This window comes from Lepisma saccharinum, chromosome 2 (genome assembly GCF_977018435.1).
Source record: "Lepisma saccharinum chromosome 2, izLepSacc3.1, whole genome shotgun sequence".
Classification (NCBI taxonomy): Eukaryota; Metazoa; Arthropoda; class Insecta; order Zygentoma; family Lepismatidae; genus Lepisma; species Lepisma saccharinum.
The window spans coordinates 203275869-203410296 of NC_139230.1; the positions used below are offsets into that span (position 1 = coordinate 203275869).

Here is a 134428-nt window from a genome sequence, read left to right on the forward strand (position 1 = left end):
TATGAAATAGTGTAAATTTCTGTTATCACTTTTTACTTGTCAAATATCTATGAAATTACGAAATGAATTGAAAAATGGTTTCTACAAAAGTTGTTTATTTCTATAAGAGGAATAACAATATTAAACGAAAAAAATTTGGTTTCCATTTAAAAAAAAATTGAGTGAGCTTCAAATTTCATTGAGAATGGACACCTACTACATACATAATGGCATTCTCTTTCTCCCTTAAAGTCAATTAACTTTTACTTTAAACATTTCTTTCGAAATAGCTTCGTTTATAAAATATTTCAAATTATCAACTTAAATGGTTCACCCTGTATACTGTTATTATCGATTCCCGTGTTTTCTAACTAGAGCAAAAGACTCGCAGAATTATATGAACTTACAAATATCCTCCTTTCAAAATCAAGTCGTGCTAAACAATTAAGCTTGCATTTGCTACTTCATATCAAAGCGAAGCACACACATTGTTGGAAATAAAGAAAAATGAAAGATTCAGTTGCTCTGCGTTCTCTTAAAGCCAACGAGACAAACTGCCTTGATTAAAAAGGGGAAAAAATAACAAGCAAGAATATAGTGTATAAAAAGTAACAAAGCAAGAATACCGTTTTGCCACAAATCCTAGATATTTACAATTTTGGACCTTGTACGAAACAGTTTTTTGGTGTACATTAAAATTATAATGTTAATACGTATCAAATATATTCTAATTTGTATAATTAAAGTATAGGAAAACAAAAAGATAGAATCAGAAAAATGTAATTTCATAACTAATTCATTTTGGCGCCCTAAAATGCAAACGTAGTTGTTTTTCATTTTGTTTAGAAATATACATCATCCTTTGTTGCATAAATAAATACAGACAAGAATGTTCCACCGCCCCTCCTATCCTTTCTTGCAAGTCACAACACGTGTTTTCACTTTCCAGATAGCTTTCTATTCACCACAGAATAGCATTCTGTACCTCAATGCAGATTTTCTATAATCGATTTCAATACCATGCGCTTTGATTGGCCGGCAGTCGATTACGAAAGGCTTTCATTAGAACAGTTCCTATTGCGAAATTCTTGGACAGTAACCTCGAATGCGAGAATGAGTGACTTTTTTTTAAGTTCACGTTATGCACAGTAAGGCTAATCGGGACTGGACCTACAGTTTAAAGTAAGATCCGGAAAACTATGTACCTCCTCCACCAGGTATCGACGAACCCGGGACCCCTTGATTACTAGAGTCCAGCGCAGATATTTCTGTCGTGCGATGCGCGAAACAACTAAAGAAGCAGTGTTGCTAATGGAGCAGATAGAAAAATCGCTGCAGTGCGCCGATGCACAGCTGTTACGTACAACAATAAAATTAGAGAATTCAGGTCTATCTAACGTTGAGTTTTAAACGTCATGCAGTATACCAGGACTAGGATTAAAATGTACTAACAAGTGGCTTTGTAAGTAGCTACATACATATGGACTAAAAATTCGCAAAATATGAACTAACACATAAGTAAAATTACCAAAAATGCTGCAAAGAAGACTTCTTCATACGATTCCTTATTTGAGTGATTTCAAACAAAATAAAAAAAATATATATATTATTTTTCATTGCATTAATGCACTGGTGGCGTTCTAACTTTTCACTCCCAAAACCCGTATACACTGGTATGGAACTGCAACGGCAGATAATAACATGCCAACGTGTTAAACCGCTACAATTGCACCATAACACTCCTCCTCAAGCAGTATTATTATTTCCTCTCCGAGATCGGCGACAGTCGGTTGCCTTTGTTGTACATTTACAAAGGATGCCGGCTTCCACAACAATAACAAGTATATATACTGCCACTAGACGATAAGCTGCGCGGTTTTTTCTTTTGTTATGAACCAGGGCCGGCGCTAGTCATTTTGCCTCCCTGGGAGGTGGCGGCAGATGCCGCTCTATTTCGACCCCCCCCCCCCCGATCATTACGCAGCAACGGAAAATTGAAAATCAATATATTCCTAACTAAAACATCAAAATATAAAATAAATAATGAGACTTCTTATGCTATTTCAATACTATTCAGCGCAAAAGAATATCTCGCTCGATCACAGTTTTCAATAGGCTTATTTTTTTCTTCTCTTCAAATTTTGCCGCTCTGGGCGATGGCACAGTTCGCCCTCCCCTTCCGCCGGCCCTGCTATGAACTTGGTCACCCATCAAAGCATGGCAATTTTAACACAGAAAACAATATGTATCGCATTAAGCAGCAAAAATGACAGCCTCCTCTATGCAATTTCTACAAGAACACGTGCCGGAGCCAGAGTTGAAATGATGTTGGAGCCACATAATTTATTTATTTTGAATAATTCCAAAATTATGAAATATGAACAATTTGTGAATTAAACCTGTTGAAATATGTAAAATTAAGTATATTTTCCTTAAATATGTAAAAGTAAGTATTTATTAAAGTTATTGGGATGCTAACACCATGACTGGCTTCCTCCTTCATGAACTCGTGCACGTTGCTTAGAATTTCCCGAGCTTGGCTATGCAAGGTTTTTGATTTCAACTTCGACAGAACTGGAGACATTATGGAATTTAACGTTCATTAGCAAACACACACTTTTACACACACACACGCAATACACGCACACGTCAAACCGGTCAAATACTTATTATAAAATAAAAATATGGTGCTTCCAATCCAACAAAACTCACCGCCACTTTACCTGCCTTTCCCCTTCCGTGACAGAAATAGTGCTTCATTATTACAGTTGGCAACACTAGTTACTAGCTAGCCAATGAACATGCACTGCATAAAAGAAGCAACCACTACGCCGTGCTATATTGCCACATTACCGTCCCTGCCGAACGGTGGGAACCGCGAGCTGAGCGCTATTCAATTGTTTTCAATTATGTTTGCGCGAGTGTGTCCAGGAATGGAATGACAATATGGCAACAATAGCGAAGGTTTTCGAGCAGGGTAGAACACGTGATGCTAAGAGAGAGGGAGACGAAACGAAAATTCGTTTCTACCCAACGGTAAATTTATGTGTGATGGACTCTACAAGGCAACGACGTTACAACTACGCCATCGGGAAGGCCACTAATGCGAGAAGAAACATGACGTGTACTCTGATGTCACTCATCGTTAAGTATCATGGCATTCATGGACTTGTTCGTATTTCATTTGATCGTGTACTCGTACGGATAGTTTTACTATGCAATGAAATAGTCTCTTATTAGTTTCCGTGTAATAAGCATTCCGGAATTTCTTTCTCAAAGGTTTCACGAAAACTTCCTCCCCTCCGCCCCATTCGACGTATTTATAGTTATCTTAGTTTACTTCGTTCCTCTGGTGGCCGCGGTGGCTCAGTCGGTAACGCGTCTGACTACCATGCTAACGGTGGAAGCGGCCCCGGCGCCCACCCAGCGTCGAATAACATGGGTACCTGGGGGAAACCCTGGGGGGTAAAGGCGGTCAGGGGCGTGATGCTGATCACATCACCCCCACTCACGACCGGATCAAGAAAGTGTGGGGCGTTACCCCCACACCCCCTATACGCCTTCATGGCGTGGTGCTATGCACAGGGGAACACTTTACCTTTTTTTTACCTTACTTCGTTCCTCTGCCTATTGACCTATTGACACTAATCCCGACGATGAGAATGAATGATGATGAAAATTATGAAGGGGCTCTAACAAAGGAATACTCATGCCGGGACTCGAACCCGTAACCTGACCTTGTGGAATTTCATACGACGTGCAAAATACACCATACTATTCCTACTATATTTTACACTAATATCACCGCGTACATTACTTTTAAAATACGGTACATAGATTTGTATTACTTACCCCTTTCTCCATGATCGGAACGTCATGTTGGTCAGACTGAGTAATTTCTGCTCTTCATGGTCCTAGATAGCCTACTGGTTACTCACACTCGAATTGCATTGATCACTACACTTGCACAAAAGGATATTAGTAAAAATCCACGCATGAAAACTCCATTCAACTGTGTTTGAAGTTTGCGCTCCGTCGAAAAGCAGTTCCAACTTGTCTGTATCGCTGCAACGAGCTGCGTACTCCCCCCGTCACGTGACCATGAGGGGCTTAGAAGTCATCGCTGGTATGATGCGCGTCGTAGGTAGCAGCGAGGCATAGAGCTTGCAATCGAAAGATATGACGTGAGCTTGTTTTTACTTCTAGCTGGAATCGCGTAAGGGAAGCCGGCAGGTTTCTTCTATGCCTTCTTATCAGTGATATCGGAATAGAATTTACTTCGGTTGGGCTTAAAGGGTGGACGAAATACATTTTTTTTGTTAGTTATTCTTCGGTGATCATGGCTGTTCACTGAAAGTTAGCAATGCAAACAAAATAATTTGATTGATTGATTGATTTGCTTTATTTTAGTTCGCTTCTTGTACGTACCACTTCTTGCTATTTTGCGAAGATGGGGATGAGTGATGATGTGATGAAATTGATGTATGGACACAAACATCCATGCCCAGGCTGGGATTCAAACCAGGGACCCAAACAGAAGTAATTAAAACTATCATTATTATTACTAATTGTTTTCAGCAAGTGCATTGAACGGTGCCATCGTGAAGTCAAAAATCTCTGCAGCACATTCTTGTAACTCGATAACTTGTGTATTATTGAGAGGGAGCAGTTTAATGTACAGTTAGATTGTTTTGTAAAATGAGCATTTTAAAATTACGTTTACGTATTTAAATAGAAATAACGTACATGATTGATTGATTGATTGATTTGGTACATTTAACTTCGTATTTCAACCACTTTTGGTTAATCGGGAAGGCGATGATGAGTGATATGAAATTGATGAAGGAACACTCTTAAAGAACATCAATGTCTAGACCGGGATTCGAGCTTGGGACCTCTGGTGTCGTAGCGAGCTGTGCTAACTGCTCCGCCACGAAGGCCGGCAATAATGTTCATAAAAGTGCAATCTTAATCATTTTCGCTTCCTCATCAGATTCCTGGACATTAGTGTGTCCCGAAAAGACTTTTCGGAACACCGGGACAAATTATACCATTCCGGGACTGTCCCGAAAAATCCAGGACGTAAATCAACCTTAGAGAATAGGCAAATAGATCGAGAGAGGAAAGAGACCTAGTAAGACACACAAATAAAAATGAAAATTAAAGATCCAACGAGAGAGAAATATTGACGTAAATCAGTTTCTATTTCCTCTGCCTTTATATCTGTTTCCTTCTCTCTTCCCCCTCTCTCCTCTCCCGCTCTTTCTCAATCAATTATTCTTTCTATTTTCTTCTCTTTATGTTGATCTTTTTTCTTTCTTCCTCTCTCTCTCCTTTCGAATCCTGAATCTTACACTATTTTTATATCTCTATCTTTCCAAATCCTGAATCTTACACTCTCTTTCTTCCTCCCTCTCTCTTTCTCTTTCCAAATCCTGAATCTTATACTCTCTTCCTTCCTCATTCTCTTTCTTTCTAAATCCTGAATATTGTACTCTCTTTCTTTCCTTCACACTTTCTCTTTCCAAATCCTGAATCTTATACTTTCTTTTTTCCTCTCTCTCTTTCTTTCCAAATCCTGAATTTTATACTCTCTCTTTCTTGCGCTCTCTCTCTCTTTCCTAATTCTGAATCTTATACTATCTTTCTTCCCCTTTTCTCTTATCAAATCCTGAATCTTCTACTCTATCTTCTCCTCATTCTTTCTTCCAAAATTCTGAATCTTATACTTTCTTTGTTCCTCTCTCTCTCTCTCTCTCTTTCCAAATCCTGAATCTTATGCTCTCCTTCTTTCCCTCTCATTCTTTCCAAATGTTGGATTTGTTATCCGAAAGTCGAATGCTGAATTTTATATTCTCTTTCGAAACATTCATTAGGCATTACTCATTTTTATAACACTGTACTTTCCTTGCAGACACCTGTTTTTCAACTTAACCACATTGTTAAAAGCAACAATCGTCTGTAGCATAGTTCGTATGTGTTATTTCAAAAGAGTACAAATAATTCGTTTTCATGCTAACCAATATTTTATTTCGTAACTTCCTCCAACTGAAACCTATCCAACACCATCAATATTGACCTCGATTTTTTTTTAACACAAAGGTGGCTCTCGATTGCTGATACTTCTGCAACAATGTGGAAGTTTTGTGCAATTTCACGCACGTTCTAAAGCGCTGCCCACGACAATTTTTTGCCTGTTATCCAGTGATCTCAATTGACCGGACGTCCTTTATTTTTCTTTCACCGTTTTCCATTACATCCTTCTTTACGAAACTCTCCAACTTTCTCACTTAGATGGTTTCACATGTGATTGGCTATTTGGTCGGAAATTGATAATTATTTTCCTTTCCACATGACCAAATCAAGTATTTCCTTGTTTGTAGTGTTTGCTTGACCCGTATTTCTGTTACGCAATAATTCGAGGGGATAGGTTTTATGTCATAATGATTGATTGATTTGGTGTTTTAAGTCCACTTTACGCACAGAAAGGCTAATCGGGACCTACAGTTTAAAGTGGGATCCAAACCACTGTGTACCTACACTCAAATTCTGGAGGATTGAATATTTAGGTCGCCAAATCTACCTTAATCTACCTCCGTGTTTCTTTCCTCAGTTCCATCAGGCTAAATCTTATATGACATAAGGTGGGTGCAGGCAAAGTTTCGGATTTTCTTGCCTTAATTTTTATAAAATGTAAAAAATAGCATGTGTACCATTTAGAGTAATCATGGCCATATTTTTGTAAAAATTGAAAGTTGCAGGTTCTCATTGTTTTACCCAATCTAAGAAAAGCTTGTTGCAAAGTGGACACAAACACACCTGTACGTAAATACATCAGAGTTAGAATAATGCTGAAAACCTGTTATAAATACTGACAATATATTTATTGAATGAAAATATTAACAAAACATCGCATAGTGTAAGTAAGAAACGAAATTCAAATTGGAAGCTTGCTTTAAAACAAAAAAAATAGAAACTTAAAATGTAGAAGAGAACAATTTCAAAAACTGAAGTCCGCAATAATCCAATGTCATTAATTAGAACAATTAGGACAAATTAATATTAGTTTCCTACTTTTTAATGCATTTTAAAGTAACAAGTCTGTTGTTGAAAACTTATTTTTGAAACATTTTATTCAACGTAAATGCCTCATTATGTCTACTAAATTGATTTTGGTTACTTTACGTCACTTTTCTGCCGCTTTGGATAATCAAAGATGTGGATGAGTGATGATATGATGAAATTGATGAAGGGACACTCACAAATAACACTCCTGCCCGGGGCGGGATTCGAATCCTGTACCCTTGATGTCGTAACGGTGTGCTAACCACACCGCCAAGGAGGTCAGCAGGAGCAAACACATTAATGATAACTTGCCCAGCGATCGAACCTGAGACCTCTGGTTTTGTAACGAGTTACGATAACCACTCCGCAACGTAAGCCGACTAAACGGAGACGAAGAATAGAGAAGTTGAAATAAAAACCAAATAAATCGCGTCTTATTGACATTCAGAGTTCTTCGATGCAATTGCATTATCTTTTTTCCTTCTTTTTTTATCGAGCTTGACAACTTTTTATTCCACAATGCTCCGAGCATTTCATTTGCAATTCACGCATTTCATAACCAAACACATCTTGATTTTTCTCCTCTGGAGAAAAGTGTTTCCTACGAAAAAAGTGGGGAAAAGGGACTTTTACAGGTTTCTGCTTCGAGAACGTGACAAAAGATGTTTGTTTCGTTCACCTTTGTTACCTGTTGCCATGATTACGTCCTTAATATCTCATGAGCATTGAGTTTGCTGAAAGCTTCAAATGTTGTCGCCTTTCCTGATACTAGCGGCGAGCACGAACAACAAATGACAGCGTAACGCTTGAACGAGTTGTACGTCAGATCATCAGTTGGGAAACGTAGCAGAGGTGAGTGAAGTCCTAGATCTCCACACGAGACGAAGACGCCATTTCCTGTTGTCTAGCTTGAAGGTTAACTTCTAGTCTGGCGTCCGCCCTCGTAGAACTTCAAATTATGAATTACGAGGGTTGGTGCATAAGTCGTGGGAACTTATTATTTTCGCGAGCGGCACGAAAATCTGGAATATGTAGAGCTTTTCACGGCCGAGGTGGCCATGGAGCGGAGGCTAGCGCGTCGGGAACTAAGAGCGCGTGTGTCTGAAAAGTGGATGCAACATCCGCGTAACTGGAACCGCTAGCTGTGGAACTGATGTCCTCCTGCACACACACATTTACGGCATATTTATAGGAAATTTTCAATAAAACGTATCAGTTCCTCTTCCGAAATTGCTTCAATTTCTCTCCTGATATTTTCATTCAATTCTTCTAATCAGAGGCGACGATGAAGGGGGCAGTTGCCCCCACCACTTTTGCCCCCGCACTATGCTAAATTTTATATACAAAGGGAAATCTACTGTCTTTGCCCCCCCAGTTTTGCCACCTTACCCCCCCCCCCCGGTTTTGGAGCCCAATCGCCGCCACTGCTTCTAATGTATGGCTTCAGGTTTAAATGCTTGGTAGTTCGTCACGCAGACGTCATGAAAATGTCAGTTTCTTGTGCAAGGCGACGAAGGGATTTTTGAGGAGTACGTTCCAATCGTACTCCAACGTCGTCTAGTTTCTCCACAGTAAGCACACGCCGTTTTACCGTTCGTTTCTTATCAAGAACAGGCCCTGTTTCCCTAAATTTGTTCACAAGTATCCCAACACTTTTTGTGTGTTGAACGGAAACATCTAGGAATTCTGCTGCAAAAGGCCTTCTAACTTCCCGCCAAGAATTCGTAATAACGTAAGAGTCGTGCATAAATATTCGTTGTTTTAAATTATACGGATAGCGTGGCATTATTATACTGAAGCAATGCACCAGTAGTATGTAAACTAAAACAAAACAATCTAAAACACTTGTTAACAACTTAACATTTCACAAAAATGTGCAAAATGGACACCAACTATCTGGATAATGAAGCACTGACGCGTCCAGTTGCAAGTCAGTGTCAGCGTACAGCTGTGGGTCTAAATGCCGGCAGATGGGTTCTTACTTACCGACGCGCTAGCCGCCACTCCACGGCCATCTCGGCCGTGAAAGGCATTGTACAAATGGAAGGAGGCAGTGTATGGTACTGTGGAATGCATGAACAATGTAGATCATGTGTACCAGGTGTAGGATAGAGAAGAGAGCAAAACATCATTAAAAATAGCATCGTGCTACACGTGCTTACAAGTCAGAAAGCATATAACCTTTACAGATACAAATGACACTACACAGTACCATACTACAGTAGGACACTATTCCAGTTCTCACCAGCTTCCTGCGGCATTCTCTGTCATTTCTCTCCCAAAGAACGACTATTTTGATACACGAACGTTCTTCAGCGGTTGACTGAATGAATTACCACTGTCCTCTGTACACTCATCTCATTTATTACTCCGGCAGTTTGTTTCTTTCTACAGCATATTTGCAGAAGATACAGTTAAACCTACAAGTGTATCAATAAATAACAACAGTGTTGATAATTATCTTCCTTTTTGAATTTACTTCCCTTTTTTTTCATTTTGCAGCTCACATTACCCTTCTTTCGCTTTTTAAAAAAACATTTTCCTTTCTGATCCCTTTATTGACTAGTTTTTCAGCCTACATTCCCTTTCCCCCCTTTCCCCCCATTTTAAAAAAAATAAAATAAAAACATCTTCCTTGGTCTCTTTATTGACAAGATTTCAAATAATTTGTAAGATTGTATTTTCCCTAAGCAAGGCATTCAACAATTGTCTATTTGGTGCAGTTTAGAGGAAAGAATGAACAAGCGAATTCTACCTTCCCTCAATGAGTGTTGGGAGTACGTTGCAACAATTGTTGCAACAATGCAATCTGGACTTAAGCAGTAACAAAGCAGTGGAGTGCGAAAATAAACTAGTATTTTTTTGGCCATTAATTTTCCCTTTTTTGAGTATATTTTCCCCTTTAAGATCCGGTCTCTACTTGTTACTAACTTCGTTGTCCGAACAATAACCGTTCATCATACTGCCATCTAGTGACGTGTTCACATACTCAAGGTACATACCACGTTCTCCGGGACATACCATCGAATTGTGGTACCACAGTTTAACTTTGAGAATAAATATAGTTGCCTGACTTATGCCAAACCCTTCGTATAAAATCCCTGACCATATACTGTTTGTTAGAGTTTTAAGTCCAGTTTATGCAAGGTTATGCTAATCGGGACGGAACCTACGGTTTAAAGTGGGATGCAAAACATTGTGCAATGCCGCTCCACCAGGTATCGAGCCCGGAACCCCTTGATTACAAGGCGACGGCGTTTCACTAAGCCATTGGGAGCCCCCCTCCCCCTAGAATGTTACACACACACTCGATAGAAATGTTACAATAAACATAACATTAAAAGTAATACAATAGGAAACCGCGTTGATCGGCCCCCGTGGCGGAGTGGTTAACGCATCGCGCTACGACGCCAGGGGTCTCGGGTTCGAATCCCGGTCTGGGCATGGATGTTTGTTAGTGTCTATTCATCAATTTCATCATATCATCCCTCATACCCATCTTCGTAAATTAGCCAAAAGTGGCACAAAAAGCAACGTAAAATCAAGCAAATCAATCAAATCAATCAATCAATCAATCTATGCCGACCTCCGTGGCGGAGTGGTTAGCGCATCGCTCCACGATGCCATGTGTCTCGGGGGCCGAATCCTGGAAACTGCATGTATGCCATTATGAAAAATTAAAAAGTAAAGTTTCTAAATTTAATAAAAAATAAATTCGATTAAAATACACAGAAAAGAGTATCTTGAAAATAGTAGATAGGGCGTCCGACTGCCACACGAAAGACTCTGGTTCGTTTCCCGTGATGGGTGATTTCATATGTGAATTTCTCACTTTATAAAGCGGCTCTGGTGCTCATTTTCTAGTCAATGGGTATTACCTATTCGTTACTTTACAAATTATGATATATTCACTTATAAGTTGGAACAGTAGCTCTAACACGCGATGTTTGTGGAATATCTGTATTTAGAAGTACTTGTATTAGGTTGAATGGGAGAAATGAGGCTGAGGGTGTACATAGTTAAATTGTAAAGGATAATATTTTATTAAAGAAACTCAAAAATTGAACGAAGGGAAATACCTTGAAAATAATAAAAAGAATTGTTGCCCAGCAAAGTCCTATTATAGCTTGTATGCGTTGTAATCCTTCATTGGATCCTTTATGTGAAATGTGATCATTGGGATATGAATAGTGTTGCCCACGGGACGAGACGGGACAGGCTTTTAAAAATTCGAGACGAGACGAGATTAACCATGTGCCATAACTAACTAACTAAACTAACTAACTCCCTAGCCTTCTTAAACCCGAAGGTTCATGGCTGCAGCAACACAGGCCTTCCATCTGTCCCTAACTTGAGCAAGTTCTATATACTCCTTTCCATCCCTACCGATTTCCCTTAGGTCCATCTCAACGTTGTCCCTCCATCTTCGTCTTGGCCTTCCTACAGGTCTCTTACCATCAGGTTTCCCAACAAGAATCCTGTAAACTCCTCTTTCCTCTCCCATTCGTGCCACGTGGCCTGCCCACCTAAATCTTCTTGATTTAATTATTCTAATAATATCTGGACATGAATACAAATTATGTAGTTCTAAATTATGTAACCTTCTCCACTCACCTGTCTCCTCATCCCTTTTAGGTCCAAATATTTTCCTAAGGATCTTATTTTCAAATACTCTCAATTTATGTTCCTCTTTCAATGTAAGGGACCAAGTTTCACACCCATATAATACCACAGGCAAAATTACTGTTTTGTATATTTTAACTTTTAGTTTCTTAGATATTAAACGAGAAGACAAAAGTTTATGAAGAGAGAAGTAACATGCATTTCCTGAATTAAGCCTACTTTTTATTTCCTCTTTAATATAATTTTCATTTGTTAATATTACTCCTAAGTATTTGAATTTGGAAACGGGTTCAAACGAGTTGTTATCAATAATTAGATTTTGATTATTACCTAACACTTGGTTTCGGCCTGTAAGCATATATTTAGTTTTCTCTTTGTTAACTTCCAAACCTATCTCTTTAGCAGTTTTGAAAAATATTTTAGCATTATTCTTAATTGTATTCACATCGTCCCCCAGTAAGTCTACATCATCTGCATATGCTAACAACTGAGTCACACCATTTAATTTTAGTCCTTCTTTAGTTTCTTTTACCTTCCTTACAGCATATTCTAAGGCAAAATTAAAGAGCAATGGAGATAATGCATCTCCTTGTTTTAACCCATCATGAATTGTAAATTTGTCAGACATATTATTACCCACACGAATTTTACTTTCTGTTTCACTTGTGCATATTTTTATCATACTAACAAGCTTCTTAGGTATTCCAAACTCTACTAATATATTATATAATTTATCTCTTTTGACCGAATCATATGCTTTTTTTAAATCAATGAATAGCTGATGGACATTTTGATTATATTCCCACTTTTTCTCAAGTGTCTGTCTGATGTGAAAAATTTGATCTGTAGTTGATCTGTTACGTTTAAATCCACATTGATAATCACCTATAATTTCATTAGCATATGGGGTTAGTCTTGTTAAAAGAACGTTAGATAATATTTTATATGTTGTTGAGAGTAGAGAAATTCCACGGTAATTATTGCAGTTCATTTTATCACCTTTCTTAAACACAGGAACAATTATGGATTCTTTCCACTGTTGAGGGATTTCTTCTTTATTCCATATTAAACAAATTAATTTATGAATTTGACATATTAACGAATTCCCACCATATTTAATTAACTCAGCTGGTATTAAATCAATGCCAGGTGCTTTGTTGTTCTTTAGCCTTTTAATAGCATCTTTAACTTCAGTCAAGTTAGGTTCTGGAACTAAAGGTTCTGCTGTGTGTACTTCATTTACTTCTGATTTATCTCCTACATGAACATTTAAAAGGTCATTAAAGTAGTTCTTCCATCTATTTAGAATATAGCTTGGGTCTTTACCAATCGTGGGTTTAAATGTCTCTTCTTTGCCAATCTGTGCATTACAATCACCTAACAGAATTTTCATATCATACTGAGAAAATTTATCAAAGACCTGTTCTAACTCTGTAAAAAAATCATCTTTAGTATTATCATCTTTATCTTCCGTTGGTGCATGTATGTTTATTAAAATAATTTTACACCATCTACCCTGTAAAACTGCATATGATATCCTATCATTAATAAATTCTACTGTTTTAAGAGCCGAGATAATTCTATTATTTATGAAAAAGCCTGTTCCAAAATTATGATTTTCAGTACCACCATAGAAAAAAGTATAATTTTTAGTTTTACAATTCCCTTCTCCTGGCCACCTTACTTCCTGGACAGCTACTACATCTAATTTATACTTAACTATCTCATTAACTGTACACTGAAATGCCCCAGGCCGGTAAAGGCTCAGAACATTCCAGGTGCCTAATTTAATATCCTTATTCCTAACGTAGATCTTATCCTTAGTCCAGGGACCTCCCAAAGTAGTCCCCACCCGGAGATCCGAACGGGGGACTATTTTACCTCCGGAATATTTTACCTTGGGAACATCCATGGCCTTATATTGCTGTTTCTTGACTTTTTTTTTTACAGTGCAGAGTTGTCAGCTCTACGCCTAACCCCCAATATGAATGGAGGAACTACTACACAAGACAAACACAAACACATTAGACAGCACAATTACTACACAAGATGAACACAAAGACATTAGACAGCACAACTACTACACAAGACACACACAAAAACACATCACAACTATAACACAATATAAACACAAACACACCACAACTACTACACAATATAAACATAAACAAACTACACACCACTACTACTACACAAGACAAACACAAACAAATTAGACAGCACAACTACTACGCAAGACAAAACAAACATACTAGACAGCACATTGGACCATATCTGTGCCAATTTTATCTGATTCTTACAAAAGTTGCATATAAAAATTCTCTACAATTTGGAAGCCTAAAAGAGCTGCGGTTTCAAGCATAATTTGGCTAAAAAAGGACTTGGAATCTGGAGTATGGCTGAACCGATACCACTTTGAATTCAAGGTCCGTACACTGCTAGTTTCCCCCATTCTTGAAGGTCTGGTCATAACTCGCCTTTTTTCCAGGCCCCATGTTTAGAACCCCAGCAGGGTTTCTGTGATGTCATCAGGATGAAACTTCTCCAAGTGTCTGTTATTTCCAGCACTGTAAAGCATACAACACTCTTGTTTTTAAGAAAAAAAAAACATTGAAGAGCATCACACCACAACTTACTCAGAATACATGAATGTGATGGTGCACAAAAAAAAATATATAAGTATGCAAAAACACAAATTTACCCACGATTAGTGCTGGAAAGAATTGGAAAAAGAGCAGCTCTGGATCCATTGTTTTTGCTTCATGGTATATGTACTTTCAATTTTTTGGATCCTGCAGTTGAAATGTCGAATTCGGAAAAAAAAGAACATTGTTGCTTGACAAAACACAAAGTACTTTTTGAGTTTTGGTTTTACGATTTTTTCATTTTGTGAACAAGCAAATGATAAGACTGAACAAGAATGTTGTTCTTGAGATGACAGACACACTTACTCAGAACATTATTCCTAGCACATCTTGTCTTCACACTAAGGTTGGCCAAAAATATCCGGATTCCAAAAAATTTAAATCTCGATTCGGAAGACAAACGAATATTTTCGAGACGAGACAGCATTTCCACGAGACTCCACGAGACGAGACAGGCCAAAGTCTCGTCTCGTGGGCAACACTAAATATGAAATGGAATGGAATTTAAAATTTTGGGTGCGTCAGCACTAAGGCTATTTTGCACCCGTCACATTATACGGGGTCCAGCCCCTTATCGTTACATATAACAACTCTAACGTTGCATAACTAAAATCATAAAATATTAAAATCTTCTGACTCGTTAAAAGCTGAGGCTGTAAAGGAGCATTCAGCACAAATAAGGACAAAACACACGACAACACAAACAAAATTATACTGGCTATGGTGCCAGTCGCCAGAGCCTCGTTAGTCTGCAGTCCAGGGTGTACTACGTGGAAGGAGCACCCCTTACACCCCGATAATTGGGATATAATACTTGGTAAATAATAATAGTTATTCGAAATTATCGCGAAGATGGGAATGGGAGATGATATTTTGAAATTGATGACAGGACATTCACAAAGAACACCCATGCTCAGGCCGAAATTCGAACCTGAGACTTCTGGCGTCGTAGCGCGTTTGGTTAACCACCCCGTCACGGAGGTCTCGGCTTTTGTTGTCATACTCATGTTCAGTACCTCGAGACAGTTAAGAAACTACTCCACTTATCTCAAAGGCATGACTTCTGTCATAATTTGTTGTCCAGTGTTGGTAGATGACATCAAATATAGCGGACTGGAACTCCAACCCATAACCTTCGGTATGCATGTCTTTGTACTTTTGGTTATACTACGTCGCTTGCCTCTCTAAGTTAACCACAACGTTGAAGGTTAAGGGTGGATTTGATGAAACAGGTAAGAGAACAATTTCACGACCGAAGTCTCATCCAGGATTCGAACCTAGGACCTCTGACTTCGTAGCACGGTACGCTGAAAACTCCACCATCCCAGAATCTTCTTTGCCAGCACCGTAGTTGATCACCAACGATGCATCTTGCTGTTTCGGGTCCCACCTTTAACAGCAGTTCCAGTCCCGATTAGCCTGTCCGTGCATAAAACTTGAAACAACAATTACCAAACATTAAACTCTCCACGATCAGTGTTTCGGTGTCAGATTTCAATTTAACTAACGCCGTATTTAGACGATGTGCTGCTTTTCTTACGGAAGTCGTGCCATTTCTGACCAATCAGCAAGAATTTGTTTCAAGCATCCTCGTGAGTTGCGTGGCTAAGCGCAAATCAAGTGACAGAGAAAGGCAGTGAAGAGATCCTTGGGTTTAAGGGAGAACGTCAAGGCTTGGAAACTATCCTCTGTGCGAAGAACTTTCTGCGAAATATTATAACACCTTGCTATTTAATGTCTACGGCAACTATTCCTTGTTATTTTGTATTTCAAAGTCACTTACAGCAAATCAGTATATGATATATGAAGTACAGATATCGAATTGATTTCCAAGCATTGACCTCTGAAGACACCCAAATCTTAAGCTCTCTTCCACGTAGAACGCCATTTTCTTTTTGGCCGGCTAACGAGGCTGTGGGGCACGGACTCACAACCAAGATAATCCTCTGCCGGGCTTGTGCTGTATTGTCCACACACACAGAAAACTAAATATATCAACACACCAGAAATGCATCGATTGATGCACAAAAGTGTGTTTTTTGGCCTTTACAAAGAATCAGGTTCGCAGTTTGATGCATTTTTCTACATCGTTTTTAAAGGTAACGTGGAATTGGACATTTCTTTATATGTCGAGCTGTACTTAATGCTTCAATTGTTGCTTTTTTTGATGAAACGTCCAGTATCTATGTCGATGATGCACTTAAACTTATGGTCTGAGCTATAGACTTTATGTATTTTTTTTGTTTCAGCTGATGCATTTATTTTTCTGCATCTGTATGTTTGTTACTCTCCTTTCATTCTTCTCCGTCATTCATCTCCATCGTGGCGATTAGCCAAAAGTGGGATCAAAGCGACGTGAAATGAAATGGAATAGATTTCCATTTAAGTAAATGTATGTATAAACACATAAATATGACAAATGTACACTCGCACAAATGTACACATACATATAAGGACCACCTCTGTGGCACTGTCTCGCCACCAAAGGTTCGGGGTTCAAGCCTTTGCCGGGAATGAGTATTCCTTTATCAATGAGTGTCATTCATCGATTTCATCTAATCATCGGCATCGTCACAAATATTCATAAGCGGCAACAATGGAAGTAAAGGTGGAAAAATACATCAACGCGATGAAGGACGGTTAGAAATTTCGAAATAATAAGAAGAAGAATGTATAAAAAATAATAGCCTTTGGAAGTAAAAGTTATTTTCTTCCAAGTAACAGCAACAAGTTATTTTTTAAAGGAGTGTCACTCAACTCTGTTGCCTTTCATAAGTAACGATTTGATTTTTGATTTTGAATTTAAAATTTTTGGGTGTGTACTTTTATCTTTAAGTACATTCTTTTAACAAGACTAACCCCATATGCTAATGAAATTATAGGTGATTATCAATGTGGATTTAAACGTAACAGATCAACTACAGATCAAATTTTTCACATCAGACAGACACTTGAAAAAAAGTGGGAATATTATCAAAATGTCCATCAGCTATTCATTGATTTCAAAAAAGCATATGATTCGGTTAAAGAGATAAATTATATAATATATTAGTCGAGTTTGGAATACCTAAGAAGCTTGTTAGTATGATAAAAATATGCACCAGTGAAGCAAAGTAAAATTCGTGTGGGTATTAATGTGTCTGACAAATGTATAATTCATGATGGGTTAAAACAAGGAGATACATTATCTCCATTGCTCTTTAATTTTGCCTTAGAATATGCTGTTAGGAAGGTAAAAGAAACTAAAGAAGGACTAAAATTAAATGGTGTGACTCAGTTGTTAGCATATGTATATGATGTAGACTTATTAGGGGATGATATAAATGCAATTAGGAATAATGCTAAAATATTTTTCAAAACTGCTAAAGAGATAGGTTTGGAAGTTAACAAAGAGAAAACTAAATATATGCTTACAGGCCGAAACCAAGTGTTAGGAAATAATCAAAATCTAATTATTGATAACAACTCGTTTGAAACAGTTTCCAAATTCAAATACTTAGGAGTAATATTAACAAATGAAAATTATATTAAAGAGGAAATAAAAAGTAGGCTTAATTCAGGAAATGCATGTTACTTCTCTCTTCATAAACTTTTGTCTTCTCGTTTAATATCTAAGAAACTAAAAGTTAAAATATACAGAACAGTAATTTTGCCTGTAGTATTATATGGGTGTGAAACTTGGTCCCTTACATTGAAAGAAGAACATAAATTGAGAGTATTTGAAAATAAGATCCTTAGGAAAATCTTTGGACCTAAAAGTGATGAGGAGACAGGTGAGTGGAGAAGGTTACATAATTCAGAACTACATAAGAAGACTTAGGTGGGCAGGCCATGTGGCACGAATGGGAGAGGAAAGAGGAGTTCACAGGATTCTTGTTGGGAAACCTGATGGTAAGATACCTGTAGGAAGGCCAAGAAGAAGATGGAGGGACAACGTTGAGATGGTCCTAAAGGAAATCGGTAGGGATGGAGAAGAGTATATAGATCTTGCTCAAGATAGGGACAGATGGAAGGCCTGTGTTGCTGCAGCCATGAATCTTCGAGTTTAAGAAGGCTAGAGAGAGAGAGTTAGTTAGTTAGGGTGCGTCAGCACTAAGGCTATTTTGCACCCGTCACACAATACGGAGTCCAGCACCTTACCATAACTAAAATAGCATAACTGTAATGCCGTGTTGTAACTAAAATCTTAAAAGTTTCTGACCGGTTAAAAGCTGAGGCTGCAAAGAGGCACTCAGCACACATAAGGACAAAACACAGGAGGAGATAGAATTATACTGGCCATGATGCCAGTCGCCAGAGCCTCGTTAGTCTGAAGTCCAGGGTGTACTACGTTGGAAGTGAGGTTGACTATTGGGTGCACTGCGTGGAAGGAGCACCCCTTACACCCCTCATAGGTAACGAGTACGGAAATTAACAGCTACATTCAATGCTACCTTTTTAAATATCTCAACAGTGATAGAAAAAACAAAATAAAATGCTAATCTTCATTATAATTTAGAGCAGAATTGTTGGCGTAGTCCGTTTCAAGAATTTCAAAATCTTCAACCTTCTCCAACTGTAGCAAATTGAATACGATAGTGCGATTTACTATCGGCCCTTAAGAAACAGGATATTGACAGCGAACGAGTATGTAATCTGCTTACGAATCTGTGGTTACCTCTCTCATTAGACGACTCGGGCCCCTAGCAGAAATATCACGACGAAAAGTCAGGTTAGGATTTAAATAAGTGGAAGCCCTCGGTTAACAATATTATGAGGTGATGCCATAATGGAATATCAAGTTGCATTGTCAGATGGTTAGTCAGTTTTATATTTTTACCACATTTCAAATACCTTTCTTTTTTAAAAAAATGTGGCCCTTTTCAAAGCAATTTTCTTTAGTGAAGGCCTCCTTTTGGGTTGGAGGCCCGAGGCTTTAACCCCAACCCACCCCCTAAATCAGTACCTGCGAAAAGTAGTTGGGCAGAACGGACCCCTTCACACTTATCACCTTTGGAGGTTTCGATGGAACTACCAGATACACCGATATTAAATACACGGCATGGTTGAAGTTTATATCTATCCAAAAATTACTGCAGATTTGTAAAATATCTGTCCACCGAAAATTTATTGCGCAGTCTTGCCCCGTGTTGCAATCGGGAACAAATCACGTGATGCTGTCGAGCCATTGCATAATGCAATGAAAACGAATACACAGGCGGAATCAGCATTAACACAGCTGCCTCTATGAATCAACATCGTGATATTCTCTATATTTAGAGTGAAGAAATTCTAAGAGAACTTAGTATCAAAATAAATAGTAAACACTTTAAAATTCTTCTCGCTTTCCTCTCTCAGCACAATGAACTACCAACATGTCTTCACTGACATACACGGCTAGCTTCCATCTTGGCGAAGTGACGGTGGAGCAGTGGTGCCAACCGTGTATGATTTTCACCTGAAAAAAGCTGTTCGCAGTCTTACCCTTCTCTACTCTAGATGCGTGAAAAATTATTTTCTTTGCCTCCCACCTGTCAATAAAATGATGAAAGTACAATTTTTCTTACCTTCCACCTTTGATATAAATAATATGATAACGAGAAAATACTTTATTAATACTACAAGGAATAGACCATTGATCATAATAGTTCTTTTCTACCTAAATATGTGAGAATACCTAAGCAAAAGGGAAGACTAAAATGTTCTTATCAGTACTGAAATTATACCGGCGGGGGTGCAAAAGTAGATGTACAGTTACACATTATTTTCAAGTAACAACTGTATAGGCTAACTACTTTTGCACCGCCCTGCATAAATACTGTTTGCTTGATATATCCATAATTACGCTAATATAGACATTAGTTCCTCGGACACTATTTAGAGTGCTAATATTAATGCAATATTAGTATACATTATATACAGTATAATTTATATAATATATAACATATATAATACCATTATTACTTTATTTTCTATTTCTGATATTCCACGTCCGTTTTTTACCTCTTGAGTTATTATCGGCGATGAGGATGAATTATGATCTGATGTAGATAATGGGAAAATCGCAATGATACATCCATGCCTCGCCCAGGATTCAAACTTGGAATCTATGTTTATGTTTACTTACATACATTTACAATTGCGTTTTCTTGTGTCAACCTGGCATCCGACATCTAAAAGTCAAGGATATAAGATTGTTTGACTCAATGGGTCCCATCTGCCGCCCTTGACCATCAGTTTCCAAATCTGAATTACTGTTAAAATGTTAAAATTAACAATTCAGATGTTGAGGTATTTCACAAATGATGATACACAGGAGTTATTAAATTATTATTAAATTATTATTATTAATATTATTATTTAATATAAATTATTATTAAATTATTAAACACTGAAATCAATCCCCTCGTGACATTTATATATTAGTATTTTTGGTTATTTTATGTCACTTATCTAGGTTAATCACTAGGATGAGGATGAATAGCGAGTTGATGAAATAGAACAATAAAAATAAACGTCAAAGCTTTACCCAGGATTCGAGCCTGGAGCTCCTGGCTTCGTCAGTATACGTACTCCATGGAACTTTGTAAGGCATCTGATTTTTAAAATAATATTAACTTACTATATTTACATATGGTAACAATAAAAGCAACCGATTGTGTTCCACTTGTATGATTTTATCATGGAAGATATAACCAAATCCAATATGATAATCATGTATTTTTGTGTGTATCATGTAAATTCAATATCTGCAAAATTTCACAAACCTGATATTTGTCAGTAAGATTCACCATGTGAGTGCCCTTTCATTCTCAAGTTGATGTTTATATTGCTGTAGTCTTTGTCCCTGTAGATTCGTCATACAAGTTTAATCAAATCTGTTGGCGAACTTAAATTTGTCAGAATAAAGCAGATCAAGAGAACTATAGTGTAATGAGAGTAAACTTTATTTTTAAAATCAATGTCCTAGTCACCAGCCTGGCCAGACAACTGCCTGACCTGACTCGGATCACACTTTATATTGCATGTCCAGTCCCTATTAGCCATCCGCGTATAAAAAGGACTTAAAACAAAAATTCAAATTCAAACTCGGATTCAAAACAGCTGCCTGATAACTGACGAGTACAATTTTGCACAAATGTCTTAAAATAGTATATCCAAGCGGTAGCAACGCAACCAAGAATGAATCTTTAAAATTTTAAAATCGCAAATGATATCGAATTGATGCGGGAACCTTATGCTAATATCTCATTTAAAAATAAAGGTTATACCCGAACAGGAAACCTTGTTAGTAAGATGCGTTTTTATTTTTTTTTAAAAAAAAAGAAAAGAAAATACGTATTACATGTATTTGCGCTACACTTGCTTGACATTTGTACAGCCAATCATATCAAAATATCGGGAGGAGCAAAATTCAGTCGACGAATGGCTTAAGCTACAAGGGGCGTCTTATTATTGCTGCTATTATAATCTGCTCAGCAACTTTCAGCTCCTTTCATTGGCCGATCATAGAAAGCATGCGCGTTTGTCGGTACGTAAGAGCTCAGATAATAAGGAATTTGTATTTATAACGAGTACCGCCAAATGCATTCATGCGGTTTTTCCATCCCTCCCATCTCTTTCTTAGCTTAGGATCTTCGTTAATGTTTAGAAGAAAGGTTTCGATTTGTTTAAAATAACTTTAAGAAGAAAAATGCGAGTTTTTAAAAGAAATCGCGTGTGGTGAGTCAGGCCATTCCCTCCCTTTCTCTCTCTCTCTCTCTCTCTCTCTCTCTCGAAATCATCTTGTTTGCCATGTACCCTTCCCCTTTCTTTGTTTAACCATCTCTTTCCAATGTGACAGTCTGTCACTTGAGTCTATTCTTTGAGGCTGTATCTTGGATACCGAGACCCCGCTTCCAAAGCGTTTCAGCCATTGGCTAAAGAGATCTGATCATGTCATCGATCAAGGATTGGAGAAGGGATGGATGGTGAAAAAAAAGGTTTTCAATAATACCTCCAATCATTAGACTCGCCTGCCGCTACGCATGGCGGTTTATTCGTAGAGTATAAATTTGCCGAAGGATCAAATAGAATTCGCAGTGTTGAACCAGCCATCGAGATCAGCAAGCTGGAGATGGGATCTACAAGGCTCTCCCCTCTCTCTACAGCCCATCGAGACTAACGCATACAAGCTCCTGGCAAGAGAGGTAAGGTAACTGATCTGTATGTTTTGTGTTAATGAGTCTGCGCACCACAGCAGACGGCGGCCTTTTGTTTTCTTGCATTGTCTCAGGTTATAAGTGAATTTTCTGTGTTGATGTTGGCACTTGTACGTTGTCACCGCGTCTAGCGAAGTCCTCCTCTAAGGACCAAAGCGTACTGAAAAATGTTACATTGTCACATGTAACGATACGTATACTTACACCGAATATGTAAAAGAGGTTAATGGTAATGTTCTTACGTTATGTACGGAAAGTCTACCAAGGAAATGTTGTCCTCTCAAAATCGTTTGGTTACAAGGATCGGGACATCGGGAAAGCCGTCTCAAAATTACAGTAATTGTCTTTGCAGATATAATTTGTGGAAAAACATATTTCTAAAATGTTTATTTGTGAAAAACTTTTCGTGATACAAACGAACTTATCGTATTGAATAAATGCTAGGAAAAAAGTTTGCTTAACAAAGTAAATTACGAGACAGGAATGCGATGCCGACCACACCACGTACAGGTACGATACTTTCACCTCCAGCATTATCAGTTGTAATCAAACTGTCAAAAGAGAGTTTATGAACAAATTCGTTGGCCTCTCCGAAAAAAGGAAATTGTAAAATGAAATACAATAATGATTTTCATATGTACGTCCCGGTGGATTAGAAATTTGAAGTAGTAAGCAGTTGCTAGTTATTTCCTACAAATGTTTGGGGCAATAGTTTTAAAGATATTTTTTTTTTCATTTCTTTGGCCCCCACAACTGCTGTTATCCAACCAGGAGAAGTAGAAAATAACTAAGACTAGTTTCTTTACTTCATATTTGTCTAGTATTCAAATCTGGGAAGCGACAAGTCTTAAAATCTTCTGTTTGTAAGATACAATGAGGATATTTCGAAAACAAGCAAGTTTTTTGCGTTGAAATGGTCTGCATTAATTACTTGTTCACTAAATCCATTGGTCATTTTTGCACGATTAAACTTCGCCGTTAAATTAGCACAATTCTATAACGTGGTCTTAACTTTACAAACTTTATTTACGGATTGATTGCCAGATTGCAAAGAACAATATATTTTGGAGAATCAAAAGTAGATGTGTGTGATAACTTTAGACGAATTTGGATTTAGTATTGCGAGTTAAATAATAGTTACTTCCATCAGTTTACAATTGTTTCTGTGACACTTTGCTGGTAAAATATGATGGAACCTTAGTGATCTTCATCTAATTTAATAGTTACATATCTATGTATAAGACAAGTAACTTTACGAATGTATTCAAGATAATGTAAGAATATTTCCGGAAGGGTAAATTGGAGATATTATTTTTCACTCGCCTTTGTCAAAAAAGAATAAGCGAAGCGAATAGTCCATGTGTAACTAACGAGTTTTCTCGACTTTGATATTGATCATACTTTACGAGAACGAGCAGTGGCGGCGATTGAATTCCAAAACCGGGTGGGGGCCAAAAACAGTATATTTCCCTTTCCAGGTAAGGTTTAGCATAGTGCGGGGGCAAAAGTGGCGAAAGGTGGGTGGGAAATGCCCCCTCGACCCCCTAATCGCCGCCACTGAGAACGAGCATGTTTGCATCGTTGAATTACGTGCATACTTTTTATAGGTTTTAATTCAGAGCCTCCTCGTTACTGTAGTGGTTACGTTGTCGTCTTGTAATTAAGTGGTCCCGGAATCGTTACCCGGTGGAGCCACATAGTAGTTCGTATCCCTATTTAAACTGTAGGTCCAGTCCCAATTAGCCTATCTGTGCATAAAGTGGATTTAAGACAAGCTTTGTATTTTAAATCGAATTTTCAACTGTGCGTTGAATTTATGATAACGAAAATTTTACAAATACAGAGTTTATCACAAGGGAACAGGCAACTGTTATGTCCTTGTTTTCTTTACTTATTGTAAAATGAAATAGAAATGCCAGAAAAAACAATACTGTAAGTCTGTCACGGAAGTTCGTGGCAAGGGCAACTTCAGTTGTGTTGCGGTACCAGAAAGCGATCGGGTTACTTAATGCCGTGTTTCAGTGCGAAATTGAAACGCAGCTTTAAGTAAGCAAGAAAAGGAAAGAGCTTACAAAGTCTTTGTTTACCTATTCCAAACTTTATTTTACTTCTGTGTTTCTCTTACTAGTTGATGATTAGATCTACAAAGTTTATGGTATTATATCTGAGGCGGAGTGCTTAGTGTAAGAACTATTGACACTGGCGATTGTATATGATGATTTCCGAGTAAATCAGTTGCTTGCATATTTTTTTTACTTTGCACGTATTTCTATTTTTCAATGTTGGTTCGCTTTGGATGAATCGCGACGATGAGGATGAATGACGAACTGATGAAATGGTGATGGTTCAAACACAATAATAAGTTTATGCCTGATCTGAGTTTGAAACTGGTACCCTTTGCTTCGTAGTATAGCGTGGTAAGTATTTCGTATTATTCTTATTTTACGTCACTGTTGTTCTTCTTTATTCTAATTGCTATAAGGATGAATGGTGACGATTAGATGAAATTAATGAAGGGACGCTAAACAAAGGAACACCCATGCTCACACCAGGATTTGAACCTGGGACAGTTGGTGGCGGACGGTGATCAACGAGCTTGGCCACCGATGGGGATAGAGAAAACTGGTCATTTCAATTATTGACTAATGATAGCAAATAAATTGTTCTCAAATTTCAGATTTTCTTCACCTAACATCAGCTTAACACTGTTTTTCTACACTTTGTTAGTAATAAAACATTATAATTCTGACCAAGGCAGACGTTTTTGTATAAAACGAATCTTCAGTGTGTCTGAAGAAGACACTCTTAGAGGGTGGAAACGTTACCTGTTTAGTGTATATATTTTTTATACAATACATTCTGCCTTGGTCAGTATTTTAATGTTTTATTAACATGGAAGCAAGGTTTAACAGTGTTACCTTTGTTAGTAAGATTACATGCATTAATAGAAATAAGTTCCGTTTGTGATTTTGTGAAACATTATTTTCAATTTGTATTTCTGGAAATTTTTAGAACCTTTATAAAATTAATTAACACATGGAATATGTTCTTCTTGCTACATAAACTCATAGGGCCTATACCCTATTCAGAGCATTAGCGAAAGATGATGTTTTCTCATAAGTGTGAGAAAATTTCAACACAGGAAACAAAATATCTTCAATATCCCTCTATCCATCTTTAGTTTTTAGTTTTTAGTTGTTAGAAGAGGTTAGAATTTGATGTAACAAAGTTAATTTTTGTATTTTAGTTTATTTTAGATTTGCTAACTATCCACGATGTAGCTTTCGGAAATTGTATCAATACTATTGTTACACTTATAAAGGAAGTAAATTATAATCACTGCTACCGAATGTTCCTCACTAGAAAACTTCTGAATAAAGCATAGCACCATTTGCACGAAGAAGTGCCTATTCTATATAATTACACTACCATTTAATACAATTTCTACTTTATTTGTACTTTACTCCAGTTGCAGTAAAGTGTATTCGGTTCAAGCAACGATTTATTGCTTCAAGAGGCTACACTCACTATCAAGTACAATACTGTTCGTGATAGTAAAAAATGCATAAAACTACTTTTGAAAACAAACACATTACATTAAGCAGTTCCTGTTAGCTATAGAACGGTAACAAATATTTGATATTCGATTGCCACTTCTTTGGTTTGAATTAAGTTATTTTGCATTGCATTTCTGCAACTTATGGCTAATCGCGATGGAAGTACTTTTAATTTTTCATTATTTTAAGAGATTTATATATTGTACACTTTTGAACTTTGTTCTCTTTTAAACAAATAAGTTTGAAGAATTTTAAACTAAAATATAATTACTTATATTAGCAAGAATTTGTTTTCGGGATTTGTGTGATGAAACATTCAATTGCAAGCATCAAACACAAATGCTTTTTTCGGTCAGGAAAGGATTTGAGTTTATAAAATTCAAATTACGGGAATGTGATATTCTACAGTTCTCCTTGTATAGCATTCCACTCGCTTTGTATACATTAACACAAATCAGATGAGTAAGATATGGACTTGAGACATGGACACTTATATCCCTACCCTACACACCTTACCACGTCCAAAAATTTCCACGCCTTCTACATGTTTTTTTAAATAGAATTACGTATGGTTATTGAGACCCCCAAATGTACCTTTCCACCTTCTAGAAACATTATCATACCCCAGGAATGGAACATCTGAATAAATAAATCCATGTCCTACTCTACCTATACCCTGTCCCGGATATCTCTGGAGCAAGCAAAGGAAAACAAGTTTCTGCGTAAGTAGTGACGCGAGACGGCTCTACCAATGAACATGTGAGAGGGAACGGGACTGCGGGGAGGGGAAAAGTGACTGCAGTTACCAGCTTCGCAGCAGCGTGTACTGCTTTGCTCTGCCCACTCGATTCCCCCTACTCTTCCGATATGCCCGGCCTTGCTCCACAGATTACTGGAATAGAGTATATACTCTGTCTCGGAAATCTGTGGAGAAAGTCCGCTCATAGCGGTCAAGAAGGGGCGAATGTAAGCGGGTGGAACAAAGCAGTGCGCGAGCTGAAAACCGCTGGTAGCTGCATCCCAGTTTTTCTCTCTCACGCGTTCACTGGCCAAGCCCTCTTGAGTCACTTCTTGCGCAGAAGCTTGTTTCCGTTTGCTTGCGTTAGAGAATTCCGGGACAGAGATAATGAGTTAATAATACATAGTATGTGGTCGAATAGTTTGTGAATAATGTTCAAAGTTTAGTAGCAAGAAGAACAAAACCTAAATTTATTTTGCTCATTTTCGGATAGTTTGAGCTCACGTATGTCTTCCACGTCCTAAAATTTGGTGATGGTGGCTTTTTTTTTCGCAGTGGAATACGACTGGTTTCACCTCCCTAGCTATCATCGCCAAAGGGAAGAAAAGAAAATTGTTCATGCATTTCGCGGGGGGAAGTGGATGAACAAAAAAGGCCCGGCAATCTCCATAATATATAAAAACCCTAAGGTTTTGGGATCGAACCTAGGCTATGCCGGCATAAAGCTACTCGCTTAGTTTGGGATAGGTGAACTTATGGCTTGGGGTAATACCCCGGAGAAACAACGAACATTAGATTTTAACACTTCGATTGACTTGTCTGGCAGGGTCGTGAAAATAATAGAAAGGGGATAAAGGAATGTTCGTTTACCTCTGGTGTCTTGTAGAGATGATCGTCTCCGCTGATTTGTAAATAAGGCACTCCTGAAATAAAATTACGATGACGCACTACTCCTTACGTAACAATAATTGATAATCAGACGATAATTCGGAGGCAAGAACTGTTCACGCGATAGCTTTCCGATTACAACTGGGGCTTAGAAATGTTATCTCGAACTATTTATGGGGGTTCAAATTTCCGATCGTTAAAGCCGTTGGCGAGTCCGCGTCTGCCGTTAACAGTGCTTTTAGCATAAGGCTGAGTTTACTTTATTTTTCGTACGATATCCGGTAGAATCCGTGTCAGCGGATTTTTCAAGATCCGCTGAAGACTGCCGGTGTTATGTGTTTGTAAGAAGCTATTTCCAGCGCTTCAACCGGACCCCTTGGTGAAGAAATTAGTCTCTCGAGTTATGCCGCCAGGAGTCCCGGGTTCGAGTCATGCCTTCGGCGTGATACGAAACTATTTGTAAATTGTTATCCAATACAAAGCCCAATTTCAGAAAGAACTGCAGAAAATATAGTACGAGTCACAGTCCGGTTTGTACTCATAATTGCAATCCGTGAAGAAGGGGGGGGGGGGGTGCTACATGTAAATTTCAAAATCCATTTTCCCCCTTATGTGTAAAAACGCCATTTTAGAATGTAGGAGACATATGCGAGTCCAAACTATCCGAAAATGAGCAAAATCAATTTAAGTTTTGTGCTTCTTGCTACTCTGAACATTAGTCACAAACTTCTCGAAATATTTATGTGGCCACATAATATGTATTATTACCTCCTTATATTCAAGACACGACCGGTTTCACCTACCTAGCTTGATTCGTTTCCGAGATATACGCATTTGACAATGTTGTCTGTTATACATAAAGATTTTTGAAAATCCATAAACATTTCACAAATTTGATTTTTTATCCAAAACCCTTGAACGGGGTGCCATGAAAATAGGTTCCACAACAGCTCACCAATATGAAATGACATTATTCTATAACTTTGTTCTAGCTAACATTCAATAATGCAAAATTCCCTTTGTGGGAGTATTTTTTTTATGTACACTCCTGTTCAGATAATGTGGAACATATTTCAACTCTTCAACTTTATAAAATGTACCATTTTATGTGAACAGGAGTGTGCATATAAACCAATCAACGGCGTATGCTGGATCCAAAACCTGGGATATATCTTCTTATCATAATGTTCAAATGGGAGGCTCTCTTTCGTTCAATTCCTTGGATTTTAATGTGATGTGACATTGCGATTAAAATACATACATTACAATTTACTAATAATTATAAAAATATCACTGTTTCATTAATATAGATACAAGAAGGAAAACATTTCAAATATTTCATGGTTATTTACAGTGGCGTAGCGTTATAGTACGCCCGTACGCCCGGCGTTCCCAGATTTAAAATTTCAAAAATGCTTAAATGCTGTGATTATAAAGTAAAACGTGACTAATTTCATATATGTTTGACCTTCATGGCATTATAATGGCTATTTTTCGCGATCCGCTTGCAACGCTCCACTCTCAACACTCGTCCTAGCACCTCTTTTCAATGCCTTTCCCGGCCGGACGCCGAGCAGGTTTGGCGTACAGGACTCCTATGTTCCTTGCTGCCTTTCTGGAGGGAAAGCTTCGATTTCTACAGCACGTGCGTAAATGGTCTCTCTTACGCCAGCGTACGAGAGGTCTACCGTGATTGGTTAATGTGACCCTTCCTGCCTTCTGAAGCAGACGACAGCGGCAGAATTCCTACCCGGTTCTTCGCACTTCGCGCTCATGCAACTCGTGCTATGTGATGCTACAATACGCAATATTGACTGACGTAACTTTACCAATCTCAAATATACTGCTTCTTAATGGCCACTGCATTGTATAATTTATTGCACGAACAGCGATGTGTATTAGAAACTAAAAGATCAACACAGTTTTTGTGAAATAAGTTGGTGAAGTCCTCGTGATAGAAATTCAGCCTGTGGCTGCTCTACCACTTAACCCGCAAAACTATTATTTTTTTATTATATTTTTTCGTTATTATCGAACTACTTAATATTGTGTGAATGGAAATGTTTAGCATTCATTTGAAAACTCTTAACATCGAATGGTCTCTGGAGAAAATTATTTTAAAATGTTTATCAACATTCTCAAGATGTAATAAACAGTGGTCTGAATTACTAATCGGCACTGTTACGTCAGTAGAGTGTACGATATTTGGATCATCCACTCTGCTTTTCACAGTGCGCCAAGACGACAGAGGTCCCTGGTTCGAATCCCGGCGTAAGCACGGGTGTTCTTTGTCAGTGTCCCTTCATCAATATCATCACTCATATTCATATTCGCAATTAACCAAAAGTGGTAGAAAAGCGAAATAAAATAAACCAAATCAATCAGTAGTTGGATCGCCCGCAACAATGACGTCTACTGTTGTGCAGAGGCGCTTGTGATTCAGGTAGGTTTTTAATGACTTGCGTCATGCAGAAAGATATAAAAAAGGTATAGAACACCAGAGTTCAAAACATCTGTGGCATAGTGAGGCATCTAATTTTCTAGCTAAAACATGCAATGATGATGTTTTATTGAAAACCCAGCTTACTTCAGGCAAATAATACTCGTGGCGACGAATACCATAAGTAAATTATTAAGCAAGAAAGGACCAACTCTTCCTTCGGACTTGGAGTTCCCACCCGAAATGTCCATGCTACGCCACTGGTTATTTATAAAATATAGAGGCCCATATTGTGAAATATTTATGTAGGCCTACGTGCGAGAAAAAGAGATACGCGTATAATAAACTTCTTACCTTGAATATTTAATTTGGACAGTAACTCCATTCTTCTCTTGGCAACCTCTGTGGTAAAATGGTTATTAGCACAGCGCACTACGACGCCAGGGGACCCGGGTTCAAATCCAGGCATGGACATGGATATTCTTTGTAATGTCCCTTCATGAATTTCATCGTATCGTCACTCATCCTCATCGTCGCGATTAGCTAAAGTATCAGAAAAGCAACGCAAAATAACAAATCAAATCCATTCTTCTCTTCTTTGCGATGCCAGAAGTGATGCCTGTGTGTATGCTTCATTTCAAAATGGGTTACATAGTAATGCATAGAACTGATACATCTTGGTCAGGTCTGTGAAGTGACCTTGTCATAGAGCAAGTGTTAATGCGTGCACTCAAGACTACTGGTGGTCTGACAAGAGGCAGTGGCCTTACAGTATTCAGCACGCACTATGGGTTCTCTCAATGTATGCATGTTGTGAATTTAATATTTCAATGCAGGTGTTCAGAGACGTATCATATTCAACAAGTGACCAGTACAAGGAAATGCATAAGTCAAGACTATTACGAGATAGAGCAGATGGGAAAAAATAGTGGAATTTCTTGAGCATTGCTCACCATTTAATTCTGATTCATCACTTAGAAATATAGTTAATGAAGTTACCTTTGATGTTGATAAGGTTAATGTTCATGATGCAATTGAAATTGGCAGTGGAATTGTTGCTAAACTTCCTGGAAACTATGCATTTTCATACACCTGTAAAAGATCTGATAAAGTGAAAACACTAGTTGCAATTGCAAGAGTGAAGATTGATGACACTGACGATTCAAGCATTGACCCATTACTTTTGTTTCAACGTCTAATTGTTGTTGCAAGCAATGGTGATGTCAACCTTGAAGACGCATTGCAATATGAACTTTGTGCATATCCAACATCTCCTTTCGAGTCCCCAACAATTATCATAAAGGGCGAAAAGTCAGAACTCGCACATTGCATCAACAAACATATTAAGAACATTACTGATGGATCACAGAGTGAGCAGATGTCAAGTACCTTTACAGAAGAATTGCAAGGGCCAACCAAGTATGTCTTAGATGGAGGGTCATTACTTCATCGAATGCCTTGGAATACTGGAGTCACATACGACTCTACCGCAAGATCTTATGCAGACATTACAGTGAAAAAGTATGGCTTAGTCACAGTTGTTTTTTATGGATACAGTGTGAATACCTCATCCATTAAAGATTTCGCCCATAGGAAACGAGGTATGAACTCAAAACTATCACCCACAGTGAACTTCTCTCCAGATATCCTTTTTATTTGCAAGAAAGAACAATTTCTGCAGAATGCTGAGAACAAGACCAGGATAATACATCTCATTGGTGATCACCTCAGTAGACAAGGATGCCATTTTATTTATGCTAATGACGATGCTGATGTTGACATTGTGCGGGAAGGTGTTGCATCGTCTAAATGTATGAAAACAGTTGTCTTGGAAGAAGATACGAACTTGCTCATTCTGCTGTTGTACTATTCTTCGGACAGTGGTTTTTCCTTACAGTTTAGAAGTGATATTCAAATATCCAAGTCATTTTCGACAGTGTATGACATCCATGCTATAAGAAATATTTTAAGAGTTGATATGTGCAAGTATTTGCTTTTCCTGCATGCTTTTACAGGCTGTGACAGCACATCACACATACATGGAATTGGCAAGACTACTGCATTACTGCATTTAAAAAACTCCTTACTAGTAATGACCTAAAACTACTAGCAGAGATCTTCTGCTCAGAGAACAAGTCTAAGGACGAAATTGAAGAAGCTGGCAAGAAATCAATGTCATTACTTTATGGAGGCAAGAAAGATGAAACATTACATGTGCTACGTCATCGCATCTTCAAAGAAAAGGTAGCGTCATGAAATTGCTTCTTTAAACCAGAGAGGCTGCCACCTACTGCATCAGCAGTGAAGTAGCATTCATTCCGATGCTACTACCAAATATTGGAGTGGATAGGAAAGCAAGAAATGGTTGATGCATGCATGCTCTTGGAGATGGTTTGTACGGAACAATGAGTATTTTCCAAAATTAAGTGATTTACCTTCAGTTCCACGGGATCTTCTAACTATTTTCCGCTGTAAGTGTACAAAGGAATGTGGAACAATGCGATGTAGCTGCAGAAAAAAATTGTCTACCTTGTGGGCAGTTCCAGGAATCTAGCTGCGTTACTTGGTACACGACCAATATGAGGTTGATTCAGGAGACTCCGATATATAGATGAATGAGTGTTCATATTTCAGACTTTACATCACAATTCTTTGTTGCTCATTTACTTCATTTTGGAAAATAAAAATAGAAGTTCAACTATCACAGGAGATTTGTCATTACCATGGAAAAGTAGCCTAGAAACATGTGTCACATTCACTTTTTGGAATAATTAATGTAAATTTTAAGTAATTTCCCGTAGATGGATTATGGCGGATTTTGGATATACGGGGTGTCGCAAAACTCTTTCAACAACGCTTGGGTGCTGGTAGATATCATAAAAACAAGTAACTTTTCCCTATAAAGTTTACCTCGAAAGCGCTTAGTTTCTGCTCTATAAGCGCTTAAAATCTATCCTGTACGTATGCAACCCAACACAGCAAACGCTTGCACTGACATAACTATCAGGGGCGCGTGGCAGGGTTGCCACTAGCGTTCCTCGTTAAGAGAGACGACTTGAAAACAACAACTTGGGAGTCTTGCCTGAGCAAAATCCAAAACATTAATGATACTTTCGATGTTGTGAGAAGCATTGACAGCATTTATAAACTGACCAAGACAAATAATGGGCAGACTGAAATTCAAGCTTACTCATTCTAAAATATCTCCATTGATTTGGTTTATTTTAATTCGCTTTTCTGCCACCTTTGGGTAATCGCGAAGATGAGGATGATATGATGAAATAACAAATGACACCAATGTCTAGGCCAGGATTTAATTCCGAGACACCTGGCGCCGTAGCGAGCTGTGTTAACGTCATAAATTGTACATATTTATCATTCATTGTAGCAACTTGATATCAACATTGAAATGGAAGAGTAACATTTTCGTAAGGCACCAAAATGTCAACTTTTAGTTCACCCTAGAAACCACGTTTTGTAGCAAACGAGCGAGATTCTGACATCTAGATGAATTTCTGGGATAATTTTTATGAATTTCTATTCTTCTCATTGTACGTCATTTTCACGTCCTATCTCACGTGTCCCTTGCAATTGTTGATATTGCATGATACATAAAACACTCCGTGGTGATGTGGTTCGCACAGCTCGCTACGGTGCCAGGTGTCTCGGATTTAAATCCTGGCCTAGACATTGGTGTCATTTGTTATTTCATCATATCATCCTCATCTTCGCGATTACCCAAAGGTGGCAGAAAAGCGAATTAAAATAAACCAAATCAATGGAGATATTTTAGAATGAGTAAGCTTGAATTTCAGTCTGCCCATTATTTGTCTTGGTCAGTTTATAAATGCTGTCAATGCTTCTCACAACATCGAAAGTATCATTAATGTTTTGGATTTTGCTCAGGCAAGACTCCCAAGTTGTTGTTTTCAAGTCGTCTCTCTTAACGAGGAACGCTAGTGGCAACCCTGCCACGCGCCCCTGGTAGTTATGTCAGTGCAAGCGTTTGCTGTGTTGGGTTGCATACGTACAGGATAGATTTTAAGCGCTTAGAGAGCAGAAACTAAGCGCTTTCGAGGTAAACTTTATAGGAAAAAGTTACTTGTTTTTATGATATCTACCAGCACCCAAGCGTTGTTGAAAGAGTTTTGCGACACCCTGTATATTGTAGCACATATTACTGAGACTAACTACGAAGGATTTGCTTCTGTTACAATTTTTTCAAGGTTAGCTCTATTTTTTCATAGTTTGACCTGACTAGTTCCTGTAATACTAGTTTCGTTTCAAAATTTCCCTTACCTGGGAAAAATCCCATGCTGGTTAGCGAATTGGCATCGCTGTAAGGTTTTATCGCTGTTGTAAAGTGAAAACTTCCCTGTCCACACTTGGGTTTGGAAGATACTACAAATACGTCACCGACCGCCTCCAGGCGCTGGTCGGGGAAGAATTTAACCGCTGAAGCCTGGTGGTAGTTTTAAAGGAAAGGAGTCTATTCTCATGTATAGAGCGACCACAAGGAAAAACAAACCTTGGACGAAAAATCCCCGCGCAGCCTTTTCTTCTTCCGTTCAGCTCGGGCCATAAGGAAGCATGGTCCACTCTCCCCCTCCCCTGCTCGCGGAAGTACGGTGCACAGGAGTCGCGGGATTTATACTATCGTTTTCTCCCGCGGTCGTTGTTTGAGAGTGAAGCATCAGTCACATTTGCTAGTCGATTATTTCCTGTTTTTAATCTGGGCTTCAGCGATGGCCTAGGTAGCTTAGAATATACTCGCCTGAAACCAATATTCATCAGTAATTTACCAGACCCTACAAACACCCACTTGGTCAAGGGCCAACGCCTGCCTGATTTTACGGGGAAGCACTAACTATACCGCGTTTGTTAGAACCTGTCCCTTTTCCCGCGCTAGCAATCGCTCGACAGTTTCGGTGAAAATGAGAAAAGAGGAAAAAATCGTCTGCTGGGCAGCGAGGAGCGAATGGAAGCCAGAAGAGAGGCGCTTACGTAGACGCTGTTGCGACGTTGCGTATTTTAATTGGCTGCCTGGCTTTGACTTTCACCAGCACGGAGAAAAGCCAGCGACCAGCTAGCGCGGGAACCGGGACAGGTTGTAACAAACGCGGTATAACTAACTCTCTAGCCTTGTTAAACTCAAAGGTTTATGGCTGCAGCAATACAAGCCTTTCATCTGTCCCTCTCCTGGGCAAGATCAATCTAATCTTTTCCATCTTAACAGATTTCCTTTAGGCCCATCTCAAGGTTTTCTCTTGATCTTTGTCTTGACCTTCCTAGTGGTCTCTTACCATCAGGTTTCCCAACAAGAATCCTGTAAACTCTTCTTTCCTCTCCCATTCGTGCCACATGACCTGCCCACCTAATCATTCTAATAATATCTGGAGATGAATACAAATTATGTAGTTCTAAATTATGTAACCTTCTCCGCTCACCTGTCTCCTCATCCCTTTTAGGTCCAAATATTTTTCTGAGGATTTTATTTTGAAATACTTTTAATTTATGTTCCTCTTTCAATGTAAGGGACCAAGTTTCGCATCCATATAATACTCCAAACAAATAATATATTACCTATTAAACAACACTTATATATCACACATATTTTGCAAAAAAGTGGCGAATATTGAATCATAGAGGAAGTTCGGTTCATACCCACAAGGCAAACGTTTTCTAACTGGTCGCCTTTAGCCTATCGACAGAAATACTCGACACAAAATCTAATCTGCATAAATGGAAGTCTTTGTCGCTGCACAACAACATTTCTCGTCCGTATTACCATGGAAAATGAGAAGCCTTAGTTAGCAGCGGATGCTTTTTATTTCAAAAGAATTTCAAAGTCTTCCCATGGAAAACAGGAAATGGACATTTTGAACCACGAGTTTTTTTATTTTTTAAAAAAAAATCTCTTGCGAACATATGCATCTCGGTACTTCCTGTTAGTTCATTCATTGTTAAAGATCGGTTTGATTCTAACAAAACTGATTGTGAAAAAGCAAATGGAAAATTGTTTTTATGCATATTTGGAAAAATGCATTTTCCTCCATCATATCAAGCTGCTGCAAAGAAACCTGATCATGGTGAGCGTGGACAATGAGGTGCTGCAATCACCGAAGGTCCCAGGTCAGAGTCTTGGCACGGGTATTCCTGTCTGAGTCTTCCTGCATCAATTTCATCTCCACTCTGTCTCGAGAATCTGTGGAGCAAGGCCAAGCATAACGGCAGAGAATGGCTGGCAGGAAGAGAGTGACCGGAGCAAAGCAGTGCGCGCTGGTGCAAACGGCTGGTGGCTGCAGCCGTGTTTTCTCCTCCATGCGCTCACTTCCCCTCTCAAGCGATCGTTTGTCCTCTAGTCACTACTTGCGCAAAGACTTCTTGTCGTTCGCTTCATCCAGAGACTCCCGGACAGAGTGTATTTATCGTCAATTTTCATCCTTACGATTAGCCTAAAGAAGGAGACAACCAACTTAAAATCAGAAAAATACAATAAAAGTAAGCTACAAATAACCATGTGGAAAATCATGTTTAAATTATTGTTATGGTTTGTGAATCTTGTGTCCATCCATTAGCGGTATGAAACATGATTATCCGTTACTTATGAATGATTGCAATTATTTGTACAATTCAATATATTGTAGTTCAAATCATTCCAGTTAACCACTGATATAGGGTGAGCAGAAAGTCACTGTGTGCCTATTTTGTCATACAAATATACAGGATTCATACATTCATATCTGTTATGTTGGAAATGTCCTCGAAGCGTATGTAGGCAACGCTGACACGCTTTATCTAGTTTGCAAATATCCTTGCAAAATTTATCGATCAACCGCAGCTCTACATTACAATGTAGTGGATCTGTATCAGTGGATCCAATATCCCCTCTTCCACTACGACAGACCTGTTCCACCAAAACACTCGAGCCTCGACTAAAGTTGAAGTCCTGATTCGAACGCCAGTTCGGTTTCTTTGACATAGCTCGAGAGGAAGCCCACCGGATGCGCATTTGGTTTTGAGCCAGCACCTGGTTTTCTGAGAAGCGTTGCCGTCACTGTTAGCTGCAGTGTTTAGACATCCAACACGAACTGCAACGACGTTGCACTATCAAGGTCTCCACATTGTATTAACAATATAGCACAACAAAATAACACAACCTAACTAAGATAACCGCAATCTCACGTTATGGAATCTCTAAATAAAACTGAATTGGCAACATCCCATTTACTCCACGTGGACTTGACAAGTAATGTCAGTTCCTAAAACTATTAGTGAGAAACGTTTGAGGGGAGGATATACGGAACCCAAGTGTACTTGACATGTGGTTGTCAGAGGAAAACTGATCTTTCGGAACTTTCTTTGAAGTGGCGTTCAAATCAGGATTTCAACTTTAACAAACCATTGTTTGGAGTTTCTGACAATGAGCAGCATTGTGAAGGATTGAAGCGGAAGAAGGAAGAGAATGGATGATTGTTGCTGGCGTGTCTCGAATACACAATTAAGAATACCAAAAAATAGAAGAAATAATAGTTTCACCTTGCATAGTGTAGGTGCACAGTGAGTTTGTTAATTGATTGATTTGTTTTATTTTACTTCGAGTTTCTGCCAGTTTGGCTAATTGCGAAGATGAGAATGAATAGAGATGAGACAGATGAAGGACAGGACACAACACAAATCTCATGGGTCCAGACGCCAGAGCCTCGCTAGTCTGCAGTCCAGGGTGTACTACGTGGAAGTGAGGTTGACAGTTGGGTGTCTTGAGTTTTTGATAACTCTGTATAAATCTGAAACTAAAAAATATTTCCAATTTTTTTCCCAAAATATTGTAACGGTAGGTGTTATTGAACCGCCTTGAAAAATTTCATACAAATGCTGTATCAGACGTCTATACTAAATTCTGTTCAAGAAATGTTTGGAGCAAGCGAAAGAAAACATGTCTCTGTGCAAGGAGTGATGCGAGGGGACTCGACCAATGAATGCGTGAGAGAGGAAGTGAGTTCATGAAGAGAAAAATGTCTAGCAGCGCTTACTGCTTTGCTCAGCCCATTCCCTTTTCTATCGTTATGCGTGGCCTTGTTCCACAGACTCCCGGGACAGAGTGTACAGTGGTGGAAAAAAGTTCTTCCCCATAAGACTTTAATTGCAGTAAATAATGCCGGAAAGGTAGGCAACACACATTGCACCTTTAGGTGATCGGGTGATTCTGTCTGTCTCAAGGAGCAACTCGTCTTTCATGCAATAGCCAACAGACACAGGAAATGTAGGAAAGTCACGTGACTTGTCAGGTGGAATGTTGTTCGTCATAAAATCGCCTTTTCTCAAGCCAGGTCGCAGAACCGACAAGAGTTATAGCCTATGTCCGAAAATGATTCCCCTAAAACCGTTGAACGAAACGCTAAAATAATCCTTGCCTTAATTACAAAGGATACTATACTAAATTATATGTGCCGCAGTAGCTCGGTCGTTAGGGAGTTTGATTACCATGCGAGAGATCTGAGTTCGATCCCCGACTGGGGAGAATTGGAATTTTGTCCACCTGTTCAAGTGGCTCCGGCGCCCACCCAGCGTCGTAAAAAGTGGGTACCTGTAGGAAACTTGGTGGGGGGGGAGGTAAAGGCGGCCAGGGGCGTGGTGCTGATCACATTATCCCCACCTCCGGCCGTAACAAGAAAGTGTGGAACCCTAACTCCGCACCCCCTACACGCCTTCATGGCTTGGTTCAAAGCACAAGGTAGCACTTTGCTTTTTCATTTACTATACGTCCCGATTTTATCGGAACAGAACTTTCTAATTTCTACTTGGACTTTCTTCCAAGTTCCGTAGGGATGTGAATAGGCTCCAGTTTTTCTTGACACAATTCATCCATGTTATATTTCGTTATAAAAACCACGGCCGTGTGTGTGTGGGGGGGAGGGGGGGCGCTATAATTCAAACATGTGAGGTGATACTTTTCTCACTACTCCGTTCTCCGATTCTGCGTATCAGAAATAAATCTTAATTCCACACACTGAAAATGTAGCACTTCCTACATCTTAGCATGCAAATATCTAGCAGCAAAGTAAAGTGTAGGCACATAGTGGTTCGGATACCACTTTAAACTGTAGGTGCATTCGCGATTAGTCTTACTGTGCATAAAGTGGACTTAGACACCAAATCAACCAACCAACACAATCCCGTTATTGTCCAGATTATCGAAACCAGAAGGTTCGTCGCGTATAACATAAGCAGGAAGACAATGTGAAATTACCGAACAGAAACAGAACCTAAAACCTAGAACGGCTAGATTGGATTAAGTCGACGATACAGCACGCGTTCTGAAATGAAGAAGAATACGAAAGTTGAAGGCCCTCGATACACACACACACTTTTCCTCCCCTCAATGGTAAGGTATCTTTCTTGCAGAGAAGCTTTTACGTAGGCCTTCAAGGCCACGACGAGAAAGTGTTCTACATGCAATGACGGGACCAAAACACACGTCTAGTTTGATATGAAAGCTGTGTTCCTCCTTATTTCGTACGTCATTGATAGCAGGAACACGGGCCTCGTTTGCTAACCCTAGTTTCGTAGAGCAGACGCCTGTTTGCCACCCTTTGGTTCAGTGACCTTCGCTCGTAGTTAGCAAGAGTGAATGACTCACCAGATACCTGTTGCCTGTGAGCTTATACAAGAATAGATATTTCGTTAGGGTCTGTAAGTATTGTTTCAACTGCAGTTATATCAGTTAACGTTCGAAGTGTTTCCTAATGGTTACGTTATTTATAAATTAGTTCCCGAGAGTGAGCTTTCTATCTATTTGCACGGAGGAGGGGGGGGGGGTATACAGCCTGCATGTATTATTTTTTTCCTGAAACAAGAAGAAATTCCAAGACAAAAAAAGAGTCGTAGAAGAGTAGTTAACAAAAAACAAAGAAGAAAACGAAAATGTAAATATTTAAATAAATTATTGTATAGATCGAGTGAATAATATTTTCTCACGGGGCCTCCTCGATGGCGTAATGATAACGTCGTCACCTTATAATCTAGGGATCTCGGGTTCGATACACGGTGGATGCACGTAGTAGTTCGTATGTCATTTTAAACTGAAGGTCCAGTCCAGATTAGCTTATCTGTGCAGAAAAACTAAAAAAGAAATTGTCACAGTGTAAGAAAATTTCATGTTAAACCACATACAAGAGGGAATAATTTATTTCATGTTGGAGATCACATTTATAGCATCTAACCAACACAATTATGGATCGCAACGTATTTTCTCAGATCCATTTTAATTATACGTGCATGATAAAATAACAGAAGTTGAGGAAAGAGAAAACCAAGCGAAACACAGATGCCTTCTCCAGAATTTCAAATCTCGTTACGTAAGGTTCTGGGTTGAAGTCCCGGGCAGGCATGACTTTCTTGTTCTTGACTTTTTATCTGCTTTATCTCATCATAAATTGTCGTATGGTTTACCTACAGGGGAAGAATAATGACAATTGCCACTACAAAGCCCATAACGAACAGAACAACAACTCAATTAGGCAGATGTCAAGAAAGAAACAAGACTTTACAGTGTCTCCGTCTCTCGGTTTCTGGAATTGAAAATTGCTCTCCCGTTCTCGGTCTCGGCTAGTTAAATATAGAAATCGAAAAAAGTATGTGAAGATACATATATTTCATATATCCCGGTTTTATAGGAGATTTCGTGAGAGATGAAATAAGTACTCTTCGATCATGTTTATTTTTATTAGTTTTGTTACGTAACATCACTTTTCTTCCTAGTCGCGGACGAGTGACCATTACATGAAATTAATGACGAAATACTCAAACACCTGTTACAAGGACGATACTCAAATCCGGGAACTTAGGTGACGAAATCGTAGGTTGACCACTTAATGAGCTTGCCCACCGAGTCTGCTTAATGTTGCTTGTGTCAGGTAATTCGAAATAACTGTCAATATCCCACATTCATTATCACTTGTTTCATAATTTATCTTATTGATGTTATTAACCTGAAGTCTAAGAAATAGTTGAAAGGCAATAATGCAAGATTGAATGTCTCTGATGTTTCTTCGTGCCGAATAATATGACGTGATATTATGATATGAATATATTAATAATATAATATGATTAGTCATTCCATTGATTGATCCCAATTGCGCACACAAAATATGGTATAATGTCCACTCCTAACCAACCTCCGTGGCGGAGTGGTTAGCACAGCGCGCTACGACAGCATGGGTCCCTGGTTCGAATCTCGGCTTGGCCATGGGTGTTCTTGGTGAGTGTCCGTTAATGAATGTCATCATATCATCACTCATTACTCATCTTCATCGTCGCTATTTGCAAAAAGTGAAAGAATAGCGACACTAAATAACAAAAATCCAATCAAATGGAACATCTTCACCGATTAAATTCTATACCGTACCAAATTCCCAGTTTATTACTGCATCTTGCTTCATTTTACAGCATCTCAATTGCTTTCCGATTCGAAAAAAATGGATTGTTGAGCAGTTGATTGTGCATTGTTTCGTTGTTTGGATTGTTTAATTAATATCGCATTAATTAGTTTTAGACCAATCGTGACAGAGGGAATCGAGAGCACAAAGGATAAGCTAATCTGGACTGGACCTTCAGTTTAAAATGGCATACGAACAACTACGTGCATCCACCGTGTACCGAACCCGGGATCCCTTGATTATAAGGTGACGACGTTATCATTACGCCATCGAGGAGGCCCCGTGAGAAAATATTATTCACTCGATCTATACAATAATTTATTTAAATATTTACATTTTCGTTTTCTTCTTTGTTTTTTGTTAACTACTCTTCTACGACTCTTTTTTTGTCTTGGAATTTCTTCTTGTTTCAGGAAAAAAAATAATACATGCAGGCTGTATACCCCCCCCCCCCCTTCCTCCGTGCAAATAGATAGAAAGCTCACTCTCGGGAACTAATTTATAAATAACGTAACCATTAGGAAACACTTCGAACGTTAACTGATATAACTGCAGTTGAAACAATACTTACAGACCCTAACGAAATATCTATTCTTGTATAAGCTCACAGGCAACAGGTATCTGGTGAGTCATTCACTCTTGCTAACTACGAGCGAAGGTCACTGAACCAAAGGGTGGCAAACAGGCGTCTGCTCTACGAAACTAGGGTTAGCAAACGAGGCCCGTGTTCCTGCTATCAATGACGTACGAAATAAGGAGGAACACAGCTTTCATATCAAACTAGACGTGTGTTTTGGTCCCGTCATTGCATGTAGAACACTTTCTCGTCGTGGCCTTGAAGGCCTACGTAAAAGCTTCTCTGCAAGAAAGATACCTTACCATTGAGGGGAGGAAAAGTGTGTGTGTTGTAACGGTTGCGGGGCCTGTGCCCCTTGCACTACCGTTAGGGGTTATGTAACTCAGGCGTCTGGGCGTAGAGCTGAAAGAGAATGCATTATTATCTAGGTAGAGTCTTAATCCTAAATAGGGAAACCTGTAGGGTGTAGACACAATTAGGCGCATGAGTAATGATTAACAATAACAAGGTTTATTATAGATAGCAGGTGTGTCTGATATATGAAGAATATCCCAACCTATGTGTTAGGGGAAGGGAGCTGAAATGAAAGAAGGGTAGATTAGCGATACTTAGTAAACTTGAAGTGAAGATCCTTGTCCATCTTCTAAGTGCCTGAAGACAGCCTGGTCTTGGCTGGGTGGACAGCCATCTTGGGTCGGAGACTGGACAGCGCCTCCGGCCGTAATTCAGATCTGCTGGTCGACTACCACACCTCTAGTCTTGTGACTAGGGCTTATATACTTCGGGTGTGGCCGAAACAACCTTAGGCAAGGTTATGTCTGTTGCCTCGTGTCGTTGTCAGGAAGTGCAGAAGGTCAGGGGGACATGGACAGAGGACTGACTGTCCTTGCATCGTGTCATCGGTCGTTCGCATGTGGTGTCCTCACATGTGGGGCTCTCCGCACGTGGAGTAACTGATCGTATCTGGTTCCTAGAAACCTTCTCAGTAACCGCAGCTTTCCTGTTGTTTCTGACCTTACTTCACCAAAGGGTAGCAAGTGCACGTGGACTGAAGACAGGCGAGATAAGATCAATCCACAGCGCTTTGAGTGCTTCCTGTTGAAAACCGCACCCAAATCCAAGTTTACAGAAGGTCATGAACGTGCGGAAACTTGCACGTTACAGTGTGTATCGAGGGCCTTCAACTTTCGTATTCTTCTTCATTTCAGAACGCGTGCTGTATCGTCGACTTAATCCAATCTAGCCGTTCTAGGTTTTAGGTTCTGTTTCTGTTCGGTAATTTCACATTGTCTTCCTGCTTATGTTATACGCGACGAACCTTCTGGTTTCGATAATCTGGACAATAACGGGATTGTGTTGGTTGGTTGATTTGGTGTCTAAGTCCACTTTATGCATAGTAAGACTAATCGCGAATGCACCTACAGTTTAAAGTGGTATCCGAACCACTATGTGCCTACACTTTACTTTTCTGCTAGATATTTGCATGCTAAGATGTAGGAAGTGCTACATTTTCAGTGTGTGGAATTAAGATTTATTTCTGATACGCAGAATCGGAGAACGGAGTAGTGAAAAAAGTATCACCTCACATGTTTGAATTATAGCGCCCCCCCTCCCCCCCACACACACACGGCCGTGGCTTTTATAACGAAATATAACATGGATGAATTGTGTCAAGAAAAACTGGAGCCTATTCACATCCCTACGGAACTTGGAAGAAAGTCCAAGTAGAAATTAGAAAGTTCTGTTCCGATAAAATCGGGTCGTATAGTAAATGAAAAAGCAAAGTGCTACCTTGTGCTTTGAACCAAGCCATGAAGGCGTGTAGGGGGTGCGGAGTTAGGGTCCCACACTTTCTTGTTACGGCCGAAGGTGGGGATAATGTGATCAGAACCACGCCCCTGGCCGCCTTTACCTCCCCCCCCCACCAAGTTTCCTACAGGTACCCACTTTTTACGACGCTGGGTGGGCGCCGGAGCCACTTGAACAGGTGGACAAAATTCCAATTCTCCCCAGTCGGGGATCGAACTCAGATCTCTCGCATGGTAATCAAACTCCCTAACGACCGAGCTACTGCGGCACATATAATTTAGTATAGTAGCCTTTGTAATTAAGGCAAGAATTATTTTAGCGTTTCGTTCAACGGTTTTAGGGAAATCATTTTCGGACATAGGCTATAACTCTTGTCGGTTCTGCGACCTGGCTTGAGAAAAGGCGATTTTATGACGAACAACATTCCACCTGACAAGTCACGTGACTTTCCTACATTTCCTGTGTCTGTTGGCTATTGCATGAAAGACGAGTTGCTCCTTGAGACAGACAGAATCACCCGATCACCTAAAGGTGCAATGTGTGTTGCCTACCTTTCCGGCATTATTTACTGCAATTAAAGTCTTATGGGGAAGAACTTTTTTCCACCACTGTACACACACTTTTCATTTTTTCATGCTGAAGTTCGTACAAATTCGTTTTTGGTTGCTTATTCGAACATGTGGCTCATTTCAAACAATGTTTACTGTAAAAGTGTCTATACCATTTAAACCTCTATGTGTACCACGAGTTTTCAAAATGTCATCATTCGAGTCGTTTTTCATGGAATGACGTATAAGATTTTGCTAAATATTAGACTTATACGATGTTGGAGACTCATTGAAACATACCACTTTTTGTGAGAGCCCATCTCATCGAAATGGTTTCCAACAAAAGTTGTTTGGAGTTAAGAGACCCGGCAGACGAGGTGTGACTCCATCACTTTTACCATTTTGAATCTCTGTCGCAATTTTTCCTGCCTTGTCCCCGCATAAAGCAGCTCTGGGGCTCACCCAGCCTCAAATCAATGGGTACAGGGTTAACGAAGTTAGTAAAAAGTTGCGTTTTATACAGTGTATATTGATACACTTGCAGATTGAATTGTGTCTTCTGCATATATGCTGTATAGAGAAAGAAACTGCCGGAGTACTAATTGAGGCGAGTGTACCTGAGGGCAACCCTGAAGGGATAAGGCTTCCGGAGCGTGATGCTGACCACACTACTTCAAAAATAGCCTCGATGGAGAATGTGTGCGCCCCTACCCCCACATTCCCTAAGTGTGACTTCATGGCACGGTGCTACAGTGAAAACTTTAATTTTTACCTTTTACCTCGGGGTATCCAACCCTTGAACTTGTGGAGGCCAGCCAGCTGTCCGTACGGTGCGAGATTTCCGCCTGCACGCTACGCCTCAATGCCAGTAAGCAACAGAGCAGCCGATTGCGTTGAGAGGTAAAAAATACTGCAGAAGTGGGCGCCTTCCGTGAAATTACCGCTCTCTTTCTTCCGTCATAATTACACTGCACGCACGAGACCGACGAAGACTGCCTAGCTTACTCTCTCTTATCTTATAACGCTACAGTACCGCTGCTCTCTCTGCAGTGTACACCTGCATACGAGATCGCTCTTTTACAAATACGACGGATTGACTACGCCTGTGGTGCTCCCGTCCCACGGATTTATAGACCACCCTGTATATAATGTGTCACCCCGATGGCGTGGTAGTAACGTTTTCGCCTTGCATTAAGAGGGACAAAGGTTCGATCCTCGGTGGAGGCACATTACACAGTGTTTCGGGTTCCACTTGAAACTGTAACCTAGTCCCGATTACTCAGTCTAGGTATAATGTAAGTTTAGAAGCATTTAGAAAACAAAAGCAAGCCATTAGGATTATAGCAGGAACAAAGTCTACAGAATCGTGCAAAACGTTGTATAAGAAATTCAAAATATTAACCCTCCCTTCACTGTACATATATAAAATGTCATTATATGCGAGAAAAAATATTGCGCTACGAAGTTCAATATAACATACATATAACACCCGAAATAAACATCTTTTAAAGCCATACTTCACCAGGTTAACATTAGTTCAAGAAGGACCCGAACAAATGGCAATTAAAATATTCAACCATTTACCAAATAATATTAAAGCAGAAAATATGACAAGATTCAAAAACAAATTTAAAAAACTTTTAGTTAATAAGGAATATTATAGCGTTAGTGAATATCTAGATTGTAAATTATAGAAATTTTGTAATTATATTTTTAGTTAATAGGAATATTATAGCGTTAGTGAATATGTAGATTGTAAATTATAGAAATTTTGTAATTATATTTTTTATCTGAGCTGTACTGAACCCTCCAAATAGCAATGTATATGGTTTATATGGAGTAATAAAATTCAAATTCGATTCAATAATTCTTACGCTTATAGTCCTTACAAAAACTGGGTCATCCGCAACGGCGTGGTCGTAACGTCGTCGCCTTGTAAACAAGGGGTCCCGGGTTCGATACACAGCGGAGAGAGACAGTGGTTCTGGTCTCACTTTAAACTGTAGGTTCAGTCCCGATCTGTGCATAAATTGGACTCAAAGCGTTACAAAAACTAGGTCTTGCTGACAATAACTTTTGAATGAAGATTGTGAACATCAAAATACAGCCTTTAAAAAAATCAACAGTCAGCTGATGCTTTTCCAACATAGTAGGAAAACTAACTACGGAATATCTTACCATGCAAATGTTGTTTATCACTTTGCTAGGAACATACTTCATTCGTGGTCCCTTTATGGTAAACCTTATAGAAATTTCCGTTCGCCTTTTTCAGAAAACTGGTACAAAGTAGACAATAGCCTTTAAAAAGCATCTCCGTTTCCTCAAGATCTCCTTACCTTTCAATAAGTCAAACGACAATTGTATGGGAAGATATTTTTGAAAAGGTTTTCTATGTAAATCAAGGATGCATTTGTCTTGCATGAAGTGGTCTTTGCTGTCTTCCTTGCAACGACCTTATTTTTTTGTGAATACTTGAATAAATCTGAAAACTCATTACTATTAAGCTTTGGAATTGATCCACTGCGTTAGCAACCAAGAAACAGCACGACCCATGGACATAGAATTTTATTAATATAAAGATAGACTTACCATAGCAACGTTCGTCGCAGAACATGATAGAATATGTTCAGCGTAGTCCGTGGTTGAAAAATTGTATTTTGTCTTCGCATGAGTAACAAGTTTCCTTGTCAAATAGATAATACTTCTCCTTGAATGGTGGCATTGTTCAAGTTCAGATGCAAGATTTTATTTTCCGATTTGCTTGAGTGGATTCGTTCTATTCGATCGGTCTAGTATTCTTAATAAAGAGGAACAAGGAAGTGTTTCCTCGAGCGAACCCAGATATTCCGATTTATTTCTTAAGCTCATTCGACATCAGGAAAAACTAATACAGAAATGTACGTACTTTCCGTTTGATATTTACGATTTTCAAGAAATCGCCTAATACAAACTTCGATTGTTAATGTCCGTAATAGTATTTCATCACATCTGAATTAATTGATGGTACTCGGATCTCACCGATGGCGTAGCGGTCATGTCCCTTGCTATTAAGGGCTAGCGGATTCGATCCCCAGTCCCCAGTGGAGGCAATTACACAGTGAATGGATGAATGAATGAATGAATTAGGTTCAACTTCACTTCGCGCTTCTGCCACTTTTTGGCTAATTGCAAGGATGACGGGACAATCACAAACGAAGATACACAGCACACAACATAAGCCTCACAGAGGATTATACTTGCTGTGACCCGACGCCAGAGCCTCGCTAGTCTGCAAAATGCAATCCAAGGTGTACTACGTGGAAGTGAGGTTGGTATTTAGGTGTTTGTAGAAAGGGGTTGCCCCTTACACCTCGCAGAGTGAACCAGATCCCACTTTATTGATTGATTGATTGATTTAGTTTATTTTACTTCGCGTTTTGTGCCTCTTGGCTAATTTGCGAAGATGGGGATGAGTGATGAAATGATGAAATTGATGAATGGACATTCACAAACAACCAAGCCCGACCGGGATTCGAACCCGGAACCCTCAGATCCAACTTTAAACGGTTCGCCCATCCCCCGTTAGCCTAAGTGCATATAGTGGATTTACAACAGGCTTTAACTTTCATTGATAATGGCGATCGTCAGAGTATGTCCCCAACGAATTCTAACGGAGAGGAAAATGACCAAAATTGTAATTATGACAATTCGAGAATGCAGTGCCTCCCCGAATTTAGTGGTGTCGTCGTCTTCTTCTTCGAAGGGTCCTGGGTTCTATACACGGTGGAAGCACATAGTGGTTCGGATCCCACTGTAGATCCAGTCCCGATTAGCCTGTGCAATAACGTGGACTAACAACTAAAGAAATAGAGATTTTGTGACTGATACAGAAACAAATGCTACTTTACTGTGTACGCTTCCTATGACTGTGTTTCGCAAGCAATACGGTTCATATACACCTTACTAGTGGAATAATGCCCTAATGGCGTAAATTCAATTCGTCTCATTTTGGGAGCATATGTATGATATATGCTGAAAGACTAGTAGTTGATCAATTTAGTCCAGTCGCAGTACCTATGCGCTCGCAAACCTTACATTTGCACAAAAAATGCGTCTCACAATTTGTTGTAGCGAAATTGGGCTTCTAAACTTTAGACGGCCTCCCGATACCGTATCCGATAACGATATTTCCTTGAAATCAAAGAGGTTTTTTAAAAAAATAAATTTGGTAGGGTGCAAGTGTGTTTCTAATGATGTGTAAAGGAAAATTTAGCACTGAAATGCTGTGAGGTTTGTGAAGTATTTTGGATGAGTGTTCTCAAAAACGTCTAGGAGGGTGTTTTTTTTGAGTGTGTGTGAATAATCACTGTATTTCAGTTCAGATTCCACCCCAAATTTTTTGAGGTATTGATTAGCCTGTACGTGCATGAAGTAGACTTTTTTATTTTTTTATATGAAACTTCGAAAAGATTCTTCGATGCCTTAGGCAACACCTTGTAGTGAGGTAGGAAACTACAGGGACAATAGACATGGGGAAAAGGGAGAGAGAGAGAGAGAGAGAAGAAGAAGAAAACAGAGGAAGAAGAGCGAGAAAGAATGAAGATAGAGAGAGAAAAAAAGAAGGCGGAGGACAGAGTAAATAAAATGATAAAGAGAAAAGGAGGAGGAAAAAGAGAGAGCGATAGAAAATGAGAGTATTTATGAATGAGATACAGATAATTTGATCTCTCTCTCTCTTTTCTTTGTTTCTCCTGCTTTCTTTTACTACCTCCCCACCCTCTCTCTCTCTCCATCGGCTATCTTCAGTTCTTTCTCTTTCTCTCTATCCCCTTCGATCTCTCTTTCTTCCCATCTTGTGAAGTATAGCATTATCTTGGAATCATACCAAAGTGATAATTCAGATGAATAACGACGATAAAAGTAAATTTTCCATCCATTAGTAAATCTGTTTCAAGACGTGGTTTATATTGAAGTAGAACGTTGTGAAAATTATTGTAATACTATGCATTCTTTGATTGGTTGATTTTTCTGTTTTTCTGTACATTTGACTAATAGCGACGATGAGAATTTTACTGGCTGAGAGTCCAGACGCCAGAGCCTCGTTAGTATGTTAATTACAGTCCAGGGTGTACTATGTCGAATAGAGGTTAAAGGTTAGAGATTTAAAGAGATATTTGGAATATTTGACTAAAATAAATTAATCTCTTAAAAGCCTATTTTGTTCTGAAGATGACAACACGCACTAAGTATAGTTCATTTCTACATGGCAGATGATCTACCATCTGCCAATTGTGTAACTATGGCCCCTGTTACCACAACTCCACGCCAACACCATAGTCTGTTGCAACTCAACGTCAACTTTCAGGAAATATGAGAAGCACTGAACCAAAAGTGGATTTAAACTGTCGAGTATATGTTCGATTTACAGAGTACGAGCACATCCTTGTTGAAATAAATTCCGAGTCCATGAGAACCGACCATCTGTTCGGAAGACGCATGATTCCCACACACATACTCATTTCTCTTATGGACACACAGATCTGACAAGCGATTTGATAAGGTGTGGGCACTTTTGTTTATCGCAACCCATTGGTTGTTGAATGCACGTAACAACATCCTGATAGGAGACTGATGTCAACCGTAATTGGAGCTCAAGGTAAGTATTTTATCTGGAAATTGATCCAGTAGAGTATATTTGAAATGAATTGTTGAGTTATATTACTTCAACATGAAAATCTCAATTAGACCAAAAGCAAAAGAAGCATGTACAGCAAAACAAAGCTCCTTATGGGTGGATATTATTTGCCTCACTAGTGTTATCCTTCACAAGCAGGGCAATGAAATATGGATTATACTCTATCTTGGGAATCTGTGGAGCAAGGCCGCGCATAAATATAGAGAAGGGGAGGAAGCGAGTGGGCGCAGTGAAGGTATACCCACTCCTGCAAACGAAAACGACTGGTAGCTGCAGTCGCTTTTCCCCCTCCACACAATCTAGTTCCCTCACACATGTTCATTGGTCGAGCCCTCTCGAGTCACTACTTGCGCAGAGACTTGGTTTCATACGCTTGCTCCAGAGATTACCGGGACAGAGTATAGATTTTTACGGCAGAAGGGCAATCAATGCTCTTTTCCACTTTAATACCCGAAATATCACTGGCACCTACAAATACTATAAATCATCATCCCCTTTGCTACATCCACAAATTTTACAGATATTTTTTTCGGAATTGCATCACACAAATCAAATATTAATGAAACCCCTCAGTTAACAAAAGGACAGAATATTAATATTATTTTATTAATATTTGCTATTGTTTCATGGTGAAAGTGTTTCCTGTTGTTATAGGCGACAAAAGTAAATTTTCTAAACTAAAAAACCTCATTCAAGATGTGTTTTATGTTGAAGGAGAACGTTGTCAACATTTTTAAAACACAATACATCATTTGATTGATTGGAAATTTGATGTATTTTACTTATCTTTCTGCCACTTTTGGCTAATATCAAAGATCAGGGTTATACTGGCTGAGAATCCAGACATCAGAGTATTGTTAGTTTGTAAATTTCAGTCCAGGGTATTCTTCGTGGAATACGTGGAAGAGAAGTTGACCTTTGTGTGTGTCAACCCCACGATGCATTCATGAAATAATTTATTTCTAAAGTTAATAATGATGGCATACAGTTTGAAATCTTGTTCGATCTCACCTGTTTAAAAATAAATTCATCCCAAATTATGAAATAAATTTCTCTATCGATATTCTTGCGATGTTGGTTCTTACTCTTCTATTCTCTGTGGTCTAAGCTATTCATTTTTAATTCAAAATCATTATTTTCCATTTTGTTAACATTAATGATTTGATAACATAATTCAATTTTTGTTATTTGGTTTGATTTAGATTTACCTACTTCGGTTATGTGATTTAATTAATGGTTTGGAATATAATTAAAATGGTCCAAGCCATTAAAAAATTCTCGACTCGAATACAAAAGTTTAGGATCGAGTCTAGAAAATGTAGTAGAAAAACAGATTTTTTAACCATGACCGATATAGAAATTTGATTGTAAGTTCAGGTCAGTAAAGCAAATCTCTTATTGCAATATTAAAGATAAAATGTTATCAATTGGTTTCAAAAGAGAATGAATGGATTGAATTTTACATTTACTTACGTTAAAATCTTGGATTGGATTGGAAAATAAATAGCTAGCAATTTCTGAGTAATTTATAGAACCTTGAGAACACATACACGCGGAATTATGTGCATTATTATATTTTTATTATTAAAATGTCTCAATCTGCATTTGTCTTATTTATTCTTCATGTAAAAATATCTCAAAATAATACATTTCTAAAATATTACCAATCCAATCACATCATGTGTTTGATATACCATAACACATAGCGATAGGATTGATTGATTTTTATGTTACGGGCACATCATCACATAGATTACTTTTGCCAATCACACAATACGGAGATAAGCCTGTTAACTGATACGAAACTGAAGACAGGGCCTTAACAAGAAAAGAAAATGTGTTAAAATCTTTCTAAATCAATTGCTAAAACTAATACTGTCCTAGACTACTGTCAACAACTAAAGCTATACTGTCTCTAAGGATAAAAATATCCATATCCTAGGTAAAAGCTTAGGCTGTAAAGGGGCACTCAGCACATATGAGTATAATAACAACACACAACCCTACAGAGGACAAATCTGGCCTTGTGTCCACACGCCAGAGCCTCTGTGGCCTGCAAGATTGCAGTTACCGGGGTGTACTATGGGGAGGTGAGGTTTTCTTTTGGGTGTCTTCTCAAGTAACCCCACATACTGATATTCTGAAGGCAAAATCTTACTGATAATATCTGGAAATATCCGATTTGCCAGTCGCACACAAGAGCTTATATGTAATTCCAAAATGTACCAAGAGAGAATTTTGTTGTAGAACACAACAAAATGATGTGGAATCAGTAGAATAAAGTAGAAGGGATCAATAAGTAATATGTCTATCAAGTTGCACGAAAACAGACTTGGCAGTGGTAACACGATCGCCTTGTAATCAAGGAGTCCCGGGTTCGATACGCGATTGAGACACAGTGGTTTGGAACCCACTTTAAACTGTAGGTACAGTTCCAAATTAGCCTATCTGTGCATTAGGTGGACGTAAAACGTCAGCTCAAAGAAACGAAACAGACTTAACAGTGAGATGATAGATCTAAGATATTAATTGACTTCATGCGGTGTTAGAGTGTCATAGTGTGATAATTATTTTCGTTTCAGCAGAATAATTTCTTTACATTGTAAACTCATGTATTTTATGTGTGTTACTTGTGTGCAGTTGTCAAAAGTGTGACTAGTTTTATTAATTTCACTGTGTATAAAGTTGAAGTTTGCTCAAATATTTATTATTTCAGGTGTTTACATACCAGTAATTCATCGAGAATCCGGTAATAAGTTAACTAGTTTTCTGTACGTTCTACTGTCACGGTACTCTATGTTTGCACATTTTAGTGTTATCAGCATTTATTTCACAAATCAACATTTTATTGTGCAATCAAATATTTATTTCGCTATTGTAAATCTCTAATGTACCCTCCAATTATCTAATTGATTGTTGTGTCAATGTTGTTGTTATCATTTTTATTATTATTGCTTAATGTAATCACTATTATAAATTTTATTTAGGAAAAGACACGCTATTTCTTCACAAATATGCGATGTTATATTGGTTTATTTTGTAACGTTTTACTCCGCTTTCTTGTGTCAAAAGCTATCATTCATAAAAAAAAATAGCAATGGCATTTGTTTTTTCCTGATGCTGTGTACAGAATTAAATCTCCTCATATCTAGTGTTGCTTTAAAATGTTGTTCATTCTCTTACATTTAATTACAAAGCAAATATAATAGCATTACATAATTTTTAACTCGTAGGTCCGGAGAGAATGGGTGTTAGGAAAAAACCCAAGAAAACCAAATTCACGGCCCTGCTCATACTGATAGTCCTATGGGTGTCCATGCAACCTCAGTAAGTACACATTAATTGTATTCAACATGGCACATAGCATTTTCTTACGCTTTTAGAAAGGCAGTTTGGCGGTAACATTGCACTTCGGCCTAAACCCACATTGGTTTAGGTAAGGATGCTCCACCACAAATCAAATTTTGACAAATTTTGGAGAAAGCATATGAATTTAATATAACAGCGCACAAATTGTACATTGACTTTAAACAAGCCTTTGATAGTATAGAATTATGCGATTATGAAAGAATTTGGAAATACCAGACAAATTAGTAAATCTAACTTAATGACTCTTACTAAGACACTTAATAAAGTTAAAATTCAAAATAAGCTATCAGACACGTTTCAAACAGTAACTGGAGTTAGACAATAGAATGAATCAACCAGTGCCTTGCTTATGCAGATGACATAGCTGTTTTGGAGAGAAGTCAAAGTTCTGTTGAGGAGGTTATGTTGGTAATTGACGAAGCAGCTAACAAAGTCGGATTAGTAGTGAACGTAATGAATTTAAGACGCCACTGTAAAAAGCTGCAGAAAAATAAATATAGTGAATACATGGGCGCTATCACAAACAACATCAAATCAAATCCCAAATGTTTTTGGTGACTCATCAACTCTAGAAGGCAAATTCCCGAATACCTTTCGAAGTAAAGCATGACTCAGAACACGCAGAGGGCCCTGACAGAGCTGATCTCTTTAACTCCTTTTTCTCTAAAAATATAGTGTCAAATACACCGGCTTCTTCTCTTCCTAATTTCACTCCAGTTTGCTGTCACTCTCTGACATCTCTCTCCACGTCTCCGGGAGAAGTTCTAAGCATCCTATCTTCGTTGCCTGAAAATCGCGCAAATGGTCCTGACGAAATCCCTACTATTTTCCTCAAAAACACTGCTTCTCTCTAGCTATTCCCTTCTCTATTTTATTAAACAGATGCTTCAATGAGGCAACATTCCCGGATTCATGGGAAAAGGCTAATGTGGTATCGTTGTATAAATCTGGCGACAAGTATGCTGTTGCTTCTTATAGACCCATTTCCCTGTTATCACCACTTTCTATCGCCTGTGAAAAAATAATAAAGGACCGACTTTACAAATTCACCTCTCCATACATAAATACAGCACAGCACGGCTTCTTACCAGGCAGCTCCTGCTTAACTAACTTGAGCATCGTATTATCTGACGCTATAAACTGTATATCTGAAAACTCTCAACTGGATGTAATATATATATATATATATATATATATATATATATATATATATATATATATATATATATATATCTTGATTTCTCCAAAGCCTTCGACTCAGGCCCGTAGCTAGGCAGGGGCCAGGGGGGCTGAGCCCCCCCCCCCCTGGCACTGCCGCCAGCCCCTTGACATTAGGTAAAACTATCTTGTATTCTAATTTGTTTGAGGTGAAGAGTGAAAATGTAGACAGAATATATTATTTATTTCACAACTTCATTCGTTCATCTTTTTTATTAGCAAAGTCTATGCAGCGGCAAATATTTAGAAGGTTCTCTAGACTTTAGAAAGTTATTTTATAGGGGTCTTCTTTATCTGTGCAATCCCTGCCCCTGTTGAAGCTTCTCGTTTGACAGAAATCTGCGACTTTGAAGATATCATCCACCTGCCTCAAATGTCAACAGATCCCAAGTTTTGGGAATGAAGGGGAGTTTTATTGCTTCGACTGGAGGTGGAATGTACGGTAGGCACTACGATTGAAGTGAATATTGTACATTTTAACATTTATGATATAAATATCTGTATCATGAAAAATAGTATGAAGTGTGTATTAAGGGAAGGTGTCAGTTACAGTCATTAACACTTCAAGAGATGTTTTAGAAGATATAGAAAAAAACTAGTATTTCTATGATATTTCTAAATTCTATAGCCTATTCTAAATTAACTTAATGACCCCGACACACATAATTTACCTTCATTTAATGCTATTAAACCTTTGGAAAATGGACTTTGTTTACAAAGCCCCCCTGATAACCCGTGAGCCCCCCCCCCCCTGGAGATCAGTTCTAGCTACGGGCCTGCTTCGACTCTATAAACCACAACTACATAAATTATCTCATACTTTTAATATTCATGGGAAATTTCTCCCTCTGCTCAAACGCTACCTCCGAAACAGACAACAAAAGCTTGTACTTTCCGGAACCTCTTCTTCATATCGAGGTGTATCTTCTGGTGTTCCCCAAGGCAGTGTTCTTGGACCTCTTCTCTTCATCCTCTGCCTTGATGATCTTCCAGAATATCTTTCTGACTCTTGTAAAAACCTTCTTTTGTTCGCCGATGATTGCAAAATATACAGTAAAATATCAAATTTAAATGACATGGTACTTTTGCAAAAGAACTTAAGATTCCCTAATAAAGTGGTGTGAAATATGGAACCTGAAACTTAATCCTCAGAAATGTACCACCATGACCTTCTCCTTAAAGAAAAACACATTTAATACGCAATATTTCATAGAAAATAATTGCGTTCAAAGGGTTGCCGCACAGAAGGACTTAGGCGTCATATTTGATGAGAAACTCTCCTTTTCTGACCACCTCTCTGCAGTCACTAAGGGTTCCATGCGTATGCTGGGTCTCCTCTATCGTTTTACTGAAATGAACAACCTGTCTGTTCTCGGCACTTTTTACAAATCTTTCGTTTCACCTAAACTGGAATACTGTTCTCCGATCTGGTCTATGGCATGTTCCAAAAATTAGATAGACTAAATTCTGTTCTAAATTTCTTCCTGGCCATTGTTCGCTACCGAATTCTATCCACAAAACATTTACAAAAGTCCATAATGCTAAATATCCATACCCCTTATGATAGACACATACTTGCAGATTATATTTTCCTCCATAAAATAACCAATGGGAACATAAGAAGTGGTCGCCTTCTTCAAGAAATTCACTTTCGAGTACCGTCCCGCAACACTAGGAGCACTCAGCTTTTCACATATCAGAAACCCAGATAAAGCCTAATACAGCGTTCTCTCTCCCACAGACTACCCGGCCAATACAACACACTACCAAACCAAGTTTATTTTTTTGAAAACCAGTCACGTTTTAAAAGCTACTGTGTAACAACATGTAATACACTTTATCTCATATGTATGTATGCACAAACGTGAAGTATGAAGGAAAAAAATTATGTATTTTAGTTTATGTTATTATTATTTATTGTTACTTCCATTGTTATTTTTTGTTATTTCCATTGTTATTACATTCCAATGTAAAATGGCCAAAGCTGTATTTGGAATTCTCTGGTAAATAAATAAATAAATAAATACATGAGACTGACAAGTAACCCTAGTCGGGTCAGATAAGTAAAGATTGGTGACCAAAATTATGAACAGGTGGAAACCTTCAAGTATCTGGGATCATTAATGACTCAACAAAATAATGTAGAACTTGATATGAAAGAAAAAATTCAACAGGCAACAAATGTCTTCATGCCTTTGTGGATATATTTCGGAATAGACGATTATCGAGGGCTTTAAAACTCAGAGTATACAAGACAATGATCCGACCAACAATACTATATGGAAGTGAAACCTGGGCACTCACGGAGAAAGTGATAACTTGGGAAAGGAAAATATAAGGACCTAAAATATGATGGTGAAGGATGGAGAATACTTTATAATTATGAATTGAAGGAATTACATAAATCTCCTGATATTATAGCTGAAATCAAGGCAAGGGGATTGAGCTGGGCAGGACATCTTATTGAAATGAATGATGAGAGAGTAGTAAAAAAAGTATTTTCCGTAAAACCTGAAGGAAGACGAAGAAGAGGGCGTCCCAGGATAGATGATGTGGAGAGACATCAGGACACTGGGTATAAGATGATGGAGACCACAGGCACAAGACAGATAGGAATGGATCGGCACTGTTGAGAAGGCTGATGCTATACTAGAAGGGCCGTAACGCCAAAGAAAGAAGAAGTTTGCATTTCGGGACTAGGAACGGCACGCTTAGGTCAGGAGACAGTTTGTGACCCTAAACTGTTCCTCCCCTACCGAGCTGGGGATGTCTGTGCGCTGAATGGTCGTAGGAGGAGGAGAAAACTTAGCATTGCGCTTACGGGAGTATCATTTTATTTGTTCTTCTGGGAATATAGAACTTCCGATGACGAAGAAAAACATATGAACGTAAACAGAACAGGCTCAAGATTTCGTTTGCGTTTGGAAAAGTCGAAATGTCCTTTTGATTAGACGTAACTCGAAGTTGAAGTTGCCTCTCCATAAGGAATACACAGGATCCTGAAAATACTTATGCACCATATTTTTCACAGATCGTATCCAGCTGGCTTATTCAACTTTAAAAAATGCTTCCACTTCCAACATGGGAAGATATTCATGCTCTCTTTTGCCTCTATCGTCTCTTTCAGTAGCAATTCACATTTCGACATTATTGAAATAAATGTTCACCTGCTGATAAACTGTTCCTCGTAGCCTAGCAAACTTAGGGTACTGAACTCTGTTGTGTACTGTTGCATTTTTGCGCATCACATTTATTCTGTACTTTTGAAAGTGTCAATTTTTTAATATCACACAAAATTATGTTTTGGTGCTAGACTATACTATTGTAAATGTAATTTTTCCAATGATAAAAGTAATGTCGACTAATATATATTTAATGGAGACTAACGTGTTGAGAAGTTTCTAGTCAACAAAATTTTAAGTAAGCCAGGTAAATATCAATAAAAATAGCATAGAAACGCAGAAATAAATGAATAACTAAAGTTAATAGAAGACTTGTTCGAAAATTGAAAAACACGACCGTCTACGTAACTGATTACAAATTGAGAATCATGCTCAAAATTTGTAAAATTAACAAATATATTGTAATATAACATACATATACGTAATATTAGATACTACACTTTGAAAAACAAGGCATACTTTCTAAAGAGTGTTTGATATTGATCTGTTATTTATGTATTTGCAGTTTTATCTTTATATTAATTTTTGTTCTAAATTCATAATTAATAGATGTGTTCGTGTGCATATACAGTTCTCTGCCGGAACTTTTTACCAACAAATGATACCCAATCAATCATCATTAATTGTAATTAAATAAATATTCGAAGATTTATATTCGTTTCACATGATTCTCATACACAACATAAATAGTCATATAATTTTATTATTACAGCAAATGAAACAATGAAGGAACAAAACGCTGAAGTCTTCGAGTGCAATTGGATCCGAATTGCAATAAAGCGTGGATGTTCTAAATTTAGTATACAACTAAGCCTAACTCCCTTGCTTTAGGCGATTTCACGAAAGCCTTTCACTTTAGCATCCAGAGAAGACAAAATGTTGAAAGCAGAGCTGAGAGAAACTCTCTCCCCACGTTATAAAATTACAAATTAACAATATAAGTCCTACAGTAACTGTAAAAGAAACTATTACAGAAGTAATACGTCACTTCTATTACAGAAAAGTAAATCTGTAACAGTAACAGCTACTTGGTAGAAAGAAAGTTACTTCTCGCGGAAAGTAACTATTACTTGTAACTCAGTTTCAATTAACTAGTTACTTGAAAACACTACAATTAACAGAAGATAGAGAAGGAAGCAAACGTAACCAAGATGCTATTATGTAAATTTGATACATTTCCTGTAAAATTTTGAACACGATATATTGTTGTTGTTGACTCTTCCTTTCTTGATCTTCTAGGCCATGCAGATCGCTGACGCTGAGTGACATCCTTCCTGAAGACCCCAGGACTTACGACAAGATGCAACCTCCAAAGAAGGAAGGGAAGATACCTACAGAAGTCTCCTTCCATGTCACCGTCATGGGGCTTGATTCCATTGATGAGAACTCGATGGTAAGTACTCTTTCATTTATATTCACACACAATACCTAGCATGAGTTCATAAAGCAATTCTGTTGAAAATTAAAGACTGTTATGAAGTCTGTCTGATTGTCTAGTGAAGACCCGGTGGGTGCTCTTAATCAGGAACTCACAGTAGCAGCCGCGCCGTCAGGATTAATCATCATGGGGTGTTGAGGGGATTCGGAATTATATTTATGGGGTGTGATGTTGAAAACAGGGTTGTTGAAAGTCAAGGAACCAAGGCCTCCCGCAGGATTTTTTTTTCTCAAGGGTGGGCAGCAGTGCTTAAGTGGGGAAAACATGAAGTGATGCTTTTCCCCAGTTAAGAGAATTATCATAAAGCATTCCTAGCACCAGTGACGTCAGAACGTCAACTTGCCCCCACCACTCATCAACGAGGGGGGGCAATATGGTATATTTGCCCCCCCCCCCCCGTAGCGCCCTAAAAAATGAGACTATATTTTTCGAATTTATTTTTGATTCTGAAGAAATTTTGAGAAAATATTTTTGCACTCGTTAAATGAACCTGGACTCAAGTTTCTGCTAACAGCAAGAACAGGAAGTATGTGACTAACAGATCCCTAAGCAGGTTACAAATGGCAGTTTGGTCTCTTCAAGTAAAGTGGAACGTGAATTGTCTTCCCCGCCCCTCCCCCAAGGAATTCGCTACTTCTGTTTCTGTTCCTAAATAGATACTACCTGACATAACTCTGCGAAACAGGTGCCGTGGAGGAACCAAATGTCCTTTGACGAATTCCTGTCCTCCCCCTCTCTGCATGCCTCTTGCCCGCAACCTCTTTGACGGGAGAATATGAAGGCTATTAAGTAAAAGCAGATGCGCGTTTCGCACGTTTTGTCTGGAACTTTTCAGTTGAAGTTTGGTGTTGGGTTGGCCAGCAGTTACGGCCAGTTATCTATGGTGAATAGCCCCGGTGCATTGAAACAGTGCGTCCGTCGACCATCACGTCAAATTTTGATTTTGAAAAGGTGGATGCGGGGGAAGAGTGGAAGAACCAGAACAAAATATGTCTCTTTTGAGGTAAGCACAGTAGAATCAAATTTTGCTTCATCATTTACATGAGACGAAGCGATTGTAGTAAAACCGCCAAAATTAAAAAAAACTTAACAACAAGGTGTTCGATTTCCGGGGAAGCACACATGATTTCTCCATTCATGATTATCATCATCGTATCCTTTAGCCATTGCGCAAACTTCAGTAACAAGTTCTACAGTACTCGCCTCTGTGTGAACGTAAGACATTTAAAACGGAATGTAAAAATGTGATCATCGCACGATACTCTGCAACACATCGCACCGGCTGAAGGAAGAAGGGGGTGGAAGTGCATTTCGGGCACTCGCCAGAGGTCCAGCGCTTCAGTGTCCCGCGCCAGATAAAAATAATTGTTTGTGCTCAGTTTATTGCGGGTTTATATAACCTTGGCTTGGTGGTTCCAATAAAGCAACTAATTTGATTTTTTTCATAACTTCATGGGTTGTTTTGACATACTTAAAAGTATCCAAAATTATTTAAATGATATTGTAAACAAGTAAATTATTTCAATCAACTATGGTTCATATGCAATATTCGTTTAATTATGGAGTGAAGTCAGGAAGTGGAAATGTTATTTTATTATGAAACAATATAAATTCGCCACAGCATCAAAATTCAATGAAAAGTAAACCAAAAGGAATAATGATAGAGAATGTTATTTTATATGATTAAAATTTGCCACATTCATAGGTATAACAACAATTGAACACACAGAGTTTTGTAATAAAATATAATGAACGTCGAATCATGAAAAGAAACACCAATTTACAAGCTCACATAATTCTTGGTTTTAACCTTCAACATGTTCTGCTTATTGCTCTTAGGTAGTAGCACGAGATTGTGATTTTATAGAACACCTGTACTTCAGACTAAGGAACAAAAGTCTTTGATTTTTTTAGACTTCTGAAATATTTTGTTTGTAGGTTTTGGTTGTATATTGTATGCCCCACCTAGGGCTGGCCCTGGAAGAAGTTAAGATTTGCTTTACTAGCCTTTCCAAGAAAATTAAGACTATATTTAATTGATCATCCTTTAAGTGTTTATTTGGAATAATTTAGTGACGGTTCCGAGAACAACTTAGTATTACAAAAACTGGCTGTTTACCGTCGATAGCGTAGTGGTTAATGCAGCCGTCTATCATCAAAAGGACAGGGTTCGATTCCTATGGAGAGGGGATAATTTCACCGCTTCGGAACTATATATACCCAGCTCCAAATAATATGTAATGTTGATTAAAATTGACAATATCTGTAAGTGACATTCTTGAAAATCCATAACAGTTTCGAAAAGTTTTTCTAACGTCACTTATTTATAATATCAGATTAACCTCAACGGCGACTGAAAAGCAGTAACTCTCCAAAAAAAGGCGCGAGGAGGTAGGCGACGAGCGAGACTATTTTGTGGGTGGAGATTCCAATTTTATATAGCCTATATTCCTAAATAGCTATCACATGCAAATTTTTCTTTTGCGGACGAAAGTTCATTAAACTACCAGGTTATTTACTACTGGAGTCTTCACTGTTGAAAAGCCGGCAATGAAACAGGAGAGAAATGTCCCTGTCTATTAATTATTAAAGGTGCAGCATCAACGTAAATTATAAGTGAACATTATGGCATCTTTAATCACCCAAAAGCCATCAGCAGCAATTTAGAACGATTGTACCCATATGGAATCTTATAACCTGCCACTTTGCTTTCTTATAAGAAGCTGTAACATCCTGTGAGGAGTTACATTCATTGTATATACATATGTTTCATGGAAGCATATAGTACAATGCCTACAATACCGCGGTGGCTCAGTCGGTAACGCGTCTGACTACCATGCTAAACGTCCCGGGTTCGAACCCCGGTCGGTTCAAATCCGGTAACTTTTCTAACGTTGGAAGCGACCCCGGCGCCCACCCAGTGTCGAATAACATGGGTACATGGGGGAAACCCTGGGGGGTAAAGGAGGTCAGGGGCGTGGTGCTCATCACATAATCCCACTCACGACCGGATCAATAAGGTGTGGGGCGTTACCCCCACACCCCCTATACGCCTTCATGGCGTAGTGCTAAGCACAGGGGAACACTTTACTTTTTTTACCTTTTTTTACAAGGTAGAATGCTATTCATATGCCTGCCAGTTACATTATCCCCTCCTCTACATGGAATATAAGTAAATGCAAAATTGAAACCAGACAATTTTTATAATTTTAGTTCTTGCTTTTATGATTCGCAAAAATTACATAACAGTAATATCACTTCACATTTCTGGATTTTAAGTAGTGTCGATAAGAAACTTCCTTAAGTTCAAACAGTATAGCTCTCATGAATTTCGAGCTTTGAAAATGCATTTCTTTTTAATAAAATATTTGAACATTTAAATGCCTGTACACATAGCAAACTGCTTGTAAGGAACATGCTTTGAATGCCTGCAAGCAAGAATTTAACTTCCCTTGCGCTTGCATCTGACATTTTGAAATCGGGGATGGGAGATTTTAGGTTCGAATCCTGGGCCACGCATCAGTGTGTTATTGTTGTTGTAGCGTTATCTACTTAAACTAATCATTTTTCATTCTCAATATCGCGATTAACTCGAGCAATAAAAATGCGACAAAAATTGAATTGGAAGATAATTTTCCCTGGATGTCGAGCAGGCTAAATAAATACGTAGCTAGCTCCATTCTTATCATCAGCCCCGAAAACTTGATAACATCCCCACAACGATATCTCGAGATAATCAACATCATTCAGAAGCATAAAACTTCAAGACGTATTTTACGTAATAATTTTCTTTGAATCGGATGTCCCTTAAAATTTCTTTCTTTATTTTAATACGATACTCGGGAGAAATGCTACAGTATAAATTGGAATATTACAGTACTTCTCACTGGCAAGTTCTTTCATCTGCTGATGAACCAAGGACCATTTAATTACAAGGTGATATCTGTAGTGCGCCCAAAGGGAAGTTCAAAGGTCACGTGACCGCCCTACAAGGAAAAATTACGGCTTACTTTTCCAAGAAGAATCTGGCGCCTGGTCCCACAGCCATTATAATCCTCTGTGAGGTTATGTGTTGTCCTTAGGTGTGCTGAATGTCCCTTTTACAGCTTCAGCTTTTAGCAAAGATTTGGAGATTTTAAGGAAGTTTTATGGGTTTTAGTCTTGGCAGGGAGTTCATCTCCGATTGCCTATGTATGTATGTATGTGTGTGTGTATATATATATATATAATTCAGTATGTATGTATGTAGGAAAATAGATTGCAAAAATTGGTTTGTGGATTTAAGAACTTGCCCCCCACTCCGAAATAAGTTCACACGTCCCTGACCAGCACTATGATAATTTGCATAGTCAATTAATGTGCTGTCTCTCACGGCTAGAATTTCACCATTTGAATTATATGAAGTCTTTCCAGATATCTCAGAGGAGAATCCTTGCTAGGATTTTATTTTCTTGAATAAAAAGCGCTTTGTCTAGGCTTTTCTTCTGTCTCGTGACCTTGCATAGCCTACCCGATTTGAATATGTTAATGATAAAGCACCTCAAACTGCCACGGAGCAAAGTATGGGGGATCTAAATGCTTCCCGTGTTTTAAACTGAAGAACGGTATGGATAATATTAGCAGTTCTTCCTTTGTTCCTACAACTTCAGATGCAGCTATTGCCCTCTGTAACGGGCACGATGATGATTTATGTTCCGAATTTCCTGATCAAGTTCTATGTTTCAGGAATGTGCTTAAATCTGAAATCAAGTGCTTTGGCAAAGTTTCTTCTCCTTGATAGCTCTACACTAGCTTCCAGTGTTTTCTGTGTATCTTGTACCGCCTTCTGTTTGTTTCCTACTCTTCACGTAACAACCACGAAAAAAGAAATATCATTCTCAAAATTGAAACTTAGGAAAAACTTCTGGAAGGTAGTGTAAAATGGTATGATTCAGCCCAAAATTTAGCGGACTCAGTAATCTAACTCTTGAACGAGAAAGGGCAAGATCTAATGTAAAAGTGTCTTTCGCTGCCCAGAAGCCAGCTTTCTGTTAAGCAAGGTGGTTTGATTTAAATCAGGTTGATTTAAATCAAGATTTAAATTGGGGAATTCTATTTTAAGAAAAAATCACTTATTGAAATCACTTTAAATAAAATTACAGAATAATGTATAAAAGAAATTTGTAGATATCAGAATTACTTTTTGTGAAATTATATTAATCTCGTAATCATTTAATGGTGTTTATTATGCTCTAAGAAAGGAAATAACGGAAACAAAAAATATGTACTGATGGGGTGAAGCTCATACGAAAGTAATTGTAATAGGTCATCTGAAAAAAAAAACCACTTAAATTTCCCTTGATTTAAAATTCGATAATTGTTATAAGCAAAAAATAGCACATTTTTTACATAGAATAATACAAAATACTAATCATGTTAAACCGTAAATAGTGTCATTTTTATTAAACTGTAAATAAATATGACAGCTATCTATCATTAAAAACACTAAAATTCGGATACAAAGACTGTAAAAATTATTTTAAATTAAAATTATAAAGTACATCCAGAATTTATTGTTTTCACTGTAACAAAAGTTACTGAAATTATAATAGTTTCATTAACACACTCAACAAACATTTTCATATTAGGTTCATTATGTTCAGTTCCAGAAACAGAGAAATGCATATTTACATGTAATTTTTACTTGTTTTAATCAAACTGTTCAAATATTTTACAGGGCCGTTTATCAGAAAAAGCCTTTCTATATAAAAAAATATGTCTATGTATACGGTGCCAAAAAAAATCGATTTAAATAAAAAATATCAAAAATTATAAATAAAAATAATTATTTTATCCACCCAGCTGTTAAGAGAGGCGTGGAGGGGATAAGTAAGTATTTGTATTTTCTTCTTTTCAATACATAAATATCAAAGAAAGATATGTTGTAATATGTGAAAATTCAGAGGTAGAGCATCGATTTGTATAATTATTATTGTAAGTGTAGCCACAACCAGCCATTCTAAGTAATTACATAAATTTCCTGGAAGAATCTGACTGAACTTGGGGGCCCAAATTTGTTTCTTGCGGACGCGTACTTTAAGATTTTGTTACGCCACTGCGTCAAATATTTAATATTACAAGAACATTAAGACGGAACAACAAAATGAGATTCACAATTATTATTATCATCCAAGTCCTAAATTCAAAGCTAACTGGTACAATTAATGTGCAACGAAGTCAAAATTGCTAATTAAACAAAGTCAAATTAGCTGTATCAATTGATTACACCAAAGATTTCACACTTATGGGGCAAATGACTAGCGTTTTAAGATTTGTTGATGTTGAAACAGATTGTGTCGAAGAGCTTGTAGATAGATACTTTTGGCCCCTAGACAGGATTGTGGTTTAGCGCACCCCCTTCCGCCCGCTCTATCAAGCACCGACATTTTATATACGTCCTTCGATATTTTCTACTTAAGTCATGGTTTGTGACATTTACATCCTACAAACTTTGAAATGAAGAAACAAAGAACGACTCATTAAATAATATATAGGTTATATTTAAAGATTCTTAGTTTGTAATTCTGGTTTTTTAAAAAATGTTTAGCACATTTAAGGATATTTCAGTTGTCTTACTGCCTAAAGAACATCTTAAAAAACGTACTATTACTACTACTTTGGTTAATGAAAATTCCAGCAGCGTATTACTGTAGCTCTGCCAAGTGTAAATTTCTCTGTCGCGTACTATTAAATATAATTTTCGTCAGAAATTTATTATTATTATAGGCTATTATATAAATATGATAATTTTCTGACGTTTCCTTGATGACTGTGTATCGATTCACATTGATATTTCAAACTTAAAGAAAGAATGAATGGGGCCTTGCATTCTAATCTCGCCCAGGGCCTCGCGATATGTTGCTACGCCACTGTACCTAAGATTTTGTAACTTCTGAAATTAGTTTCATTATTATGTGAAACCGACTACCACATATTTTCCAAATTTGTTTCGAAGGTCTAGAAATAGGTTTGTGTGTCTTGTTCATTTTATGTCACTTTTCTGGTCTTGAAATCGTAAATCTTCTCTCGTTTTCATTTTTACGTTGTTTGTTTGTTGAAATGTGAATATAGCCTTGCCTGCTATTTGCACCCTTATGAAGATACAAGCTAACAATTATATTTTGCATCGTATTACTATCAATGCGGTCTGTACAACTAGATAACTAGCAACAACATGAGCGAGCGACGAGTTGTTGAAAGAGATGACAATATTCAAAAACCTTTTATAATGCAAATTCTGATTTCATGTTCCATTTTATGGACCATCGTGCCTTAGTGTTCGGGAACGGTGAATCTTGAGTAACTAATTCGGATATTGAATTTAGAAAAATTACACCAGAGAGAAAATCTGTTTGATTGATTCATTTATCTGGTCAATTTATGCACAATTGGGCTAATCGGAACTGGACCTATAGATTAAAGTGGAACCCGAATCACCATGTGCCTCCACCGGGTATCGAACCCGGGACCCCTTGAATACAAGGCGACGACACTACCACTGCGCCGTAGGGGAGCACCCCAAAAAGAGTATAATGTAGAACAACCACCAGTCACACAAAGTTCCAAAATATTTACGATGTCCCTTTTTGCGAAACTTGGTTCGTACTCCTTTACAGGTGTCAGCAGTGGCGGCGATTAGTGGCGGGACCGGGAGGGTGCAGTTCCCCCCCCCACTTTTTGCCACTTTTGCACCACGCTAACCTCATGTACCAAGGGAAATTAAACTGTCCTTGCCCCCCCCCCACTTTGCACCTTGGCCCCCTAGTTTTGGAACCCAATCGCCGCAAATGGGTGTGAGTGATACAAATGTTTTCTACCAAGGAATTAATGTCTGCAATTTCAAATTGATAAAAGTGATGAACATTTTAAGTGCTCCTTGACCAGTTTAGAATCTAAAAGTTGGCAACGTTGACTGCGTGACTCATGTACAGTTGTATCTGGAGACGGTACAAAACCGGACTGAGCGTTCGCTGAAGATAAGCGAGCTTCGTCATGCAAGGCCTTCCAGTTACCCGTGGGCTTTCGATGCTTGACGGGTCAAAATCCTGGTCTATAGTTTTACTCGCCCGCTCGCCAGCCAGGCGGGCCTAGTAAGCGATTCTGGCCGATGTGCAGCTATCTGGTGGTAAATCACCACCGTACCATGGCGATTAAAGGAACATAAGCAGCATTCTATTTGCGACCAGGGCCGGCCCTACGTGGATGCAGGGCCTGGGGCATGGAATATACACGCGGCCTATAACCAAAGTTTTCAGATCTATACCGCGTGAGGCACCTAAAAGTACCACCTGAAATAGCGAAGAAACCAGAAACAGTAGCGATGTGAGGTTTGCGGGAAACAATAATATCAAATGGGGCTCGTAAATCGGAGGTATGGGGTGGGTCGAAAAATATCGACAAATGGGGCATCTGGAGCACAGACATATTTTTTTTAATGGAACGATATACAATAACATGCATAATATAAAAGAGCACACGCAGAGAAACACAACGCCGTTGGTCTCATGCATCTACTGCACATAGGAACGAAGATATGGCCATGTGAAAATATGTAAACAAACTAACAAGTGGCCCACTTGACCGTCAGTACCACGGCATGTACATGTAGGAGATGTCGGAAGCCATTGGACAAGATGAAGACAGAACGTGTTAAAGGAAGAAAAAATACAGTACACATCGTCAGCACCATGTATTTGACAGTGTTACAGCATAATGAAAATTACCATGACAGTAATGTCGAAGAACCACTGCGTAAGAAGCGAAAACCTGTCAAAGTGTGTGTTCAAAGTGGTGGCCGTCAGCTGCGATACAGGCAACGAGGCGCCCACGCAAAGATCGTTGCACAGAATGTAGCATCTCGTAGGGAATGTCCCTACAGGCCGCAGTAATGCGGTGTTGCATATCCTCTGGAGTTGTTGGCACATCCCGGTAGACAATGTCCTTCAGCTTTCCCCACAGGAAAAAGTCTAACGGTGACAAATCTGGGGAACGAGCCGGCCATTTGACAGGCCCTCCACGTCCAATCCAACGATTTGGAAATGTATTTTCCACACATGCTGTAGCGCGTCTTGCACTGTGAGCTGGGCACCCGTCATGTTGGTACCATATTTCCCTCCTTGTCTGAAGTGGTATGTCCTCCAATAGTACAGGCAGTTCATGTTGTAAAAACTGTATGTATCGGTCAGCATTCAGTGTCCCTTGTATAAAAAAAGGGCCAATGAGATGTTCACCCACTATACCACACCACACGTTCACACTCCATGGGCGCTGGCGTTCCACTTGACAAATCGGGTGTGTCGTGTCGTAACATCCATGTGCAAAACCGAACACGGCCCACAAAATCATTCCCGTGAAGTTCCTGATGGAGGGAGATATGATATGGGTGAAACTTGTGTGTGTGCAGAATGCGCAATACACTTCGCTGACTCATCCCAGCATCCCTGGCAATTTCACGGGAGCTAACGTGCGGATTCACAGCAACAGCGGCGAGAACATTTGTTGCAACTGCCTCACCTGTAGTTGGCTTGTTCCGCACACGCGCTCGTGGTGTTACACTTCCGGTGTCTCTTAATTTAATAAATAACTTACCAAACAGACGTCGAGATGGCTGTCGTCTGTCCGGATATCTCTCTGCGTACACACGGTAGGCTTCTGAGGCATTCTTTCGGCATTCCCCATAAATCAGGATCATGTCCGCTTTTTCTATGTTTGTGAACACCATAATCTTCGCTCTTGCCACTACGACTGCTTGCTATGAACTAACACGATCTCGTGGACCTGCTATCAAAACTTGCTCTGCGTAAAGGCAGTTCTGTCAGGCACCTGAGAAGTCTTACATGCCGTGGTACTGACGGTCAAGTGGGCCACTTGTTAGTTTGTTTACATATTTTCACATGGCCATATCTTCGTTCCTATGTGCAGTACAGTGGCGTACGCAAGGGCGGGGGGTTACGGGGTTTTAACCCCCCCTTGAACTTTTGAAATATTATGAAAAATGCTGTGGAAGAAAATAAAAATGACCAATTTATCACTGTCAAGGACCTGCGACAGTACTAATACTACTACTACTACTACTAATAATAATAATATAATAATAATAATTTGAATTATTATTCCCATGCAGCACGGAGAAAAGCACAGCATTCCAAACACGCTCCTTTAAGAGTGAATGCCTTGAAAATAAACACGAATTCTTGAAAATAATATATAAGGGCAACTATGATTTTAAAGAGCAAAAAAGTTGTTTTGTATCTCGGCTGCAACAATGTTCAATGATCATGTATTTTTTTTGTATGAACAATGAGCATTAACTAAAGAAAGTTCTTGGTTCGTTGAAAGCGGTTAATGTATAGACAAAGGTTAGGCCGACAAGAATAACTCAGTCACCAATCCGCCTTCCCGCGGCACGTTTTTCAAACGACAATAAGCTTAATTATTGTAAAATGTTTTGTTGGTAACAACAGTGAGACAATCCAGATGTGAATTATCGGGGATATTTATGCGGCGACAAAGCCGGAAAAAATTCCAATCAATTCCGGGAATCGAATCTGGATCTCCTGCATGGTTGTCAGATGCCGTACATACCAGACACCTGCAGCTTCTTGGATGAGTTCCGTACTTTGATTATTTTAATATATTTTCTTGTTTTTATGGATTTTTTCACACTTAAAATGTCTCATCTCGTTGAGTAGACAATTATTTCGCAAGAAAGAAAAATGCTCTAGAATTTGTTAAAAATCGAATTACTAGAAATTAATTTCGTTTTATTGCTTTCATAAATACTATATTTATGTAGATCTCTACTACTTAATAGTAGTAGTGGTATTAGTAGTATTATTAGTAGTAATTCAACTAATTAATTAATTAATTATAAGTATTATTAATTAATTATGAGTATTATTATTTAATTAAAGTATAATTAAACAATGGTAATGTGAATTTTGAGAAAGTTTTAGATATAACCCCCCCCCTTGATGAAATCTTGCGTACGCTACTGGTGCAGTAGATGCATGAGACCAACGGCGTTGTGTTTCTCTGCGTGTGCTCTTTTATATTATGCATGTTATTGTATATCGTTCCATTTAAAAAAAATATGACAGTGCTCCAGATGCCCCATTTGTCGATATTTTTCGACCCACCCCATACCTCCGATTTACGAGCCCCATTTGATATTATTGTTTCCCGCAAATCTCACATCGCTACTGTTTCTGGTTTCTTCGCTATTTCAGGTGGTACTTTTAGGTGCCTCACGCGGTATAATCACAAATTAGACATGTTTACCATTAAGTTATATATTTTGTATTATTAGCTAAGAATAATAAGCAGACCAAGTTGAAGGTTAAAGCCAAGAACTATGTGAGGCTAATAGAAGTTTCTAAATTATCATTTCCGATGTGCCAATAGAGCGACGTTCATCACATTTAATTACAACTTTAAAGACTAAAATTCCAAAAGATATATTTACAGCTTTGAAACCTTTTACATTAAAATGTCCTGGGGGACAAATGTCCTCAATATCATCTGTTATCTGTTTGTGTTCTTGCTACAGCGAATATAAAATTTAATCGTCTTGATCAACCACAATTTGGAACTAAAAAAATCAATATACAGGTACAGTGTCTCTCAAAAGTTTTAGGACAACGACATTTTAAATTAGGCAACCAAATTTACACAAGGCGTAGGTGGGTTGCGTGTAGAGTTAGGCTCAATTTCAGGGTTGCCAAATGCACAATAGATATTTATGAAATACGCGAAAGAAATAAAAACAAATATTATTGTATAAATTTATAAAAAACTCAATATGCTGACCAAGGCTGAAATTTATTTTATTATAAAACATAAACTAAACGTAACGTTTCAACCTTCTAGCAAGGTCTTCTTCAGACTCTGCACCTTGGTAGAAGGTTGAAACGTTACGTTTAGTTTATGTTTTAGAATAAAATAAATATCTGCCTTGGTCAGCATATTGAGTTTTTCATATCATGGAAACAAGGCTTAATGGTGTTAAAATTATAAAAATATCACTATTACATGGTAAATGACAAAAATCTTTCTGAAAGAAAAAATAGGTTTTCTAGTATAAACGAAAGGTGACAAAGGAGAGGCGACAGAGAAAGCAAAAGGAGAAGATGAAAAGTAGAGGTGAGAAAAAAGAAAGAGGGGATAGACGAGGAGAGAAGAAGTAGTGAGAAGAAAGGGAAAATATTCGAGGAGAGATAAGGAGAATGGATAAAGATGCGAAGAGAGGAGGAAAACGAGGGGAGAGGAGGGGGAAGACGAGAAGAGGGGAGTGGAGAGTAAAGCAAAAGAGAGAAAAAGAGAAGAACGAAAGGACGAATGCAGTGGAGTCGGAAATCTAAGACAGGAGAGGAGATAAGAGGAGTGGAGAAGAGAAGGATGGAGACAAGATGCGAGAAAAGTAGGGTAGGCGATATGAGATAAAAGCAGAGGAGAAGGAGGGGAGAGAAGAACAGAAGGGACTGAAGAGAAGAGGTAGTTGCAGAAAATATCGTCTCGGCATCAAGAATTGATGCATTGATCAAATATCGACATGAGACATTCAATAACATTTTGAAATGTATTGGAGAATGTATTAGATCGGTGCGATATGCCTTTTGGCTGAGTTCAGAGCAAAATAAAATCTTCCACGCAAGATCTTTGATTTTACCTGCGATTATATCACTAAAAACATGAATGTAATTTTAACATTTATAAGAACTATGCAATTTTTCTCCACTTCTCGGTTCGTTGAAATGGAGACTTTGTAATTTAATATTCCCCTCCCCAATCGTTAATTCCAAACTGAATCATTCCGCTTCACACGATGTGGACAATGAACACAATGGGATATGTCTAAAACTTATGAAAAGTTTCTGCCACCGGAGGAGTTTGAACCTACGACCATCAGGTTGACAATCCTTAACCATAATCATTACCCTACAAGCTGTCGCTCCTGAAGGCAGTTAGAAGAAGCTGACAAACGTAAAATGTAGATGTAACTCTCCTCCTACATGTAATGTGCAAAGAATACTCGTTTGTCTCGAGACTTTGACGCAACAATGTGTTTAAACTTTGTACTTCTCCCTCCTCCCACTTAAACAATGACTCCTGTTTCACGAGTCTTCAGAATAATATTGAGAAGTTTAGTCGTTTGGCTGGAAATAAGAAATTTCTTCGCTCGGCAAATGCAGAGGTGAGCGGGGAGCAATGCCGGTCAGTGGGAAATGCCGGTCAGGTAGTTTTCTCGAAAACAGTTGAAGGTAGGTGGTTCCTACATTTAGATACGTTTAATTGATCCGTTGTTGGGCGCCATTTCTTTGTGTGTAGTGAAAGAAGCAAAAACTCATTTTCCGTTTAGAGGAAGTTTCCTATACTTTTTGCTAACATATAAAGTTGCTGTAAGTGCGCTTTAGAATTTCAAGGGCGCCCGAAGGATTTTTTTTTCTCAGGGAGGCAGAGTCATAGAAATATTTCTTCTTATTATTCTTATTATTGCTATTGTTATTATAATTATAATGCTACTACTTGATACGTTCTAAGCACAATTACTTCACGCGTCGTATTATTTTACTATTAATATTAACTTAATAATACTCAGCGGTGAACGATGAGGCTCGGTGAAGTACACAGACTCCTCTCAGGTACAGGGATAGTGTTAGGCAAAGACAATATTCACAGCACAGAGAAATAAAACCACATTACTGCCGTATGTATAAACTGAAAAGTTTTATTCTTTATTTATTGCAATTATAATGCAACTATACTTGAGACGAAGGCGAGGATTTCGCTTTGTCGATGAATTGACTCTATTAAAACGCATAAACTCAATGCGTGGCTATCGGCAAGCCTATGATCACATAGACCTAGCTTGCGCCCCGAACTACCACATCAAGAGATATGCAATGATAACTGAGCCAATATTTGCTCTTTAGTCTTTTATTTCCAAATTAATCCTTAGGCTAACTTTATTATTTGACGTAGAATGGTTGCAGTATTGTGCATATAATCAATGCATGGCTATCGGCGTACCTATGATCACATAGGCCTAGCTTGCGCCCCGAACTACCATACCAAGATGTATGCACAACACCGAGGAGTTCTTTTTAAGTTTAAAAGCTTCGTCGATCCGTGGCGAAAAAGTGTGATGATTCTTACGCGATATCCTCGCTTTTATACTATTTTCGAGAACACAGATTAAAGTACAGATGAATCATTCACTATCTACAAAAGGATACTATCAACAAAACTGACATCTATACATCTTTAGAAATACAAATTCGTATAGTGCACTCTTGCAAACATGAAGATACATTAAACTAGTCATAACAGAGCCTAAAATACAATAAACATTAAACAAAAGATATATATTACAAACAGGGTGCAATATTACATATAATAACAAAGAAATTACGCTTTCTTTTACAAAAATAAATACATTAGTGACATATCTTCTACTGGTGACGTCACATAAAAATGTGGATCATATCATACTACTACTTATTATTATTAGTTAGTACTACTGCTACTTTACAAATAATAAAATTCAAATTCAATTGTATACAAGTTCAGACTCGAGTCTACTATTTAGATAGAAACAGGATTCGCCTTTTTCCCTTTCAAAAAACATCTAACCTTTCACTTTGTTGATGAACAGGTTTTTTTTTCTTTTTATACATTTTCACAATGCACAGATATCATCCAGAGTCAGAGAGCATTTGACCTACTGTCCTTCATGGTACAGTTCTGTTCACAGAATCTGGCACACTCGTTTGAGTTAAAGATCAACTTCGGAGCCGATCGAATGTGCCAGTACAGCCGAAGTAAAAGTTCGGGAAAACAGCACTCTGCAGTGTTGCTTACCACGACAGTTTTTCACCGGATGCAGAGAATTTTGTGACTTTCCGAGTGAAAATAAACTGTTACAAGAAAGCTTTGCATTTTAATTATTAATGCAATGCAGTGTCCAATTTTAAAAGAGAATGGCGGGAAAAAATTTAGGAAAAATGTTCGAGATAATTAGTATCCCATAACTAATTCAAAAAACGAAAAAAAAAAACCCTGCCTCAATCCCTTCCCTTGCGAAAAGCTGATGTTTAATTGAAAACAGAGGGGAGTGGATGGTAGTTCCATTACCTCTTTCTCTAGCAAACAGCAAAGTCGACGTTCACCAAGAGAACCCGGGTTCGAATTCCGACCTGAGCGTGGGTGTTCTTTGCAAATGTCCCTTCATCAATTTGCCCATATCATCATTTATCTTATTCGTCGCGTCGCGATTAACTAAAAAGAGGAAGAAAAGCGAAGCTAACAAAAAATAAATCAAATTGGCGTTCTAGATGCGGACGGGAGAAAATAAACAATCCAAGGCAATAAGAATATCTATCACGGCCCGAATAATGTGACTTCAGGATCACTTTCGTTACTTTCTCTTACGTATGCAAACTGCTTTTCTAGCTTGTAATTTGAACACGAAACTAGGATAAAAAAGCTCCCAAAATCAGTACAGGCTGGATGAATGTCTTCATATTTTCCTGAAAAGTCACTCTTCTTCGTCAAATAGTTAGCCAAAAGTGGTAGAAAAGCGAAGTAAAACAAATCAATCAATCAATCAATCAATATGTATGTTTGCACGCGCACATGTTTGTGTAAATTAAGATCTTCCTCCACCAACCAGTCTTCAATGATTTCACAACCTTTCTCCACCAATGATCTAATACTTGTCGAAGATTTTAATCTTCACATTGGAATGCAAAAACATTCCTTGCACAATATTTTTTTTCTATTCATTTTGGGATTTTTGCAGTTTTTACCTTTGCCAATCGCCCTACACAAATATTTATAGTTATTTTCTCTCCATTTTGGGAGGCCTCCCCGATGGCGCAGTGGTAGCGTCGTCGCCTTGTAATCAAGGGGTCCCGGGTTCGATACCATGTGGAGGCACAAGTGGTTCGGATCCCACTTTAAACTGTAGGTCCAGTCCCGACTAGCCTTAGTGTGCATAAAGTGGACTTAAAACAACAATTCAATCAATCAAATCTCCATTTTGGGGGGGAAGAGGGTGGTCATGCTAACCAGTTCTCGTCCTACTATCGATATTTTCTAACAATCATTTGGACATTTATAATATCTTTAACGCGGCAAATCTGCAAGGACAAAAGGGGTAAATTGATCAATTGTGATTTTTAGGCATCTTTTTTTCTTCTGTTACTTCCAATTTTCTGCGTTTCAGTGAGACCCACCAAACCAATTCCACCCTTTCTCTTAACTGGAACGCAGAAAATCGGAAGTAACATGAAGGTAAAAAATGCTTTAAAAGATCATCATTGTTTCATTGTTCAATTTATTCCTATTGTGTTTGCAGATTTGGCGTGTTAAGTTACGAGAAATGCCCACATTCTTATTAGAAAATATCGAGAGTAGGACGAGAACTGGCGGGTTATTACGCGGACACACATTCAACTGTCACAATTGAAGTAGGATGCTATTGGGGGCAACAATATGAACGCATGGATCGGATTGGCAAATACGTTGCCATGACAACGCGCCAGTTTCAGAGCAACTACCAGGCGGCTCTGCACGCTAAATTTCATGACGTAATTGTGTTCGCAAAATTTACATGGGAAGCATACGTACAAGTAGTGACACAAGAAGGCTCAACCCATGAACGTGTGAGAGGGGAAGTGAGTGCTTGGAGGGGAAAACATTCATTTGTTGAGCCTTCTCGAATCACTACACTCTATGCCTAGAATCTCTGGAGCAAGGTTGTGGATAACGGTAGAGAAAGGGAGAAAGCGAGAGCAGTACACACTTCTGAAAACGAGTGGTAGCCGTAGTCGCATTTTCCCCTTCACGTAATACCGTTCCCTCTTTATTGATTGATTGACTTGCTTTATTTTACTTCGCTTTTGTGCCACTTTTCGATAATTTGCTAAGTTGGGGATGAGTGATGGTATGATGAAATTCATGAATGGACACTCACAAACATCCATGCCCAGGCCAGGATTCGAACCCGGGACCCCTGGCGTCGTGGCGCGATGTGCTAACTACTCCGCCACAGGGGCCGGCCGTTCCCTCTTGAGTCACTACTTGCTCAGAGACTTGTTCTCGTTCGCTCGCTCCAGAGATTCCAGGGACAGAGTGTAGTTCGACACATTTTGTATTGTTCCTTTGAAGATAGGAATTAGTGAAAGAACATATGGGCCGTAGAAATTTTCCAATTGAGGAGGTTAACGTTTGAAAATATATTGACGTTATATATCGCCATGAAAAAAGAACGTTTTAGATAAAGAAAATGAGAGATAGTAAGGAAATGTTAGAGAATGAGGGAAAGGATGAAAATTAAAGACAACGACCCAGAGAAAGAAAAGGAAGATTAAAAATAAAGAAGGGAAGCAGAGAAAAAGGAGAAATGAAAAAAAAGAGAGAAAGGTAGAGAATTAGAGAAACTGTACAAAGAGAAAATGACAGAGGGAGGGAGCAAGAAAGAAAGTGAATAGAGAGAGACAGGTAAGAAGAAATAGCTAACGAGAGGAAAAAGAGAAGCAAATCATCCAAAGAGAGAGGAAATAAGCAAGAAAAACTGGAGAAAATTAAGTCGAAAGAAAGAAGATTATTTCTAAAATACTTTAAGTGTTACTGTTAAAGAACACCATTATTGTAGGTATGTGTTTATTTAATTCTTACATAATGACATCAAAATATCACTAATCGCAGTTCAAATTGCTACATGATTTTGTGATATGCTTATTATGTTATGCAGCAGTAATTTCAATTAATTCTTGTCAACAATAAAAACAATAAACCCACCAAATTTAAATACAAATAGCCACGCACCCGATGGAGGCACATAGTGGTTCGGATATCACTTTAATCTGTATGTCTAGTCCTGCTTAGCCATTCTGTGCATAAAGTGGACTTAAAAGTAAACTCAAACAAATAGCCACGCTGATGTAATCAGAAATAAGGTTTTGGCGCTAATAAGGAGGGTCGCTCTTAAGCCGCCCTTGCCTGGGCGTCGCCAAAATTTTTTTCTAAGCAGGGAGGGGGGAATCAGGCCGTCGATATGAAGTTTAATAGTAGGAACTATGGTAAACGAATAATGAAATATTTTATTACCAATTATTCTATTCTTGGAAAGACTTTTACTCGATACACCTGATGAGTATTTATCCAGCACAATTGTTTTTAATTTTTAACATACTATACTTACGCTGTGCTGAAATGCATAATTATTGTATACTTTTTACATGCTTTTTAAAAAGTATTGTTTAACTCTTCGTTCCTTGGCTAATTAAATATACAAGTTAGTTAGGGCCTTGTTTACAGTGAAGTACAACAATCTTTTCCGCGCAACAACACTACAAAGTGCATTTCCCATTGCAAATAGGTCTATTTAGGGTTCCTTCAGGGCCACGGAGTGTGAAGAGAGTATCGATTTCTTCTGTGCGTTAAAATGTGAATTTACAGAGGGTTTTTTTTTTTGCGCTTTTTCTTTTTCAATTTTAATTCACGATTTTTTTTCCTTCCGAAGTTAAAACAGATAATGGAGATGAACGGGAAGCAGATAAAATTGATGACGGGAAAAATACGAAGAAACACCCATGCCCTGTCGTTGGCGAAGTGGTCAGGGTAAGACACTGAGGCACAAGAGGTCCCAGGTTCGAAACCTGATCAAGGCATGGACGATTTCATTCATAATGTTTGTCTTCTCATCCATTTCATTGTTCATCATTCATTCTCATTATCGCGATTAGTGATGCATTGATTGATTGACTTAGTTTATTTTACTTCGATTTTATGCCACTTTTGACTAATCACGAAGATGAGGATGAGAGATTAAGTTGATGAATAGAAAACACAAAGAACAACCATGCCCAGGCCGGGATTGGAGCTCAGAACCTCTGGTGTCGTAGCGCGCTGTGCTACCCATTCCGCCATGGAGGTCGGCATTTTCGCGATTAACGCAAGCGATAGTAAAACTACTTAAAATAACCAAAATGGAAATGATAGGTCCCTTGTAATCAAGGGATGCCGGGTTGGATATGGGAACACACCTTCTAATCAAAAGGTCTCCATTCCGATTCCTGGTGGAGGCACATTGCACAGTGGTTCGGATCCCACTTTAACCTGTAGTGCACAAAGTGAACTTGAAACGAACTCAAATGAAAGGACAGCCTCAAAACGAAATATTTTGCACCTTTTTGAAAAGGCTTCGTTTAGTATGGAATCCACCTTTTGAAATCCCCATCAGTGGGACACAATTGAGTTCCTTTTCGAAAAGTTTTTCAAGGAGTTTCAGAAAATTAGGATTACCACTCACCAAAATCGTCGATATCCAATAATTCAAGGGTCATATCCTGCGTAATTGCAATTGCAGTGTTGAAAGAATTTTGGCAAACCATTGCTAAGTTAGTAAATTGTGCTTCGTTACTTAGCTCTTTTGTTGATTTTCACCATCTGAAATACAGGCTAACATTCGATTCTTTAAGAATTATATTTAAAAAATATTATTATTGATGAACAGATTCTCTCAGGCTATCAACCAGGTGAGTTCTGGAAAGGTTTCCGAACTTTTCCAGAACTCACCTGGCAATAGCCCGAGAGAATCAGTTCAACATTCGTCGCCAGGGAAGCTTCAAGACTTTCTTCATATTATTATTATTATTATTATTATTATTATTATTATTATTATTATTATTATTATTATTATTATTATATTGTTAGCAAGCAGAAGTTATCGGTGCTATAGGTTTTTCATCACTACTTACTTCATAATAGTCACCATTTTTGCGGAATTTCTATATTTCAAAATATGAGGAACGCATTTCTTTTGTAAATGTGTTTGCGTAGCGCTAAGAAAAGTCTGCATTGCTAAGACGCACGCAGGTCATATCCCTTGTCCCTAATTACATTATGCGTAGGAAACGAATAACAAACTCTTTTTAAAAATATCTACGAACGTTGCTTTTCACATATGAACAAACTCATCCTGTTCTTTTCTCTCAGATAGTACCTAATTCTTTCAATTCTTTCAGTACAGAATATCCGACCTACGCTCTTTTCTTCTCTGATCCGCCCAACTTTTGTACTGTTCTTCGAAAGATGAAATAAGAGAAGCGAAGGCAACTTCCGCTGATTTGCAGAAATACGTCATGTGGTTTTGCACAATCTACTACTTTCTGCTCATTCGCTGAAAATATCGTACCGTACTCGTATTGCGGCAAATGCATTGTTCTCAGCTTGTTATCGGCTTCCACATGTTTTTCATACTACACCATGTGTGAGAATATTTGTGCGGCGAACTGTATTAACGAGCTTCAACTGAGATTTGCAATGCAAGAGCTTAGCTAGGAATTTAACGTTTAGGAGAAATCTTTCTTTTTTCGTTTGCAAATTTACAAAGATGAAGGACGTTACCTTTTGCGATGGTTATTCCCATGCATTTGCTTCGTTTTGAGTTTGTTTTTAAGTCCACTATATGCACAGAAAGGCTAATCGTGACTGCACCTGAAGTTTAATGTGGGATCCGAACCACTATGTGCCTCCACCGGGTATCGAACCCGGGACACTTTGATTACAAGGTTACGACGTTATCGCTACTCCATTGGTCTTTCCCATGTGTCTCCGTACATTCTATATCTCTTTCGCTTTTACACAGGGCCTTCTCGATGACGTAGTTCCGTGTGCCTCTATTGCATCATTCAGACGTGAAGTATCATCAGAAGACCTCGGATTTCTAGGTTCTAAAAAAATGCGCTTTTAGGTTTCTAAAATAGGCTCTAAAATTCTAAAATATGTCCTAAAAATCCTGAAATAGGTTCTAAAAATCCTAAAATAGGTTCTCAGAATCTTAAATTAGGCTCCAAAATCCAAAAACTAGGTTCCAAAAAGTGTAAAATGGTACAAAATTCCTGAAAACTACTGATTAAATACATTCGTTAATAACAAAATTTCACAAGAACCGTAACAAATCTTAATTGATATACCGGGTGGGGCACCTAAAGTACCACAGTGAATAGTTCCGAAACGCGAAGATTTACGGCAGTTCTGACGTCACCGATATAAATGTAGTCAAGGGGCCCAGTGGACAGAGCATGTCTGCTCTCTAGTCGCCATCTTGAAGTCTTCCATCTTGGATTCAGCTCATGTTCTTGAAATGGGAAGGGGGTCATGTGATACACGATTTCAGGCTAGAATTGACTCAGAAACACGAAACAGAAGTTGTTTTCTACATAACTTCATTCTGAAGAAAGTTGGTATTGACCCAAGTAGGATTGTCAGCAATGTAATGGCAGGTTGTTATCCTTGTTCCAGGTGAACCAGTATGTCGCAAACTCGTCAAGATCGCATAGAAATGGTGCTGCTGAGTGGTGGCCTCAGGGTGAGTGTGGACGTCCGCAATGCCCAGCATCCAGATTTGTCACAGATATCACAAGAAGATGTGGACCACATTCAGGGAGACCACCTCGAATAAGAAACGAGAGTGCCATTGATACGCGGTTTTCGCACAAACGACAAGCAGAATGCGGGTCACAAAAGTATCATACGTATTCGGGGTGCCGACAATTATCGGAAAGTCAAATGTCCCGAACGAAGGGGCATGTTTTGAAATGGAACGGGCCTGCGTTACATGATGCAAGTACAAATAAGGACGGAGATACGGATTGACATTGTAATAATGTTGAACAAAACAAAGTTCAGACTGCCCCACTTGACCGCCAGTACTGCTATGACGGATGCCGCCTGGCTGCCACGGCAGTCCTGCATCCGTCATAGCAGTACTTGGTCCACATCTTCTTGTGATGTCTGTTGCAAATCTGGATGCTGGGCATTGCGGACGCCCAGTGGAATAAATTGTGATTTGAAAACTGGAACGTTTTTTCTCTTTCAGACTTATACTGCTGACATATTCTTTGCCCAAACCTGGGAAGACTTTCGACTTCGTTTGCCGGAGAATATGACAACTGAGTACAGGTAGGTACAACAATTATTATTATTCCACAAATCTTTGCTTGACATACTTGCCGACTTATTATATTAAAATTGTCATGTATCGATAAACAGAACGAAGAAAAATTTCAAATCTGTATTCGGATTCGTAATTAGAATTTGAATACTTTACATATTAACATTTGGTTACAGTTGGTTTTCAAGCAGATCCAAATTACGATTGTAAACACAGTTCTTTGTTGTAGATTAGGCACACACAGGAGATGTACTACGTAGACATTTTCAGCGAAAAATGCAGGTTCGACCAGGACTCGAGACGATTCCACGCAGGTAAAACAGCGATAGAGAAAAATCAGGCGAGGCCAGCCCGTCTCGGCAGCTCAGTGGTGTCGACCTCCATGGCGGAGTGGTTAGCACAGCGCGCTGCAACGCCAGGGGTTCCGGGTTCGAGTCCCGGGTAAGACATGGGTATTTGTGTATATCCAGATGATAAGAAATGAAAATTGAGTAAAACCGAGAAATGAAACACTGTGAATAAAAGGTGAAAAAACGGGGAATACTACCGCTTAGGGGTATTCCTTTTTTAAAAAAAGTAAAAAGTGGTTAGAGTAATGTCACGGTATGCTAGAGACCCGGGTTCGAGTCCTGGTCGAGTCTGCATTTTTTGCTGAAAATGTCTACACAGTTCTTTGTGTATATAGTTAACTCTTATAATTGTGGCTGATTTTCTTGAACAGTTCTGGTGCGAGCTTCTCGTCTGCACACATCTCCTCAAGGCAAACATAGTGACTGGCAGTGCTCATTCTGTTGCACGAGTCCTTCGAAAGGGCAAACAAATAATAAAGGGTAAATTCTTTTCCTCTCGCCATCTGAAATCCCTTCTCCCACGTCGGTTGTCTTCCTTCTTCTCTGCTGTAAATATGGCAACGAAGTGTTCAAATTCCCCTCGCAAAGAGACCAGCGAGCTCTGGTTGGCAGAGAGCAAAGCATGTGCTGTCTCCAGTGTTCCTTTTAGTGGTGGAAATTCTCACGTGACGACTGCATCAGCAGACACCAGTGACGGGAACTGTACCAGAATAAATTGTCTGAGGTAAATTCGCTATACACAGTGGTATTCTATCTATCCAATTTCAGTGCAAAACATACTCGCTTGGAAAGAAGTCAGAGAACAACCGGAAGTATTAATTTTGAATACAAATTGGCTACAGCTAAAATAATGTACTCTTAATTTAATATATTAATAAAATATGCACTAGATGTTTACTATTATCTTAAGTTCAAATACTGTTGTTAACTTTCACAGGCTTCTTCAAGTTGAATGGCTGGAGAACATCTGGAGACCTGACTCCTTCTTCAAGAATGCCAAGCAGGTCACTTTTCAAACCATGACGATCCCAAACCACTACATGTGGTTGTACAGGGACAAGAAGATCTTGTACATGGTAAAGTAAGTATATGGTGGAGTAAGTCTTACAAAACTCGCCTCACAGTAAACTATGTTTGTACGTACATATTGTTCTCAGCTACATAGCTGAAAACGATAATGCAAAACAATCTTTGATCAAGGTTACAATTCAAAGAAATAGTATTCTCCCAGGTGAATGGTTTTACGAAATAGTTTTAATAAGTAAAGTTTATGTTCCTATCATCGTCAACCTTCGGTTTCATTTAATTCTTTGCCGTTGTCTTAAGAACTTGTGGAAATCTTCCAAATGAAAGTCACACGCTTATTCTGCGCTCAAACCGATTATAACGCGATGTTATGTTGGTTACTTATGCTGCTTCTTACCGTAATTTCCAGTATTTCAAAAAGTTTAGAAAATTCGCCGTATCCCTTCAGGCATATGATAGTTGAATTTATTTTTATTATATTTTTGGATTAATGAAAGTAGCTATTAAAGACAAATCATAGAAAATTATATTTATTTTACATTTATTCCTGTATAAAAATAATGAAATGTTAATAAATTGTCAATACAAGAGAGTGAAGCGGTGTATACACTTGAATGATTGACTTGGTTTATTTTACTTCGTTTTTCTGCCACTATTGGCTAATCGCGAAGATGAGGATGAGTGATGATACTATGAAGTTGATGAAGGTGCACTCACAAAGAACACCCAGGATTCGAACCCTGAACCCTTGGCGTCGTAGCACGCTGTGCTAACCACTCACACACGGTGTTCGGCTTACATTTGACCTAATATGCTTGATTACTTTATATTAAAGTGTTAATACACAATATAGTTCTAACAGAAACAAATAATGTGTTATGACTAGAATCCGGGACTTTATGTCCTATAAAACTGTAAAATATGTATGTTATTGTGTCATAAAAATTGAGAAATATGTCATGAAAATTGAAAACTATATCAGAAAAATTCAGAAATATTCCCAGTAAAAGCAAAAATATGCACACCAGTACTTTCGAATTACTCATTATATGGGAAGTCAGTATCTTCCAGGGAAGACTAGATGGGGGTGGGGTATTAAATGAAGTTAGAATTCCTTTAACCGAAGAATCACTCACACTCGCCTGGCTCAAACGACAAGTGATCTTGAGTCCCGTATTAGATTGCCTGTAATGTACGAACAATTGAAACTTGTTCACTTTCTGTCCGGTAGTTCTCGTGCCCGCGCAACAATGACGGAGAACGTTTTTCCTCAATAATGCTCACACGGCTTTCAATTGTCGCAGGATAAAAAAAAGGTGGAATGGATATTATTGTTTATAGTTGGTAAGAAAATACAACATCTGCTTTAATTTCTTCGTCCATAATTTCTTTATCCTGCAATTGATAATATAAACTATCCGTTGCGCTAAAGGTATGGAGAATAAGTTACATGAATAATCGATTATATGCAAGACAATTACGAAATTATACAGAAATATGTCTTATTACGAGAAAATTGAAGAAATATGTTGTAAAAACGCGAAATTGGAAAAATATGTCAAAATATGCCTTATCAAGTTCGTCTATTTTGGCTGATTTTCATCAGATACATAAAGATCTCACCCCAGTGTTCGATCCGATGACAAATATAAAATATCTTATAACACAAAAATTCGCGACCCTTATGACAAAAACTGATATAAATGAACCTAACTTTTCCAGTATGTCGGCCACGTTTGTGTTTTATTTATCTCCAACCATTGATTCATCGTCGATCGTTATCATTCCCTAGCGAGGCAGGAAAGATATAAACTTAATCAATCAAAGATCTCACTGTGGTTTCTGAATATACGTTTTGAACTTGTTACAACCAAAGTTTGGAAAAAATCTGGAAAGTGAATAATGCAGATTTCAATTTTCTTCCGTGCGACTTCAAATGTATATTTAATCAAGATATTTATCGGTGTAACAATTAACGTGTTTTGCACTGATCAAAAGAAATAAATTCTACTAAAAATTCTCCTTTTGGCAAAATGTTAATGGAATATCAGATCAGTAATAGGATTGTACAGCTTTATTATTTAAAAACAAACATATATATCAAATTTAAGGCATTGTGGTTATTACTGATTAGTTAATTATTAAAGGCACGGTTTATTGTCATTGTCTAGATTCCTCATATCTCTGTTTTGAACCATTTCAATCTTACGATGAGGGGTCCCTGGTTCGAATCCTGGCCTGGGCATGGATGTTTGTGAGTGTCCATTCATCATATCATCACTCATCCCCATCTCGCAAATTAGCCAAAAGTGGCACAAGGCGAAGTAAAATAAAGCAAATAAATCAATCTTACGATGGTCTGTCAACTGGAATGACAGGATGTTCTCTAACGCTTCGTCTGCAGTTTGTAATTTCTAAATTTTCGTCGCTTTTATGTGCCTCATGATTAAGGAACAAGTGAACGACAGTACGGGACCGAATCAGGAACCTTCCATGGTGAGATCATGAGTCGATCATTCAATGCACCCAGCCACCGAAGTGGCGCCTGTCTCATAATTTTAATTTTGGATCATGTAGTCAGTGCGAGCTTGTGTTTCCATGCTTACATAGCTTGGTTTCAAAATCTTCTTCATCGATCTATTGATATTTATATTGAGCACATCATCACATAGGCTATTTTCTACCATCAGACAACACGGGGATAAGTCCCTTAGCTAAAACAAAATTGAGACCATATTGAATAATATGTCTAAAAACTTCCTCATTAAATTTTGAAAACAAAGTCATTCATTCATTACTTAACAGGAGGCGTTGCCCACATTACAGCTATAAAACAAGTGTCTTTTCAAATTAATTGTTTATATAGGTTCCAAGAACTCAAACTATACTGTTTGCGAGGATAAAATCTCCTTAGCTGAGGATGTAAAGGGGCATTCCGCACACGCAAGGACGAACACAGGACAACACAACTCCACAGAGGATTATTCTGGTCGTGGATCCAGGCACCAGAGCCTCGTTGGCTTTGTAACAATTTGTAGGTGTTCTAAATGAGAGCTTTCATTCTTAGAGAAAATGAGGACATCGTCTTTTTGAGCCACCGAGAACAATATTCATAGCTTTCGCTAGACAAGCAGTCCCTTCTTTTAATCCAAAAGGCAAAAATAGATATATGAAGTGTTCCTGTACAAAGCTAGTAATATCACTTGAATTTTCTCTTAATAATATTTGTTGACAAGCAGATTTGATATCAAGAACAGAATATAGTTTAACTTTACTTAAACTACATAAGGTATCTTCGAGATTATTAGCAGGATATCCATCTCATAATATATGCTCATTAGCTTTTTGAAAATCTACAACCATTCGTTTTTTATTATTTCTGCCATATACAATGAACCTAGGCGAAGCATATGCTCCTTCTGTCGGTTTAATGATACCCTTTGATAGTAAATCATTAACAATGCCATCTAAATTATTTTCTTTTGTTGGTCCCAAGTTATAGGGCATACTACGGACAGGAATGTTGTCTATTAAAAGTATTTTGTATTCATAGTTCTTAAATCTGTCCAATATTGTTATTTAAAACATCAGAATAATTGTTTTTCAGCTCACCTAATTTTCTTTGGAAATCTTCGGATGAAACGCACGTTGCTGCCATTCCAATTCTTTCTTCGGATGAAGACTGCCTGAAGTTTTCACCATTTCCTTGTGGCCAGTGCTGTTGCGATGGCCGAGGAGTAAATGTCCTTGAAATAGTGCGTTGTGGCCCATCTCGTCCTCGAAGAGCCACTTGTGGTCCTCTTCGTTGCCACGTTTTCCCTTGTGATGAAGGAAACACTTTGAGCATTTAGATGAATATGTTATTTCTAAAATGACACATTTTGCATTACAATACTGTCACAGTTCTAACTTATCGGCTAGCGTACGTCACCAAATGGAAAAGATTCATTTAAGTATATAACCACACGGGATTCAGTTTGGAATTTTAGTCCAAGAATACAATCAACAGGCAATGTTGTTGCCACGAAAAAGGTCTCAGTCCACGAGTATGACTTACACTTCACATTTAGTCCTACCTTTTTTCTCAGATCCAATTGTGTTCCATTTCCCACTGTAAGTTTTTCATTACACTCGACTACATTCAATAGCCTTTTAGCATTTAATTTAGATAATATATCTTCTCTGATAATGGATACAGTACTTTCTGTATCAGTGCATACATTAACTGAAATATTTTCAATAATTATAGGCACAAACACTGCAAGTATTTTGTCACTTTTACCTTTTTCATAATTGATCGATGCCATTAAGTCTTTTGGACGCATCTTAGTGCAAAATTTTTGGAAATGACCAAAAACACCACAATATCTACACTGAATTGGCTTTTTGTGCAATACTTTTACACATCTGTCACCTGACAATAATTGAAAATATTTTGTAACACGTGACTGAGCTTGTATTAATTGTAAGTTTTTTTTTAAAATCTGATATTTTTACTGGAATTCCATGTAACATGAAATGTTGAGAATACTAAGGCAACATCTTTCAACAAAACATTTTACAAATTCATGTTCAGCCCACAACAAATTTAACAAATTTAATGCTCTCTTACGAGACTCAAGAAAATGTAAAGGATCTTCCTTGTCTGATAGCAATTTAAACACATAATTACTTGCAATAAATTCCTTGCCAGTTGTAATAACAATGTTATTAATAACATTTTCAACAATAGTTGACCTAGCAAAGTTCCATCTAATTTGACGTAACATAAATGTTTCAGATTTTCCTAGGCAATTTATGCAAAACAGACAATGGAATTTCTTTAATTGGAGAAAGTTGCTTTTTCGTATTAGTTAAACTTCATGCAGAAAATTGAATATGGATACACTATCGTCTTCTTTTACAATAGGGACTTGCGATGTGAAAGTACATTACAAGGTTTGTTGAGCAACTAGATTAGTTAATTTATCTAAACAGTAGCCACTAAAAATTGGCGAATTTGATCAAACAAAGTCCTCATTGTCATTCGATTCACTAGAAAAATAAATCAGATTGTGGCTTACAAGGAAATCGAGTACGTAACTGTTTAGAAGCTGGGTCGTTCTCACCTTGAACGCTATCAGTCGATTCCTGAGCATCAGTTTGGTGACCTTCAGCATTGCATATAGTCGAGGAAACAAGAGGTTGTTCCCGTGATACCATTGAGATCGAGAGAAGTATACATGGATGGACTGCAATGCATTAGTAAAATTTTCCATATTAGCAATGTTGCAAACCAAATTATCAGATTCGATTTATCAAAAACAATCTACGTGAGACAACCATGCTATCTTCTTTTGTAACCACCTTTAAAGTATAAGATGGCTACAAATTGTAACTACACTATGAATAGCAGAAGACCCATTACTATATTTGATCAGAGGTATTGTTGTCTCAATGATTAAAACATGTTTTGAAGTAGTACCAATAATCTTGCCGTCCCCTGTGGCGGAGTGGTTAGCACATCGCGCTAGGACGCCAGGGGTCCCGGATTCGAATCCTGGCCTGAGCATGGATGTTTGTGCTTGTCCATTCATCAATATCATCACTCATCCCCATCTTCGCAAATTAGCCAAAAGTGGCACGAAAAGCGAAGTAAAATAAAGCAAATCAAATCAAAAGTACCAATAATCTTTATTTATTACATAAAAACTCAAACATTCTTGAAACTATTCACATTAATATTCATTACAATGCAAAGCATGGACAATGGACAACCAAGATATAAATATTATGAATTAAAATTGCAACAAGTACTCGTCTCTTATAAACTAAAAGACTAATCGCGAACTTAAAGTAAAAAGGTTCTATCTGCACTTTTGTGCGAAAATGAGTTTGTGACCTTAAGCAGACCAATGGTTTACATTCTTTGTACTCCGTAGAGATCATGCTTCGAAGTACAGAGCATTCCCTGACATTCGCTACGAGACTCGGCGGCAAGCGGCCCGGCATCAGCGCTTGTCTTTCCCGGTGAACGGGTCCGCGACAGTCGCACGCTACAGTCTGTTTTTTTCGCTCACCTTGCCTTCGCTCTCTTTCCATTTCTGTTGACGTTGCAGACTGACCCCAGTATAATCCTACCTCAGACATTGTGTTGTGTCGTGTCGTGTCCGTGTGTTGAAGATTGTGGCTTATATGGCATCACAAAATTTACATTACAACAAAGGATTTATCTTGTCGAGTGTTACTTCGGAAAGAGGAATTGTGGAGAAGTGCGACAACGTTTTGCAACGAAATTTCCTGGTGTTCCCGTTCAACATAGGACCACTATATTAAACCTCGTAAAAAAGTTTAGAGTAACAGGGTCAGTTCTGAATAAAAGTGGAAAGAAAAACCCAAGTGTACTTACTGAGGAAAAACTCGATGAGATAGGACAAAGGTTAGAACAGTCTCCTCGGAAATCTATCCGCCGCCTCTCACAAGAAACGGGTATTTCAAAAACCCTCTAGGTCCCCCGATTTGTCAGCCTGCGATATTTATTTATGGGGAAATCTAAAAAATAAAATATTCAAAGACAATCCGCACACCATCCGTGAGTTAAAAGAGAGTATTGTACGAGAAATCGGGAGAATTACCGTAGGCGACGTTGCACGTGTAAATGCCAATTTCCTTCGGAGATGCCAGGAATGTGTTGCAGCAGAGGGACATCATTTCCAACATATTTTGTAGTCAAGGTTAGTAGTACACAATATGAAAACTGTAATTTTAATAGCCGACTTTACCGATTGTCGTGGACCCCGTTCGCCGGGAAAGACAAGCGCTGACGCCGAGCCGCTTACCGCCGAGTCTCGTAGCGAATGTCAGGGAATGCTCCGTATATTAGTTTTGAAGAAATGAACGGGGTAAAAAAAGTACTAGAATGTTTCAAAAATCGCGCAACCCAAACTTTGAAAATTTATATCACAAAAACCGTAAGAGATATTTACATCGGGTTTGCTGCATTATAAAGCCTCATCCTTGGAGATATTTTTAATGCTTAGCATTATCAATGTATTCCATACAGAAAATTAAATAAATTAATAACTGGCGGAAGACAGCGTTAAAATTTTTCCACACTACTAGTGTGTCTATTTCGAGAAACCGGAAGTGTATGGGACAAAACAAGAATTGGTCGCCATCGTTTTTAACCGATGTGCGTACACACCTGAGGAAACTTGCGTCTTAAGCGGACCTGTCACTTTCCAGTGCTGCTCATAGGGCTGTAAATAAAGCTACCCTAAAACCATATCGCATTCGCGCTGTTCAAGAACTGCGACACTTGATAAGGATACACGCTTGACGTACTGCAGGTTGTTTCGATATCTCATCGAAGAAAATGGCATCATTAATTAATTCCTTGTTTTTCACTGTTGAAGCTTGGTTCCATTTGAATGGTTATGTCAACAGCCAAAACAGCAGAAAATGGTCTTCTGAAAATCCTAATGCGTTCCACGAGGTACCACTCTATCCACAAAAACTTGGAGAATGGTGTGCCGCATCCCGACGACGTATTGTGAGTCCTATTTTATTTGAGTGAACAGTGGATGATATTGTGTACCGAGATATCATCACTCAGTTTATTTCCCTGCTTCAGGAGGATGAACGCGATTGCTGGTTTCAGCAAGATGGCGCTACTTGCCATACCTCCAACGAAAATATGGCATTTTTGCACGAGTTTTTTCATTAAAGGATTATTTCCAAAATATTGTGGCCCCCAGATCACCAGATTTATCCTCTCTAGATTTCTATTTTTGGGGTTACCTCAAAGGAGTAGTTTACAGGATACATCCAACCACCCTGGAATAATTAAAGACCAACATTGAAACTGCAATTTTGAACATTAAGGAGGAAACACTTCACCGAGTTTCAACCAACATGCTTAGAAGAGTGTGAGCATGTATCCTTCAGAAGGGCACCCGCTTTGAGCATCTCCTGTAAAAGTGACACTCTTGCTATTGTTGTCAGACTGTTTCTCTCTTCCAACTTGACAGCAATCAAAAATATCAAACACCAACAAATGATCCCACAAATTGTTATATCTCGACCACAAGGGGAAAAAAAACCTTCCGTCAAAAGCGTTCGCGCATCTTCCCTGCCGGTTTCGGTGCTCGGGGCAGTGTTGCCAGGTCAGACTTGAAAAATCGAGACATTGTTCCTTGGGAAACCAGAAGATCTGCTACAACATCCGATGATCTAATAATAGCAGATGAACAACGGTCTCGTGAGCGGGGGGCGGCATAGGCGTGCGCACTGGGGGGGGGGGGCAAGGGGACGTCCACAGATTTTTCCAGCGAGGGGGGAAACAATGTATTTTTATCAGGCGGGTAAGCGAGGCATATTACCCCGTAGTAATGTTGCCCTCTCAGAAAACGCCACTTGAGTTTGAAATTATCACGTTCATACATCTCTATTATAATAATGGATGTTAATTATTGTGACTGAAATCAACTCATACGTCTGAAATAATAGGTACTTTTATGTCAAAATTCATTTTCCAGAAGGGTAGGGGGTGGCGACCATCCTTGCTTCATCCTTGTTTCTTCTGGTCGTCCATGCCGCTATATAGTATATTAAGTAAATAGTATATTAAGGATAGAAAATTAAGTATTTTCAAGCCGATGAAAGTTGGAAGCAACTACGGGGGGGGGGGGGGTGCATTATTTCCTTTGTAATTGAACTATGCCGCTTCGTTCTCTAGCAAATTTCTTGTTATTAACACTCACATGCTTTATTCGTCAGTTATGCTGCCTCTATGTTGCTGCATTCAATATATATATATATATATATATATATATATATATATATATATATATATATATATATATATATATATATACTGGCTGACAAAAAAAGTGAAGCACCCAGAAGGAGTGGTCGAAGATTACCCCGTTTCGGTATACATGTATACCATTGATGTGTGAGTAAATGATTAGATGTACAAGGATCTGTAATGTGTAAAACGCCCACCAGAGGGCATTTGTGACGTCACCTCCTGTTGCTGATAACGTGGGACCAGTCACCTGCTGTGAGTCAGACAGTGCAGCACGAAGTTCAGAGAGGAAAACGAAGCACCGGCGATGCCTCGCAGACGCGTTAGACAGCCGATCCGGCAATTGACAGCATTTGACAGAGGCCGCATTGTGGGACTGCATGAGGCGGGTTGGTCGTATCTGGCAATTGCCAGGCATGTGGGCCATTCAGATGTCACAGTGGCCCGATGTTGGTATCAATGGGTACATGAGGGCACCCATGCGCGTCGTGCAGGTTCAGGTCGACCAAGAAACACCACCCCGAGGGAGGACAGTCGTATGGCGCTCCAAGCAGTGCGGGATCCCACAACTTCGGCACCCGTCATCCGAGAACATGTACTGGACACTCTACAACATCCTGTGAGTTCCCGCACAGTGTCTCGACGACTCGCATCCGCCGGATTCGGGTCCTACCGCCCCATGCGCCGGTTGCCGTTGACGCCACAACACCGACGCCTGCGGTTGCTGTGGTGCCGTGCTCGGGAGGCATGGACAGAGGGCGAATGGCGTCGCATCATGTTCAGTGATGAGTCTCGCTTCTCCATGACCTCCGATAACCATCGTGTGCGGGTGTGGCGGCGTCGAGGGCAGAGGGCACATCCTGCCTACATTGTGGAGAGACACACAGGTGCGACCCCTGGCATCATGGTGTGGGGAGCCATTGGATATGCGTTCAGGTCACCTTTAATAGTGCTTCGGCAGACTTTGACGGCACAGCGATACGTCACAGACATTCTGCGTCCACACGTCCTACCCCTTATGACACAGCACCCTGGGACAGTGTTCCAACAAAATAATGCATGCCCACACACAGCCCATGTGTCTATGGACTGCCTAGAGCATGTTGAGGTCCTCCCGTGGCCAGCACGATCCCCGGACCTCTCCATCATTGAACATGTGTGGGATGACATTGGACGGGGACTCCGTCCTAGTGCCAACCTGCGGGATCTGGAGGGACAGCTGCAACACCTGTGGACGAACGTGCCTCAGGAGAGGATCCAAAGGCTGTTTGACACTATTCCGAACCGCATAAGGGCATGCATTGCGGCCAGAGGGGGTGAGACACCCTACTGACCTGGCGCCACCATTCCACCTGTAACTGCTAACGGCCTTGACTCTTGCATCCTATATTGTAATCAGTTCAATAAAGCAACATGGACTTTCAGCATATGTAGTTTCATTCACGTCCAACCACTTCTTCTGGGTGCTTAACTTTTTTTGTCAGCCAGTGTATATATATATCACACATGTATAAAATAATTTGTCCACGCTAAGAAATCAGTGTTTCTACCTAGTAAGGCAAGGACGTTTCACTGTGTCTGTGTCACATCATCCATTTCATTAGTTTTTCATTCATCCACATTGTAGTACTTAGCCGTAGAGGCACAAAAGCGACGTAAAATAACTAAAATAGAAATAGATTTTCGGGTGGGATAAAATACAACCATCTAAAAATAGTAATGTAGTAATAGTAATAAAATAATAATAATGTCCTAGCACAATTGAGTATCGTTTGGCATAATTTCACAGTTCAAACAGCACTTTTCATGGCTTGGTGGAGTTCCACTCTATCTCTTCCCTCCATGTTCAAGTAAGATGAGCAGGAAACGTGTTTTTGAGCAGGCCGTTGGAGGTGCCATAGCAATAGTTTTTATTAATGAATTCTCCCGAGAAATCAACAGGTCTGGCAACACTGACATTGGCCCGGCCGAAGGCTCCTTCTCCCTGTCCTTTTTCCCACCCGCCAGCGCGATGAGATTCTGCGCAGGTTTCTTTACTTGTGGTTCCACCATAAGTGTTGGTATTTACAGTTGAACATCAATTCCCGGATGTTTTCAGCAAATTATCAATGTTTATAAAATAATGTAATTGTTTTTGTTTGGATAAATAATAACAAATTTATTGACCCAGTGATAGCCTACATGATTAGTTTAGTGATTTAATCGGAACACTTAATGTCGAAATTGTAAAAATAATAATAAAGAAAAAGTAGTAAAACCCTATAGCGCTACAGCCCAATATTGGGCTAAGGCTTACCTACCGACTGCTGGCCTCCCTCCCACGCGAGCCACCAAGGGGGCGTGGAGATCTGCAGCCGGACTAGGGGGACGGGTGGTCAGTCCGACCGACCCCCAGCCGTTGTAGGACTTCGCGACCGGATTACGCTCACTCACTCGGAGCTCCCCAATTTCCTCACGATGGTGGGTTGCCACCGGCCCTATATAAAATTCCCGGAGACTGAACCCGGGATCGAACCTATGCCGTCCCGCAACCGCCGCCCAAAGCATGATGCCTTAGACCGCACGGCCACGGAGAGACACAAACACAAAAAAGCCTCGACGAAATTCGGACGTGTAGTAGCCGCACTTATGACTCGCCGTTACCATTTCGTAACAAGCTCACGTCAGCTTTGTTCGAATGGCAGGGTTGCCAGGTGCGTAGAAATTTACACTTAAAGGTCAAATTTCGGTGTAGATTTATGATTTTGATTTTTCATGCAAATGTAGGGCCAATGTTTAAGCACGTATTGCGTGCGTCTGTTTACAAATTTTCGACCTGCTAGTGTTGCCAGCTACGGAGATATGTCCCAAATATGGCACTTTTTCACTGAAACCCATAAAATCGCCAGTCATAAATCCATCAAATGCTTCACATGATCATTATTGGTCGCAAATCACAGATTGACATGTCATCAGTCATCAGACTTCTAATTGTTATTGATTGATTTAATTTACTTTAGTTCGCGTTTTGTGCCTCTTGGCTAATTTGCGAAGATGGGGATGAGTGATGAAATGATGAAATTGATCAATGGACATTCACAAACAACCAAGCCCGAGCGGGATTAGAACCCGGGACCCTTGGCGTCGCAGCGCAATGTGCTAACCACTCGGCCATAGGGTTCGGCAACTTCTAATTGTAACTCTCCGATAATTTCTTATATAATGTTGTCACTTAAAAGTGCATTTTTGGAAGAAAAAAATTATTGCTGTCTTCCGCCAGTTATTAATTTATTTAATTTTTTGTATGGAATAAATTGGTAATGTTAAGCATTGAAAAGTATCTCAAAGGATGAGGCTTTATAATGCAGCAAACCCGATGTAAATATCTCTTACGGTTTTTGTGATATAAATTTTCAAAGTTTCGGTTGCGCGACTTTTGAAACACTCATCTGTAAATGAGGTTTTAAGTTAGGGTAAAAAAGTTCTATCTGCTTTGTTTCCAGTCTTTGTGACTACCAGACAAATGGCACAACGTTCATCTCCTATGTATCCATCTATTGGAACCTTCAACATAGAGAGGAAGCAATTAAGTAATGAAAAAGTGTCAGATCTCACTTATATGATGAAGTGGATGCCGGTTGTGGACCAACATTATTTTACTACGGTGCTGAAGAGAAATATATAAGATACTTTTTTTCCCATTTGTTTACAGTCTTGTTGCCAATCAGAAGGATATGCAGTAGCCTGTTATGTTAAAATGAACGTTTTGTGTTTCCACTAGGATTATATACTGCAACACTATTTACAACATGTTTACTTCTTTCAACTGACTCACATGTCAATACTTTCTATTAAACATTATTTCAAAATCCAATCTTCACACTCTTACGTAATTGGTTTATAGTATTCGATTAAACAATTTGTATTATTTTGTACTCTGGAGCACCTTTTACATCTTATTTACTTTAACGTGGACATAGTTCATGCAGAATATACAGGGTTATTATAAATGATGGACCCATTTTCAAAACGTCATAGGTAGGGAAGTACATATCCAAATTGAACAAGCTATATACCAATGGAAAGAGGAAGGTTAAAAGTTTCTGGCCGGCAGCAGCCGGCGGGCTGTGGTGGTTGCGGAAGCGGCCAGTAGAGTTCGCGAGAGGTCCGGCTCTGTCAGTTGTGAGCGAGATGGCGACCTTGGAGCACAAGGTTTTCTGCGTGCTTGAGTTCGCGAAAAGTGAGTCGCAATTTGCAGTGCAGCGGGCATTCCGTACCAAATTCGGTAGCAAACCACCAACTGAACGATCTGCGTAACCGGATCACTGCTGCCGTGCACTCGGTAACAGCAGATATGCTTACGCGTGTGTGGAACGAGTTTGGCTACCGCGTCGATGTTTGCCGTGCAGCCAATGGTGGCCACATTGAACATTTATAACAGTTACAAACATTGTGGTAACAAACTTTGAACCTTCTTCTTTCCATTGGTTCACTTTGGATTTGTACCTCAATAAATATGATGTTTTGAAAATGGGTCCATCATTTATAATAACCCTGTAGAATAACTAGAGAGAGAATATAACTAATTTCTCACCTTTATTTTTTTGCAAATTCGTCGTTGCAATACCTGAACATTAGTAATATTTTTTCATTAATTTTCCTGTATATATTAGAGAGGGAAGGATCACTATACAAATGCCAGAGGCACAACTTGTTGGAATAATTAGTTTTCTCCGTGCACGTAGTCAAATCTTTAACTAGCTCTCCTGAGAATATTACGACTTAGCAGATAGAACCTTTTTACTTCAAGGTAATAGAATTTGCTATTTTAAAAGCTACGTCCATGACTGTTTTCGTGTTAAGCCATTTGCTTTCCAAAACTTGTTGATGGATAATACAGTGGTACGAGTATGCTAGGAAATCAGGGAAGTCTACATGCTGTCGGCAGAGGGCAATAAAGCCATTAACGTGCCCGGTCATTGATTTTGCCCCATCAGTAGTAATGGAAACAAGTTTGTGCAATGGAACATTAAGCTTTGTAACAAAAGAATGAAATGAATTAAATATGCCTTGCCCTATAGTTCTCACTTTCAAAGATATCATTCCTAACAGTTCTTCTTTAACTGTAAAATATACCAAAAACCATCCTAATAAAAACTAGTAACTGAGCTGTGTCTCTGATGTCCGTAGATTCATCCAATTGAAGTGAGAAGCAACACAATTAGAAAGATCTTTCAATAATTGTTCAGTTATGTTTTGACTCATTTTCTCGATTCGCCGCACGACAGTGTTTCTTGATAATTGAACATCTTTAACAGCAGCTGAGATATCTTTCTGCTTCTTATTTCCCTCAAAAAGATTATCGGCTATTTCCAGAAAACAATCTTTTACGAATTCCCCTTCGGTAAACGATCTGCAAACTCTACTCTAGAGTTTCCGTTGGCCCGTTACAGCGGGAAGTCCTCCGCTCTGTCCAATTCGAGCGCAGTTGCATCACTCACAGAGCGGCCATTTCTCTCAAGTTAATTCTGCTGGACTGTAGTATGTGTACTCTGCGGCTGCTCAGGAAGGAAGAACTCCTCAAAACGCGAAGCCTTTTCTCCCCCAGCAGAGAACATCACGTGATCAGATTAAAAAGACAATCGAATGCACGATAGTGTCAGATCCTGTACATTTTTATATTTCCTGTAACGAACAGGTCACAACCTACAAGAAGCAGTTACCGGTGTACTACGGAGAGATGAGGCAAAAAATCTTGGATTTCGTTTCATATTCAGGTACTGGTGCCAGTCGAACAGGTTGAAATATAAGAGTACTTAAAAAGTTTCATTTCTTTCACTGATGGTATCTTATACTAACTCTCTGTGTCTATTTTCTAGGCTGACTCTTAAGCTGTCTTGCGCCATGACGTTCACAGTCTACCCTCATGACACACAGGAATGCAAGCTGCAAATGGAGAGCTGTAAGCATTCTTAATTTTTATTCTTGTTATCTAACAGAAAACATCCATCACCTACTCCAGGTCAACAATCATGCATTTGAGGTGTTCTATAAAATTTATATCAGATTTGACTTACGATCCGGTAATGAACTAAGTTCAAGCTTCTGTCAAGCTAACTGTCGATTTGTCGATCTTAGATCAAATCCTGATCTTGGGTCGAAGAAATATGTTTGGCAACGTGGCAAATCCAGACATGTCGCTTGTGTGCCTGTGATGTTGCCAATTGTCCAACATTGAACAGCAAACATTTTAAAGTCGGTTTCGGAAAATGCATGTATTTAATATTTGAATAAAAAATACATCTGAGGTGCTGGACGTAGTAAATATTCGAACCTGTTGCAAATTTAGTAAAATCACGTAAATTAGATACTAAACGGCCATTTATTGCTTGTGCGAGTTCCACGTGGATGATTTGTCATTGCCTACGAAAGCAACTATCGGTTCTCGGTTGCAAAGGGAAGAAAATATGCTTGCATAAATAGATTTTTTAAAAAAGAATCTGTATTTCTTTTTAATGCTAAGAAGAGATATAACAACTTTCTTATACTCGGATTTGGAGCTATTGTTCATGTTAGGAGATGTTTATTACATTTGTTTTGTAATTACACGATAACTTGTTACAGGTGGACCATTAGCTCCTGTAAGTAGTATACGGAATTTTCCTTGCACTCAATTGAATAACCTACGTTGTGAAATGTAAAATGTGTTTGCGTTTTCCCTAATGGAAAGAAATATTGAAACAACAATGGCGTTTGTCCTCTCGGATGTAAATTATGCCCAAAACAAATAATATTCGAAATAAAATATGTGTCATTTATGTATCAGGAGGAGAGACAGCTTTACCAACTAAAATGCAACGTGCTCGGTTCATAAAGCAGTAGACTACAGCCAAAGTTACATGCTCTGTTCCATTCTGCGGGGGTCCAGACATTTTAGTGCGGACATTTTGGTGCTAGGACATTTTGGTGCCAGGTCATTTTGGTGCTAGGATATTTTGGTGCCTTTCTCTAAATACTGAATGTTAGTTACTTCCTCATCACTTCAAAAATGTGTTCTCCCGGGTTCGAATCCCGCTCGGGCATGATTGTTTGTGATTGTCCATTCATCAATTTCATCATTTCATCACTCATACCCATCTTCGCAAATTAGCCAAGAGGCACAAAACGCGAAGTAAAATAAAATAAATAAATCAATCAAATCAAAAATGTGTTCTGTAGTGAATAGTTATCATGGTGGAAAGAAACTAATCCAATCAGAATCACAAAAACAGGACAGCAATTTCTGTTATACGATTATGGCCAAGACCAATAGGATTCTTCTATTTGGAACTAAAGCCAGCCTGGAACTTATCAAGAATTCATCAAGATGGTTTGCGGATGGGACATTTAAGGTTGCAACTACTTTATTTTATCAGCTGTATACAATCCACGTGCAGATAAGGAGCTTGGTACTACCAGCGTTGTACGTATTGATGGCAAACAAACGTAGGACGTCCGCAGCGAAGAGGTGGAAGGCGTCAGCCGAAGTTCTCCGTCGGACTTTGGAATCACTACGGACGCAGGTGTCCTAAATGGAGATGGAAATGCTGTGGATGGCTGGCATCGAGGATTGCAGTTGTATGTTTTCCAGTAGCGGCTTCTGCCTATTCGTACATTCGCACGTGCACACCCAAATAAATCTGCAATGCAATTCATTTTTATTATACTTATTCACTAGACACTATCTCCTTCAAAACATCAAACTTTCCGAAGCCCAATCGCCCCATCGGGTTCGCATTACCAGTGCCTGCCGCTTAGATACGTTCGCTCGGAACACAAGTCGCCCTGTTCTCGTTTGCCGCTGTTTGCAGCACGTAAGAAAAGATAAGGGAGTCGCTCTTCTAGATCGCGGTATTGGCCTCCCCCATGGCGCAGTGGTAGCGTCATTGCCTTGTAATCAAGGGGTCTCGGGTTCGATACCCGGTGGAGGCACAAGTGGTTCGGATCCCACTTTAAAGTGTAGGTCCATTCCCGATTAGCCTTACTGTGCATAAAGTGGACTTAAAACAGCAACTCAAACCAAAATAGATCGCGGTATTATGGGCTGAGTAAGTTCTGTTATTTTCTTTAATATTTATTATTCTCTTGATTTCGCTTGCTTCTGTCGGTCATTAGAAATAAACAACTGCTAGATAGATTACAACTGATTTTCTGCTACCTTGTTTGTAGGAGCGGGAAGATCCTCGGTTTGGCGGCCCCACGAGGTCGGCGCCCCGGATAATCGCCTGGCCCTGCTTGTTTGATGTATGCAAATGTTATTATTCTTGTTCACTATTATTAGTGGAGCGAAGGAGAAAATTTTTACCAAATATTTTGAAAATTGACAATAATATTGAATATTGTAGATCGGTATTTCTATGTTTATAGTGATTTTATCAGGTTATCGAATGTTGAATTATCTATACCCAATAACATCGCTCTTCTCGTGATCGACGGAAAATTCACCGAAGTATTTCCAATTTATATATATTAATATTTTTTTATATTTTTCATGAAATAAAACTCTCTCATAGCCTCATTTTCAGTAAAAGGTGATCATAATTTGGGTTCCCAATACCTTTAGGATGTACGCAAAAACGGGTGCGAGTATTTGAGAGGGTTGATAACACTTCTTCTGGACACGAATCTGAAGTGCACACCCATTAAGTCAGACCACGAGCCGCCACTGATGTTTCCGCCTACCATCCCATGATTTGGCGGTTCCTGAAAGTCCTGCGTCGAGAAGTAGCTCTGAACGTAACTCGCTATGGACAGATAATCAGTGGAAACGTCGAGCGGCCAAGAAAGAGATTCAAAGACTGTTGTGTTCGACTAGAAAAACTCGTTACTGCATATGATAGGACAGACATCGTTTGGTACCTACGAGGTGTTGCTCGTAATGTTTCCATGTAAAATTGCTTCTATGAAGGGACACAATAAAGAGAGATCAATTCCAAAGAACATTATTTTCTTTCTGTGCATAAAGTTATATGTTGCACCAAAAGGTCCTGGCACCAAAATGTCCTAGCACCAGAATGTCCTAGCACCAAAATGTCCTGGCACCAAAATGTCCGAACCAAAATGTCCGGCACCAAAATGTCCTAGACCCATTCTGCGGACAAAATTTAATTGCAGTGACACTTGGCTGGATTCAGTAAAGCGAAATGGTAATATTTTTATACTCTCTCTTCATCCCAACGCAAGTTTCACAATGATATCGACAAGAAAACGTAAGCGGGTCATATTTTCTGTTTGTATCAATACTTGATTCTTCTCAAGTTACCTTTCTCTGATCGTGAAATTAAACAATGTTACAGTATTTTGCAGTCATTTAAGGCAAATTTCAAGAAAAAAGTACATGGTATTTCAAACAGTAAATAACAACGACACACGATATATGTAAAGAAAGAAATATGTAAGAAATATTTATCATTGTTCACCTCGTTGTGCATGCTTCTTCTTTATTATTATTATGGAAACAGGATTTTATGAATTGATTCTCCCGTCTTGCCGCATACGATCACTTGCAACACATTTTACAAGCAAATATTCGTTAGCACAGCCATGTTACAACAGCTGAACTACGGTCAATGTCTGCTGATCGGAGAAAATTCGCGGGTCAACTTTGACCGCAGGTCGCAGAGACTTAATCTCAGTTAAACTTCTATACAACAAAAAAATCAGAGTTCAGCGTGACTGCAGATCAATTTTACTGGCTAATCGAGGATCAACTGTTTTCTACTGTACAATCGGGCCCTAAGCTACATAATGATTACATGCTGTTATATCTTTATTCTTACACAGCCTTTATTCATCTAATAATAACGTACAATATTAATTAATTTACATATTTAATTAATAGGTATTATTCTAATTTATTATTATTATTATCCTTTTAATGTTTTAGATCTTCTACTCACTAACATTTCCACTTGTAACATTAGTTTTAATGAACATCCTTTATCTAAAATTGATAAGTTTCATCCACCGTTCTAATTTTATTTTGAATTGGATAAGTCTAAGAAAGACAATACAGATACAAGGGAAAATAATATTTATAGATGTCTTAATTTCGCTAAAGGTGATTATGTGAATGTTTATAATAAATTGTTACATTTTCCATATATGGTTGAAATATCTAATGATGTACAACAATCTGCTATGGATCTGACTAGAAATGTATATGCAATATTAAAGAACAATATTCCTTCAAAAGTTTAAAGAACAAATAATCAACTGCCTTGGATGACAAAGAAACTAAAGAGAATGATCAATATAAAGAGAAGGTATCATGATAATTTTAAACTTACAAATAAGTGTCAATATTACAGTACTTATTCCCAATTAAGGAAAGATGCTAAAAAGGAATATTCTAAGAAATGTGGCTGTAAAAAGTGTAGGAAGCATTTTTGAGGAAAAGCGGACAAACAACATTTTCTGAATGTATTTGATGTGCTGAATATTCCGAATATTTTGTTTGCCACTCTAGATTTTGATGTTATGTGCTTCAAATCGCTAAAAACAAAAATGACGGCCATATGAAATGAGCTCCAAGTAACTTTTGAAGGAGCAGAAACAAAATAGTGATCTTGGTGTCAAACATTATGTTTTTGGGTATGCTGAATCCAAATATTATGTTTTCTAATCTGAAATTTTAAGCTATGTGCTCCAAATCGCTAAAAAGCAAAATGGCGGCCATACGAAATGAGCTCCAAATAACGTTTGAAGGAGCAGAAACAAGATAGTGATCTTGGTGTCAAACATTATGTTTTTGGGTATGCTGAATCCAAATATTATGTTTTCTAATCTGACATTTTTGAAAATTGTTGTAGTTTTTTTTCCTCTTTTTTAAACAAAAGAACCACAAAAATGACTAAACCTATAATAGGCTATCTTTTTTTTCTTTTTTTACTTTATTTCAGAATGATAGAAACATAGAACCATGGATCCACTTATAAATTTGAAAAGACCTGCACCTGTGAGCCATCATCTTAAGATGTTTCTTATCAGTTCCTCCAGAACATTGCCACAAACAAAGGATTTAGCTACTTCAGATATTCAAGATACTCTCCTCAAAGCTGAAACACTGGACCAGGTAAAGCTAGACACCTTTGTGAAGGAAAGGATGATGGCCCCCTGGTAAAAGTTACACACAAGTCAAGTTAAGTGATCCTCTACATAAGTCAAATGCAAAGACCTTTAATTCCCTCTATGAAGTTAATTTGGTAGTAAGTGGCAAGGAAACCATTTTGAAAATTGACAGGAATATTCTCCAGCGCCTCGTAACTGCCTATGAGGCAGGTCGTAATGTGGATCTTAATCGCATTTTGTGTCATTAACTAATGCCAATTCCAATCTCCCTTGACAACACAAGCGGAAGTCTGAGAAGAGGAAACGAAGCCATTCTAGCTGATGTGATGACCAAGGATGTAATTTGTCCACCTGATATATCAATTCCGTCTGCGTAATGCCTTATAATAGATGGTGAAGCATTAGTTGTTGCACTTGGAAAGCCTGCAGGAGTTTTTAAACTTTGGTTAACTGGCAGATGAATTTCTTAACCTTGTTCTTTCTATGGGAAGAAGCTTTAAGAGGATTGATGTCACCTTTGATCGGTATAACGCAACTTCAATCAAGGCTGGAACAAGTGATAGGCGCTTGAAACATGCTCATTTAGTAAAGAGAGTAATAGAAAATGGATCCGTGCCAATCCCCAACAAATTCAGTGACTTTCTTGCTAACTCAGAGAATAAAAAAGATTTGGCCTGTTTTCTCTCTAATCATTTGATCGACAATGCTCCTGAAGACAAAATACTTGTGGTTTCCGGTGGATTTCACAAGGAGGATGACGTACGGACAAACAATCGTGATTTGTCTATTGAAGGATTGCAGGCAATCCACGGAGAGGCGGACACGCGCATTGTACTTCACTGTCTTCATTCTGGTGCTGATAACATTGTTGTCTCAGCACGTGATGCAGATTTATTAGTGCAATTGGTAGCGTTATTTCACAAGATTAGATGTACGAAATTGTGGTTGCGAGCAGGAACATAATAATAATAATAATAATAATAATAAAAACACATTCCAGTACATGAAGTCAGGCAGAAGCTTTCATTTACGGATCCTGTCTTCGAAACTCTCATCCGATTCCACGCCATAACAGGATGCGACACAGTATCCTACGTTGCTGGGATCAGTAAGAAGACAGCATGGAAAATATTTAACACTAGTAATAATGATCTACTAAATCTTGGTGTTGGCGAATTGAAACAAGAAACAGCACACAAGGCAGAGAAGTTCATATGCGAGTTGTAAGGTGAACCGAAGGCAAGCAGCTGTAATGAAGCCAGAGTAAATCTGTTCAGCAAAGGAAAAACACCACAAGCACTGCCCCCCCCCCCCCACTACCGATGCTCTACGGTTACAAGTACAACGGGCCCACTATCAAGCCATGGTGTGGAGGCAGTCGGCCATACCAAAACCTGTTACCACCACCTAGTATCTTGGGATGGAAAATGGTTGATGGACAGCGCTTTCCAAAACTTCAATCGCTGCCACCAATTCCACAACCCTGCTACGACATTGTCACCTGCGGATGTTTGGGTGGTTGTATATCCGCTACATGTTCCTGCAGGAAAGGCCAGCTTGTATGTACTGCAGCTTGCAAATGTGCAGATACTGGCACTAAGGAGTGCATGAATATCCGTGACTAGAAAAATGTTATACTATTTTTGTAGGCAAAATAAGGTTGAATAAGGATAACATGCGGATTTATCATACACTGGTACTGTTAATATTTCAATATGGTCTTATGTTTTGAATAATATTATTATTTTGCATCTTTACTTTAGCAATGTTCTATACTTTTTTCTGTATTAAAAACCTACTGTTACACTGTTTTATTCCTGGTTCAAAAGTATGGATACGAATAATTGCATTTATGCACGTAGCCGCCATTTTGTTTTTTAGCGATTTGGAACAAACAGCTTAAAATTTCAGATTAGAAAACATAATATTTGGATTCAGCATACCCAAAAACATAATGTTTGACACCAAGATCACTATCTTGTTTCTGCTCCTTCAAACGTTATTTGGAGCTCATTTCGTATGGCCGCCATTTTGTTTTTTATCGATTTGGAGCACATAGCTTAAAATTTCAGATTAGAAAACATAATATTTGGATTCAGCATACCCAAAAACATAATGTTTGACACCAAGATCACTATTTTGTTTCTGCTCCTTCAAAAGTTAATAGGAACTCATTTCGTATGGCCGCCATTTTGTTTTTTTAGTGATTTGAAGCATATAACACCAAAATCGAGAGTGGCAAACAAAATATTCGTAATCAGCACATCAAATACATTCAGAAAATGTTGTTTGCCCGCTTTTCCTCAAAAATGCTTCCTACAGTCAGAATTTTCGAAAATTGTCCCAGTCTATAGAGGAGCAATAGTAATCCTGGTGACAAGAATGCTTTCTGGTTTCAATTTAATAGAAAGAAGCGAGAAAATGTTATCACTGAAATTATTTATGATAATGATGTACTGTTCAATGAATATGATATTGCTAATGCTTTTAGTAAACTTTTTCACAAATCTTTCTCAAAAAGAAGTCATGTAAATTTTAAAAATATTAATCTTCATTCATACACCAACTTAATTTATGTACCTGTTATCTTGGAAAAGGAGGTAAGTGATACAATTAACAAACTGAAAGGCAGGTCTTCAATAGGCCCTGATGGCATACCTAATTTTATTTTGAAAGCAAATAAGGATGTTTTTGTACCATTGTTATCTAAAATTTACTTGTCACTTACTTCTGGAATATTTCCAGTTATCTGAAAAAATATGTTTATTGTACCTGTAACTAAAAACAAAGATGGAAAAGTCAATGATCTAAATAATTATAGACCAATTACTATATTAAATGCCATGGCAAAGGTTTTTGAACACATAAATGCTGACTATTTGTCTTTTTCTTCTAAACAATATATTGATGGAACTCAGCATAGGTTTTTTTTTTAGAAAAAGATCTACTATTAGAAATTTATTGGTTTTAATAGTCTCTCTTAAATCTAACATTAGGAAGCAATCCCAGACTGATATTTTATTTATTGACATGGCTAAAGTTTTTGATAGTGTCAGCCATCAGCTATTAATTTATAAACTCGACCAAATGGGATTATCACCACGATTTCTGAAATGGTTTTCCAACTTTCTAGTAAATAGAACTTTCCCTGTTAAGATTGGTGAAACAACTTCTAAAAGATGAATATTTTGTGGAGTACCTCAAGGGTCGCCACTTGGCCCAATTCTGTTCGTTGCTTTTATCAATGATGTTACGTTATGTTTTAAATCTAGCACATACAGATGATATAAGAAAATGTTAAGAGTATTTTAACAAATAATGATGTCGTTCGACTTCAGGCTGATTTCGATAGAATGACATATTGATGCAAGATTAATGAAATGGAAAATAACTTGAAAAAGTGTAAAGTTTTAAGATGTACTAAGAAAGTTCATTATATAGTCTCCAACTATTATATTTATCAAAATAAAATCCAAGTGTGCGACAGTCATAAAGACTTAGGAATATTAATAGACTCCTCTCTCATATTTGATGAGCACATTTCAGAAATTTGCAAAAGAGCAAAGAGGATGCTTGGTTATATATTTTTCTCATGGAAAGTTCTTTTTAAAAAGAACATACCTTAATATTCCTGTATAAAACGATAGTTCGTCCTATACTTGAATATGCAAATGAATTATGGTTTCTGACAGCAACCAGTCACCTTCAAAAAGTTGAATCAGTTTAAAAACTTTTTATCTGCATATTATGCACAAAGTTTTAAAAAAAATACTATGACCAACATTACTCTGGTTAACACAGTTGAATATGTTTACCTTAGAAGAAAGAAGAAAAATGAAAAGAATAAATTTTGTAGAGAGGAACTTAACTTTCCAAGTTGACAGTGAATATTTTTTGAATTATATAGCTTATAAAATTCCCAGATATTCCCATAGGTATATCTCAATGCTTACATGTGTAAATAAGACCAGAGGTTTAGTACCTGATCTTGTTGAAACCTACAATTTGAATTTATTATGATGTATAAGATTTCAGGATTCACTGTTTTATTTTATAATTATGTATTCAATTCAATATGTATTTAATTTTGTATAATCAATTTTGACATAGTGATATACCTGGTTGTTTAATCGTGATCATCACTTAAATAAATATGATTATTATTATCATTGAGACACTTTGTCGGATCCCCCCTCCGAAATGTACTTCTAGATACGTGCCTGGCCATATTCATCGACATACTCCGTTTTGGGAATATAAGAAATCTCTTCATTGACTGAAAGAATTTGATAAGCATGTGCATATGTGTACACGGGATTGTCGCAGGAGAGGCATAGGTTCGATTCCCGGGTTGGGTGATATCAGACAGAAATGTTTCACTCGACGTCCCTGAAAAAGTAGCTCTGGTGGCCACTTTAGGGAATGAAGGTGATCATCACCACCGAGATCGAGAGTGTGTGGAGCCCTACTTCCACTCTCTATGTGCCTTGATGGCATGGTATGCTGCTCAGGGAACAACCTTACTTCAAGGGGCTTAATCCTGAATGTTTGCTTTTACAGTGTCTCACACTACGGATGATATGGTGTTTCAATGGGACAAGGAGATACCTCTTGTGGTGGATGGCAACATTGAGTTGCCGCAGCTTCAGATAGAGGATAGCTACATCGCAGACTGCACTCAGGTCTACTCTACTGGTAAGTACATTTAATTAACTATAACTTTATGTGTGACTGATAAAATTTATGGAAGTATACCGGGAATTTAGTGCCCCTTGCTGGTTTCACACAATTTATGTTGAGAACTGACAATAACTAACACTCAGGACCGGACTGGCCCACCGGGACACCCGGCAAAATCCCAGTGCGGCTTCTGAGCAGGGCGCCTGCCTAATTAATCTAACAATTAATGAATGAATACTTAATCTTGGATAGATTGATACAATGCACAGCATATAGGGCAGGATCTAAAGTGTTGCAGCCCCAAGCCAGTTTGAAAATGCCGCCCTCCTAGACTAAACCGCGTTTGGTACAACCTGTTACCTTACCCCGCACTATCGATCGTTGGACAGTTCTTGCGCCAATCACAAACGAGGAAAATACCATGTGCAGGATCGAGGGGAGCGAATGGACACCAGAGAAGCAGTCCTTATGCAGATGCTGTAAAAGCCTCACTTTTTGGTGTCTTATTAAGGGATATTGTTTTGCCCAGTTTTCACGGAAGTGGGTAGTGTACATACTGCCCGTACATTTATATAAACATAGTTTACATTGTTCTGGATTCTCAATTAGTGAAATTTATATTGTTTTTTTACTTTTGTATATTTATCAGAAATAGTCAGATGAACGAAAAACACTATTTCTACATGGAAAATAAAGAACACTTACGAAGTTTAGAAACTTTTCCTGTGTTCCCAACATCGAATTTGGAATTTATTTCTCAGTTAACTACATATTTAAGTTAATGAAAAGACAAATTGTATAAATAGGAAATGTCTACTTTTGTAGGGAACTTCACCTGCCTGGAGGTCGTCTTTGTCCTCAAGCGCCGCCTGGGGTACTTCTTGTTCCACACCTACATCCCCACGTGCTTGATTGTCATCATGTCGGTAAGTGTAAAAATTATGAAGACGCTTAGCATATGTCAGGAAGTGGCATCGCCAGATAATTTCGTTCAGAACGGCTCAAGAATGGACGAAATATTTCTAGGTGGTAGCCGTTCAGTAGCCATGTCTCTATCTTTCTCTCCTCATTTCGTTCTTCTTCTGTTTCTCTTTCTTCCTCTGTTTCCCCATCTCTTACTTTCTTACTCTGCTTATCTCTCTCTTCCTTTTCATTTATTTTGTTTCTTTCTTTCTCCGTTTCTCCATGTCTTTCTTTCTTCCTTTGTGGCAGAGTTAAAGTTAAATGATTACTAAATTTAAGAGACTTACTATGGAAACTAGCACTTGAAAGTAAGACTATTAAATATTTTATTTTTAAACAAATGAAAGACTCAAATAAAATTTACATAAGTTTTATTTGTAAAGAAATTAAATATATTTTCCAACAAATGGAGAGTTTATCTTGCAGATTACCTTAAGGGTTATAGGCTACATTCCTAATCAACTTTAAATTAAATAATAGACTCTCTTAATAACAAAGAAAATGACTCAAGTTATTAAAATTCAATTTTACCAACACTTAAGTTACAACGAAGGCACCACTACACTTTTATTTATCTCGTCTAAGAGATCTAAATAAATGGAAGGCGAACAAATTACGGATTCAGTAATGCAAGTGAGATGAAGTAACCTATGTTCGCGCAAAGTAGGGAAAATGAAGGAAACTATAAACCCCAAACTAATTACAATAAATAGAAAGGAAGGAAGTACCACGCACATGAGACACTTCATCCCACAATACATTACCAAATCCTCGTAAACTTAACGGAAACCAAAGAGGAGTGACCAAGAGTCTGAATCGGAGTAAACTGAAACCCGGAACAGCAAGGTACCTCCGTACCTGTAAGTCCCATGACTACACTCCAAATCTATATAACCCTCTCTCTTTACTCCTGGGAAACTAAATGTTATTTTGTTTTTCGAATAATTAACCTTTATGGCGTACTATTTCCTTTCTTCCTCTGTTTATTCATCTCTATCTTTTCTCCTTTCTTCCTTCTTTCTTTCTTTCTTTCTCTCTCTCTCCCCATCCTCCGTTTATTTATCTTTCCTTCTTTCTTTTTCTCCCTCCATAACTTCCTTTCTTCCTTTGTTTATCTCTCTCATTTATTTCTCTTTCCTTCTTTCTTTTTCTCTCTCCATAATTTTATTTCTTCCTCTGTTTATCTCATTTATTTCTCTTTCCTCCGGTTCTCCATCTACCACTTTCAATAAACATCTGTTTCATATTCTTTCTGTATATCTCTCTATCTTTTTAACCCTCTGTATGTGTGTTACTTACTCTACTATATATGATCCTGAAAACTGCTCAGGTGGGCAAGAAGCAGACCAGGGCCATCCACCCTGTAGTGATGCCTCCTACGCCAAGCAGTTTTTGATTCAATGCACAAATAACCATGTTCCATTTTATTCTACGCAAACTCAAATGTAAGCACAGTGCCCAGTAACGAACACTGGATTTCAAAGAAGTTGTAATGATGCGATCATTACTGGATCCTTTTTTATGTTATAAATTGTGTATGTCTATGTTTTCCTGTACGTTTGAGTTCTTGGCCGTTGGGGAGCGGTAAGTTTCCAGTAACGGTTTAGGTCATTAGCGGGGCCTATAAATAGGAAGGGCAGAGGAGCAGTCGGCCTCAGATGTTTGGCGGAGTACAGCAATGTAAGAGGCATCTTTTTCTCTGAGGGGAGCGGCTGGGAACCGACGGCGGGGATGTTAACTTTCTTTCTTTTAATACACACACTTGCTCTTTTCACATTTCTCCAATAGTTTATTTCATGTGGGAAACCGGGTACACAACACACATACCTTCAGCCACCTTTTTTGGTACTCAGGGTTATATTTTTTTTACTCGTGGAGCCAGTGGCTACGCGAGTCTACACACTCTCTTCGGGAAGGGGGGACAGGGTACACTGAAATGTAGATTGTGCGAATAACGGCCAAGAATTAACTTCTGTAAATATAATATGAATAAACATATATATATATATATATATATATATATATATATATATACAGGCACGTATCCAGAAATTCTCTTCGGGGGGGGCTAAAGAATATCTTTATAGGTGTAAAGATAGTACTTCACTATTGTATATGATTATACCATATATATATATATATATATATATATACACATACATATATATGTGTGTGTGTGTGTGAGTACACACTACACACACACATACATGCCATGCAAATCAAAAACAGAAAGATAAGAAAGAACGAGATCGGCTTCAGCCTCCTGTATCCAAAATAAACTAAAGTTATTACTGTTATTATTATCTGATTACATGCAAAATATCACTCACATGATTGAAACAATAGAAACTACGATATACCCAACACAAGATGGTTGAATATGTTAGTGTTGGTTATTGTTTACAGACCATTGAGTCTTATTTTTTTCAAGCTGACAACAATTAACGTCACAGTTAATCACCAACAAAGACAGCAGCATAGAGTAAAAGTTGGAGCACAATAAATAATATTTAGAAAATTATATATGTGTTATGCATATACACGAGAACGAAAAAGATATAGCCTTAAACAAAAAATATCAACATTTCACGTTCACACTGCAGTCAGAAATAAGTCGTTCGGTACATGAATTGAAAAAAAAGAAAGAAAGAAAGAAACGGCTGTCCACTGTGCTGCTAAGGGTGGCCTTAGGTTTGTTGGATGAGAGAAAAGTGTAGTTACTCTTGGAGTACCGACCTCTGGATACAATCATTTTTGACAAGGAATAAATAAAAAGAATAAATGAATGAATATTAAATTTATGCACCATCCTATGCAACATTCACTTACACATAAAATATCTGAACATACAATTCCTATAAACAAACGCAAACAATTGGACCTGTCAGATTCACTTAAAGTAACATCTTTCTAGGTCCTTGCCTAGCCATAGCGTCGAGCACTTCGTCAGGAGTAGGAGCTGACCTCCAATGGACTGACAGCAGTGCCAGACCTGTCAGTCTGTTACTTCCCATCCGGTTTCTCAAGAATGTTTTTATTCTTTTCATTGTGGAAAATGATCTCTCCACAGAAGCTGTCGAGATAGGGATTGTCGCCAGCACTCGGAGAAGAGCATGAATACCTCGGAAGAAAGCGGGATCACAGGCGTCCAGTACACTTATTAAGTCCGATGGCTGCTCCTTTCCAGACCACTTCTGACACCACAAAGCATATTCCCCTTTCAGTTCAGAAAAAGTCGTTCCTTCGCCCACGTACTGTACTATGTTCTTTAACTGGCCCATCTTCTGCAGACTTGCATTCTTGGGAAGGATGACAGAAATGTTAGACAGAAATTCCTTGTTGTTGGAAAACTTTTCATCCAAAGCTGATATCACACCATCCAAACAGGGGATCCAGACAGAGCGCCTAAAATATACCTCGGCCGACTCGTGGGGATAATTACTCCTTTTGGTCTGTTTGCTGCAAATCCGAGGCACTTCGACCGAAGTGCCAAACAAGTTTTTCATGAAGTTATTAGCAGCGGTGAACAATTCTCCGAATTTTCGGTCGGACTTTTCTCTCAGCTCTTTCAGGACTTGAATCACATTTTCTGCATATTCTACTGCTGCTGCAAGGTCATGGGATGGGTTCTGCAAGTACATTGACAAAGGCAGCGTGTGACTGAAAATCTCTTCGCACACTAGCAGGGACACGATGAATTGGCTTTTTTCAATTGCAGACAATAATTGCGCCGCTGTTGAAGAGACAGCCCTGTTTCTATCAGAAAGATCACGCAAACAGGCTACAATAGGTTCCAGGAGCTGAAGGAACACAATGACTGCGTCGTGTCTCTCGATAAATCTCGTATCGCACAAACTCACTAGGCGCCGTTTCTTCTCTTCAGGCATCAAAGCATCGATGGTGTCCCTGAGCATTTTTACAGCTAGGGAGTTATTTTGAAATAATGAACAAGTGTCTCTCATTACTCCGAAGCTGTTACGCACGCACGGAATGGACAATCCACTCGATAACGCAAGATTCAAACGGTGAGAGGCACAGTGGACGTAGACAGCTCTCGGATACTTCTGTCTGATTCTAGCCTGAACACCACTGATGTGTCCTCCCATATTTGCAGCTCCATCAAAGCCAAGACCCACCAAATTGTTCATATTAAGTCCCAAGCACTCACAAGTGTTCAAAATTGTCTCTGTCACGGCTTCACCAGTCATATCATATATTGGCACGAAACAAAGGAAGTCTTCTCGAACGCAGTTAGATGGTGAAACAAATCTAATGCACAGCGAAAACTGTTCCGTTCCCGATACATCTAAAGTTTCGTCCCCCAATATGGTAAAATACTGAGACTGATTTATCTCGGACACAATTTTTCTTTGAATCAGCTCACCACAAGTTTTTAACACTTCGTTTTGGATCAGTGGACTGAAGTAAGATGCGTTCTTCCTGCAAGTTTGGATGTGATTCTTTAGAACGTTATCCCCTGCCTTCGCACGAAACCTTAACAAGGCCCTAAATTTCCCATCCTTGTTATTTGGATCTTCCAGACTTAGTGGACCACTGTCATTGTCACCTCGAAGCGGCAGCTCGTGTTGACCACAGAAGATGATTGTCTCGACAACCGGTCGGAGTGCCGCTCGATTTTCTTCTTTCTCCTTTATTCTCTGGTTGTCGATTAAACCAGCAATATCTTCTTGCCGTTTCTTCTCGATATTCATAAAATTTTCGGCCTTAATGGCTGCCTCTTTGTGGTAGTTAGTCTTTGAGTGTGTGTCGAATTTCTCCACGGCATCTTTCCATTTAATAAAAGGAAAGGTTACCAACTGTCCCAGTTTCTGGTGATTGCCTTTGCCGGTTAGTTCAGCAGCAAACACAACACAAAACTTACAGTAAGCTCCATCATCGACTCTTGAATATGCAAGCCAGTTCCACCTCCTCAACCAATTAACTTGAAAAGTTCTTTTCATCCCGTGAATGACACGAACTGGATACACGAAAGTTTGTCCGGGCACAAATAAATCATCACTCAACACTTTGGTTTTCAGTTCATCTGTACAGCTTATTTCTTTTTTTAATAAACCTTGTGCAACCGCTCCTATATCCGGTACTGCTAGAACATTCACTTCACAGATCTTCAATCTCTTTGGCTCTGGACCCGAACTAGCACTGCACTGTGGCTCCGGGAGTTTTTCTGCTGTCTTCAGCCCTGGACCCGAACTAGCACTGCACTGTGGCTCCGGGAGTTTTTCTGCTGTCTTCAGCTCTGGACCCGAACTAGCACTGCACTGTGGCTCCGGGAGTTTTTCTGCTGTCTTCAGCCCTGGACCCGAACTAGCACTGCACTGTGGCTCCGGGAGTTTTTCTGCTGTCTTCAGCCCTGGATCCGAACTGAAACTGTTACTAGATTTTGGCACTTTACGGAAAAATGTGTCAATAGTTCTCTTCAATTTCGAATCGCTAGATATAAAATTGTCAATAGTTCTCTTCATTTTAATGAGCCCAGTTCAGATGATCACTTATCGACTTATCAAGTGTCACATTAATTGATTCTGTTGAACAGATCAACGGGAAATTCAACTCGCGTATCCTCTTTTACATTCTGGAAGGTTCCGCAGATAAAACGTTTCGTGAATATTCGCACTAAAGTGTAGCACTGTACTGTTGCAACTGACCGCTTCGAAGTTTCTGGACATTTTTAAGTGAGTGGCCTCCCCCCCCCCCCCCCCAACCGCCTTGCTGGTTTTCAACACCGGTGTTGGGTGTCTCTGTGACGTCGCAGTTGCTTCCAAACCATATGTCGATCTCAAGTAGTTTGTATCTTGTGCCGACTTCCGTGACAGAGTGGTCAACGCAGCGTGATACGATGCCGGGGGTTCTGGGTTCGAATCCTGTCCTGGTCATGGGTGTTCTTTGTTAGTGTCCTTTCATCATATCATCACTCATCCTCATCTTTGTAATTTGCCTCCCCGATGGCGCAGTGGTATCGTCGTCGCCTTGTAATGAAGGGGTCCCGGGTTCGATTCCCGGTGAAGGCACATGGTTCGGATCCCACTTTAAACTGTAGGTCCCGTCCCGATTAGCCTTACTCTGCATAAAGTGGACTTAAAACAAGAAATCAATCCAATCCAATCATCTTCGTAATTAGTCAAAGTGGCAGAAATGCGAAGTAAAATAAACTAAATCAATTAATCAATCAAGAAAGAAAACTTGTGCAGTGGTAAAGAAATACATACATTTTACGAGCTTAAGCCCACAGGGCATAGTCCAGAATCAGACAGAGCGCAAACATGCTAAAACGAGTATAATGGTTGATTTGGTTAATTTGTTTTCGCTTTTCTGCCACTTTTGGCTAATTACGAATATGAGGATGAGTTATTATATACTGAAATTGATGAATGCATTCACAAACACCCATGCCCAGACCGGGGTTCGAACCCGGGACCCCTGGCATTGTAGCGCGATATGCTAACCACTCCGCCACAGAGGCCGACACGGGTATAATGGTGGGGTGACGACCATTATTGCATTATCATTTCCGGCAAGTAGTAATATGAGTACCAAATAACTAAAATAAAAATAGGAACGTACCACTATTATACTATTTACATAGTGTAAAACACGCAACATGTTAATAGTAATAATATTCGCAAACAGTACGATATGATTTCTCGAGTCACATATTACTTTTTCTGATTTCGTGAAGACCAATGTTGAGAATCTTGAGAAGAGTGAACAGACAAGGAAAGTTATACAAAATCTTATTCTGTGCAATAATTAATGTTTTGACGAAATCTTAATCGACTGTTCCAAACTTCTCTATCACCACCCGGTGAGACTGTTCTCCACCCTTCACCGATAAGAACTGAGACGAAAAGCGCCTTTTTTATAGGTTAACAATTGCTCGCATATTACATCGGAGGAAGCCAAGATGCTTACCATTGTAAGGAGCAAAATTTCGAATGACCAAAAATTACAACTGATAGTACGCTTATATGGAATTAATAGAGTTTTAGTCCATGGGGGGTGGGGGGAGTTGGGCTCCAACCGAAATAAAAATTAGTTTTACTCCACCCTGATCTTCTCCTCTAGCTACGCTCTTTCCACAATGATGGCGCCAGAAGAATGAGCGAGGAAGCAGAGGTGGCTGGTATATTATCTATCTATCACAGGTCTAAACACTATACCAAAAAATGCATATTTGGGCTTTATTTATGTATGCAGTTTCTCTTCTTTGATGGAGTGGTGGAAAGGGGACAAATTCGTTGACCGAGGATTTCCCCAGGTCATGTTTTGCATGTGTCTTGTAAAATGCTTCAATGTTTGTTTTATTTTAGTCGGTGTTAATTATTTATCAGTACCTGGAAAATAAGACTCCTGTGGTCTTCCTGTCAACCACCAGCGCTCACTCGGGGTCCTCAGGAGAAGGTACGGTTGCCTTCTCCGCCCACCTAATCGGCTCTTTAATACTGCAAAGTTCGTTGCAATTCATTTCAGTTGTTCAAATTATCAAAATAGGAGGGAAGAAGAATAGGCTCTCGGCGGAAGTCGTCCACGACGCCCTTTCAAGGGCTCGAGGGAAAGGGGGCGGGGGACGATCGCTCCCTTCGACATTCTCAGTTTGCAGTTTGGAGACCTGGAGCCTGGGATGTGGGGAGAAAAGAATGTTGAAGCAATATGTGTCCTTCATCACTTGACCTGGACAACGCTCCCATCACCCAACCCACTCAACATCTGTGCTTCTCTCAACATATCGGAGGGACAGGACAGATCCACTTCTTTGGTGCGTCCGAGGAAGCAACCAAGGGAAAGAAGAAAGTTTGTGTGGATTAGTTTGTTTGCTTATTTTGCTAGAACCTCAGGATTCTAGAACATTTTCCTCCTTGTCTCGAAAATTACTTCTCTTGTCAAATTATGGTAACAATATTTTATTTCACACACACACACACACACACATGGGGGAAGCTAAAAATCTCATTTTATCTAGTATAAACCACAAATTTTCGGGGGGGGCTCGAGCCCCCTGAGCCCCCCCCTTGCATACGTGCCTGTATATATATATATATATATATATATATAAGGAAATGGGCGTTAAGCTATAATTTGAAGAAGTACGTGTCTATTGCCTAAACTAGCATCCACAGAACTTCAGGTACTGCAAGTTTTGAACCTCGGGACAAGGATTCAAAAATGTATGGTTGTGTATATTGTGTATGTTGCTGAGAATCAGCTTAAAAGCACAAATTATACCGTTACAAAGTGTAGCAGGAAAGTATCGCATGCCAATTGGTCCCTCGAGTCTGTGGCTTCGTATGTGTGTGTGCTACCACGTGTATGATTGAGAACATAAGTTTCCTCACGTTATGCTTGTAGAATTACTGAAATCTTACATTTTGCTACTTATTTCTATAATATTACAGAGTGACTACCTTCACCAGACGGTAATACATGCTTTTGTGTTATTTTCACCGGGTCCTATGATTCGCCACTGCCCTGAAAAATACTGATGTCAAGGCGACAGACGCGGCAGTGGTTCCAGGAAGTCCACAAAGTCAAAGTTTAAACTCGATGGTGTTGATTACAACCATTGATCTGTGGTATTCGGTGGCTTTGTTTGTTTGTTTGTTTGATTGATTGATTTGCTTTATTTTACTTCGCTTTTTGTCCAACTTTTGGCTAATTTGCGAAGATGGGGATGAGTGATGATGTGATGAAATTGATGAATGGACACTCACAAACATCCATGCCCAGTCCAGGATTCGAACCCGGGACCCCTGGCGTCGTAGCGCGATGTGCTAACCACTCCACCACGGGGGCCGGCGTTTGTTTGTTTGAGTTTGTTTTAAGTACACTTTATGCACAGAGAGGCTAATCGGAACGAACTACAGTTTAAAGTGGGATCCGAACCACTATGTGCCTCTACTGGGTATTGAACCCGAGACCCCTTGATTACAAGACTACACCGTTACTACTACGCCATCGGGAAAGTCCAGATATTCAATGGCGGCGATTGGGTGCCAAAACTGGGGGGTAAGTAAAATTTAGTTCCGCTTGGAAGACAAGGCTTAGCATTTAGAGGTCATAGTTTGGGGGCAAAAAGTGGGTGCACTGCCCCTTTCCCCGTAATCGGCGCCACATGTGGAATTTTAACACCACTGAAGATAAACAGTGACCAAAATGTTATGTGGACTTTCTGAGACTACTGTCTGAGTTGTTTTAACATCATTTTTTACAGTGTGTGTGTGTGTTAATTTTTAAAAGACATCATACACATTCTCTTGTAAGATATTTCATTTTATTTGCGCTAGGTTCGGCTGTTTGATTCCGTGTTCCTCTCTAAACAAATAATGTGTAGGTTAGGTAATTGAATTAATTCATCTATAATAATAATAACAATAATATTTTTTTTTTTTCCATGTGGTTAGTATGAGTGTTTTGACTTAGAAAACGTTGACAGTGTGCGAAGTATAAAAGCAAAAGTATTTAATGAGATAAATGCTGGTGAGAATAGCTTAATCTGCTGGTCTCACCACCTGGCGACAGTAGTCGCGCCCGTTATATTAACCAGGCACGAAATTCCAGCCCGACTCTTGTCAACAGAGATAAATCCGATCATATAAGTAGAATATCATATATGTAGGTTAGGTTAATGTTTTGCAGGTGCTGTAAAATAGTATTATCATTTATACTACAGTAAACAGTTTCACGTGATTATATAGTATACATAGATACAAGTAAATATACGTATGTAGTAAATATATTTTCTTTCCTTCGCCTTTGTTCATAGTGGGTGTCCTTCTGGATCAAACCAGAAGCTGCTCCCGCCCGTGTGACACTTGGTGTGACGTCTCTCCTGACGCTGTCCACTCAGCACGCAAAGTCCCAGGCATCCCTCCCGCCAGTCTCCTACATGAAGGCGGTGGATGGATTCATGTCCGTCTGCACAGTGTAAGTTACTTCCACACACACATACACACACACACACATGTAGCTGTGATATTGCAGATTTCGGTAAGCAGCAACAAAAGTTGAATTTAGGATTTTCTCACGTGGCTGAACTTATTATTTATTACATATGTACTGAAATAAAGGGAAGGTAAGTAACTATGTGATTTTTTACTTTCAATATGGTACATTATAAAAATTGTGTTTAATTTCTAATTTGGTATAATTTGGATTATAATATTTTGTGAGAATAGCATATGAGGGACACCGGGTGGGCCCTAGGAATCCATTCTTGCATTGGACTTGCTTTGGTACTTCGGTTATTGCCGGCCCCTGTGGTGGAGTGGTTAGCACATCGCGCTACGACGCCAGGGGTCCTGGGTTCGAATCCTGGCCTGGATGTTTGTGAGTGTCCATTCATCAATTTCATCATATCATCACTTATCCCCATCTTCGCAAATTAGCCAAAAGTGGCACAAAAGGTGAAGTAAAATAAATCAAATCAAATGAAAATAAAAATTTCGGTTATTCAACGTTGCATTTCTACCTGTTTGGTTAATCACGATGATGAGGATGAACGATGAAATGGATGCGGAGTCAAGTAGAATGATACCCAGTTTTCGAGTGTGGCACATCTGGCTACGAAGCACTTAGGCAGGCTTAACATGCGTTAAATGTATTCACATTAGAAGTATTATAATGTACACAGGAAGCGTCGAAAAATCTTTATCTTTATGATTTTCAAACTTGAAGTGTGTAAACCAATTTTTTTAAAATTAATAGATAGAAATTTAGTTCAATTACTAGCAATAAAATATGAATTCACCTCACCCCGTTACACTGTCTAGGACAAGTTTATTTGTGTAATTGAAGCGCTGAAGGAGAGAGGGGCGGTTTGATCCATTCTCTCACTCCTAAAACTGCACACTGTCATTCCCCACGTTCTGATTTGGGCAGTACACGGTTGTGGAGCAAAGCCACGACGCTACTCTTACTGAAAATATCAATAGAACATGAAAAGATGTGTGCAGGCACATGCATTCCAACACATAACTCAATTTTCATAGGTTTGCGGCCCGACCTCTTCTCTCGTTCAACGCCTCAATTAATTAAGTTTAGAAAAATGGTCTTGTTACAATATTCATGGTCGTTATTTTAATTTTTAGAACAAAATATCACCGTGATAACAATAACTATTGTTGTTTTGTTATTATTGTTTACTTAGATTCGTCTTCTTGGCTCTGATGGAATATTGCTTGGTGAACATTGTTCTTGGAGATGGAAGTGCCCCGAAGCCTCAGCCTGAGAACGTGGTGGCCGAGAGAGCCATTGAGCTCCCTGTGTGGGTAAGTTTGGTACTGTTTCCCTTTCATTACAGATTTGGGAGATTTGAGGTAATATTAGTGACATGCCCAAAAGAGGGAATTGGTTACCCAAATCGTCCCTATATGAAAAATAAAGCTCAAAAAGGATAAAAATGGTAAAATAGGACTTACTACTTTAAAAAAAAATATGTAACTCGCCTATAGTCGTATCTTACCAGACCTCCCCGCAGTCACCTTGTAATCAAGAAGTGTCGGGTTCGATTCTCGGAAGAGACTAATTGCATAGTGATTCAGAGTTCACTTTAAACTGTAGGCCCGGTCCCTTTTAGCCTATCCGAGCACAAACTGGAACTAAAATTAACTTTGTCTTTGTAAAGGGGGGGGGGCAAAGGGGATCCCCTCGCCCCCATGGAAAATGAACGTCACCATAAAATTATACATTACGCACACATCATTTCATTTCAGTCACATTAATTTCAATTATTGGATGTGTTGCAGGAACATGATAACTTTAAACTGAAGGAGTGTTTTCTTTGGAGGGCACGTACCATTATGGGGGAGAATATGCCTCGTTTGCCCCTCCTGGAAAAAATTACCTTGCTTGCCCCTCCTTGGAAACAAATTCTTCGGGCGCCCATTTATACAGCTCAAATTTACACAAGGTATCAACCGTTATTTACAAAATGCTCTCAAAGCTACAGCACTGATGAAGTGAGCTTCAATTTCGTCATTTTAAAGATGGCGCCTCCTCCACACCTTTGCACCAGTGAAGAAGAGCAGTGGTTTCTTGCCCTCTGGAAGTCTGAAACTTGTAGACATTCTCCGGCAAATGAAAATTCAATACTTCTATGCATGCTTGTCACACCAGCAAGTTTACAAATGGAGGAGGAAGTTCGACAATGGCCTCAGTTCGCAGGCAGATGGTTGGAAAGACCTTCGCAGTGACTCATAAGTGACAGTACGTTCATCTCAAAGGCTATTCTTATTGAAGTATACAGGCACTAACTCAGAGTTGAGAATACCTATACGTGGGCTGTAAATTTAAAAGTGGCAACACTGTCAGGAAGAGGTGATAACACCTTGCATGTGCTATCAGGCATTGAACATTGTTAGTTGGGGCCCATGTCGATGTGTGGAGTACCAAGAGTTGTCGGTGCAGCGATTGCTGTTGTGTATGTACGAGGATGAAACGAACACCATTTTATGTACTGCCATAAAACATGTCTATGATTGTGGATTTATTTAGGAGGTTGGGATGTGTCAGATGAGGAAAATTTCATCATGCTGGGTTCCTGATATTGTCACCATTGTGCAACCACAAGATACAGCTAGATATTGTTGCTACAGGCTTTATGCAAGTCTTGATGACAGTCTCGTGCATTTTTGCCAAGAACCACCTGGATTTTGATCCACAATTGCTGTTCCACCTTTGTAAACATGTTTTAGAGCAGTACATAAAATGGTGGTCATTTCAACCTCGAACATACACAACAGCACTCGCTGCACGGACAACTTTTGGTACTCCACACATCGACATGGCCCCAACCAACAATGCTCAATGCCTGATAACACATGCACAGTGTTATCACCTCTTCCTGACAGTGATGCCACTTTCAAATTTACAGCCCGTAGATCAGCAATGCTAAAATGCAGGAAACTTGTGCAACTATACATGCAGAAATCTACTAGATAAACAACAAAAACAAATAAAGGTTTTCGTTTAACTCTCCCTAGTAATTTTGACAGGGTTTTGGTTAGCATTGCTCCTAAGTCATTTCACTAACTGTACACATTTTTACTTTCCAGGACAGTGGGAGACATGAGAGTAGACCCAGGATTTCTGAGCAGTCTTCCGGCGTCTCAAAGAACAGAATCCGAGCCATCGCCATTGACCGTTACTCCAGGGTCATCTTCCCTTTGACATTCACTATACTGAATGCCACTTACTGGATCATGTTTGCCGAGTTTCTGTAGATGCTTAAGAGCGATACTGGAAGGCAACTTATCCATATATATTCCTAATACCTCCTTCTATAATCCTATTTCCTTCAATGGCACCAAAGAAGTTACATCAAAATAATATCATGGAATTATCTGTTCTCTGTTCTCAAGTTAATCTTCATGATGTGCATGTGGCCTAATGTAAAGGAATGCTTGATAGGAATGATATTTAAGAAAAGATGGAAAAGGAGGAATGTTATAATCTGAAATTAGTTCCTTCATATTTTCTGTGTATCAACTTCTTTTGTGTTTCTCTGTAATCATCCGTAAGATGTAGAAGTGTAATAAGTATTTAATGTTTCTTGATATTTGTTTCAGAGTAGCTTATAAATGTGGAATTATTGTCTGTGTAAACAATAATAATTAAATGGTAGTCTGTAGATTTGTGTTTTTGTGTTAGTGTAGTTATAATGTAACCCACAAACTGCTTGGCTAAGGTGTATGCCTGAAATGGAAGCAGTGGAGGCTTAGGCATGACAAACGAGACAGTTGCACCTGCTGGTACTTTCCGAAACCAGAGTGCAACTGAGCCCTCACTCTTGGTTTTCCTATATAAAGTTCAAGCTGGTGCAATACTTGGGTGAATGATTGATTTACTCTCAATTCTCAGGAAAAAGAAGAGAACAAATAAATACATCTCATCAAGTTTGATGAGGTTAAAAGATCGTTAAAAAGAAATATTTATAAAATAATTTCCTTGATTTCATATACATGTGTAGTCTGGTGCCACCTTAAAAAATAACAGAATCATGCTTCCAATACCGCATATATTCACTAATGATATTTAGTTTATGTTTGAAAGTTGCTTCAATTACATTCGAGCAATTTATATGTGTAGGTACAGTAAAACAGGTTACATGTTCTTTTAAATATACCTCCGAATGCCATTGCTCATTGTTGCAGTGTAAGTGTAAATAACGAGTGGCGAGATTGAATATCTAATCCTTCATTCCAGTTTTCAATAATGACCTGTAATTTTCGGTTCACTTAGTTCTTCACATTCTTTATCAATTTAGCAATCCAAATTGCATTAATAATGGTCTACATTGTTTTGTATTTGATGCACATGCTTCGTTAAGAAAGTACATATTTTCCCAAAATTGTAGTATTTCTACTTGCTTAATATGTTTTACAAATGCATAGCCAATATATGCTTATTTTAATTGCATAATCTGCGTTTACAGTAAGTATTTACTTGATAGATAATGCATGCCTAAGTACCTCATAATGCTATACACTTTGATGTTTAGATATAATGGGGAAATATAACTCTTATCAATGTATAATATTACAGGATTACCGTTAGTATTACAGGATTATCGTTAACAATTGTAAGAACAGTGTTACTTTATGTTTCAATGTTAATTGTCTTTATGTAATAATTGGAGATATTAGTGTCTAGATGGATAGAAGTATTTACTTTGGTTTAGCTATATGGTATTTGATTGCTGTGAAGAATATGGAAAATAACTGTTGAAGCTGTATGTTCGCTATAAAGTCTGATGTTGAATTTGTGTTTTATGGAAGTAATTTATGATTGTTGGAACTAATTGTTGCTTTCATGTAGTATTATGTCAACACAATTTCTATAGCACAGCATTACTCCTCTCATGATGAAAGTGCGCTACAATTGTACCTTCCAAGAATAGGAATAAATTGGATCTACGCCGGTATCCTATTTGTTTTATGAAAATAGTTATGTTTAACCTATCCTGTCCACAGATGTGTATATTCATTCGTACATGCTGCAGCACAGAACCAATAGAGTCATAGTAGGTACCATCTACCCTAAAGTTTTATATTTTAGTAGATTCTTACCCACCTCGGTCCCAAAAGCACTGAGTGCCTCCCCTCCCTACGTTGTGAGGGCGGGATGGGCCGTTATGACTCAAATCAGATAGGTTCCCGTTGGTCTATGAACAACTGAAGGAACTAATTGAAGAAGATTAGTGACTCCCTTCCCTTGGCTTGCTTACTTGTTCGCTTAAAAAGTAGCCATAATTTCTCTGTAGCTTGAACAAGTGAAGTGACTGTCCAAGTTAAGTATATAATTTCTTGATTTTGTTCTCCTCTAGTTTTTCACTCTTGTCGCTAGAATTGGCTAGCAGAGGGAGCCTGAAGAAAAGTAGTCTCTAGACTTCGATAATTTGGAATTGGAAGTGATTTACGAGTATGTGATGCGCTAACCTGCTCCAAAATTCCCAAAATATGAGAATTTAGAATTAGAATTCTTCTCATCAGGCATCAAACCATCTGTGTACCAGAAGTGCTTTTACGAAGCTGTTACACATGCACGGGATGGACAATCCACTCGACAATGTGAGATTCAAACTGTGGGCTGCGAATTGGACGCAGGCAGTTCTCTATTTCTCTCTGATTCGAGCCTGAACACCACTAATGTGTCTTGTCCTTCCATGTTTGCAGCTCTTATAAAAGCCGAAATCCACCAAATTGTTCATATTTAGACCTAAGCACTCGCAAGTGTTCAAAATTGTCTGTCACATATTTCGCAGTCTTGTCACACATCAGCACGAAACAAAGGAAGTCTTCTAGAATACAGCTGGATCGCGGAACATAATGCACAGTGAAAACCCTTCCATTCCCAACACATCTAATGTTTCGTCTCCCAATATGATTAAATGCTTACTTATTTATCTCCAGTGACGTGCCCAAGGCAGAGTTGGTGGGGTCATAACTCCATTTGACTCAGTATTCTTTAAAAAAAGAACGTCGAAGACAGAAAAGATGGCAAAATGAGGACTGACCACCAAAAATAGTATGCGTAACCCTTCTCCCGTACGAAAATCCTGGGAACGCCACTCTTTATCTCGGACACTTTTTTAAAATCAAGTCCCCAGAAGTTTTTTATCATTTCGTATTGGAGACTGAAGTAAAGCGCCTTGTACACGATCAAATAAATCATGAACAAGTCCTTGAATTGAACGCTTTAAAGGAAATTACGTCAGAGACAACGCCACTTTTCTCATTGGATCCAAGGTTCGGTCAAAGAAATATCTATTTAGGAATTGTTCTAATTAACGCGTATTTATATCCTCATTATATTCTAGAACTTTTCGCAGATAAACGATTCATAAATATTGCCAGTAGTTCGACTCCTCTTATTCAAGAACATTCCCTCTCGCGTCTTCCAGAGATTAGAAATTACAACGAATCGCCCTACGTGTGGAGCTACCTTTCTTGTGCAGCTTCCAAATTCTGACAAGTCTCTACATAGTGCTCAAGTTCGCTGCGACAACACTGAAAGCTCAAGAAAAGTTTACGTGCAATATTATCAACAAGAGGGTTATAGAACATTCTCCGTCTTGCCTCGATAATTATTTCTCTCCTTAAATTATTAGTCACATTATTCAAGAAGCCAAAAGCCTAATTTTATCTAATGTAAACTGAAAAAAATCCTGGAGGGAGGATGGGGTCAAGCCCCCTGTACCCCACCTTGGATGCATGCATTCTATTATCAATAACAGGGTTACAGAACATTCTCCGTCTTGCCTCGATAATTATTTCTAAATTATCGTCACATTATCTTATTTCACACCACAAGAAAACAAAAACCTTATTTTATCTAGTGTAAATCGAAAACTTTCGGGGGGGGGGGCTCGAGCCCTCTAAGCCCCCCTTCCTTGGATACGTGCCTGCATACGTAAGTAAATACATTATAACATTTGTCAAAGATGCTAGTAAGCAGTTTATGCAGTATGCAGTAAGATGTAGTTTAAAGTGGGATCCGAACCACTGTGCAATTTGCCTCCGACGCGTATCGAACCTCTAGATTACAAGGCGACGACGTTACCACTACGCCATCAGTGCTCTTCGTGGGAGCTTGAACAGAGATATTTCTCATGTAACAGTAGCTTCTTTAGTTCATTCTAAAATATGTTAGGAATAGGGAAGAACGTTATGGAGGGGGAACTTGTTTCCATGCTGTTGCCTCTAAAATTGTGAAAGATGATTTGAAAATTACCAGTGAGTGTTTGAAGAGCTCAAGTTTCGCTGTTCGAGCTGTTCAAACACTCACTGGCAATTTTCAAATCGTCCTTCACATTTTCAGCGGAAAAAGCGTGGAATGAACTCCCACCCTTCTCGTTTGCAACTCGTTTGACACTGCAAGCCATGATAGTGCGAGCCATCGTAAATTGGCTCTTTCTCTCCTGTATGTATGCAACCACGAAGCAAAATTTTATCTCTTCTTTTCTCTTTTTTCAATTTTCACATTTGAATAATAACAAATACATACATATAGCAACACTTCGTCTTTTCTATGTCAAAGTACATTTTATTCTTAGTATAATGTTTCTTGTTTCACTAAATTATCTGCCATAGGAAGGAAGCTATAAAGATTTTTGCTAAACCTTACAAAACTCGTTTAAATGGCCTGGGACAGAGGTAAAAACTGCATAAGCGCCACGGAACTGTAAAGGTTAACTTTGGGGGAGCAGACTAGAAAAGCACAGCGTGCAGGATTATTTGCTAATTAACGCTTAAATTTGTGGAATCACAAATATTGCTCTTTATTACTTTTCTTCTCAGGTCAAAGGAGGTTGACAAAAGTAATAAACCTTAAAATTTGGGGGGAGGCGGCGAGTTCCCCCTTACCCCCGCCAAGTTACGCCTATGACAATATCAAGTGTATTTACTAATTCACTCCTTGTGTTGGGGATCATGTCTGCTGTAATTGATGCCACAGCTTCCTCACCTGGAACATCATCTCTACAAAGTCCGTAACTGTCTTACTGTAGGCGTAATTGTTCACGTAACCTCACATGAAGAAGTCTAGGGGCGTCTGGTCGAGGGAATGGGGGGAGGGGTAGATATGAGACCGTTACAGCAAATCCATCTACCTGGGAATTCCGCATTAAGATGCTCTCTCGCAGAAATCCACCTGTAAGAGAGTTGGCTGCATAATGTTTAAGTATATCAACGTAATTGTTTGATGTAACAGTTTTCTTTCCTGACGAACAATGGGCCAATCACATTAGAGAACCATACCTTGACGCTGCATGGAACATGTTCCGTAACACGCTACCAGTTTCCTGGAATTGATTCAACTAACGCTTCACTGATTGTTCTGAAGGTAAAGCCTTCTTGCATTCTTTGCTATAACGACGCTGAACAATTACACGAGATTTTCTTTCCCATCATAGCGTTGCTATACTCTATCCCCAGAATCTATGGAGAAAGACCGCGCATAGCGGCAGAGAAAGGGGGGAAATCGAGTGGGCAGAGCAAAGCAGTACACGGTGCTGCGAAGGCTGGTAACTTCAGTCGCTTTCCCTCCTCCACGCAATCCCGTCGCCTCTCACGTGTTCATTGGTGGAACCGTCTAGCGTCACTACTTGCGCAGAGACTTGTTTTCGTTCGCTTGCTCCAAAGATACCAGGGACAGAGTATAGTTTCAAATTAATAGGGAGAGGGGGGACAACCGTAGGAACAGATTCCTTTTGATTTATTTTTGGGGGACGTCCGAAGCAAACACCCGTTTTAGCAATATGGTTAACCTAAATTGTTGATGGAAAGATTCTGGCTATCGAGCAGGTGAGTTGACACAAAACGCACCTGGTCAAACTAAAAGACACCAGGAAAGCTTCCAGACTAACTTCTAAATTGTTATTGTTAATATTTTTCTACGTATGGTTTCTATCACTATAATAATAATAAGCGAAGTAGTCACGTCATCGCCTTGTACTCGATACTCGGTGGAGGCACATAGTGCTTCGGATCCCGCTTTAAACTGTAGGACCAGTCTCGATTAGCCTTTCTGTACATAAAGTGGATTTAAAACAAAAACTCAAACAAACTACAAGTAATAATTATAACAACATCTATCATTAGTGAAATTTATAGATGTAAGGGGGTGACCGTCTCTGAAGGCACACAAAAGTGAACCTCGCTTCTGCATAGTACACCCCAGTAACTGAAATGCTGCAGGCCAACGAGGCTCTGGCGCCTGGATACACAGCCACACACTCTGTGGGGCTTGTGCTGTGTCGTCCATATATGTATGTGTTTGTCCCTTCCCTCATTTCATCCTATGACCTTTCATCTCCATCTTCGCAATTAGCATAAAATGACAGAAAAGCGAAGTAAAATCAATCAATCAAATTATGGACTTTTTTACTTAACATTGTTTATATAATTTTTAGTTTAATCGGGATGAACAGGGTGAATTACAATTACGTGTAGTTGAACAAGTAAATTGAAACACACTGAAGAAATTCAAAGCTAAGAATAGTGTTTGCATATAATCCAAATGCAGCAGTATTTCACTATGCTCTGTCCCATCCCATCTATCTCTGGATCAAGGCCGCGCAGAACGGCAGAGAAGGGGGGAAATCGAGTGGGCAGAGTGAAGCAGTGTACGTTGCTGGGAAGGCTGGTAACTGCAATCGCTTCCCCTCCTCCACGCAATCCCTTTCGTCTCATGTGTTCATTGGTGGAATCGTCTCGTATCACTATTTGGGCAAAGACTTGTTTTTGTTTGCCTGCTACAGAGATTTCCTGCCACTTTTGACCTGATTGACGATGAATCATTAAAGCTATCTTCTGCTTAGCTGACTTGTTTGATAGATTGGTTTGATTTACTTTACTTCCCTTCTATGCCACTTTGGGCTAATCGCGAAGATGAGAATGAGTGATGAAATTGATGAAGGGACAATCACAAACAAAATCCATGGCCGGGCAGGAATTCGAACCCGGGACCTCTGGCGTCGAAGCTCTCTGTGCTAACAACTCCACAACGGTGGGCGGCTTTACTGCTTTGATTGTTGTCAATTGTGCTTCTAATGGTGACTTCGTCCGATTTGTCATGAGATTGGAATTTTTCTATCGCCTTCTTCCAGTTTTTTAAGGTCGGGATTTTTCCGGCCTTGTTCGCGCAAAGCGGCTCTGGGGCTCACCCAGCCACAATAAATGGGTACCTGGGGACAACCCTGGAGGTAAAGGTGCCCGGAGCGTGGTGCTGATCGCATCATCTTCAGAATGGCCGCGATCGAAGAATGTGTGTGGCCCGACCCCCCACATCCCACTGCATATTCCTCATGGCATTAAGCAAAATGCACGTGGAACTTTACCTTTTTCTTCCAGTTTTTGAATCCTCTAGCAACAAATTCCATGTATATTTCTATGCCTAAATTTCTATTTGGCTCGAGGATGGTTAGACGACAGGTCATCCGTATGCTGAAGCTTGCCCTTTACTAAATAATGATTGGGAAATGTTTAGAGGTGGACTTTACTATGGGTTGATTGAATTAGGTTATTTTACGTCGCTTATCTGCCAGGTTTGTGTAATCGCGCGGAAGTGGATGAGTGATGATAGCTATGATGAAATTGATGAAAAAATACACAAATCCAGATAAAGCATCAGCGGTTCTTTCTTTATGTTGTTTTATCTACACTCATGCTCATAAATTAAGGATAATAGAGGTTTTGGTGCCCCACGATACAGCACTGAAACAAACTAGTTGTGGTAGAACAGACACATGAGTTCCTGAAGAGTCCGAGGAGGTGGAAGACGTGCGGCGACACGTCGGCCTAGAGCATCCCAAGCATGTTCGATTGGGTTGAGGTCGGGGGAATAGGCAGGCTACTTAATTCGTATGATGTCTTCTGTTTGAAGGTACTCCTCCACAATAGCAGCTCCGTGTGGCCTGGCATTGTCATCCATCAGGAGGAACGTAGGACCGACTGCACCTCTGAAAAGACTAACGTAGTCTTGCAGAATAACATCCCGGTGCACCTGACCTGTTACAGTACCTCTGTCGAAGATATGCAAGGGTGTACGTAAACCCAAAATAATGCCACCCCACACCATGACAACACCACGTCCATACTGGTCCCTTTCGACGATGTTACCGGGTCGGTATCTGGTTTCTCGTTCACGCCAGATGGTTACACGACGAGAATCAGTGTTGAGACTATACCTGGACTCATCAGTGAAGAGTACCTGAGACCATTCTTCCATTGTCCCTGTGTTCTCTGCACCAGTTGTTACAGGCTACTCTGTGACCATGTGACAGTGGAATGCAAATTTCAGGCCTCCGGGTGAATAAACCGTGCCTGTTGAGTCGTCTGTACAACTGTTCCAGTGGCAGCTGCACGGTCTCGAGCAAGGCCCCCGGCAGTACTTCGTCAGTGTCTCCGGGAACTTACGGTCAGATACCTGTCTTCTCGTGGTGTTGTGCACTGTGGATGTCCACTGCTGTAGCGCCGAGACATGCTTCCAGTCTGTTGAAATCGTTGCCATAATTGTGAGATGACACTTTGTTGCACACATGGAGCACCTGTGACACGACCTGCTGTCTTTGGCCCGCCTCTAGCCGTCCAAATATCCTTCCCCTCATCACATCATCAATATGTGTTCGTTGAGCCATTTCACACACACACTCACCATTTGCACAACCGAACATAACTTCACACTTCCTACAGGCACTGTACTCTGGTCAGCAGTTTCGTTCCTGTGAGTCATTTCTCCGCTTACAGCGCCACCACACACTGGATCAAGGTCATAGTCAACACAGGTTCTTTGATACAGTACCCGGACATCATTTCAAGCTGCAACGTGCACATCAAATATTTCTTTGTACAAGATTCAGCATTATCCTTAATTTATGAGCATGAGTGTATTTCAACATTCATCCTGATCAATATTACCCTACAGTACAGAAGTTGAAATATAATGTTGTAACCCCGTTTTCCTGGGGTTAGAGAGGTACAGGGAAGTTTCATTTAAACATTTAGGTAGAGCTTAATAATGTTTGATGGCTGAACCTGCTCCGTAGGAGGGTAGAGATATGGAAAGTTGGTGTAAGGTTATTCACGCTTGTTCATACCTGGTAGATGTGTGTGTTGTCTTGTCCTAATGCTTCTCGCAGACCGAATCGTGACAGTTCCAAGGTTCTATCCAGCGACCCTCAGTTCACCAAGCCAAGCGATCCCTTGCGCCTTGTAGCATGCTAGGCAGCGGTAACTCCGTGTTCCATCGTCGTAGTTAGCAGTGTAACGTGTTGTAGTCGGACTAGTTATCCATGTAGCGTCGATGAGTGTCAGAATCAAAAGAGAGCGAGCTCCGGGTAGGAGCTTGCTTTTATCATTCTAGGCGTCGAAAGGTTGTTAAACCTTTCAAACGTGGTAGATCCTGTTTAGATCCACGCGTTTGCCTTTCCAGTTCATTGTTTTACGAAAGTTACAAGTTAGCGCATTCTTGGGATCGCTCGCTGGTCGGACAAGTCCAGGAAATAAGCAAGTGTGAATATTAACATGACGAGGTTTTCTCGGTTTAATAATCTCCATATCTCTACATTCCCCTTGTTGAAATAATCGAACCACTCTGTGATGGTCGACTACCTCGGCCGGAGTAGGTTATATTTAAAAATTAGGATTTATTAACAAATCAAACTCGTAGAAAACCATTACAGGAAATCACTAGAAGAGTCGCATCACCATAAAAAAAAATTGTAATCACCAGAATAGTCATATCATCAAAAATATTGCAGCTCCAAACACCGTGGAGAAAAAAAAATATAAAAACACGTAGAATAATAAAAAAAAAATGAAAACTGTAGGTTATAGCCTCATATAAACTCAAAAAGTACGAGCACAATTAACTAAGTCTTGAGGCATGGATAAAAATAATTACATAAGTGTGACACTGAACTAGTTTTGATTGAGTGATGACACCACAATAATAAAAAAAAAAACACATGTCAGCACAGTGTGAAGAAACGCCGGGAACCGCAAGCGGTTGTAGTTACTGTTTGCTGAGTTCAAAGTACACTCGGCGGAACATACACGATGCTGGGCGGAGCCTTGAGGTATGTTACCTATGGCAACTCTGTAAACTGCATGCCGCCATAGGCTGGACGTGCTGTGCAGCTGACGATAATAAAAAAAACACAAAAGAAAGAGACGTATCTCTAATCCAATATGGGTAGCACCCATGGGCACTAACTTTGGCACTGTAAATGACATATGTTTGTATTAATTGCGTGTGCCTGACGGTACTTGAAGTAGCTGAGCACCGGAACACTTGTAGCCGATGTAAGATAACAATAAGTATCATGTGTCGTCAGTAAACAAGTGCAGGAAGTTGCACGGAGTGGGCGTGGCCTGTCGATGAAGATCGCCGTGACGTCAGCGAAGTTGAGTCTGGAAGTCAAATTTGCGATGGCGCTTTGGGTCTAGAGACGTCCTGGGTAAAGCGCTCCACGTCTGGGTCGCGGCGTAGGAGATGGAAAAATCAGCCATGGGTCCAGACGGGAACGGGTCCTTGTTGGTGCTGGAAGTCCACAAGATCGTTGTTGGTCTCTGCAATGAGCCTAGGTCTGTCGCTCGATGGTACAAGCCGGTGGTCGTCATGGGTCCAGGAACATCCGTGGCGATGAGATAATGAAACAAGCGTAAAGGGAAAAATTAGGAAAAAGCAAAAGGTAGTGGAGCAGATTTACAATAAGTGATGACGGGTTATAAAATCAATTGAAAAAGGACTTTCAGTTAAAACTGGTGAATTATTTTGGGGGGGATGGGAGGTAATATCTAATTTGAATGACGGCGAAGGGGCGTTGTTGCTTATGTGACGTAGAGTTTTTAAGGGGACCTGTTTATGATTAACAGGTTTACATGAGGGAAGTTCGCCGGGGGGGAATGGGGGGGGAATAGGTGGAATAGTCGGCTTAGCCGGGATAGGGGCCGGGGGCGGCGGTGGCGTGACTTGAGGTGCCGGAAGTCGGCGTCCTTTCGAAAGAATGGTGGTACATTGAGTTGGAGTATTAATTTGTTTCGTACCAGTAGTGAAAGGGGCCGGGGGAAGAGGGGGTGGTGTGGGAATGACTGGTGTCTCCGGGGCATGCGCAAGTGATTGTAAAGCAATCGGGGCACTGATGGAAAGTTTCTTTAATTGTTGTTGGGGTGTTGTGACACGTGATTTGTGGGAACAACAGCAAGATATAATTAATAATGCCAATAAAATAAGTATGCCGAGAAGAGCTATTATGATGGATGCGATAATAGCATAATGAGCAGGAGACATCTTGTTGTAGGGGTCTGAAATGAGAAAAGAAAAGGGGAATTCAGCGATAATAGAACGAACTAAGTGATTACGAGACATTTCCTTCTGTAATATGTGTAAATGTCGTTTATAAAAGCAATTGCAAGAATTTTACGTGTATTGTGGACAAAGGTTTAAGCGCCTTCGATTCGCTGCTAATAAAAAAAATGAAAAAGAAGTGAAAAAGAGTAAGTAATATATTTGTGTAATAGTTCATTGAAAAATACAGTAGATTGTAATTTCATGGGATATGAGCTATACCATGTTGTATGCTATCACTATTATAATATTAAAGGAGAGAGTGGGAACATTTGCCTATTTTATTATATGCTTTATTAACATATTTAGTGCATTGCAGCTTTCAAAGAAGCAGTTCGCGTTACACCTGAGCGTAAATAAAAAAAATGCTGTGGCCAAAAAGCCAAAAGTTCAAGCAAGTTCTACGCAGTTCATTTGTTCTTTAAATCATTGATCTTGTTCTATCTTAGTTCATTCGTTCTTTATTTCTTTGTACTTTTTTCTTCATTTGAGCGTATATGTACCAGCAAATGGGGAAAAAAAAATATTTGCTAGTTAGAATCATAAACACACTAAGTACTTATTAGTCAAATCAGCTAAGTGATATGTTCTGACTATTACCATGCGTTTAATCGCATATTATAAAATAACATGAAAATATCTGTAAAAAAAATAATTATTAGGCAAGAGATGTATTATAAATGTTCCGACGATTGAAATAGCATTCTATAATCCTGGTCTTGTTAAAAAATAAAAATAACCATGTTGTATTAAAAATAAAAATGAGTTCGTTCCAACGCAGAAATGCAGTGCGAGCACTGGAAGTGGAAAGAGGGAGGAGGGGAGTCGATGAGCGTGAGAAAATGCTGGATCATGGGACGCTAGCATGTGCAATGTACGGAGCGATGAGGCTAAAGAGAGGTTAACGGAGTGGCGTGTTAATGAATGTTAGTGGGGTTTTTATGGCACTAGTCGTAGCGGGCTTTGAGTCTAGAAATAGTAATAGTGTCAGTCTTTTGTTTACTCCTGCCGTCGATGAAAGTTACTTCGTAGGAATTCTCATTAACTTTGCGAAGAATAGTTCCTTTGTACTTATAAGAGGACGCAAAAGCTTTTGACACGCCTGGAGTTGGAGTGGCATCTAGAATCCATACATGTTGTCCTGGTGAGTACTGTATTTGCCTAGAAGTGCTGTCTGCGTACTTTTTCTGCTGTTCGTAACGCTTGTTCAAGTTGTCATGTGCGGTCTTTCGTATGGAGGTCAGGAGTTCAAGTCTCTGTGCGTTCGTCTGGGAAACATTGTCGGGGTTCGAAGGAAGGACAGCGTCAGCTAAGATCCTTGGGTTGTAGCCAAATAAAGTAAAATACGGGCTCTGGAGGGATCCAGAATGGATTGTAACGTTGTGGCTGAACGCTGCGCTAGCTAAATAGTCACACCATGAAGCTTTCTTTTCTAACACAAAGACTCTCATAACTTTCTTTAAGTAACTAAACGAACTTTCAACTAATCCATTCGTGAAATGGGCACAAGTATCTACATATTTTAGTTGTACACCTGTAAGATTAGCTAACTCTCGTAAGAGTAAACTTGAATTGGGCGTTGAACGATCTAAATAGATCGTTTCCGGGATGCCATGGACTAAAAAGACTTTCTCAACTAAAGCTGTTGCTATGTTTTGTGCATCGTGATGAGCCAAAGGAGCTGTAATTACATACCTTGTACAACTATCGACTACTGATAGGAAATATTTGTATTTGTGCGTTTTTGAAGAGACTAAAGGACCACATACGTCAATATGAATTCGTTGGAAAGGAATTTGGGCTG

At 39.0% G+C, this 134428-nt stretch overlaps 1 protein-coding gene across 1 annotated transcript; it reads left to right on the plus strand.

Annotated features, from left to right (window-relative positions):
• Window positions 1-53406: 53406 nt before the first annotated feature.
• On the plus strand, window positions 53407-121499 carry LOC145983831 (glycine receptor subunit alpha-2-like). The gene is made up of 10 exons (XM_083116876.1): window positions 53407-53489; window positions 59171-59324; window positions 81295-81377; window positions 82657-82800; window positions 97392-97474; window positions 107182-107316; window positions 108127-108227; window positions 118043-118203; window positions 119426-119546; window positions 121332-121499. Exons 1-10 carry the CDS (start codon window positions 53407-53409, stop codon window positions 121497-121499), a joined length of 1233 nt encoding a protein of 410 aa, XP_082973002.1.
• The last annotated feature ends 12929 nt before the right edge of the window (window positions 121500-134428 follow it).

Excerpts from the sequence above, each read along its gene's own strand:
- LOC145983831 (XM_083116876.1), top strand. The coding sequence starts at position 53,407 with ATGGGTGTTAGGAAAAAACCCAAGAAAACCAAATTCACGGCCCTGCTC. Across the intron at positions 53,490-59,170 it reads TGGGTGTCCATGCAACCTCA|GCCATGCAGATCGCTGACGC; the intron begins GTAAGTACACAT and ends TTGATCTTCTAG. Across the intron at positions 119,547-121,331 it reads CCATTGAGCTCCCTGTGTGG|GACAGTGGGAGACATGAGAG; the intron begins GTAAGTTTGGTA and ends TTTACTTTCCAG.